The 106,795-nt window shown below is 40.4% G+C and overlaps 3 protein-coding genes across 3 annotated transcripts in view; 1 reads left to right on the forward strand and 2 right to left on the reverse strand.

Moving 5' to 3' along the window:
- Positions 1 to 11,638, reverse strand: part of lrrc9 (leucine rich repeat containing 9) — a 33,317-nt gene extending 21,679 nt beyond the window's left edge. Inside the window, 13 exon segments of the mRNA XM_036575325.1 lie at positions 489 to 624; positions 1,806 to 1,923; positions 2,860 to 3,039; positions 4,294 to 4,425; positions 4,873 to 5,051; positions 5,551 to 5,706; positions 6,541 to 6,597; positions 6,599 to 6,721; positions 8,163 to 8,236; positions 8,931 to 8,994; positions 9,075 to 9,215; positions 10,167 to 10,385; positions 11,308 to 11,638. Coding sequence (XP_036431218.1) covers positions 489 to 624; positions 1,806 to 1,923; positions 2,860 to 3,039; positions 4,294 to 4,425; positions 4,873 to 5,051; positions 5,551 to 5,706; positions 6,541 to 6,597; positions 6,599 to 6,721; positions 8,163 to 8,236; positions 8,931 to 8,994; positions 9,075 to 9,215; positions 10,167 to 10,385; positions 11,308 to 11,364 — 1,636 coding nt within the window. The 5' untranslated portion in view covers positions 11,365 to 11,638.
- Positions 11,639 to 14,205: 2,567 nt separating this feature from the next.
- Positions 14,206 to 67,950, forward strand: rtn1a (reticulon 1a). Its single transcript, XM_036575228.1, is given in 10 exon segments — positions 14,206 to 14,615; positions 28,319 to 29,098; positions 30,008 to 30,666; positions 30,668 to 30,857; positions 59,086 to 59,293; positions 61,252 to 61,390; positions 62,638 to 62,707; positions 63,572 to 63,618; positions 63,980 to 64,038; positions 67,032 to 67,950. Coding segments are annotated over 10 exon segments (2,370 nt in total). The 5' UTR covers positions 14,206 to 14,440; the 3' UTR covers positions 67,075 to 67,950.
- Positions 67,951 to 68,973: 1,023 nt separating this feature from the next.
- tdrd9 (tudor domain containing 9) lies at positions 68,974 to 104,119 on the reverse strand. Its single transcript, XM_036575326.1, has 36 exons — positions 103,992 to 104,119; positions 101,529 to 101,602; positions 99,399 to 99,478; positions 97,558 to 97,779; positions 96,623 to 96,745; positions 96,446 to 96,526; positions 95,199 to 95,363; positions 95,059 to 95,064; positions 94,505 to 94,608; positions 93,181 to 93,300; positions 92,335 to 92,419; positions 91,921 to 91,978; positions 91,280 to 91,384; positions 90,546 to 90,643; positions 90,323 to 90,454; positions 88,135 to 88,294; positions 87,687 to 87,750; positions 87,530 to 87,593; positions 85,829 to 85,873; positions 85,572 to 85,625; positions 82,893 to 83,009; positions 82,702 to 82,809; positions 81,979 to 82,079; positions 79,613 to 79,786; positions 78,374 to 78,485; positions 77,308 to 77,532; positions 76,738 to 76,827; positions 75,708 to 75,965; positions 75,193 to 75,360; positions 72,766 to 72,836; positions 72,577 to 72,686; positions 71,515 to 71,611; positions 70,725 to 70,863; positions 69,953 to 70,071; positions 69,288 to 69,360; positions 68,974 to 69,179 (listed from the first exon to the last, which is right to left on the reverse strand). The coding sequence occupies exons 1-36, from the start codon at positions 104,117 to 104,119 to the stop codon at positions 69,081 to 69,083; spliced, it is 4,029 nt and encodes a 1,342-aa protein (XP_036431219.1). The 3' UTR covers positions 68,974 to 69,080.
- Positions 104,120 to 106,795: the final 2,676 nt, after the last annotated feature.

A 106,795-nucleotide genomic window follows, 5' to 3' on the forward strand; every position in this document is an offset into this window, starting at 1 on the left:
GCTCTAGATAATCCAGCGACGGTTGAGAAACACTGCTCTAGATATTCAAGCGACGGTTGAGAAACACTGCTCTAGATCATCAAGTGACTGTTGAGAAATACTGCTCTAGATAATCAAGTGATGGTTGAGAAGCACTTCTCTAGATAGTTAAGTGATGGTTGAGAAACGCTGCTCTAGATAATCAAGCAAAAGTTGAGAAGCACTGCTCTAGATAGTCAAGTGATGGTTGAGAAACACTGCTCTAGATAATCAAGTGATGGTTGAGACACACTGCTCTAGATAATCAAGTGAAGTTTGAGAAACACTGCTCTAGATAATCAAGTGACGGTTGAGAACCACTGTTCCATATAATCGGGTTCAGGTTGGAAACCACTGCTCTGGATAACCAGGTGCAACCAATATTCTAGATATCTAGATTTTTTGGTGCAGGTAACTAATGATCTAGATACTCAGGTTGAGAACCGCTGCTCTATTGTTCAGATCCTGACCGTGGATGAGGGCCGGAGGGTCCGCTGGGTTTTTGGCTCCGTGTTTAGCGGCCGATCTCTGAGTGGATCTCATATGCAGCTGCTCACACGCACTCAGACTGTTGGAGAGAGGAACCGCTCTGTCTCCACACGGAACCTGAGGAGAGACCATACACACACGTAACCCTGTGCAAATAGTAAACTGGAAAAAGCTGCATGAGTTCACACTGAGAATGTTTATAATGTACTGAAATTAAAGCTTCTGAGCTTCATGCAGTTCACTATTTTTAAAACAGCAGTTAGCTCCGCCCACACAATCTGATTGGCTGAACATCCTTCTACCTGTGCTGTTGTTATCAGGGGTGGAAAATATTTGAGTGATTGTACTTAATACAACAGTCAGTTCCGGCCACGCGAGCTGATTGGTTGAGAAGCATTCTAACTGTGCTGTTATTTCACCATAACATCACAGGTTTTTCACAAACACTATCACTCCGCTGAAACGCTGTTGCTAAGCAACGACTTACTTTGCCACAAACAGAAAATGGACACTTTTAAGATCACATTCCTATGTACTGTTTTTTATTATAACATACAACCAAGAATGTATGATATATTGATAAGTATTTCCCAAATGATTACTGATATTCATACAAGTTTTCTTTTCTTTGAAGTTTTCCAAGAAGTTACATTTAGATATGCAAATGAGATATTATCTAATTGAATATACATATTATTTAAAATGTTTATTTGAAGGCGAAAACACACTCTAGAACAGATTGTTGGAAAGTAACAGTAAACACTATTCTTATAAAATGTTTTTAGACCATTTTATGGTTCAATCTAGCATAATCTATCATAAATCCAGCTATTAATAACATATTAAAAGTCCTTCCATAATGTCCTTTAGAACAGAGCTAGAAATGAACATGCAAAATGTCATGAATGCATGATTTTTGGTTCTGAATGTAGAGAAAAGCTGAGTTTGAGGAAAATGACTAAGAATGTGCCTCAGAACTGCAGTGAGATCTCAGAAAATGTGCATTTGTGTGAATACTGTCATTATTTCAATTCATATTTTTTATGCTCATTATCTATTTTTTTTAGTGACGTTGTTGTGCAGAATGTGGGCAGAGTCAAGCCTTCATAAAGTTGCTAACCTTTGGAAAATACACATATTTCTGTTCAGTTTTGATTTTTTATCATTACACAATACAGAGATCTGAAATTTTCAATCATTTGAGCAGAAAAAGAACAGAAAAGCAAAGGAACATGGTGGTGTTGTGTTGCAGTCATGGCTTGGATGATCATCAGAGCTGTGATGTTATTCATACTTACCTTATAGCTGTCAGCTGATTTGAATCCATTCTCCAGAATATGGAGGACCTCATTAGTCTCTGTGGTTCTTTCAGGATCAGGAACATAGAACAGATACTCCATGCAGCGCTTGTAGTTCCTTTAAACAAACACACACAGATATTTAAAGCAGTTAGTCCAGCCTCACAGAGAGACTCGGCCCAGTTTTACTGTTTCTCTCTAAATTTTGGTGCCTGGATATTCGGTCTGCGTCTGTGAACAGTGAGTAGCCACAAGTGACATCATGTGAGAACGAGTAAGTGACTCAGCCAGTCTGTATATTATATACTACTATGGCACATAAAGCACACAGATTTACATTTATGTCGTTTATCAGACGCTCCGACTGACTGTTTACATGTTACGTAGTATTAGGAGTCTTGCCCAGGGACTCCTATTGGTATAGCAATCAAACCCCAGTCTGCTGCATGGAGGACAATGTAATGATATGTTATCGTTATTGTGATAAATTATGTCATGAAATGCTTTTCTGGGTATATGATGGATATGGTCAGTACTTAAAGAATGCTGAACTACTGCATGCATCATAAAAGGCCAATTACAGAAGAGCTTGTAAACAATAACAAACAATGTACAGTAGTACTATGCATAAACTGCCTAGTAACAAATTACTGATTACACCAATATCATATTTTATCAGTTTATCATTGCTGACATTTATTTAATTTTTCCTCTTTTTCTTCATAAATAGTTTACTTTGGCAAATGTTGAACAAAAATCATTGCACTAATAGGTAAATAGTTAATAGTTAAATGTAGCTCTGCTGTTGTGCTGGTGCTCACCAAAGAAAACTGATATTTACAGAATTTGCCACTATTTTAGTGTAATCAACATTACATGTGAAACTCAGAACACATGCAGGGCCACTCCTTGGTTAAATAACAATAATAACGGTCATAGTTTATCTAGGCACATCGCACAACTTTGTTTACTTTCTAATGAGCAAATGATGAAGAAATTTTGAAAAATCGGTGGAAGTGTTCAGGCCCAGTTTCTACAGGCCAGTCTGACTCACTGTGAGAAGAATGGCGGTTCATCGCTGGTCAGCAGGAAGTGAAGTTTATCCTCGAATCTCAGCCGGAGCGCGCGGTTATGGACCCGCATGATCTGGTTGATCTTAATGCCGGTGATGTTGTAGGGTTTGTAATCCCAGACACAGAAACGAGAGAGCAAGAGGTCATAACAGGAGCTGAACCTGAAAGACACAGAGAGAGAGAGAGAGAGAGAGAGAGAGAGAGAGAGAGAGAGAGAGAGAGGAAGAGAGAGAGGAAGAGAGTGAGAGACAGAGAGAGAGAGAGAGAGAGAGAGAGAAAGAGAGAGAGAGAGACAGAGAGAGTACAAATCAAAACTATAGTTTATAGTTCAGCTGAAATTCAAACATGGTAATGGTGATAATGGTGATGTGATGGTGATGGAGATGGAGATGGTGATAGCAGTGATGGTGATGGTGATGATGATTGTCATGATGGTGATGTTGGTAACAGTGATGGTAATGATGATGGCAATGGTGAAGGTGATGATAGTTATGGTGATGATGAACGTGACGGTGATGTTGGTGAAGGTGGTAACAGTGATGATGATGATGTGGAGGTAATGGTGGTGATGATGATGGTAATGGTGATGGTGATAGAGATGGTAATGGTGGTGATGATGGTTATGATAATGGTGACAGTTGATGCTGGTGGTATGGTGGTAATGATGACAGTGGAGACAGTGATGGTGATGGTAATAGTGACGTGACAGTGATGGTAACAGTGATGTGATGGTGATGGTAACAGTGATGTGATGGTGATGGCACCAGTGATGGTGATGGTGGTAACAGTGATGTGTTGGTTATGGTAACAGTGATCGTGACGGTGGTAACTGATGTGATGGTGATGGTAACAGTAATAGTGATGGCGACACAGATGGTGATGGAGGCAGTGATGACAGCAAAGTTGATGGTGAAAGTGATGATGCTGATGGTGGTAACAATAATGTGATTGTGATGGTAACAGTGAAGGTGATGGTGATAACAGTGATGTGATGGTGATGGTAATAGTGATGGTGATGATGGTAACAGTGATGTGATGGTGGTAGTAACAGTGATTGTGATGCTGGTAACAGTGATGGTGAAGGTGATGATGGTGATGGTGAAAGTGATGATGGTAGTAACAGTGACGGTGATGGTGAAGGTGATGATGGTGATGGTGAAAGTGACGATGGTAGTAACAGTGACGGTGATGGTGAAGGTGATGATGGTGATGGTGAAAGTGATGATGGTGATGGTGAAAGTGATGATGGTAGTAACAGTGACGGTGATGGTGAAGGTGATGATGGTGATGGTGAAAGTGATGATGGTAGTAACAGTGACGGTGATGGTGAAGGTAATGATGGCGATGGTGAAAGTGATGATGGTAGTAACAGTGACGGTGATGGTGAAGGTGATGATGGTGATGGTGATAGGTACCAGGCATCGCTGGTATTTCCCTCCTCAAAACGAATGTTTCCCACCGTCTCCAACTCCATCACCAGGAAGTGTGTCATCAGCTCCTTCCTGTCTGATGCCTGAGTGACGTCTCGCTGGAAACACGCCTCCACTCTGAGAAACACACACACACACACACATTACTCAGTACATCAAGCAGGAGCTCACCTGATTCCACTTGTTTATTCGACAGAATCTCAAATAGCTGATTACATTCTGTATCTACAGTTACGAGTCTGCATTTCTGCTTCTTTCTCCACCAAGTAAGCTCAGAGGAATCACATGCCAGCCTTCACTCTCCCTGTAGCACTGTGTGATAGAGGAGACCTGGCTACCAGGTGAAACTGGACATGATTAAAATTGAGGTGAAAACTGGGAAAACTGCCCTCCCCCCCTTAAAAAAAACAAGACGGTACATAACAGTAACTTTTCATCAAATTAAAATCATAATAAAATCTCCTTTTCTTTTTACAAACACTAATGTAGTGTTGATTGAAAGTTTGGAATCTGCACTTTCCACACAGTTTCCCCACTTGTAATACCACACACACACACACTCACTCCTCCATTCTCTGTTCCCAGGTTTTAATCCTCTCTCTGATGGCGGTCAGTTTGTGTTGAACTCTCTGCTTGTGTCCAGGCTCTACAGGCTCCGTGTTTTGGTCCCAGTGAAGCCCCGCCCCCTCAGGACACACCCCCTTCTTGCCTGTAGCCAACATCTCTGACATTTCCAGCTCCAACTGCACAGGAGAGACTTCCATTACACTCTCATTACAGTGTAGTGTTCCTGTTTTGTGTGTGTGTGTGTGTGTGTGTGTGTGTGTGTGTGTATGTGTGTGTGTGTGTGTGTGCGCTCATTTTAATGATGTCATTGAACACAGTATAAAACAGTGTATGTATGATGACTATTAAAAGTCTGATGATGATGTTTTCTTTGTCGGTCACCATTTTAATGTCTAATGAAGTTTATTTAGTGGAAAACAACATCACACATCAATAACACGTCAATATGCCAGCTTGGGAATAAAGCCAAAGGCCACGCCCACTTTATCAGCACTCAAACCTTTCAGGAGTTTAAAACACCTTTTATTATTTACACAAAACCTCTTCATACCAAGAAAGACAGGATGAAGTAACAGTGAAAATCAAACATTACAGAGGTTTAGAGAGGAGTCCACTAACACTGAGTGTGTGACTGTGTATATGTGTTGTGTGTGTTTGTGTGTTGTGTGTCCTCACGTGTTTAAGTGTGTAGCTGAGTGTTTTGATCCTCTCCTCTGGACGCTGCATTCGCTGCTTCTTCTGCTGCGTCAGTTTAGCTTCAGCCTCATCAAACCGTCTCTGAACGTATCGCACACGCATGTTATAGTACATCATCTTCTTCATCACTGTGGACTGAGACACACATCTTCATTAGGAGAGAGTAAACACTGTAAACGGTGGAGCAGAGTAGAGCTGGTTTAAAGGTCTGTGAGATCTGGATTGATCAACTCTGGCTTTTGTTCTTTTCTTGTTTGATTTTGTTTTGCTTTACTGCTTTAGGCTGAATGGGTGGGGCTAAACTGCTGTAGGCTGAATGGGCGGAGCTAAACTGCTGTAGGCTAAATGGGCAGAGTTAAACTGCTGTAGGCTGAATGGGTGGGACTAGACTGCTATAGGCTGAATGGGTGGGGCTAAACTGCTGTAGACTGAATGGGTGGGGCTAAACTGCTATAGGCTGAATGGGTGGGGCTAAACTGCTGTAGGCTGAATGGGTGGAGCTAAACTGCTTTAGGCTGAATGGGTGGAGCTAAACTGCTTTAGGCTGAATGGGCGGAGCTAAACTGCTGTAGGCTGAATGGGTGGAGCTAAACTGCTGTAGGCTGAAAGGGTGGGACTAAACTGCTATAGGCTGAAAGGGTGGGGCTAAACTGCTGTAGGCTGAATGGGTGGGGCTAGACTGCTATAGGCTGAATGGGTGGGGCTAAACTGCTGTAGGCTGAATGGGTGGGGCTAAACTGCTGTAGGCTGAATGGGTGGAGCTAAACTGCTGTAGGCTGAATGGGTGGGGCTAAACTGCTGTAGGCTGAATGGGTGGGGCTAGACTGCTATAGGCTGAATGGGTGGGGCTAAACTGCTGTAGAAAATTGAATAACTTGTACTCAGTTTGCCGTTTTGACTGGAAATGAAATAAATCAGGGGGTGCTCTGACTTTTCGACAGTACAGTAAACACAGACACACTCTTGTACCTCAGCAGCGTCTTTGATGGTTTTGCTGGAGACGTCGTGTGAGTCCAGTCTGTGCAGGGTCGGGGATGTGGTAGAGGATGTGTGTGGAATAGTTACACAGCACGCACACCGGGTTTGGGCTGGACTGCGGATCCTTCAGGCTCAGTTCTCTCAGTTTACTCAGACGGGTCAGCCAGGTCAGCTCCTAACCACACACGCATGCAAGTTTGCTTCGTTAGTTTTACATCAGACCTATGAGGCTAATGTATATAGAAGCTTATATTCCACCAATTAGCCTGGTGCTAACTGAAGTTTAGAGAACCTTACGGTTAAATGCAAAATTAATGGGCCCATAATGTCCATTTTTCTTGTATGTTATTTTTTCCTGCAGTTTTATGTACCAAAAATAGTCATAAATCTGTTTTCACAACCATTTCCACCTCTGTTTATCCCTTAGAATCAAACAGGCTGTTGTAACTGTGCTTTTAGGACTGATACATGCAAATGAGCTCTGTTCTGATTGGCTGCCTTATTCAAAGAGCAGGCCAGGCTGAAACTCTCCTCATTATGTCAACGTGAATGGGTGGGGCTAAACTGCTCTAGGCTGAATAGGTGTTTAAATGCGAATCAGGTTTTTAAGACATCACTTTTTTTGCTGCTTACTTTCCACATATGGAAATGACCAATGATGAATGACGAATGAAGTGACCAGTTTTGAAACTTTAAACATTAACACACTATATCAGGCTGAAAAATTCCACGATATGCACCCTTTAATAAGAACGTTTTCTGGGGAAAGCCAAGTCATATCACAAATAAACCTAACCTACCACACTGACATCAAACAAAGTCAAACAAGGCCAAAAACAAGAAGCTTAAATCTTTCTTTCTCGCTAAAAGCATAACATCAAGGCTCAGCTCCAGCCAGTCCTGCCCGGCCTGGTTTGTGAGAGACGCAGACAGAAGCAGCACACAAAGCCAGGAGCTGTCAGTCACTCCTCAGACACGCAGGACAACAAAGGCTCTGATTCAGCACCGCCGTCCTAATTCAACACGCCCGACTCCGCCCGCGCGGGAAAACTCATTACTGTCCGATTTCAAAAGAGCCTCTGTGCTTTCAGACAGAGAGAGTGACGGAAAACAGAGCACGCTGGGAGAAATACTGCATTGTTCAGATGACACAGACTGAAAAGCTAAAGTGTTCATTGAAAGAAGCTTCCTTTCGAATCAGCGCATCATTTCACAGTGATGCTGGTACACGGCCAGCCAAAGAACCGCTCTGCTGTGACATTTAAAGGGACAGTCCGCTGTTTTCTACTGCCTACTGCATCTGTAGCTTCACATTCAGTTACCACGAAAACCTGTTGATTCAGAGTGTGTTTATAATACAGGCCTACAGGAAGATGCTGAAGCAGGCTGTTCCATTATCAGTGCAGGGAGATTAATGTCTGTGGTAACCGACTGTATGCTCACTCTTAAAAAGAGATGGCTCTTCTGGGGTTCTTTAGTAGAGAAAATGGCTCCATATAGAACCATGAACACTAAAAATACCTTTTGCATGATTAAACGGTTCTTTGCATCGTGTTTTTCCTGCTGTGTTAGTTTGTTAATTACTGCAAGTCTGATTAAAGTGAATCTGGAACGTACCTTAAACGAGCTGATCTGTTTCCTGAGAGATTGAGAATTTGGAGATTGGTATTTTGGTCAAGACTGTGTCCTGAAAAACAGAAACACAAAAATACATCTACGAATATATCCATATAATAAATATTGGGTCATTTTTTCTTCTGTAATTTGTAATGATGTAGCTCTTTCTTTTATTGTACTTCTTAATTTAGACTGTAGTGTTTAGCTTTCCAAACTTCATTGTGTAAAAAAATGCTATATTGTTATTGTAATTAAAATTATAATTCAAAATCCTTAACATTATTATTATGAAAAAGATGAAAATAATATGTATTATTATTATTATTACTATTAACAATATAATTGAAAAAAAAGAATGTTGATATTAACTATTACTAATAAATTAAAGAGCCCACTTAACTGAAAAACAAATTTCTCTCACTTTTTTTAATAAAAGAATTAAACATGGTCAAAACATATATCCAGTCCATATATGGAAATTAAGCTGCATTTTGAATTTATTTTTCTGTGATGTCATAAGAACCAACTCATTTACATATATTTCTACCAATTCAGCCTCCTGCAGTTTAGCCACGCCCACTCAGACTGCTTTTTGAATGAGACACAGCAAATCAGAACAGAGAAAAAATGATAAGCCAAGAAAAATGTAGAATATGGGCCCTTTAATTCTTATTGTTTATTCTGGTATGATTGGTATTTGTGGATATTTCTGGATATTAATCACAGATTTGCTGATGAATGGAAGAGTTCTTCTGCACACTTACCAATATTCTGGATTAAATTATCAGCGAGATTCAGTTCCTTCAGGTTCTCCAGCGTGCTCAGACCCTTTCACACAAACACACAAGGACCAGATCACTAAACTGCAGGAACTAAACTCAGACAGAGGAAATGAAAATCAGCAGTACCTCAATCTCAGAGACGAAGTTGCTGTTGAGCCAGAGAACCTGCAGGTTTATCAGAAGCTCTAGGCTGCTGATCTTGCTGATCTTGTTGTCATAGAGAAAAAGCTTCTGCAGCTGCAAGCAGTTCTCCAAACCTGAGATCTCCTACATATGAACAAGGTTATACTTCATAAACCACCGAAGCATTAATCATCTGTAAATTAACTGCACTATTAAACAATAACAGTTAAAATATATGGAATATTCCACTCTATGGCCACTTTATTAGAAACACTCACCTTGCGCTTCCACTCACTGGCCACTTTATTAGAAACACCTACCTTGTACTTCCCTTACCTGGCCACTTTATTAGAAACACCCACCTTGTACTTCCACTCACTGGCCACTTTATTAGAAACACCCGCCTTGTACTTCCCACTCACTGGCCACTTTATTAGAAACACTCTCCTGGTGCTTCCACTAACTGGCCACTTTATTAGAAACAGTCTCCTTGTACTTCCACTCACTGGCCTCTTTATTAGAAACGCTCTCCTTGTGCTTCCACTCACTGGCCATTTTATTAGAAACACCCGCCTTTTACTTCCACTCACTGGCCACTTTATTAGAAACACCCTCCTTGTACTTCCACTCACTGGCCACTTTATTAGAAACACCTACCTTGTACTTCCACTATCTGGCCACTTTATTAGAAACACCTACCTTGTATTTCCTTTACTGGCCACTTTATTAGAAAAACCTTCCTTGTGCTTCCCTTAACTGGCCACTTTATTAGAATCACCCACCTTGTGCTTCCACTCACTGGCCATTTTATTAGAAACACCTTCCTTGTACTTCCACTCACTGGCCACTTTATTAGAAACACCTACTTTGTATTTTCTTTAACTGGCCACTTTATTAGAAACACCTTCATTGTGCTTCCATTAACTGGGCACTTTATTAGAAACACCTACTTTGTATTTCCTTTAACTGGCCACTTTATTAGAAACACCCACCTTGTGCTTTCACTCACTGGCCATTTTATTAGAGACATCTATCTGTCTTATTCTCTGCTGATCCACTCATTCTAAGCCTGCAGTAGATGCTGCGGTCACTCACCTTAAGCTGGCACTCTACCACCCAAAGCTCTTTGAGTGAAGGGCAGCTGTCCAGGCTCTGGATCTGTGTGATGCTCTGACCCACGATGGTGAGCCTGGACAATCTGGGGAAAAGAGAGAATCCCACCATCCGCGGAAAGCCGGAGAAAAACATCTCCAGAGCAGTTATCCCACTCCCTTCCTGAGAAACCTTCTCAAAGCACACTCCATTACAGACACACTGAGGAGAGAAGGACATCAGATAGTAAACAGAACACTCAACTCAATTACATAACATAATAATAATAATAATAATAAGAAGAAGAAGAAGAAGAAGAAGAAGAAGAGTGAATATTTCTGTTATTTAAACTTTATTTAAATATCACCCTTCATAACATAAATAAAAACCATCATGAGAGATGAGCAGAAAATATAGAAAACAAAAGCACTGAATAAGGAAGGGAAAATAAATAAATTATTCTAAAATAAAATTCCGAATGAAAATAAGAGTAAATACTAAATACAATACAGTAAAACAGAATAGGTAAAACAACAAACTGAAGCCCAGAACAAAAGAAAATCTAAATAAAATACCAAATAAGTACAATAACTAACATTTTTAAAAAGATGGTTCTTCAAAGGTTCTTTAGTAAAGGGAATGGTTCTGTTTAAATGGTTCTTTGGCTAAATGGTTCATTTTATTTCTATGGAATGATTCTTCAGATTGACGGAGAATGTCTTCTGTATGGTTCTGTACAGCACCAAAAAGGGTTCTTCTATTATTACGATGTCAAGCTTGTAACCATAACAGAACCATATCCAACACAATCCACATCAATATGAAGAACAGGTTCCCCCAGCAAAGAACCATTTAAGCATGCAAATGGTTTTAAACTGACCGGCTGCCTTTACTGCAGAACCCCGTCTTTTTAAGAGAAAAGCTAAAGTAAAAATATGTTTTAAGCTGCTTTTTAAATGTTCAGAAATGTTAAAACTCCATAATAATATGTCTGATTTGTATTAAAGGCCACTTTTAAACCGTCACAGATGTAAGTTTAGGGCCAATAAACCGTTTTTGCCACTTTACTGATGTTCCAAGCTGCACCTGAAAGCGCGAACTAACTTCAGAAGGTAAACAAACCGACTGAAGTGTCCCGTCTTACCAGCTCCCTGATGATTTCTTCGTCTCCATTGTGCCCCAGCTTCTCACTTTGAGTCATGATTTCTTTAAAATGATGTTTTCCTGTTTTTCTTTGAAGCTCAGCTTCACCGCTCACTTCATCATCGACTCGGGCTACCCGAGCTAACCCAGCTCACCGGCTCAGAGCGAATTCCTCCACACAAATAACCTTTAGCCCTCCTAACCTTTCATCATTCTCTATTAAAATCCGGCTCCGAACAGAAACATCGGCCTTTTATCTCTTCATCTGTCGAGTTTCGCCTCCAGAATGTCTGTAAAGGCAGATTTAAGGCGTTAAAATCAGACAGTTTATCTCTGCAGTGTTTACATCAGTGCGTTGCTAAGCACATCTGCGTCCTTGTTGCTAAGGCGCCATGTTGGGGTGGTAGAGCGTTCTCCCTCCCGTGTTCCAAGTCCCGCCTTCCTACGCTCTGATTGGCTAGTATGATTCACCTTCTGTGTTATGATTGGTTAGTAGTGAGGACGTTCTCGGCATCTCAAGCGGCTCCCCACTCCCTACATAGTGCGCTGTGTAAGCTACCTCACCACCAAAATAGCGCACTTTATACCCAGTAGAGAATGTGTGCATATTTGGCTGAACCCTAAATGACTCTAGATATTTTATGCACTGTTTGGGGGTAGGAGATTTCATTTTACGAGTAGAGAACCAAACGGTTCTTCAGATTGATGTTGTTTATGGTTCTACACTCTTGGACAAAAAAATGTCTAAAAAATAATGTTTTTTTGACTGATGGTTATGGCTGGTCAGAGTCCAAACAAAAACCATATAGAGAATATTTAGTCCCGATTTAAACCGAGTAGGCAATATTTAGTCCAGATTTAAACCCTACAGAGAACATTTAGTCCAGATTTAAACCCTATAGAGAATATTTAGTCCAGATTTAAACCCTATAGAGAATATTTAGTCCTGATTCAAACTCTGTAGGGAATATTTAGTCCAGATTTAAACCCTATAGAGAATATTTAGTCCAGATTTAAACCCTACAGAGAACATTTAGTCCAGATTTAAACCCTATAGAGAATATTTAGTCCCGATTTAAACCCTATAGAGAATATTTAGTCCCAATTCAAACCCTGTTGGGAACATTCAGCCCAGATTTAAACCATATAAAGAATATTTAGTCCAGGTTTAAACCCTATAGAGAATATTTGGTCCTGATTTAAACCATATAAAGAATATTTAGTCCCGATTTAAACCTTATAGGGAATATTTAGTCCTGATTTAAACCCTATAGAGATCATTTTGTCCAGATTTAAACCATATAGAGAATATTTGGTCTCATATTAAAGGCAAACCAGCTTGGAAATGTTTTTCAGCTGTCTGAAGCCGTCAATGCTGAGTGGATCAATACTGACTCTTCTTTCTGTAAAAGACTGTCTGCAAGTTTACACACAAAACTACAACATTTAAAGAACTCAAATGGAAAAACTGTCCCATATTAAGTTACTTTATCTGTTTGTTTAAGGATTTCTTGTTGAGACCCTTAAAAGCTGAACGTATTGCCATTTTGGGCTTAGCCCAATTCTATTCTATTGTTATAAGCATGACATTGCAACATTGGCAGAACCCTTTTTGGTGCTACATAGAATCATATACAACACATTCTCCATCAATCTGAAGAACCATTTAAGCATGCAAAGAACAATTAAAGCATGCAAATGGTTCTACGTAGAACTCATGGTTCTAAATACCACTACCTTTACTAAAGAAGAGGAGGGTGCCACTCAGTTCCACAGCCCTGGTCCAGCTGCTGTAATCATGAAGGACGGCAGATGGCGCGCTAACACTGTGTAATTACAATATATTGCCGCTAGAGGGCTCAGTGTAGACACAATATGGCTGGGCCATTCATACACACACACACACACACACACACACACACACACACACTCATGCTGCAACCATAACAATAATAGAGCATCCGAGCCTTTTACACGTGATATTTTACATGCAATGCACCACTTTCTGTCTGTCTGTGTTCCTTTATTTCTTTCTTTCTTTCTTTTAGACAAAAACTGCCTAGTTTATTACTTAGGTTTCTGTCAAAGAGGCTTTTTTCATGCGATGACTGGAAAAAATCCGTGTTATCCCAGAGAAAAAGGACCATTAGGATTAAAACCTGCTGGTTTTGCTTCCAAATTAGAATTGGCTTAATGGTTTCCAATAGAGACCACTCTTTTTTCCTGTAGAACACCTTTGGGTCCGATTAGGGAACCATCAAATGCTTTTAGAATCAGTCATTGGTCACCTGTTAAACCATTAGGATCCTTTACACTGTGATGCTGTTCCATTAAAAAAAGCCAAATACATTGCAAAACCATCAGGAACCAACAGAAACACTTAATCACTTAATTAACACTTAATGAACACTTAGCTGCTACATTCTTCTATATTCACCCTTTTTTATTTTTTTATTATTCATAATTTTATTTTTTAATTTACAGTTCTATAATTTTAAATCATATAGTCTTTCTTTTCAATATTTTCCATTTTATATTAGCTGATATTGTTGTTTTATTCCTAGTTTGATGTTTGTTTGTTTGTTTTTGTTAGTGCACCGTTAGGGTTGCTGCCCAGCTTCGTTGAACAGCAGGGATAACAAAGCACATTCATTCGAATTGGCAATAAAAATGGACAGAAACTGTGATTTTGTATTTGCTTTAATGCAGTTAATCTACACTGCTTTATTGTTCTGTGTACACAGTTGTTTTCCTCACAACAAACAGTTAAACGGAGTGACTTTCTGTCCTAAATCCGTGCCAGCCTCTCTCTCTCTCTCTCTCTCGCTCTCTCTCTCTCTCTCTCTCGCTCTCTCTCTCGCTCTCTGTCTCACACACACACGCACACGCACGCACACGCACAAGGCGACGTCAGCGAGCTCTGAAACCAAACCATCCGGCTCACACTCTGTCTGCACCGAGCACACAAACGCGCGAGCATCGGCTCCGTTTCGTAAACAACAACAACAACAACAACCAAACAGCAACAACAGCATCAAAATCCCGACTCGTCTCTCGCGCTTCTGCTTTTTCACTCTCGCCGTCGCTGATTTTTCACGCGGAGCTGTGTGTGAGCGTGCGCGCGCCGTGCGAGGATGGCCGGGCAGCGGGCTGTGGCGGATTCGTGGCTGGGGGAGGAGGAGGAGCTGGACGGGCTGGGCAGCTCCGGGCCTCCTCTGGGCTCCAGAAACTGGGAGGATGTAGCGAACAGCTACTCCGCCGAGGACGGGCGGAGAGGCACCGGCGTTGCCATGGAAACTGCATCCACAGGTAAGCGCATCATTTCCCCGGAGAGCGAGCGTAAGTCCGCTGGCTGCTGGTCCACCCTCGGACCACCCAGATTACTGCCCTGCACGCAGGGCCTGAATTTCTAATCTCCTCGGACAGATTTTAAACCCACACGGACTTTTATTTTGGAAAATAGGATAAATATCACAAACAGCTGGGAGAAAAAATGAATGAGTGGGTCTAATTTAAAATGACTGGGTTGAAAGTGGTGTTGCTGAAACTGTGCCAGGTTAAAATGATTTGCTAAACTAATTTAGAAAGGATAACGAAAGAAAGAATGAGGAGAAACGAGTAAACTGGACTGTGAGTGGACAATGAGCGATGAAAAGTGGCTCTCTGTCTAAAACTCTGGTGGGCCGCCCAGACAACGCTGAGCAATAAGCCAGTGGGCCGAAAGCTTTGCCGTCAGCGGGCCCACAGTGGCCCTCTATCCTCGTACTATCTGGGTCCTTGAGTCCTTGTCCAGCAGGGATGCTGTGTGGTGATGGAGGGAGCTGGTGGTGGTCCGGACTGAACTGACCCTTCTTTGAAATTTCTCTAAAAATGGCAAGAATTTTAAACCAAACTGGCGCGTAATAAAAACAATGATTCCTAACACGTTCTGAAATCTCTGTTGGGGCCCAGGCTTAGAGCGCCCCCTGTGTCTGGATGCCTCTTCAACCAGGGTGTGGCAGTGCCTAGATGTGTGTGGCACTTTTGAGTGCCTGGGTGTGGCAGTGACTAGATGCCCCTGGCCCCGGCTGTGGCAGCTTCCAAATGCCTTGCTATCAGAGTTATCGTCTCCATAGCCTTAACCTACAGGTGGCAATGTCAGTATACGCCTAGACCCATCCCAGATGCCTCTCTCCTGAATGCGGTATGTCTAGATGCCCCTACTGCTGGATAGGCAGTGCCCAGATGACCCTACACTGGGTGTGGTACCTTTCAGATGCCACTCTGCCTGGGTGTGGTAGTGCCCAGATGCCATTCTCGCTGAGTGCGCCAGTGCACAGATACTACTACACCCTGTGTGGCAGCATCCATGCCATCCTATCTGGATGTGCCAGTGCCTTATGCCACTTTACAACCATTTGGATGCCCTTAGACTGGGTGAGGCAGTGCCCAGTGCTACTCTACTTGAGTGTCCCAGTGGTTCCCCGATGCCCATACGCACCAGTTGTGGCAGTGTTCAGATGCCCCACACCTGGGTGTGACACCATTTTGCCTAGAATGATGGGCCTGGATGTCAGCCTAGCAGATGGTGGCAGTGCCCAGATGCCAGTCTACCAGGCTGTGGTAGTGCCAGAATGCCAGCCTACCAGGCTATGGCAGTGCCCAGACACCAGTGTACCAGGCTGTGGCAGTGCCAGGATGCCAGTCCACTAGGCAGTGGCAGTGCCAGGATGCCAGTCTACCAGGCTGTGGCAGTGACCAGACGCCAGTCTACCAGGCAGTGGCAGTACCCAGACGTCAGTCTACTAGGCAGTTGCAGTGTACAGACACCAGTCCAGGTAGTGGCACTGCCCAGATGCCAGTCTACCAGGCATTAGTGCCAAGATGCCAGCATACCAGGCTGTGGTGGTGCCCAGATGCCAATCTACTAGGCTGTGGCAGTGCCAGGATGCCAGTCTACCCGGCTGTGGCAGTGCCAGGATGCCAGTCTACCAGGCTGTGGCAGTGCCCAGATGCCAGTATACCAGGCTGTGGCAGTGCCAGGATGCCAGCCAGACACCAGTCTACCAGGCTGTGGCAGTGCCAGGACGGTATCCTTAAGTACATTTACAGTGTGTTTACACCCTGATGATAGTAGATGTACTTTGAGTATGATATTTGGACATATTATAAACCTCATAAACTGACTATGACTAAGATTTTGTTTAGATACATTATCAGAGGAACTGGATGGAGGCTACAGTGGAAAACCTGCAAGAGGGCACAATAAAAGTGTTAATATTTCTGTCGCTTTTCTAAGCTAACAGCATGTAAAGGTTCATTATCTTGCTTTTGTTTCAGATGAGTGTGTGTGTGTGAGTCGGCGACGTTTACACGCTCTGCCCGCTGCTCCTGTCCCCGTCCCGTCTCAGCGCTGCCTCTCCTCGAGTGCATTATTTAAACCCCCTCAATAATTCAGATATCTTCGGGTTTAGCATCAGCCTGGTGCTGCACAGCTATGCTCCCCAAACTGTTGAGCTTATTGCACAATTTCCTCTGTTATCTAGACAGCTAATGCATCACTTACACTGCCATGCGTTCATCTTTTGCTGTGAAAGTGCAAACAGCAAACAAGCAAACGCACATTTGAGTTTGATCTTCCGATCTTTACGCAGCATTAACTGTGTTATATGCGCATTACTAATGCTGCTCAAATAAAAAATCTCATGTATGCAGTTCACCCCCTTTTTCTGACTGGAGCTCATCAGCCAAGACATGTTTGGTGTCTGAAGTTTGCTTCTTTACTTTTAGCCCTGGAGCTACAAAGCTAATGTAGCTCACAATTAATGGAGGCCTATACTAATACCAATCAGAACAGCGCTAACTGCATGCCTACCTCAAAGCATGTGGAGGTGTTCAGTATCTCTGATAGACTTGATGATGTGGTTTCTGACACTGTGACTCACTGTTACATATAAACATGGACTGAAGTGCATTAGCACAGCTAAAAACAGGAGCATCAGAAAAGTAGCACACTGGTAGAAATAACGGTTCTGTTCAGGTACGCTTTTCGTTCATCAAGGTACAAACAGTGTAAATGTTCCCTCAAAGCTCCAACAGTGGATTTTAAGGTCTGATTGTGAACCTTAAATAAGTGTTTCCAGGTGAAAAGTTCGTATTTGTACCTTTTCATAACCGAATGTTTTAAACAGAACAGTAAAATAAAAGCCTGGAGACGAGACGGGGTGTGTGGAGTCAGTACAGCTTAGAACATATCATTTCAGTGGATTATGGCTCAGTTATGTTCCCTGACTGAAAGGTACTGAGATGGACCCTTGAGGGAACCACCCCAGTGACAAGAGGGGAACTGACCCAGAGACAGTTCAGTACCTTTTCTGTTGTAAAACTAAATTATTATTTTTTTTTACCAAACGTTTGCTTTAATAATAACAATCAATGTTTTATTCTTCTTATAAAACAGTTGTATTGTGTTGTCAGCAGTATAGTATCACAATTTGCTTAACACTTCAAATGGCCAGGGCCCACCGAGCAGGCCCAAAGTTTTATTACACACTTCTATAACCTAAGAATAGCTCAGCCAGTTTGCATTGAAGTCTCTGTAGTTACTGAATAATAAGCCTTAGTATGTAATAAACCTGAGATTTTAAGGGGTTAATGAACTGGATTTGATAACCTTAATCAAAAAACTGGCTGGACTGATGCTCTATACATTGTGTGGATGTATTAACCATTAGGATTGAAACCTGATGGTTTTGCTTTTTTATTGGGAATTATTTGAATACCACTGGTTTTCTGTAGGACACCTTTATATTCCCTTAGGAAACCATCAGATGCCTCTGGAATTAGTCCCAGAACACCTGTTAAGCCATTAGAGTCCTTTACGTTGTGATACCAACCCTTCAAGAAAACACAGAATTAGACACCATTAGACACTATTGGACACCATCAGGAACCAGCAGAAACTTTTAATGGTTTCTATTATTTTTTTAGCAGGGACCACCTTGTTGGTGTACAGTTATAGTGACTATAACTCGTCTCCTGATGCAAATTTTATATCTATCCTCTAGCAAGAAGCATCCTCATGTGTCAAACACAAGGCCTGTGGGTCAAGTCAGGCCCGTGACACAGTGCTATTCGGCCTGCAAAATTATTTTAATTTTCTATTATTATTATGCCGTTTCACCCTGAGATGCACTACAGTCCCCAGCATGCAGTGCAACATAGTGCGCATTCTGCCCCCCTTCCTCCAACAACAATCTATGGGCCACACAAAAATAAAAGATGCCTGGTGTCGATTTCAAGTAAATAGGACGTTTTTAAAAATCTAAAACAGTTTTTTATTTAGAATTACTTCTGAATAAGTATTCAGTGCCTATTTTGCTGTTGCAGTTTTGGCATATTTTGAATAAACAATGGTCCGTTCAGGTCGTGGCAAAACGTTAAGTAAAAATAAATAAAAAACACAGCTGACCCTTTTAGTGATTGTGTTTGACACCCTGCTGTAGCCCTTCATCAGTGGTCAGACAGCAGGACTACAGCTGGCTGGAAATACTCAAGTTATGTGGCTAAAATCAGGAAATATGTAACGTTACTGTCCTCTCTCACGTTTATAATTCAGAATATATAAAAATGACAAAAGTTCAAGTTTATGCGGTGAAGTTGGCTGCTGGCTGTGAATTCCCAAGCTAATGGCAATACTATTGACGCACTGTGTTCACTTAACCCAGCAAAGTAACTGGTTACTCTCTTAAAAAAGATGGTTCTTCAAGGGTTCTTTAGTAGAGACAGTGGTTCTATAAAGAACCATGAACACTCAAAGAACCATTTGGGTTCTTTGCATGGTGAAATGGTTCTTCAGATTGATGGAGAAAAGGGTTCTGCTACTGTTATGATGTCAGCTTAGAAGATCCTTTTTGGTGCTGAACAGAACAATATACAAAAGATTCTCCCTCAATCTGAAGAACCGTTTTTCAAAACGTAGAGGAAACTAAATAATAACTAAATTAAATGTTTTGAGGTTTTCTTCTCTTCTCTGGAGTGTAAATCGAGTAGCCGCTCCCATCACGGTGATTTATATCCCCACACGTGAATCAGTGATACACATTACAGACGTCCTGAGGTAAACTGGCATCACCGCCTCCCAAAGGAACACTAATCCCATCCGAATATGTCACCCAGTTTTACTGTTTACCTGTTGCAGAGGTAGAAAAGCGTAACATTATTTAAGTTAGTGCTGAGAGGATGAATCATCTTTTCATCAAACGACTGAGCTTCTTTTTCTGCTCCATAGTTTTGAATATTTCAAACACATTTCTTTGCCTCTTCAGCTTCACTGTAATTTGCAATTTTGTCCCATTTGAACAAATTCCAAACACTAAATACCTTTTTGTTTACCTTCCCCCCACGTTTATTTCAGACCTCTGGGAAACACTGAAAATGGATGTAGTATAACCATGGAAACGAGTGTAGGGTGACCATGGATATGGGTGTAGTGTAACTATGGAAATGGGTGTAGTGTAACCATTGAAATGGGTGTAGTGTAACTATGGAAAGGGTATAGTGTAACCATGGAAATGGGTGTAGTTTAGTCATGGAAATAAGTGTAGTGTAACTGTGGACATGGCTGTAGGGTAACCATTGAAACAGGTGTAGGGTAACCATGGAAATGGGTTTTTGTAACCCTGGAAATGGGTGTCGCGTAGCCATGAAAATGAGTTAGTGTAACCATGGAAATGGGTTTATTGTTGCCATGGTATTAGGTGTAGTGTAACATTGGAAACAGATGTAGTGTAGTCATACAAACGGGCATAGCGTAACCATGGAAATGAGTGTAGTGTCATCATGGAAATGGGTGAGGCGTAACCATGGAAACGGGCGCTGTTCTCCATCAGATGCGTAGTTGTTAATTAGTGTTAGAACCATGTTAGAACTATTTCTGCCAGCCAGATTACAACAGCAGTGTGAGCAACCGGCTCTCTCCGCGTATGGTCAGGAGGAGAAGGCCGTATCTATAGGAAGTGACCATCACCACTCAAACAGCTATTTATAGCTTTGGAGAACAGACAGGCATCACATATGCAGCCTCTCCTCCTCTCTCTCCTCTCCCTTTCTCTCCCTCTCTCTCTCTCTCCTCTCTCTTTGTCTCTCTATCTCTCTCTCTCTCTCCTCTCCCTTTCTCTCCCTCTCTCTCTCCTCTCTCTTTGTCTCTCTCTCTCTATCTCTCTCTCTCTCTCTCTTTCCCTCCTCTCTCTTTGTCTCTCTCTCTCTATCTCTCTCTCTCTCTCCTCTCTCTTTGTGTCTCTCTTTCTCTCTCCTCTCCCTTTCTCTCTCTGTCTCTCTCTCTCTCCTCTCTCTCTCTCTCTCTCTCTCTCCCTTTCTCTCTCTCTCTCTCTCTCTCCCTCTCCTCTCTCTTTCTCTCTCTCTCTCTCTCTCTCTCTCTCTCTCTCTCTCTCTCTCTCTCTCTCTCTCTCTTTGTCTCTCTCTCTCTCTCTCTCTCTCTCTCTCTCTCTCTCTCTTTCTTTCTCTCAAACTTAAATATTCATGACCCGGAGCCTCAACTCCCTGTCCTCCCCTTTAATTCCTTTCACTCTCTCATGCATACACACATACACACACACACACACACACATACACACATACACACACACACACACACACATACACACACACACACACACACACACACATTCTTTGCTTTTAAACTGGCACACAAATGCACATATTCAAACAGTCTCCCTTTCTGCCCGTCCCCCCCTTCCCCCCCTCTCTCTCCCTTGGCCGTTTATTTCGAGTAGTATCTGCCCCCCCTCTCTATTCCTCCTCTCTGTTCTCACAAACAGAAGGGGGTCTATTTATATCCTCCTTGAAAACCCCTCACTGTCTCTCAGAGTGTGAGTGAAAACACAGCACATTACACACAGCATTAGCAACACTGGTGGACTTTACACTGGCCAAAAGCAGGCAACCACCTAGCACCCCTTAAAATACTGATTAGATATGTGTAATGATGTTATTATGTCCAATAAATTATGATTTCTATGAACTTGTTTCACAGTTTTAAATTAGGTGTCAATTGTAGTAATCGCACAACGCAAAGCAGGAGTTTACACCCAAATGTAGTCGACTGTTTGCTTATTTAGTGTTACACTGGAGGTGTAGCTTAGCTCACAGCTTAGAAACAGGCAAACAGACACTGACATGGACAAAACCAAGGCTAAACCAGTTTTAGCCACCTTGAAGCCTGACTTCTGTCCCTGTTTACAGATATCAGTGAGTCATATAGTGTCATGATTTAGGCATGCAGTTAGCATAAGGTGACCAGATTTCTGGAGACATCCAGTTTGGCAGTCAAAATAAATAGTCTTTGAAATATTTAATGTTTTTTTCTATAAAATAAAAAGGGGGACAGTTCCAGCTTCATGTATGTTGACGACAGTAACTGCTGTACCGTAATACAACCCCACTTCCAAAAAAGTTGGGACGCTGTGAAAAAAACAAAATGCAATGATGTGCAAATCATTTAAACCCTATATTTCATTGACATTGCTTTAAAGACATCATATCAAACGTTGAAACTGAGAAATTTTATTGTTTTTTGAAAAATATTTGCCCATTTTGAATTTGATGTCAACAACACGTTCCAAAAAAGTTGGGACAGGTGCAACAAAAGGCTGGTAAAGTTGTGTAATGCTTAAAAAACCACCTGGTGGTTGATTGACAACAGGTCAGTAACATGATTGGGTATAAAGAGCATCTCGGAGAGGCGGAGTCTTTCAGAAGTAAAGATGAGGAGGGGTTCTCCATTCTGTGAAAGACTGCACCATCAAATAGTGCAACAATTCAAGAATAACGTTTCCCAACATAAAATAGCAAAGAACTTTTGCTTTTCATCATTTACGGTACATAATATCATTAAAAGATTCAGAGAACCTGGAGAAATCTCTGTATGTAAGGGACAAGACCAAAAACCAGTATTTGCTGGTCATGATCTTTGGACCGTTAGGCATTAAAAACAGACATGATTCTGTGGTGGAAATCACTGCATGGGCTCAGAAACACTTCTGAAAACCACTGTCTGTGAAAACAGTTCATCACTGCATCCACAAATGCAAGTTAAAACTCTAAAACACAAAGAAGAAACCAAATATAAACAGGATCCAGAAATACTGCCACCTTCTCTGGGCCTGAGCTCATTTAAAATGGACTGAGGGGAAGCGGAAGTGGAAGTGTGGTCCAATGAATCAACATTTGAATTTCTTTTTGGAAATCATGGATACTGTGACCTCCGGACTAAAGACCACTCAGCTTGTTATCAGTGCACAGTTCAAAAGCCAGTATTCATGATGGTATAGGGGGGCATTAGTGCACATGGTATGGGTGACGTGCTCATCTGTGAAGGCACCATTAATGCTGAATGACATATACATGCTTTGGCAACATATGCTGCCATCCAGACGACGTCTTTTTCAGGGAAGGCCTTGATTATTTCAGCAAGACAATATCAAACCACATTCTGCATGTATTACAGCAGCATTGTTCCGTATTAAAAGAGACCGGGTGCTAAACTGACCTGTCTGCAGTCCAGATCTGTCACTACTGATAACATTTGGCACATTATGAAATATAAAATATGACAAATGAGCCCCTGAACTGTTGAGCAGCTGAAATCATGTATCAAACAAGAACAGGAAAACATTTCACTTTCAGAACTGCAGCAGTGTCTCCTCAGTTCCCAAACGTTTAGAGAGTTGTTAAAAGAAGAGGTGATGAAACACAGTGGTCAACAGGCCCCCGTCCCAACTTTTTTAGAAAGTGTTGTTGGCATCAAAGTCAAAATGGGCACATATTTAAAAAAAACAATAAAATGTATCAGTTTCAACATTTGATTTGTTGTCTTTCTAGCATTTTATTTTAAAAAATATGGTTTACATGATTTGCATATCATTGCATTCTGTTTTTATTGACATTCTGCACAGCGTCCCAACTTTTTTGGAAATGGGGTTGTAAACTCTGGTGAAGGCCGACTGATCAAACTGGGTGCTCAGTAACTTTGTAAACTGTGTCAGAAAATCATGCAGTAGCTACCATGGAGAGTGAAGCTGCTAAACTGTGCAACACTAAATAAAGAAAATGGTCAAAGTACATGGTAGCTACATTCAAGTAGACTGTGCCTAAACCAGGGGGTGGAACCCAAACGTTTGTTCTTTCAACAAAAATCAAACCAGCTTGGGAGCCACAACATTTTATGGCCATTTTATTGAAGTAAGTTAACATTTTACCATCTTGGCTGAAAATATGTCTTAATACGTGCTAGTTAATGTCCTAGTATAGACTAAAATATAATATAACCATACGCAGACTTACTTTGCTCTGCTTTAAGCTTTAGCTCAGCTATAGCTGCTTTTTTCGCATCTCTGGCAGGAAACTTTTCTGCAAAGGTTGAACAGTTTCTTGTAAAATGTCTCTCAATGTTTGATTTTTTACGAGGCCGAAGTCGCTTCTTATTCTCTAGCTTTTTCTGTTCCACCTTAAATGGTGCCTGAGGTGCCAGAATGTAACCGCTGCACCATTTAAGGTGGAACGGGAAAATTTGAACGAGAAACTGACTTCAGCTTTGTGACTTTTTAGTTTTTCAGTTTCTCATTGCAGATTAAACGTATCAGGAAACCAGCTGGAGTGATTATAAACACAAATAAGTCAATTCGTCTCTAAATTATCGATGTTCATCTTAAATCTCTCTCTTTGCCGTTTCGTTAGCTACCAGCTAGGCGAGACTGTTGTCTGCATTGCTATGGTGACCAGCAGTCTGCGCTGATCTTCAGGGTTAAAGGGTGAATTAGCAGTTCTACATTAACTCCAGAGTTTAAGACCATTTATTGTTAAACTGTGTTGAACGATCAGCAGAGCTTTATTTTACTGTAAAGGAGGATTATTTTATTTTTACCTACTAATCTGATTCAGCTGTGGAGCCACAACAGGGCAGTAAAAGAGCCGCATGTTTTTTATTCACAGTTAAAAACAGGGACACTTCCGGGGACAGCTCCAGCCAGGGATAGGCCACCAAAAAACAGGAACTGTCCCCAGAGAAAGGGGAAGTCTGGTCACCCGAAGTTAGCACCATGCTAATCTAGAAACTATCAGCTTCTTTCACTTGTTAGCTAAATTAGCCTCGCAGCTCCTGTGTAAAACTACAGAAGCTAAAGTCAGACAGTTTGGCTGATCAACTACAGTTGGATTAACCCCTTAAAATCCCAGGCTTATTAGATACTAACACTTAGTATTCAGTAACTACAGGGACTTTAATGCAAACTGCTTGAGCTACACTCTTAAAAAAGATGGTTCTTCAAAGGAACCTTTAGTACAGAAAATGGTTCTATACAGAACTATGAACACTCAAAGAACCCTTTGAGTGTTTAAATGGGTCTCTGCATGGTGAAATGGTTCTTTAGATTGATGGAGAATGTGTTGTTCATGGTTCTATAAGGCACCAAAAGGGTTGTTCTTTTGTTACAAGCTTAATATTGTAACGATAGTAGAACTCATTGTGGTGCTATATAGAACCCTTTTCAAAAACCATCTACAGCACATTCTCCATCAATCTGAAGAACCATTTCATGCAGAGACCCATTTAATCACGCAAAGGGTTCTCTGAGTGTTCACTGTTTTCTTTGTTAAAGAACTCAAAGAACTAAGCCTTTTAAATATGCATTCTTAGGTTATAGAAGTGTGTAATAAAACTTGGGCCCTGGACATTTAAAGGGTTAAAGGGTGAAAACTGCAGAAATTTTGTACCATTTTTAGCTGGACCTTCGCTTTAAAGAGAGCCCTAAACGCATTTATCAAAGGTGAACATGCAGGACGGACGGTGTGAAAGCTGGACGCTGAGCTGGACGACGCTGATGTAAAGATCAATATCTCGTCTCTGCTACACAGCAATAAGTCAAACCTAATCCTCTTACTGCTGACCTACTGTCCACATCCAGCAGAGACACTCTCCACTCACACTGACAAACCCGCTACACACTTACAAAGATGCTTTTTTAAGGGTTCTATAGTAAAGGAACGAGTCTATTTAGAGCCATAAATTCTATATAGAGCCATGTCATGCTTAAATGGTTCTCTGCAGGGTGAAACGGTTCTTCAGATTCATGGAGAATGTGTTGTGTATGGCTCTGTACAGCATCAAAAAGGGTTCTTCTATTGATACAAGCTTGACATTGCAACAAAAGCAGAACCCTTTTTGGCGCTATATAGAACCATTTTCAAAAAGGTTCCATATAGAACCATATACAACACTTTCTCTATCAATTTTGAAGAACTATTTCACCATGCAAAGAATTATTTAAGCATGCAAATGGTTTTATATAGAACTCATGGCTCTAAATAGAACTATTTACTTTACTACAGAACCCTTGAAGAACCATCTTTTTTAAGTGTGTACAAGTCAAAGGAATAGTTCTGCTGTGAAGTATAGCAGTTTGAACGCAGCTGTACGTTTTATTGTATTCTATTTTATTTTATGCTCTGATTTACAAGCTAAAATTGAATTCTAATTAATTCTAAATTTGTTTTCTAATAGAAGAATAAATAAACCGTTCTGTTTTGTACTAAAGCCATGAGGCTAATGTGGCTAAACAAGTAGAAAAACATCACAGAATGTTTGTTTTTATTTCAGTTTATGGAAATTCTGTTCCAGATGCACCGACGTCTCACACTTATGACCACTGTGTTTAGACATTAAGGCTGAATATTTAGTCCGGAATATAAATGTTGTTGATTGTTGTTTTTAGGAAAGTCAACGAATGTTTGCTTATTTGTTAAGTTATTGTTTTATGTCCCTTTCAAGGAGAACTCCACCATTTTTTAAAATGTCTCCGTAACTCAGTGTGTGAGATGTAAACAGTGATTCAGAGTGGTTTGGTGTGAAATGGTTCAGATGTCTTTACAGTGGTTGTGATAGGAACCAGGGGTCGCCATGACTACAACACAAATATAGACATTTTATTCACTATTTAAAACCACCAGTGAACCTGAAATACATCTTCTTTTCTTTGGGGACTAATTTTGCCTCATAGCGCCATGCATGTATCCCTCCACCATGAATGAATTTAAGGACAAAATCTCTTAAAACTACCATAAATCAATGTGTCGGTCTGACCAAACCTAAATATCTTTTTGAGTGGGAGGTTCTCCTCTCTAACATTGTCTGGTCACACAAAGCATTGCGGGACATTGAAATAGTCAGATAGGGCTAATTTGACTCGGATAGGCAGACTATTTAACATTTGAAGACCTTTATACTGACTTTAAAAATCAGAGACGTTAATTAAACTGTAATAATTTAAATATTTTTCAGTCTAATCATGACTGATGTTCAGGTTATTTATAGTCTGCAGTCCTCTAACCGTAGGTCAGTGAGAGAGTGTGTCTGTGTGTAATGAGGGGCTCTCTGCTCTGTCACTGCGCTGAGTATAAAGTAAGTTTGACTTTTCACTCTAATGTAATTTGAAATGCAATGTATTTTTTATTGGAGTATAAATCTACGACTGATAAAAGCCTTCACTTCTCATCCTTCTCGCCTTCTGCTGAGGGGATTATAGGCTTTTACACTGCCCACCCCCCCAACTCTCACACACAGACAGATGTTTCCAGCTGTATCATACTCTGATGTACGTCACACATTGAAGAGAACCGAATATCCTGTAGATTCTCTCTATAGCACTACTTTCACCTCTTGAGTAACAGATCTGTGATCTGAAGCACCTTTAAAAAACAACCAAAGTGGCCTGAGAAAGATTAAAGTCATTATTTTTGTCTTTAAAAGAGAACCTCACCAATATTTTAAAATTTCTGCATAATTAAATGGTTAAGATGTAAACAGAGTCGCTCAGAATGGTTTGGTGTGAAACGCTCCGTTCTAGACAGTGGTGGTGATAGGAACCAGACGTCCACCTCTAAAAGCTCCCTCACAGAAAGTTCCTACATGAAATGGTTATGAATTCACCGCTTGATATCTGAGACACTGTTTTATGGTAGTTTTCAGAGAACTTGTCATGAAATTCATTCATGGTGGAGGGATACATGCAGGGCGTTGTGAGGCAAAAATAGTCCCCGAAGAAAACATTATTTCATTATTTCAGATTTATTTCAGGTTCACTGGTGGTTCTGGATAGTAAATAAAATGTCTATATTTGTGTTGTAGTCATGGCGACCCCTGGTTCCTATCACCACCACTAAAGACATCTGAGTCTCTACAATGAACCATTTCACACAAAGAAGGAATACAAATGTGTTTTTATTTGGTGCAAGACATACTGCAATCGCAATAGGGTCAATAACAAATAAAGTTTTCAAAATGACAAATCTTATTAAAAAGGACATGTATTTTTACATCTGCATATGTATTGGCTGTGTGCTGTGTGCATTGTATATCTTAAACTCAGTGAGTGTTATCAAAGCTTTTGATCATTTGAATTACTGGTTGAGCCACCTGACTTTTCAGACTAATTTCAAGTTAAACAGGCACGTACTTAGACACCCATAGAAATCTGTGTCCTTGAACTTGAGTTTGTACTTACATTTTGATCAAATAAATAAACATTATTATAATAATTCCACATTTTCTTGGTTCTCCTGAGGTCAGACCATCTGATATGGTAAGCTGAACCATTCTAACCACGACTCAAACGTGATTTTTTACACAATCTGTGAAAGGGCTACTGACCTTGACATTGCAGCATGAAGGTCACTTTGGGTCTTTTTTATGATGCAATACCTGGACCCTCTTTCTTTTTTCCTAAAATGAATTTGGATTTGGATTCCATGAAAACAGTTTCACATACAAGAGGTATTGTTGAATAATTTGATATCAGTCATGTGTTTATTAAATTATTTTTTGGGAAAATAATGGACTTGGACACAAAAAAGACACATCATATCAATGACCCAATATACTAGTATTTTGCCCATATCGTACAGCCTTTGTACAAAATTGTCCTATGTCTCTCTCTCTCTCTCTCTCTCTCTCTCTGCAGGTGATTCCATGTCTGACCTCTTCCAGAAGTCTTCCCCCAGGCAGGACGATCTCTACACCTCCCTCCTCTCCACTCACTCCTCCTCCTCTTCCAACCCGTTTGGTGGAGGTGCTCCTCTTTTCTCCTCTGAGGGAAACCGTTCTCCTCCCGCTCCAGCCGGCACCGACTCTGGCATCGGCATGACCCCCGGTGACCCCTGTGACCTTCAGACGCACAGGACCGACCCATACAACTACATGGACATGAGCGACGACCTCTGTGACCTTGGCAACCTGGGCAACCTCGGAGCCAGCAAGTCAAAGCAGCAGCCGACGAGGGGCTACGATGACGACGACGAGGACGATTTGGACGGCCTTCAGGATTTCAAGCCGAAGAAGCAAGAGAAGGAGCCTGAGCCTGACCCCTTCGACCTCGGACGCTATCTGGAGAAAAATGCCCCCCTGTCTGGGGGTCTGGAGGGTAAAGAAGACTTGGGGTCAGCCGGAGGTCAGCATGCCTTTCCGTACGTGGAGGATCCATCGGACGAAGAAACGGCAGAGTACCGCTCTTACCGCATGATGGGAACCCCGCAGACCGCCAGCCCCGTGAAGATCACTGTGACGACCGACTCCCGTAACCCGGCAACCCAGCCGCAGAGGGTGTCTCCACAAGGGGGCGCCACAGAGAGGGACAGCGTGCTCAGTTTCGGCCAGCAAGGCCTTCCCACGGTAACGCTGTCGGAGCCGGAAGACGACAGTGCTGCTTCCTCTGCCAATCATTCCCCTAACCACTCCCCTACGGGTAAGCCACACCCCCTAACTCACCTTTCTCTGTTCAGTCTAAGAGAGATTTAAAGTGGTTTTCTTGGTGAAAAAGTAAGTTTACACAATTTTCCTCAAATGTAGTCAATCAGACGAGATGTTTGACGTCAGAAGTTTCTTTAGTTTTAGCGCTAGAGCTAAGAGGCTAATGGGGTGTAAGAATTCACTCATTATTCTATTCAATGCAATACAGTGGTGTCTCAGTTAAATACAATATTTGGTACAGCAGATAAGCAGGGGCTTAAAATGTGCCTTACATTAAAGCTGCACTATGTAAGATTGTTTTTGTAAAACTGAAAGAAGTGTCATTACTGAGTGAGCAGAATAAAATATGATGACAATGATGACAATAGTAGATCATTCACTCACATCCTCGGAAGACACTCCATCACCAAGTTTTGACTTTGAATTCTCTTTGAATCATCAGATTCATCCCCTAAGTGAAGGGGGCCGAAGCACAGACTACACTGCATATTGCGTGCAGTTACACATTTCCACCAGAGAGGTCTCCAAATGCCCAAATCTTGCATAGTGTAGCTCTGATATCTTAATGTTTCCATTGTCAGTTTATTAGAGTATTCAATGATATAAAAGTACATTTAAAACAAAATAATGCCTAATAGGCATTAATTATGACTGTACAAACTGGCTGCCTAAATCATTGACTGTGCTGTGTTTTTAAGTATCTCTAATAGACTTGATTATGTGGTTCCTGACACTGTATGACACACTAATATCTATAAACATGGACTAAAGCATTGACAAAATTCAAGCTTTAAGGTGGCTGCAAATGTTGTTTTTATCTATGTCATACACTTTTGTATTTTTTTAGAGCCTAAGTGCACTTAACTGATTTTAATTTAAATCTCTGTGCTGTTGTCTCTTGCAGGACGAGAGTCTCCCTCGGACATTTTATTCCAACCTGCAGGAATAAAGCCTGCAAGCTCAGTTCGGAACACTAGCGCCCCCTACCAGGACTCAAAAGGTCCTGCCAAGCCCTCCAGCCCGTGGGACATGCCTGTATATGGTGGACACGATCGTGATGGCAGCGGGGCAGAATCCGGAGACTCCGAAATCGAGCAAGTGGCCGAAGAGCCCGATTCACCAAGGCTCGACAAGATCCAGAGCGCAAAGGGGGGATTTGGCCAATCTGGCAACCCATTCGGGCAGCCCAGCGATGCGAATAAAGCTAACAATCCTTTTGAGATGCCTCAAGCCAACAAGGTGAATGCTAGCAACCCATTCGGGCTGTCCAGCACTGCCAAGGGTGCTTTCGGTCAATCTGGCAACCCTCCCCTCTACAGTCTCCTGCGCGAAGAGAGGGAGGCAGAGCTTGACAGTGACCTGCTAATCGAATCGGCTTCTGAAGAGAGCCCCAAAAGGGAGCAGGGTTACTGCCCCCCAAAACCGAGCTCACCTCCAGCGCCGAACATCTCCTCCAACCCAATCTCAGCCCCCCGCCCTGCTGAGTCAGCGCCAAGCAACCTGAAACTGAAGGAGAAAGAAAGCGAGAAGGAGAAGGACAGTGTGGAGAAGCCGGTCGAGAAGGCCCACGCCTCAGCCGCAGCAACATGAAGATAAACCCCGTCCTGCAGCTACGGGTACATCTGCAGCTTCTCCAGAGCAGCGCCCCCTGGAGGATGGGGGGAGTAAGAGCGCGAGCAGTGGAGAGACGAAAGCAGTCGGCGCTAAACAGGCAGAGCTACCGCCTGTCCTGAAAAACTTCAACAAGCAGAAAGGTAAGACTTTTTACACACTCTGATTAGAACTAATATAACTAAACTGAAGAATTACAATAAAAAATTAAACAAACAGTTTTTTACAGGAAACAGGAACAAAATCACCTTCAACAAAATATACACGAAATCATCATTTATAGGGTACTTCGTATTGGGAGGAGTCTGTCCCAAAACATAACCCCTAAATTTACACTTATAAAAATAATAGTCACAAGTTTTTGTTTTGTTTGTTTTGTTTATTTTTTTTTAAATTTTGCTTTTAAAAGATCATTTTGATTTTTGTAAAGTGAAGTTGAAAAATGTCATTTTTGTGAAAATAATGCTGCCCCACATTTTCAGGTCAGAAATTCAGTGTGTAACATTAAGAATTATCACTACAGAAACAGTTAAATAAACTTTTTTGTGGTTTAATGAAAATATGATGATTTATGTGTGAATGGCTGTTCAAAGCTGTGTTTGCGAGTCATGTACTGGCAGAGTTTTTGAGTTCTGCTCAAAATGAGCTAAAATTGTCACTACCGAAACAGTCACCACTGAAACGTTTGGCAAAATTTTGGTAGTGTTGTGATTGTATTGGTAGACGCCACACAATCCTATCTGGTAAAGTATTTTAATTTTCTGTTAATATTAGTTCATTTCACAATGTGCTGCACAACAGTCCCCAGCATGCACTGCAATGTTATGTGCGCTGACTCTCCTACCCCAAAATCAGTCTATGGGACAGCGGTTACACCTCAACTCTACACAGTTCTACCCAGTTCCACACCAGTCACATCACCAAACACACTAACTGCATATCAGCTGCAGTTCAACCAACACACTGAACATCAGCTTAGCAGCTCAGAAACTGAGACCCAGTCCCATTTCTTCTTTTACCCCTACCCCTTTGTTTTCGAGTGTCACCCTAACCCATTTGAACTGAGTTCCAGGGTAGTGGTTGAAATCTTCCTCTGAAATGGGACCCTCAAATAAAAAGAGCATCACTTCATTAACAGCTACCAGCGCTGCTCTGTAGGCGACCCTGCCAGTCTGCAGTGACAGCAGAGGAGGGTAAAGTTCAGCTCCTCACTGCTGGGCTTTAGTTACATTTAGGGCATCATATGCCTTCAAAGAGGGGGGCAGTTATTTATTATTACCCACCCTTAATTCTTCAGTGATATGAAGCTGAAGTCAGATATTCACCAGATTCTTGTTTGAATTTTCCTGTTCCACCTTAAATGGAGTAGCAGTTACATTCTGGCGCTTCAGGCGTCAGAACTGCTGGACTATTTAAGGTGGAACGGGAAAATTAGCTAGTTAGTTACCGAGACATTAGCATTATTTAGCGATTTTTTATGCTTGTTATGAAGAAAACGACCAAAATACACTGAAACATTAAACTAAGATAAAACAGTGGTTATCGTAAATCACTCTGTTTGGAGTCTCTGAAAAACCTCTGTTTGGAGGGTCATGTAGCTCTAACACTTCACCCTACCCCTCTATCTCAACAAGAACTGGGACACCCTACCCCTAGACAAGAACACGCAAAACAGAGGGCTAAGGGCTCAGTGGTAGGGGAGAGGGGTGAAATGGGACGGGGCCTAAGTCTTAATGAACTTACAGCAATGAAAGGATGTCAGGGGTCTAGTTCCAGCAAATAGATCTTCTGGGGACATTTAAATTTGGAATATTTCAAGTATTCATGTAATATTTCAATATACTACAAGTGGCTACATTTCCTGTTGAGGTTTTTGCATGTTTTGAATAAACAATGGTCAGTTCGGTTTAAAGCAAAATGTTAATAAAAATGAAATAAAACATAGTCGTTCTCTGGCCCTCAGATTTGTTGGGATTTTTTAATATGGCCCCTGGTTTAGACAGTTTGAATGGCACAAATTCTGGCCACGTTTCAGACACTGGGAGTGACTTTGGGCTTTTCAGAGTGTCTGAAATGTCTAATTTAATTCCTTGGTTGGTGAGTTTTGATGTGAAGGTTGGTGTTGTGTGGTGTTGGTGTTGTACTGTCTCAGTGTTAGAGTGGGGACATTAAACTGGGCAGGACCCAGACTGGGAAGCTCTTATCAGCCCTGTGGTTGTTTTAGAGGGTGTGGAACCTGATTTAGGCCTAACTCCATGGGCAGTTTTGGTGTGAAGGTTGGAGTTGTTCACTTCCTTTTAACCCGTAATGCCAAAGCAAGAGTTTTAATTCATTGTTCTGATCATATGTAATGATCTAACAAAGCATACAAATCAGCAAAACACCATGATCAAAGCAAGCAGATGGCACCCAATCCTGCTCATGTGGAAAAAATCATATGTATTTATATATGTTTGAAATACATTCCAAACACTTAAATGTATTTCAGAATATTTTGCCATATTAACCAAATATATTTTAAAATGCATTCATTTTAAAATGTATGGGGAAACATTACACATCATGTTTATCAAATCCATCTGAAAATATCCAGAATCCTGTCTGATGCTCTTCACTGTCTGATACCTTTAGAGATTAATTTGTGTTCCAGTATCTTCATTATAAATATGATCTAATGATCCTTTAACAGGACAGAAGCGAGTGTTGTGGGTATTGATTCTCTGTGAAAATGCAGTTATGATCTGATATCTTGTTTATGTGAAATACATTGTGTGTGAGAGTCTGAGTCGGCTCATGTTAAGAATTCTGGGTCTAAGCTTTTTTCTCTATGGGGAAAATGAATGGCGTGTTTTTTAAATCGCTGATATCGCGTCCTGTGGTGAAGTGAAATGTTCCAAAGCCTGTCCATTTTTCCATACACACATTTTTCATTGGATCCTCTGCATTACGAGGCTGTTACGGAGTTGAAATGTGACTAATGCTACATGTGAGCTGTAAATCTGATATATACTGTATGTCTGAGTAGCTGGTGTTGGTATATAACAGTGGTGAAGTTTAACAGTGGAGTCACTTTCATACAGCATCCTTTCAGTGCACAGCTGCATTAGCATACTTTTAACATATATATATATATATATATATATATATATATATATATATATATATATATATATATATATAGCATTATTTCTTTTTTTTAAACTTATATTTATTAAAGTATGTACATTCAAGTAAAATCTCATCTGAACATCTCACCCCTTCCCCAAACTTCCCACCATCTCATAACATAAAATGTCACTTCAGAAAATGTACAATCGTCCCACATTTTACAGATGCAAAATCATGAAACATAGAGTGATTCACTTTTAAATTAAAGGTAATAAATGAAAAAATACAATAGAATAATATTATCAATGATGATGCTGTTGATAATAGGGTAAATAAATAAATACATTTATGTATTCAACATATTTACAGATTTATTTCTTAAAATGTGCATTATGCACATTTTATTTGCTTCATATTATTATGGCAACTACAGAATGCAGCACGATTTCAGAGGTTTTTCAGTAGAAGCTTCTACTCGGTCACCTACAGAGTGCTCTTCAGTGATTATCCAGCAGTGATGGACCACCAGTGGCTAGTTAGCATGAAACAACTGATAAACAACCATGAAGTTGTTATGACTTCGCTGGTGTTTTTCAATTCTGGCCTTTTTATTTCTTCCGCATCATTGCACAGTTTTCAGTTTCCCTCATTAAGTGTGAACAGTTACCCTAAAAACACAAGTAACTGGGCTACTTTAATATTCTGAGTTCACTGAAATTAAAAAAATAAGTGAACATATTCTGTTAACTCGCTATTAGACGTTTCAGAAAATGATAAGGCTAACTTACTTTCATAATTCACTTTTTTCTATTTTTTTTATATTTATAATCAATCAAGTTTGTGTCAACCTTCCTCATCAGTCCTCATACATAAGCTTCTCTGTGTTTTTCATCACTCAGGTGTTCAGTGCTTGAGGTAAAGAACTTTGTACCCTTTTGACCCTCTTTTACTTAAAATGCTAAAATGTGCAGTTAAGGACTAAATACCCTGCTGAAAAAAGCTTTTCATGCTGGTCTGTGCTTTTTTATGCTGGTCTGATGCTGGTTTAGCTGGTCACCCCAGCATGGTCAGGCTGGTTGACCGGCATACCAGCATCCAGAACACAACATATGCTGGTTTTGCTGGTCTACACTGTTTTTTTAGCAGTGCGCCGCCTCATATCAGCGTGATGTTTGCCTTTTAGGGTGTGGATTCTGATTTAACTCTTTGTTTGGCTAGTTTTGGTGTGGGATGTTGGTTTCATAGACTCCTTTGGTTCTTTTTAAATGTGTGTTTCTAACATTCTGCACTCCTAACATGTACAGTTACGTTTTCTCCACCTCTCTGCTGTTTCAGAAGCAGTGAAGAACTGAAAAATAGAGCAGAAACAAACCAATACGTTCATAGACCACATAAAAGAGGGAATAGATTGGATCAGCGCTGCCCAAAGTGTGGCATGTGGGCTAAAGTCGGTGCGTGAGGATGTTTGATGAATTACGCTTTCCCCAGCCGCTCTCCCGATCACATTTATGCTATATTTCAATTGTTAAATCCTCATTCTTCTTATGAAATTTCATTTTTTTAGTATTTTGGTAACAAAGCATAGTGTAAGATTATAGAACACATTTTTACAGACTACCTATCTTCTTTATTTGTAAACTGTTCTGTATTTTTGGCCCTTGACTCACCTCAAACATTGCACTTTGGCCTCCCCAGCATTAACAGTTTGAGTACCCCTGGATTAGAGGTGTAGTGTATGAAACAGTATCAACCTGGAAGACGAGGGTAGAGCTGTACATTTGGATTTGATTTCATTTTGCTGTAGTTTAAAGATGAAACTCCACTTAAGACAGCGAAAGTTTATCTGATGGTTTTGTAAGCAGTTCTACTGAATGAAGATCTGAGTTTCTGCATCAATGTAGAGGACAAACATGAATAATCTGCATGATGCACATTTACAAACCCAGTTACAGCAGAGAAGCTATAATCACAACAAAGACGACAAAGCTCCAGCATTATGTGTCCGTTTGAATCTGGATATTGGAAAATATACATTATACACCAATCAGGCATAACATTATGACCACCTCCTTGTTTCTACACTCATTGTCCATTTTATCAGCTCCACTTACTATATAGGTGCACTTTGTAGTTCTACAGTTACAGACTGTAGTCCATCTGTTTCTCTGATACTCAGCCCCCTTTTACCCTGTTCTTCAGTGGTCAGGACCCCCATGGACCCTCACAGAGCAGGTACTATTTGGGTGGTGGATCATTCTCAGCACTGCAGTAACACTGACGTGGTGGTGGTGTGTTAGTGTGTGTTGTGCTGGTCTGAGTGGATCAGACACAGCAGTGCTGCTGGAGTTTTCAAACACCTCAGTGTCACTGCTGGACTGAGAATAGTCCACCAACCAAAAAAATCCAGCCAACAGCGTCCTGTGGGCAGCGTCCTGTGACCACTGATGAAGGACTAGAGGATGACCAACACAAACTGTGCAGCAGCAGATGAGCTATCGTCTCTGACTTTACATCTACAAAGTGGACTGACAAGGTAGGAGTGTCTAATAGAGTGGACAGTGAGTGGACACAGTGTTTAAAAACTCCAGCAGCACAGCTGTGTCTGATCCACTCATACCAGCGCAACACACACTAACACACCACCACCACGTCAGTGTTACTGCAGTGCTGAGAATGATCCACCACCCAAATAGTACCTGCTCTGTGAGGGTCCATGGGGGTCCTGACCACTGAAGAACAGGGTAAAAGGGGGCTGAGTATCAGAGAAACAGATGGACTACAGTCTGTAACTGTAGAACTACAAAGTGCACCTATATAGTAAGTGGAGCTGATAAAATGGACAATAAGCGTAGAAACGAGGAGGTGGTCATAATGTTATGCCTGATCGGTGTATATACATATATCAAATTACATGTTTAGTTGATTTTGAAAAGAAGTCTACAGAGCAGGTTTATTTATACATGCAAAAGACATCTGCAAAAATGATATATAAGGCTATCTTTCCAGGTATTAAATATCTATTTGTTAAAAAAAACACTACACTACAAATACATGGAATTTGACTGGGGGTGCACAAACTTCTGCATTCGACTGTATATTTTCACAGATTTACATATTTTAGCATCCTGATCAAGGCAGTGTGAAGAAAGAATGATGGGATGTGTAGATACACTGTAAATCCTGTAGAACTGATGAACTGGATGACCTCAGATACGCTTTTACACCCTCCCCCCGTGGCATGTTTACAGCCAGCACTGTTACTGAGAGCCATCTGGAGCTGAAATCACTCAGGAGGCAGAGAGACTCAGAGGTGTGAGGCTCTGCAGGTCACACGCCAATGTGCACAAACAGCTTGTATACTGTCCATTCAAAAGCACTGACCGACAGAGCGGGATGCCGCGCTCGGGCCTGTGCAGAGCGGTCAGGTGACTCAGTCAGCGGACTCTGAGAAGCTGTAAATAAAAATTAATGAGATCTTAGATGTGACCAGAATGATGAATGCAGCTGTAGAAGATTCTAGCGTGACTGAGAAAGCTGTAGAACATCAAAAATGTTATAAAAGTTATAATAAAATTAATATCCATATTTCATCATATTTCAAAAGTGGAGATCAAATCTCGAAGAAATACTGACTAAAACATCTAAAACTATATATTTTTTGGTCACATTGCAAATGTTGTTATTGTTATTGTATTTTACAAAAATATTTAAAAATGATTCATTATAGCAAGTAATTCCAAATGTGTAATTCCAGAAGTGTATATTTAACATATTCAATCAAGTCAGTAAATATCACTCAGTCCACAATATTAACCAATATTGACGATCTGTTTGGGTTGCAGCAGCACTCGCAAGTATATATATAGTATCTGTATGTAATAATAATAATAATGTCTGATATGTATTATGTATTTCGCTGATGTCGAAAACCAAACCTTGTATCTCCAAAATGGTAACTTTGCAGGAGAAGTAAAAAAAACCTACTTTTTTACTGTAAGTCAATGGAACCAGACGTCTTTCCACGTAATTTTGGGCCGTTTCTTTGGTCCATTCATTGTGAACTTCACACAATGTAAAGGACAACAGGCACTTTCAAATTATGTCAAAAACTGAAAAATGACAGCAGCGATATACAATCTTGTAAAACACCGTACATCAATAGAATAGATGCAAATAAACCTAAATACAGTAAAAAGTAAGAAATATTGATTAGATAAACCAGATTAATACTGGGCTTCTTGATAAGAGGGTTAAACAAACACACTTATGTATATAAAATCAACACATAAAAAATGTTTTGTATTTATTTTTTATTATAAAAAATGTATTTATTGTTCTGAGCAAATAAACACAACAGCTTAAATCTAATTTATGTGACTAAAACCATATGTAATAATAATATGCCCCATATGTGTTATATATATATATATATATATATATATATATATATATATATGTAAGTATTTATATTTAATAGATACTTACATATTTATTTAAGAGTTTTCTAATCCAAATACTGATCGTAATCTGAGGAACCTGCTCAATTTTAAAAAAGGAAACAAAAACATTTTGTAAAGTCAGCAGCATTTTGCTAGTTCTGTAGGTTAGATCTGTTTATCTTTGGATTTACTGCAAGGGCAGAAAACAAACACACACACACACACACACACACACACACACACACACACACACACACACACAGAAGGTTCTGGAATGCAGAAAGCAGGTCAGTGCTTCTTTAACTGCTCTCATTTCTGCCTGTAGGGGGCGACAGAGGATTTGTTTTCAGTGTGTACTGCTGAACTCATTTTTATTGTGGAACACACACACACACACACACACACACACACACACACACACACACACACACACACACACTTACAGGTCATTAGTTCGGGCTGCTTTGAGTGTGAGGTTGTTTTTTTAGTGTTTTTGTACTTTGTCCAAAATTCCGTCTGTAATTATGTGAGACTGATGGGAAAATTCTCTCACGCTCACCAGACAGCAGCTTGCGCAGGTCCTGCTGTTACTATAGCAACACGGGCGGGGAGGGGGCTCAGGCTGACATTGTGTGATGTGATTGGCTGTTGCCATGGCGAGAGATCTGAGGGAGGGAAAAGAGAGGAGGATGCTGAAAGATATAAAAAGACAAAGGGGATTATAATTCATCATTTTTCTTTATTCACAATCACAGCCATTCAACGCTAAAGCCGCTCGCGCTGGTCAGCAGATCCATTATGAATGACGTGATTGGGTATAAAAAGTGTCTCAAGTTCATAATTTAGGCACAGTATTACATAAAACCATTAGAGTGATGTAGAGGTGGGAAATGTGACGATATTTTATCATTACTGTGATAAATAATGTCTTTCTGAGCTTATTGTGGATCTTGTCAGTCTCTAAACAGAGACTAAATACATGTTTCAGTACAAGGTGAGCAGAATTAGGCCTGTTTAATTGGATTTAGCAGTTTGAAAAACATTAAATAAAAACATTGTTGTGGGTTTATTATTATTATTATTATTATTGTATTTTTTGTTTGTGGAATATGTGGAATGTCGCCCTACAATAATGCTTAGTAGTCACTCCTTTTATCTGACCCCCCCCTCCCCAATAAATGTAGCCAGTCAGCAGTCTGAAGTTTGAAGTTTGATGTGTTAGGTGTTAAAAGGGAATTGCACTAATTTTCCAAAATTCCTGCATAATTAAATGGTTAAGATGTAATCAGAGCGGTTCAGAGTGGTTTGGTGTGAAACGCTCTGTTCTAGAGAAACTTACAGAGTCAGAACTGTTTACAGTGGTGGTGATAGGAACCAGACGTCCACCTCTAAAAGCTCCCCCACAGAAACTTAAAATGTATTTTAATGCCTTTATTTTAGCCCATTCATGGTGGAGGGATACATGCAGGGCGCTGTGAGGCAAAATAGTCCCCAAAGAAAACTTATTATTTCAGATTTTCCACTATTTTCCATCATCAACATTCCATATAAACTCAGAAGACTCGTGTAGGTTCGCTGGTGGTTCTGGATAGTAAATAAAATGTCTATATCTGTGTTGTAGTCATGGCGACCCCTGGTTCCTATCACCACCACTGTAAAGACATCTGAACCATTTCACACCAAACCACTCTGAATCTCTCTGTTTACACCTCACACACTGGATTATGAAGAAATAAAGAAATATCTGTGTAATTCTCCTTCAAGTAGTCTCCTATAGACTTGATTATGTGGTTTCTGATACTGCATTACACACTGTTATCTACAAACTTGGCCTAAAGTACAGGCAAAATTCATATTCAGTGTCTTTTAGACTGAAGTAAGCCTGGTATCCTCAGACAGGTGTCATCCATCTCCTGCTACCTTGTCTTATATGTTTTGGTTCTGGCCTCTTTTTGGAGATCTTTATTTGTTTTACTGCAGTTATGGGCATCTCTGAATGGCTCCTGTGCCTCACAGTAATTCCTCGCGCTCGTCCTCTCACTCTGATGCTCTGGCTGTATGCATATTAATGTCTAAAAGACTTGTTCTTCTTTCAGCTCCTCCCTCACAGACACACTGGCTTAGTTATTTCCTACATTTAGAATAAAAGCAGGCGCGCTCTCAAAGGCCAAACACAACAGTTTAAAAGCCCACATCCTGTGTTTTTTCGTACTTTTCATTGTTGCCCTCGAGATCCACTTTATTTATGTCAATTTACAGTGAAAACACTGCAGTATTGTACCGTATCCCTCAAATAGAGCAGACTGCTGTTAAAATTGTGCAAAAATAGGCCAAGTTTATTGCCAAAGAAGTTCAAATGTGAGCTGTGTCATGTTGGGAAAGTGGGCGGTACTTTGTGCAGACTTTTTAGTTTGCTAATTTGTAAGTTTTTGTTAATTAGCTTTTATTTTATCTGCAGTTTCACTCATTTCACATGCATTTTAACACGTTTTCACACTTTATTCCTCCCACAAAGACAGATTTAAATGTATTTTACATGTTTTGGTATTCTAGCCATGATGGTATTTGTGTTTTAGTTAGTTAGTTTATCCTGTAACGTTATAATTAACAGATATTTGGCTACTAACATCTCTGCAGTCTTAATGAACGGCTGCTGTAAGTGCTGTAATGTGATGTTCAGTTCATGGTGTGACTGATAAACAGTGCAGTGCTCTGTTCTTTGAACACTCAGCATAAACATTCAAGCATTTGTTATTAAGATTTCATACAAGCTGTACATTAGAAAGACAGGTGATCAGAAAAAATCATCTGTAAACAGTAAAGTATTGTAATTAAATTACTGTAATTTTACACTGATATTTTTTTTACAGTGTATATATAACATTTGTGTGGTTCTGTGTACCAAAAAAAACATAATTCATTTTTACATGATCATTTTCCAACCTCTCTTTGTCCCTTGTAAATAGACAGACCTTAAGACTAATATATGCAATTGAGCTCGGTTCTGATTGGCTGCCCTGTATTGTGCCTCATTCAAAAAGGAGTCCAGGCTGAAACACTCCTTATAACTTCAATAAGTGGCGGGTTATTGAATAGGTGGATATATGTAAACGTGTTGGGTTTTGTGACATCACAAAAAGTAATTTAAAATAGGATGTTTTTTGCAGCTTATGGACTGAAGAGTGATTGGTATGTTTTGAAATCTTAATAGTCTTAACGTACTACAGACTACAGACTTAAGACTACATTACCCACAATTCCATCCAGAGTTCTCAAACTAGCTGTGATGCATACAAAAATAATAAAAAAGGAAGTATATAATAAGTACGCAGTCATGGACAAGAGCCTACTAGGGACAATAGTGATGTCACTCTGCCACTGAGGTCACATGACCAGAATGTGAGCCAGGGGGAAGGTGGTGGGGGGGCGACAGCAGGGAGCCGCCTTTATTTCTGTCTATCTTTTTTATTTCATATCTCCATCAAATGCAGCTGATAATGGGCTATATATGACTTTTATACTATAATTGTTTACACATGTTTGTGTTTCTATGTATGTTAAGTGTTGACAATGAGTACAAATAGTAGCTATCAGTGTTACATGTGACAGGAGGACAATACAGGAGTAAATACAGCAATAAATAATATATATATATATATATATATATATATATATATATATATATATAAACAAACAGAAAAAACTAAATTATATGATAATATGGTTAAATATGAGAAAAATGATGCAATAGCCACACAACAAAGAGGAGGGAGAGAAGGAAGGAGGGTGCAGAAGAGAGAGGGAACGAGAGAGAGAGAGCGGAAAGAGAGAGGGAGAGAAGGAGAGAGATGATCTGCTGCTGCTATTGTTTTTTATTTTTGTAACCCCTTCACTGCTGCCTGTTTGGGGGCTTTTATTGTGAAGTTTTTCACCCTTTAAAACAATCTCCCTCCCCACCAGCTCAATTCAATACGCATCAGTGGCTGCAGTGCAGACTGCAGTGTTTACCATGTGATCTCTCTCTCTCTCTCGCTCTCTTTCTCTCTCTCTCTCTTACTCTTGCTCTCGCTCTCTCTCTCTCTCTCTCTCTCTCTCTCTCTCTCTATTTGTTGTAGCACCAGTTTGTCATTCTCCACTCGCCAGCATCTTGTTAGGTTATCCTCCCACCCTCTCTCCCTCTCTCTCCCTCTCTGTCTCTCTCTCGCTCTCTCTCCCTCTCTCTCTCCCCTCGGCCATTCATGTTGTTGTGAGGCGAAGAGACTGCTAGTGAAAGAAAAGACAAAGGAAAGGAGAACGAGTGCAGAAGGGAAGAGGAGGAGGAGGAGAAGGAAGCGATAGAAGAACAGGGGGGTGCAGACATGGAGTGTGGGAAGAAGGAGTGTTCGTGGAGCAGCTGGAAAGGCCAGGGTACTGCCGCCCTTCTTAAGACTGTGATATTGTAGTGCTGTTCTAATGCTGTAGTGCTGAAGGCGTGTGAGTGTGCATGCATTAGCTGTATGCGTGTGCGCATGTGCATAATGTGTGTGTGTGCTGTGTATATGAGTGCATGTTAAGGCTGTAATATCACAGTGTTGTTATACAACTGTATGTGTGTATGTGTTGCGTATATGCAGTACACTGTATTTGTGATTTACAGTTGGTGCTAATATTGTGGACTGTGTTAGGCCTTGATTTAGATTGGAAATGGCTATGGATGGATTGATAGATGGAGAGATAGATAGACAGGTAGACAGTAGGGGAGGCAATATGACACAAATATAATATCACAATACTTAAATAAATATTTACAAAACACAAAATATATGATATTTTTATGAGATTTGGTAAGTTGAACCAGACAGTAAAGCACCACTTACGTCAAATTTAAAAATACAATCAAAATATTATAATAATAACCTAAATATAATGATTTTTATTCAGCATTTCACACACTGCACTGCACTAAATCCAGTTACACAGGTCTAATTATGCTTCACCCACAATCTCAGTAAAGTGCATGTGGCTAAATTTATTATAGAATAAAATATAGTCATATTGCCCACTTCTAATAGATATAAAGATACAGATTGATAGATAGATGCTTCACTGCCTCTTTAACAAACAGTCCAATAACTTCATCACTTTGCATTGTTTTCCAAGTAATTACTGAATAATAAGCTTAATGGTGTAATTAGCCTGGGACTTAAGGAGTTAATCCTGAAGGAAATTGCAGCTGAACTGTGCAAATCTCACATTTACATGCTCACATGGACCAAATCAGCTCTGTGGGTTTACAATATATGTGAATATTTGCATGTGATGCATATTAATGGTCACGTTTGATTGTGTTTAATATAAAGGTGAAGAGCTCTGTTATGTGTATTTTGGAGGAGACAAAGGACGGGGCCGAGGATGCTGTGTTTTTTCAGGGTGGGGGTTGGAGGGGTCCCTGCTGTTTTCCTCCTCGTTGCCATAGCGCCGGCATTTTCGGGCTGTTTTTGTGCAAGAGCAGCCTCACCGAACCAGCCGGTCGCCGTGGCAACCAGGTCACACCCATCTCCATTACATCATGTCCCTTCACAGGCAGCCATGATACCTGGGTGGGGGGGGGGTGCACCTGCAGAGCCTGAATATTTTTCAGCATATGCAAATCTCATATAGAAGCACTGGCAGAATAAATAACACTGCTGTGAATCATCAACTCTGTAGCAGCGATGACAACAACAGTGTGATGCTGCTATGAAATCATGCCCTCCGCAAGATGACGACATTCAGAGCAGCAGGATGACAACCGTTTTCCTGCCTGGGGGTAGATTTCAGTCATCTCTGTTCTAATTACCACACATCTACGCTGTCAGATCAAAACCTCCTATCTCTATTTTTTTCTTCATTTTTTAACACTGTTTGAAAACGTCAGCTGCTCTTTACATTCTGTGACAAGTTCATGATGAATGTACCAGTAGAAATGCTCTAAAATGACTCCAAATAAAGTCTTACATTCATGTACAAGTTACAGTAGGCCTTCAGTGCAAAACTGTCAAAGTGTCAAAACAAAAAAAGACACCTCTTCAATAAGGCTAATTTCAGCTAGCATCCCTATGGGATTTATCATAGTATGTTAGCAATAAGCTAATGCTGGTGCACATGAACATTTTTTGGCCATTGCAGACATTTGACAAATGATTATTTGGAGCTTGACAATAACAGACATTAACATATACATTACCTTTAAAAAGAGTCCTGGCATAGAGCTGTCACTGCTGTTTTCCATTCCATTCCATTCAACAGCTAACCCAAACTGTGTATGAATATATATGTTATTGCTGTCCAAAGAAAAAAAAGTATCTCCATTTTGGATTTTTCTACATCATATGTATATATATATACACACACACACATCACTGTTGTTGGAAGAAAACCTTTAACTTTACATGAGAAGGAAAAAATGTTAATGCAAGTCAATGGAACACACTTTTTTCCAAGTCATTTTGAGTCATTTCTTTTGGTCCATTCATCATACAATTTACAATGTAATTGTACAATGTAAAGGGTAACAAGTATTTTCAAATTATGTCAAAAACTGAAAAACATCAAAAATGGAGATACAAGGTTTTCTTCCGATATATATATATATATATATATATATATATATATATATATATATATATATATATATATATTACATTGTGTGTACAATTTCATGATGAATGACCTAAAAGAAAACAGCCCAAAATGACTTGGCAAAAACTCTGGTTCCATTGACTTACATTAAAAGTAAAGTAGGTTTTTTCCTTCTCCTGTAAAGTTACCATTTTGGAGATACAAGGTTTTCTTCTGACAACAGCGATATATATATATATATATATATATATATATATATATATATATATATATGCACATAAACACACACACACATGTAACTACATCAACAAGATGGAGATATAAGAGAGGGTTTGGCCAGCTAGCGTATATAGACGTTGCTAATTACTAATGGCTGTTTCACACATTCTTGTAATTGTACTGCAGTGGATGAAGCTCTAAGAACTGTGATTGAACTTATCAAACAACACTGGGTGTTCTAAGGGAACTTTTAATGAGGCTGAATTTAGCACTATATTTTAATTTAGCACTATATTTTATATTATGAAATCTGTGCCTACAGTAATTTAAGTGCAGTTTTGAACAGAGGTTCAATGCAGTTTTCAGCCTGTGTCTCACAAAAACGAGTCATCAGTACTGTTAGGGCACTAACATTGACTTAAATGGCAACATGTGGAAAGTTATATTGAACATAATTCAGCAGTGAATCTACACTCTAGAAATCTACACAATGAAAGACGTAACTGGTTTTTACGAGTGAACCTTCACTGTAGTTTTCACGTCTGTTTCCTGCGCTGCAGTAATCTGGGTTTGGAGGGGCTGTGACTTCCGGTTCCATTTCCTATTTTGCATTGGAATCACGATATTCCCAGGAGTCTCAGTGTCAACAGCATCTACAGCGAGGCTATCAGGCTGAACGCTGGTCATATCGTAGTCTGACAGTTCACACGGTTTGACTTGAACCCTGGAGATGTGGGGTTGTGTTTGAAATGCTGGGTGTGTGAGATTCACAAAGCGTCCAGGATCACTAACATTGGACGGCCTGTTCCCCACATTACCCCAAATCAGCCAAGACATGTTTGGTATATACAGTTAATTAGCTTCTTTAGTTTTAGCACTGGAGCTACAAGGCTAATCTAGCTAACAAGTAATGCCAGCTAATACTACACTAGTTAGCATGGTGCTAACTGCATGTCTGCATCATTACACACTTGCCTCAAACCTCTAACAGACTGTTATGTGTAAATAGATGTAAATACAGATAAGATTCCCTTGTCAAGGTGGCTGCTGCTACTGTTTGTAGCTATGCTAATGTACTATTGTTTATTTGGCGTAGCATAAACTACAGTCATGTCTTGGCTGACTGACCATGGTAAAACAGGGAAAACTGTAGATTTTTTACCAAACTGTTCCTTGAAAAAGGCATTCTGGCCTAAGACTATAGTATATTATATACACTATATTGCCAAAAGTATTCGCTCACCCATCCAAATCATTGAATTCAGATGTTCCAATCACTTCCATGGCCACAGGTGTATAAAACCAAGCACCTAGGCCTGCAGACTGCTTCTACAAACATTAGTGAAAGAATGGGTCGCTCTCAGGAGCTCAGTGAACTCCAGTGTGGTACCATGATTTAAACTGAAAAATCTCACTCTAAAGTCTAGCAGCACCACTGTAAGAGGAGAATTAGCATGTTTACACCATGTAGCGATGGTAATGTTTTTCGCTGGAAGGCTGAAGTGCCTCTTTAACGCGGTTTTAATTCGGTGAAGACCCAACTGTGTGATGTTTGCTGTTTCCATGGCAAAGACCTTTCACTCAGGAAGAGAAGGAGGCTGGGAAATGTGTTGGCACGGCTGCTATGCTGGGATGTGACTATATTTACACTACCAACACTGGCACACACACACACACACACACACACACGCACACACACGCACACACACACACACGCACACACACGCACACACACACGCACACACACAATCACTGCCCCCCCACCACATGCTACCATGCTATTTTAAATGTGGCCCAAAGCCCTGTTCACATGAGTCAGTATGTGTGTGTGTGTAGATGAAGGGCGTTTCAGTCTCAGAGCGGCGACTCTTTTGTGTCACGTGTGCTTTTTTCTTCCTCTCAAGAAGTGTGTGTAGGGGTGTGTGTGTGTGTGTGTGTGTGTGTGCACACGCATGCGCAAGTGCAAAAGAGAGGAACTGGAGCACTGTATCCATGGCAACTATCACCACCCTATCCTCCATCTCTCTCTCAAACACACACACGTATACAGGCATTTGCCAATATGATATTTTTTCTCATAACCTTTTATCACGGTTTATGGGTTTATGTTACTATCATGATATTGTATATATATATATATACACACACATATATATATATATATATATATATATATATATATGTACATATTTGGTCATAAATATATGTTCTAGAAGTCATTTTAAATAGCAGTATAGGTGTGCAACATTTATAATAGTTTTATTAAACATTAAAATCATTAAACATAAAAAAAAATCAAAATTGTTCATGTAATAATCACAAACATGTCGCAGATACCATTACATAACAGTGCTTAATGTGGCAACTTTTACTTTAGTAGTGGCTTTTGTTGTCCAAAAACACGCATATTGAGAAAGTTAATTTCTGCTAGCGCATAAATGAGATTTTCCTTTATATGTTAGCATCAAGCTAACAGTTGTGGATCCTTTTCCACACTGGGTTCAATACTACATAGCTGGAGTCTACGCACGGACTTATTAACTATTTGTTAACAAATTTTTTTTCTACATTGCAGCTTTACATTGAATCCTTAGAGCCTAATAATAACAATGACAAGTGTAGCAAGTCATTAACACCCCTTATTGACTACATTATTTTTGGTTATTTTTCATAATAACCACATTATGGAATGTGATGCTTTCTTAAAGAGATTGTTGGTGCTCAGAATTACTGAGGAAAACCACAGGCAGTCAGTACTATGCCAGAGGGGGCACCCAAGAGCCCCAAAGCTTGTAGAACCCAAGCTGAGCAATGGGTTCTATTCCTAAAATGTCTTTATGTGCTGTAGCATTAACATCACCCTTCAGTGAAACTTCAGTAAAACCCTGAAAAACAGCCCCAGCCCATCATCCCTCCTCCACCAAACTTTACTGTTGGCACTATCCATTCCTGTAGGTAACGTTCTCCTGACATCCACCAAACCCAGACTCATCCATCAGACTGACAGATAGAGAAGCTGATTCATCACTCCAGAGAACACGGTTCCACTGCTCCAGAGTCCAGTGGCGGCGCTTTACACCACTCCAGCCAACACTTGGCATTGCGCATAGTAATCGTAGGCTTGTGTGCAGCTGCTCAACCATGGAGACCCATTTCATGAAGATCCAGATGCTCAGTTATTGTGCTGATGTTGCCTCCAGAGGAAGTTTGGAACTCTATAGTGAGTTATGTAACAGATTACAGCCGATTTTTCCGTACTCAGCGGCCCTGCATTGTGAGTTTGAGTGGTCTACTGCTTCATGGTTGAGCTCTTGCTGCTCCTCACTTCTATTTCACAATAATAGCACTTACAGTTGTCTAGGGCAGATCTAGCAATGGAGAAATTGCACAAACTGACTTGTGGCAAAATCCTGTGACGGAGCCACGTTTAAAGTCACTGATCTCTTCAGTACGACACATTCTGCTGCCACTGTTTGTCTATGGAGATTGCATGGCTATGTGCTTGATTTTATACACCTGTCAGCTATGGGTGTTCTTGAAGCACCTGAACTCAATAATTAGGAGTGGTGTCCACAGACTTTTGTCCATATAATGTCTAATCGCAGTGCTGTGTTCTGGTCCATATTGTGTGGGTCTAGCTTTCAGTCTGGGTTCTTTTGTCAGCGCGTGTGCTGCTACAAAGCCGGCGGTATTAACAGCTTGTGTGTGTGTGTGTGTGTATGTGATTAGCTGGCCAATGCTAGTGGGAGATGTCAGTGTGATAGCATTCACTCCCCCTCCCTCTCTCTCTCTCTCTCCCTCCCTCTTTCCTTTTGTGTGCTCGCTTGTCCGTTCTCTCTCTCTCTCTTTCTCTTCTCTCTCTCTGCAGTCATGGCAGGCGCAGGTCAGTGTTCCTCTCTCTTGTGTTAGCTTAGCGTTACTATTATGGCTTTAAAGTGTCTCAGTGTGTCTCTTTAAGTTTGTGTGTGATGGTCCTGTATGTTATTCTCTGCTGTTTCGCCCTTGCGGATCAGCACTTTCTGTGGTTGAACCAAGATTTGGACTTGTGGCCTGTAAAAGAAGGCACCTAGAGTACTAGCAATGTTTTCTGTTTGACATTTGACCTCCGTTTGTGCTGCCCGAGGATGATCTGAGTTTCTGAAGGTGTTACTGTATGTTACTGCTGCAGTCTAAGTGTCTTTACGGTCGATGGTAATGTACACAACAACAGCTGCTGTCTGGTTAAGCCACATTAAGGCTATTTAGAGGCACTGGACACTGAAGGTGTTAAAGGTTCCCTGTCAAGGAATGTCAAAAGTCTAGGGCTGAATCTCCTGAAACTATGGCATCTACACCCAAACAGAGCACTAAATGATGGATATGGAACACTGACTGAATGTTAATGTCTTTCTATTATACATGTGGAGCACTGGTTGAGTGTAGAAGCTGTTGTTTCATGACCTACATAGTGCACTACATAGGAAGTAGGGAGCCATTTGAGATCAGTCCATAGAAAATGTGTAATTGGAATTAGCTAGCCACTAAAACTAGCATACGCTAATCTGAGATGGGAGTTAAGAGGGGTGGTTAATGCCAGTCTGTGTTATTCTGCAGCAGCTGAATTTAAACCCCACAGCCTGTTCCAGGTGACCAGGCTGCGATCGGTTAACACTAACTGGTGTTCTACACAGCCGCGGCTTTGCTTAGAGCAAAAAATATGAAATGGCCGATATTTCTGCCCTCCTCTCTGCTCAGCTGGGTTAAATTTAGCACTGCGGGACTAAAGGGAGAATCACTCAGGAGACCAGAGCGGCACATACGTTCTTCTCCCTTTTTCAGTTCTTGTGCTGCAGGTGTAAAAACCCTGTCTGAAGCCATCATCCCTTGCGGAAAGATCTCTGTTTCCGTAGCGACTAACCAGAATGATTCAGTCGAGATTTGCTGGTTCTCATGGCAACACGCTATCCATCCTTTCGTTTCTGAGTCGTGTGGAAAGTGAACAAAGAGGGAAAGTGTTGCTTTTCCACCCACACCAAGAGCCGTCCACTGCTCAGAGCCTTCTGGGCATCTGCAGCATGCAAATTCAAACATATTTGAAGCGAAGGTTTGGTGATTCATCACATTTGCACGGGTTCCTCCTCCATGAACCGAGATTTAGTCCATCAGCCAATGATATCCACCTGCAAACTGCTAATTCTGTTACATCTGCTGAAAGACACCCATGTTGGCTGAGGGATGAGGGGAGAGGGAGGACCACCCTATCCACCAAGACAGAGAGGACTGTTATGATGCCTCGCACTCCAGACCACTTTTTGTCCAATTTATAGATAACAGTGAGTCAGAAACCACATAATCAAGTCTATTAGAGATACTGATCACCTCCACACGGTTGAAGACAAGCCTGCGATGATTTAGCCTAGATGCTAACTGGTGGGGTATCATTTAAGTTACCCTTTATTAATCCCACAATGGGGAAATTCACCTCCGCATTTAACCAATCTGTGCAGTGAAACACCACATACACACTAGTGAACTCACTTCACTAGCAGTGGGCAGCCCTATCCACGGCACCTGGGGAGCAGTTGGAGGTTAGGTGTCTTACTCAAGGGCACTTCAGTCATGTCCTATCAGCTCAGGGGATCAAAGCGGCGACCTTCCTGTCACACGGCTGGTTCCCTAACCTCCAGCCCACAACTGCCCCTAAGAAACCCTTTTTGACAAAGGTGGGATTCATGCCCACGCTTTCAGAGTACAATGGGTTAGCAGTGCATCGCCTTACCCTCTCGGCCACCTCACTGACAATTACTTGTTCTATTGTTATTATAATATAATTCTTTTATTTGTTCCATTACCAGCGCTAAAACTAAAGAAGCAAACAAGCTAAAGAATCAAAACAAGCCCTCACTGATCAACTACATTTGTTTTGAGAAGATTATTGTAATTTTTTAATTGTTTTTAATACCCGTCTCATTCACTCATTTAGTGTCATTATGTTATGGCTCTGCAGAAAAGCTTTAAAAAGCCTCTCCAGTGCTATTTGGTGTAGGCCTACAAATGGCAGGTTTAGCCCCGCCCACTCATTTTGAAGTTTTAAGGAGTGTTTCAGGTGGGCTGATTTTGCATGAGGGCAGCCAGTCAGAGCAGAGCTCATTTACATATAATCTTAAGTCTTGAAAAGCACATAAAAGCCTGTGTAATTTCAATAAATAAAGAGAGGTTAGAAAATGGTCATGTAAAAATGAATTATGACCATTTTTGATACATTCAAGAAAAAAATTTAATAGCTAAATTCTTGTTTTCCTTTAAAATTCCATCAAAATGTACAAAATTTTGATGCCATCACCATCCACCAGCAAAAGGGGCAAAATAGTATTAACCAGTAATGTTTTTATCACATGTTCCCCCACCAATCATGGAGAGAAAACACCCAGCCAGCTCGGAGAGTCTCCCTGATACAGAGTCTCACCCACAAATACGTCACAGTACAGAAAGAGAAAACATCATGATTTCCCATTCACGCTAACTTTAAGCTCCTATTGATAGAGCACTTTCATCAGACACTCGATAGGCCCTTTGGTAGCACTGTGTAACGTGTCAGAGTCTGTAGAGCTGTGGCTAAATAAATCTGGCTGAACTTTTGAGCTGCTACATCAGGCGGTAAGTGCTAAGCCTGGTTTTAGTCTCAGTCTAGTACACATTGTCAAAGAGCTCCAAAGCTGAACTGAAGCTGTGACAGAGAGAGAGCTCAGGCCTGTTTAATCACTCCACTGAACACTGGGATGAAGCTCTTTTGGTTGAAGTATATGAACACTATAGCTTACAGCACTCGACCTCAGACAACCTGAATAGACCAGGCAGTTTGTAGACGCCAGCGTTTCTTCTGAAATGAAGGTGTTAATAGTGCGTCTGTGCTGCAGTAACAGCCTCTACTCCTCTGGGAAAGCTTTACACTAGATGTTGGAACATTGCTGTGAGGATTTGATGGAGCATTAGTGAGGTACTCATGTTAGATGGTCAGTTCTGGATCACTCCAACTCATCCCAAAGGTTTGAGTTGGGCAGCACTGGGCTGCTTTATACCCCTCTAGCCCATGTTTGGCATTGGGCATGGAGACCTTAGGACCATGTTTGGTGTTCCATTCTATTGGTCAGTGCTTTTCTATGGATATTATACAAGCTGTCAACAATGGGTGACCTTAAAGTAGTAACTCATTAGAAGGGGTGTCTGGATACGTTTGGACATGCAGCCAAGACACGTTTGGTGTCTGAAGTTTGCTTCTGTAGTTTTAGCACTGGAGCTACAAGGCTAACGCTAGCCTAGCTAATGCTAGACATTGATGGAGCATCGTTATCTTAAACCACATCAATTAGTGAGGTGCTAACTGCATGTCTTAATCCTGGCCCAAACCATGGTGTGTGGTTAGGTAATCTCAGACTTGATTGTGTGGTTTCTGACACTGTAAGACATTGTTATGTATAAAAATAGACAAAAGTATGCACAAAATTCAGGCCTCAAGACTGCAGCAGCTGCTGTTTTTGGCTGTGCAACGTATTTGTACATCTCTGTAGTTAACAGAATACAGTGTTATACAGTGTACAGGATATGATAGTGTCAGAAATCATTTGAGGTGCTGTGCAAGTTTGATGTTGTTTAAAGCCACTAGCTACAATTTCTTAACACAGTAATCTTCACAAAGATGATTCATCATTTCGGCTCCAAAAGCCCTGATCCTTGGTAAACATGCTCTTTAAGCCGGTCACTTTGAGCCCTTATCTCAAAACCCCTGATAAAGTGGCTATTTCTGCTAGCGTCCTAGCCACCAGCACTCGTTATTAACCCCCCTGCTTGTGTGTGTACAGGTGCCTCTAACGTGAGCTGCAGGTACAAGTGTGGGACACAGCCAGGTGTTCACACACGAGGAGGTGACCAGTGGCAAAAATGTCTAAACCTCAACATAATTTGCACACACAGTATTTTACGTTCAAGGTGAAAATGCAACATTAAAACATCAAAGCTCACTTATGACCACAGCTCATCTAAACCTACAGTGACGCCTTAATCTGCTCACTCAGCTGTGGACGGTTTATTAAGTGAACATTCCTGGGCTAAAATAAGAGTCATAATAAGAGCCAGACCAACTGGAACGACCAAGAAAGAAAGAGGTACAGGCATAGACCTACACTCTTAACAAGATGGCTCTTCAAAGGTTCGTTAGTTAAGTATAGAACAAAATGTATAGATTTCACCATGCAAAGAACCAGTTAAGCATGCAGATGGTTCTTTCAGTGCTCATGGTTCTACATAGAGTCATTGGGGCCTCATTCTCCAATATCTTCCTGAGTTTGATCTTAAATGTGTTCTTGAGAAAGGTCCCTCTACGTCAGATTCATGACATGTTCTTAAAGCGCAGAACTGTTCTCACCTTTGTGCTCTTGAGTGTGTGTAGATTCTGTTCTTATATAAGAACAAATCCCAAATAAGAAAACATTGGTGAATGTCAGAACTTCATGTGCAACGGTTGATGAACGAGGCCCAATGTCTTTATTAAAGAACGCTTGAAGAACCGTCCTTTTTAAGAGTGATAGAGACAGAAGAAAGCTACATTGCAAGTATTTTAGCCGTAATCCTCCAAACATTCTCTTTCCCTCAATGATAAAATGCACTGAATATGATCTTTTTATCTTTATATGTGGCCATGAGCAACTGAACATGGCCAGAGAAATTATAAAGGAGGAGGAGACGGTCACGGTTTGAAATATGAATGGGAAAGCTCATAATTCTCAACATGGCGTCTGTTTACAGGGAACGTCCTGACCTTCACTAAAAAGAGCCAGTTAGCTTGCTGGTAAAGCCATGAGTGGGAAAAGCCCCCTCATTTGTGGAGAACTGTGCAAGTGGTGTAAGCAGAACGACCCAAAAAAAAAAGTTTTTGTTCGTTATCTAGGCCAAACGCTACAAACCCATATTAAAGAAAAAAAACCTTCCAAATGTTTTTATCAAATATATTTCTGCAATATATGAAAGTGGCCAAAAAGTATTTGTTAAATATATTTTTAAAATGCATTTATTTGCATTCATTATGAACGGTACTGACTTCTGTGATCTGCACTGTACTTTACATTAATCATGTACGTCTGCAGTCAGACTTTCACACACAATGTATTTCACATAAACAAGATATCAGATCACAACTGCATTTTCACAGAGTATCAATACCCACAACACTCGCTTCTGTCCTGTTAAAGGATCAGTGAAGAGCATCAGACAGGATTTGGACTATTTACATACATTTATTTCTGTATGGTACATTTCTATGTCTAATATTTCCCCATACATTTTAAAATAAATGTATTTTCAAATATATTTGGTTAATATGGCAAAATATTCTGAAATACATTTTAGTGTTTGGAATGTACTTCAGCATGAACTGAATTGTATTTGACACGTATTTCAAATATATAAAAATATATGTCCAGATTTTTTTTCTCATATGGGAAACTATTAGTTTTTGAAACTAATTTGGCCGTCAGTGTTGAGTTTTTAGGTCTTAAAGGAGAGGACTTTGCTTTTGTATGACTGGAAATAACTAAGTGGGCAGACTTTCTCATAAGGACTTTGAAATGGCTAAACAAACTAGCCTGCTAACTGACCAGAGGCTGTAGAAATGTCAGGAATCTGAATGCTGAGACTTCACCAGTCAAGATGAGGACATTCAGGGTGTTAAATGACCAATTAATCTGTCCTAGTATCAATTTGTCCATGTAGGAATCATCGTGTGCCAAGTTAAACACTGCACACTGCTCAGAAACATGCACTGTGGTTAGCCCAGCGACTTCAGCCACAAAACGACTGAAATGAAATGCACCTTTTTTCTCTACTGCACTTTTATCTCTCCATAGGAGTCACTGGTGTTACTGATCCTCATTGGTGTTACACATAATAAAGGAAACACCAGACACGTTTTTAAAGAACAATGCATTTTACAAAGCGGCTGCTACAGAACATCAAACCACATGTTGTCAATCATGGAATATCCACTAAAATATGGAATTTAATCCATTTGTATTCTATTTCTTCACAGTTACCTCAGAATAAAGTCGGTCACACCAGTGACTTCAGCTAAAAGCTTCATATGAAATCATGAGCTAAATGAGAAAATCTCTGATAACTGAAAGACACAGTGGACTCACCATGTGCTTTTCTTCATAGATCCTCAGAAAACAGGTAAAAGGAAGTCGAGTGATGTCATCAGTGTGACTTTTATTTCAAAATAAGAGATTTTTTGTTACGCGGTAACACCAGTGACACGACTCCTGGGGACAACTTTCATTATATATTTTATAATATTTATTTGGCATTTGTTTTCTTTATGTCATTTAAACCATATATTTCATAGTCATGTATAGATTATTGTAGTTAAAATAGCAGAAATTTTTTTTTTACCTCAAAATATGGCCTCAGCCTTCACACACGACTGTGAGGGAGGAGCTCTTCCGTGGTGCTGGGAATTCTATATGATTGATTTAAAAACCAATATTGCCAAATTGAGGCTGATTAATTGTTAAAATAATTTATTGTTTTATTTTGAAATATAAATAAATTGTAACTCGAACATGTTTTTGAAGTGTAATATATCTGTAAACACTAGGGACACAAAAATGGGCGTTTCTGTAGTAATGACCCACATTTGCTTCATGAAATACTTGGTTCTTCTGTGGTGCCTTCATGTATTTGTCAGGGGAGCTTTCATGCTGGCATTTCACATTGGAGCTGTCAGGTTTTCTTCATGCTAGCCTGTCTTGTTGAAGCTCTCGTGGTAGCGTTTCTGTTTGGAGTCATCATGCTAGGTTTTCATGCGTTGGTCACTCCTCGGTATCTTTCGCACAGCTGTGTTGACCCAAAATAATGATTTTCACAATGTCGTTCTCCTCCACATCTGCGCTTCTCACTTTAAATTTGCTCCCCCACTTTTTATCCTCTCGGGTTCCACAGTTGGACGTTATCTGTTGTCAAGTATTTTTTGAAATAACAGAGGAGTAACAGAGGAGTAACAGAGGAGGAGACTGGCTTTCTTCACTGTTCCTTCCTCCGGGTTTCTTGCATGTGTGAAACTGATTAGAGACGTTTAAAGCTTAGCTGAAACCGTGTTGTTCTGTGTGGATCACGCACTGAACTCATGATGTTCCACTGAATGTTCTGCCCTTAACAACAGTTCATAAATGAAACTGCTGTAAGAATCTTACAGCAAATGCAAACTGTCGCTACAGTGTAGTACAGTCTACTATAAAAGCATCATAGAACACTATTAGACAGCATTATACTCGTTAAAAAGATGGTTCTTCAAGGGTGCTTTAGCAAAGCATGATCCTATTTAGAACCATGAACACTCAAAGAACACTTTGCAAGAGTAAAGGGTTCTTTGCATGGTGAAAAGGTTCTTCAGATTGATGAAGAATGTGCTGTACATTCTTTAAGAAGATGGTGCTTCAGCGGTTCTTTAGTAAAGAAGATGGTTCTATATAGAACCATGAACAGTCAAAGAACTATTTGCATGATTAAAGGGCAAAAAGATGGTTCTATGTAGAACCTTTTTGAACAAGGTTCTTCTATTGTTATAAGCTTGACATTGTGACAGTGGAACCCTTTTGAGTGCTATGTAGAAACATTTTTAAAAAGGTTCTATATAGAATCATCTACAGCACATTTTCCGTCAGTCTGAAGAACTCCTTCATGATGCAAAGAACCCTTTAATCACACAAAAGGTTCTTTGATTGTTCATGGTTCTATATAGAACCATTTTCTATACTAAAGAACCATTGAAGCACTTTTTTAAGAGTGTATATGGTTCTATATAGAACCTTTTGAAAAAGGGTACTACATAGCACCCAAAAGGATTTGTCTATTATTATAACCATCATAACAATAGAAGAACCATTTTGGGTGCTATATAGAACCCTTTTCAAAAAGGTTCTATATAGAACCATGTACAACACATTCTCCATCAATCTGAAGAACCATTTCACCATGTAAAAAGTTCTGCATGTTCATGGTTCTATATAGAACTATTTCCTTTGCTAAAGAACCTGTGAAGAACCATTTTTTAGGAATATTGTACAGAGGCAAAAATATTCCAGGCTATTTTAGAGCACTACAGACGTCTCATAGTTCTTATAGGACGATATAATCTGATCGGATGTAAACCTGTGAATCTGTGCATTAGAATCATACTTTGTCTTAGGCTATGTTCACCACTACGTTACCAGGCTGAAGTGGCACAAATCCGATTTTTTGCCCTAATGTGACTCAGATCTGATGTTTTCAGGGCTGTGTGGACACAAATCTGATCTTTTCAAATCCACCCTGAGCCACTTTCATATGTGGTCTTAGATCGGATACGTATCCGATTCGTGGCCATGTGACCTTAATGTGATGCTCAGATCAGAATTCATGTGCCTTTTTTCCACTGCGCTGCGCCATCATTCAGCGTTACCATGGCAACAGCGCCGAACAGAAGTTAAAGCCTGTAAACGGTGGAAAAGCAGCTCATCTCTCCTTTTTCTCCTTCGTCTCGCTCTAATAATGAAGCTGAGAGCTGATCAGAGTTAATGATCTTCTCAGCGAAGCTCGTTCTGCTCGTTAGTTTGTGCTGATGATGAACGTGATTCATTCACGTGACGTTACTGAGTAGGATGAGCTCATACGGGTCAGTTCAGGACGCCGGTTCGTCACATTAATGACAGATTTGAGTTACTTACCTAAACGAGTGTGAACCGTCGTGTCAGAGAGATCGGATCTGAGCCAAAAAATCAGATTTGAGCAACGTGGCTTGTAATGTGAACGTAGCTTTAGATTCCATATGAGATTCCAAAAAGACAAAATTTCCAAAGAATTCCAAGAAAACTTACCCTTTTCTGGCCTCTTTGGAATCTCAGACGCCCCTGAATTCTGGTTCCACGGTCATTCTCAGCGTTACTGAGAGCTCTACAGCTGAACTGAGTGAGTTTTTGCAGCAGCACAAAAAAGGATGTTGGTATCTTTGTATTGTTTTTACTGTTTGCATTTTTTATTGCGCATTTATATACAGCTGTGTGCAAAAGTTTGGACACCCCTCCTCAAATAACCTTTTTTGATGCTCTAAGTGAAAATAACACATCCTCCACAGAGACACAATTTCTGCACACTTAAATGCACAATTACAGTTTATTTGCTGAATTTAGCGTATTGGGGGTAACTCTGCAAATAAACAGCAATTGTACTGAAAAAAATGAAAAAAGGCCATGTTTATGTTTGGTTCCAGGAGAGCAGGGGTCTTAAATTAAAATAAAGTAAGGTCCAGTTAGAGAAACCATTTCCTTTGCAAAGGTCCAGAACATCATCATGTCTAATTGCATTATGATTCAGTGCCATATACTGTAAACTGAAGTAGCCTAGTAGGTATATCAGCATCTTATACAGTCAACAACTGAATGTCAAATCAAATAAAGTATAATTCAGTAATATTTCAACATTTACTGTCAGTTTTCTCTTTTTAAATCACATCATGTGAAATAACTTCCCTCTGACTCACTTTCTCCTCCGACTGCTGTTTCTCGCCTCGTCCCTCCCCTGTGTGTGCGTCACTCACTCCAGTCTCAGTGCTCATCGTAATGCACAGATCTGATTGGCTGAATAGCGTCACATGTGATATTTACAACGCATACGATTGGTCTGTGAGTCTCCCGGGCCGTAAAGGCTAGAATAGTTACGCTGATTAAAACAGGACCACCCTGTCAAAATTAAATAATTCTCCATAGTTTATCGGTTATAGGTCCAGGTCCGCATAGGACGGTGTCTGGGTCCGGACTCCGACCGCAGTCCGCCTGTAAGTGACCTCTGCTGTAGAGGATGTTATTTTCGCTTATAAAATCAGCAAAATGTTAACTGACCAAGGGTGTTCAAACTTTTGCCTGCCAAAAAAATGCCTTGTACACTCAAATAAACACTACTTGGCCCAGAATGTGATTGTAATGGTGTTTCTGATTTGCAGTGGTGGACCTGCTGCACTGGCGGGACGTGAGGCAGTCCGGCTTGGTCTTCAGCAGCGTGCTGCTGCTGCTGTTCTCGCTAACTCAGTTCAGCGTGGTCAGCGTGGTGGCATACCTCGCTCTGGCCACACTCTCGGCCACCATCAGCTTCAGAGTGTATAAATCAGTGCTGCAGGCTGTGCAGAAGACCGACGAGGGACACCCCTTCAAGTGAGCATCACTGTGTGTTTGTGTGTCAGACGTATATTACACTCTTAAAAAAGATGGTTCTTCAAGGGTTCTTTAGCTAAGAAAATGGTTCTATGTAGAACCATGAACTCTCAAAAAAACCCTTTGCACGATGAAAGCGTTCTTTGCATCGCACAAGGTTCTTCAGATTGTTGGAGAAAAGCTTTTGAAAAGGGTTTTTCTATTGTTATGATGTCAAGCTTGTTACAAAAGCAGAACCCTTTTTGGTGCTATATAGAACCATCTACAGCACATTCTCCATCAATCTGAAGAACGCTTTCACAATGCAAACAACCATTTATGCGTGCAAAGGGTTCTTCAAGTGTTCATGGTTCTGTATAGAACAATTTTCTTTAGTAAAGAACCTTTAAAGAACCATCTTTTTAAGTGTGTAGGATAATCTGGTGCTTTGTGTGTGATGAGTACTGGTATGCACCACAAAATTTCAGCAAACAAAATCCATTTTACCCAAATTTCACCCCCTTTACCCTAAACGTGGTCAGTCAGCGAGGACGAGTTTGGTGTCTTAAGTTCACTTCTTTCATTTTAGCACTGGGGCTACGAGGCTAATGTAGCTAACAAGTAATGGAAGCTTATGTTTTAGCAATTAGCATGGCGCTAACAGCATCCCCAAATCATCACACACAGAAATCTGATATATGGCCATATAAGCACACGTGCCATAAAGGGTCAAAATATAGGTACACATATTTAGTGTATCAAAATATTAAATAATTGATATATATGTATAATATATGGACCATACATATATGTATGATACACTTATTTAAGCAAAAAATCAAATTAAAATTCACCAGAAGCCTACACTTTTATTATATAACATGAAAGTAGCATATATGAGTAATATATGCCATCCATTTATGAATGTTTTCTATTGTACATTTTTAAATACATATACATGTGTGTACTGTATTCGCTGATAAATGGCCCCTATATTTAAAAATGGCCAATTTCAAATAAGTTGGCACAAATATTACATATATGGCAATATGTGACGAACGTAAGTTGGAAATAAAGGAAATCCATATATGTCTATATATGTCATATCTGAAATCCACATATTGATCAGTTTTCTGTATGGCAACACACACTCGCCTCAAACCGTGCGGAGTTCAGTAATCTCTAATCGACTTTATTGTAGTAATATATGTAAATAGGCTCTGTTCTGACTGGCTGTTTAGTTTCGCCATGCTCATTGCTAAACCATAGGCTTCTATTACTTGTTAGCTACATTAGCCTTGTAGCTTCAGTGCTAAAACTAACTTCAGAGACCAGACTGATTGTATTGATTATATTTAGCCTGAAGGGAGGAAGTAAATTTTAATTTTTTACCATTTTAAGAGTTGTTTATAATTAATACATTAAAGAGCCCATATGCTATTTTTCTCATATTTGAGGTCCAATTATGATGTTTATGCTGTCATAATTCATTTTTACATGACCATTTTCCAACAGGACTCTTTATCCTTTATAATTAAACAGGCTGTTTTTGTTTCTGTGCTCTTATAAGTAGTTATGTAAATGAGCTCTGTTCTGATTGGCTGTGCTATATTGTGACTCTCCTCACACTCCTCATAACTTTAGCCTGAATGGGCAGGGCTAAACTAAGACAGGCTGAATAGGTAGATATACAACCAACAACAATGAACTCAAAATAGACGCAGTTAAGTTTCCACATATAGACTGTGTAGACTGTGAAATGAACATTTGAAACATTTAGCAGTGTTTATATACGACGTCAGTCTATTCTGTTAAAAACATTTAGTTTTATGTGATATCGGCCCTTTAAAGTCTCAGTCTTGCAGTTTTTTGCTAAGAAAACACCAGTTCAGCTGAAAATGTACTGAAAGTGATCAGTGCTAATAAAGCCTGCTGGATGACGCTGACTGACGCTGTCTCTCTCTGTGTCTCTCTCTCAGGGCGTATCTGGAGGTGGAGATTGCTCTGTCTCCGGAGCAGATCAGTAAGTATGTGGATAAAGTGCAGCTGTATGTGAACCACACGCTGAAGGAGCTGCGCAGACTCTTTCTGGTTCAGGACCTGGTCGACTCCATAAAGGTGAGAAAAGTCAGAGTCAGCATCTTATAGTAACCCTAGTGCAGCGGTCGGCAACATGCGGCTCTTTTACTGTCCTGTTGTGGCTCCACAGCTGAATCAGATCTGTAGGTAAAAATAAAATAATCCTCCTTTACAGTAAAATAAAGCTCTGCTGATCGTTCAACACAGTTTAACAATAAATGGTCTTAAACTCTGGAGTTAATGTAGAACTGCTAATTCACCCTTTAACCCTGAAGATCAGCGCAGACTGCTGGTCACCATAGCAACACAGACAACAGTCTCGCCTAGCTAGTAGCTAACGAAACGGCAAAGAGAGAGATTTAAGACGAACGTCAATGATTTGGAGATGAATGGACTTATTTGTGTTTAAAATCACTCCAGCTGGTTTCCTGATACGTTTAATCTGCAGAGAGAAACTGAAACACTAAAAAGTCTTTAGGTTGAAATTGTTTGAATTCTCCCGTTCCACCTTAAATGGTGCAACAGTTACCTTCTGGCACCTCAGGCACCATTTAAGGTGGAACGGGAGAATTCGAACAAGATGATGATTTCAAGAAAATTCGAGCAAGAGGCTGGCGAATGAGAAGCGACTTCAGCCTCGTACAAAGTCAAACGTTGAGAGACATTTTACAAGAAACTGTTCTACTTTTGTGGAAAAGTTTCTTGCTGGAGATGCGAGAAAAAAGCAGCTATAGCTGAGCTAAAGATTAAAGCAGAGCAAAGTAACTCTGAGTTTTTATTTATATTAGATTTTTATCCTATACTAGAACATCAGCACATACTGAGACATATTTACAGCCAAGATAGTAAAATGGATATAAAATGTTGTGGCTCCCAAGCTGGTTTGATTTTTGTAGAAAGGACAAAATGACTCTTCTTAACATTTATGTTGCGACCCCTGCACTAGAGAGAAGTCTCGAGGTACTACTGGGGTACCATGTTCTACACTCTTTAAAAATAGTGACACAAATGAATGATTAAATACTGTATTAAGTGCATTTCCATTCTATATAGAGATACACATTTTTAATGTTTCTCCATGTGTTTTAATAAAAAAAAACATGCCATGGAATGAAAGTGTAGAATCTGCACTTTCCACACAGTTTCACAGTGGTTTGAAACTAGTCAAACATATTTCATATAAAATTACAGTGTGCTTTTGTGTTTGCCAGGCGTGACTGTGAGAATGGATTAGGGAGTGTGATTGGTGGATGAAATGCCTTAAAAGAGTTTTTGTGTGTGTGCAGTTTGCAGTGCTGATGTGGTTGCTGACGTATGTAGGCGCTCTCTTTAACGGGCTGACTCTGCTGATCCTGGGTGAGAAAACGCACAACATTACATTGACTAGACTACTACAGTGCATTATGGGCCATTAAACATCACAGGCTACTACAGTGCTCTGCTGTGTAATGTAGTGATGCTCCAGCTGCAGTTGATACCTTAGCGGTCAGAGGTTTGAACCCACCTGACTGAATGTGTCTTTTACAACCTTAAAGACAAACCACCTTTTCAAAAACTTAAGAGGCTCAGATGTCTTTACAGTGGTGGTGATAGGAACCAGGGGTCGCCATGACTACAACACAAATATAGACGTTTTATTTACTATCCAGAACCACCAGTGAACCTACACGAGTCTTCTGAGTTTATATGGAATGTTGATGATGAAAATAGTGGAAAATCTGAAATAATAAGTTTTCTTTGGGGACTATTTTGCCTCACAGCGCCCTGCATGTATCCCTCCACCATGAATGGAGTTTAAGTTCTCTAAACTATCATAAAACAGTGTCTCAGTCATCAGGCAGTGAATTCATAACCATTTCATGTGGGAACTTTCTGTGAGGGAGCTTTTAGAGGTGGACGTCTGGTTCCTATCACCACCACTGTGAACAGTTCTGACCGAGTTTCTTTAGAACGGAACCACTTTAAATGACTCTGTTTATATCTTAGCTTTTTAATTATGCAGAAATTCTACTAAAGACCCTCAATGAGTAGGTGTCCAAACATTTGACTGTGACTGAGCTAACATATCAGCCAGGCAGACCGCATTTCACTACAGCAGTCGATGATTAACCAGCACGGCCACAATGTTCTCCAGCAGGCCGTCACGACCTCGTACACGTTCTGATGAAATGAAAAATGCTTTTGACTCTCATAATCACTTTATCTCACTGTTTTCTGCAGCTGTGGTGTCCATGTTCTCCATGCCTGTGGTGTATGAGAAATATCAGGTATGAGCTCAATACACTCGTGCATCTTTCTAACTCCAGCCTTTGTATGCGGGAACATGTACTGCATTTCTATGTTCTTGCTGGTTTAACTAATATACATGTTTATCTTACACACTTCTATAGACTCTGTTTTGCGCCCATTTTGAAATGAAAGTTTAAGTGAAGACCAGCTGTTTTGTCTAGAAAGGCTGTGCATCATTAGTTTAAAGGGTTTTCATTAATAAGAGACTTTGATGTAAACATTGTTCAAGTTTCAAAACGTACCATTCAGTCAGCATCTGGAAACTAATCTGCAAAAAAACAGCCTGTTTTGAATTCATCATGGTGATGTGTGTGTCTCTCTCTCCCGGTCTCTCCTCAGACGCAGATAGACCAGTATGTGGGGCTGGTGAGAACCCAAGTGAACACCATAATGGCAAAGTAAGTCCTGCTTAAAAACAAGAAATCTGATTTTTTAATGGGATAAAATCCAAAAAGCACTTTCAGTACAGAATGTGGGTCAGGAGACCGAACAGAGAGGAGGAGGAGGAGGAGACGGTCACTGGTTGAAATACGAATAGGAAAGCTCGATATGGCGTCTGTTTATGGGAAAGACCCGCCCTTCAGTAAGACGAGCCAGTCAACTTGCTGCTTAAGCTGTAAGTGGGAAATCAGGTTTTTGTGCGTTACTTGAACCAAATGCTACAAAATATTTCTATTGTTTTTGTCAGATTTTATTAGCGATTAAGCTTTTGAATCGTTCATGTGGCTTGTAGCTCCGGTTTTATACACGTCACACCACACAGAGATGGGAGTCTGGAGCCAGATTCACGAAAGTGTGTTAAGAAAGAAAATCCTTAAGAAAAGACTTTGATGTAAACATTGTTCAAGTTTCAAAAGGTTCGTATTTCAACCAGTGACCTTAAATGTGTTTTCACATTTCAGAAGATTTACACATTTACATCTCTTCATTCTCGAGAAAAAAAAAGTTATGAAAAAATGCTGTTCTTCAAATAACTTAAGAATTATCTTTCTTTTCTTAACTATTTCTTAAGAATAATTCTAAGAACAAGTGTTACTCTTGACAATTTTATGGTCTTAAGCTCTGACAGCCTCACTGGTCTCAGGCTGTAAGGTTAGATGAGGTCAACATCGAAACTTCATCCTCACCTCCTGCCTTCTGGTAAAACCCCACCATTACCAAATCTCTACGGAGGATTTATTTTACTTGTTGGGTTCTTCCTCCATCACCTCTAGTCCTCGTTTGCTGAGGTTTTTCAGTGGTTTGATGCATTTCCTCCATTTTGCTCCTCTGGGTGAATTAAATAATGGAAATAATTAATACTAATTCAAAATTCATCTCATGGCGTTTATGCTAAGCTGTTAAATGCACCACAGCCACATTCTTTTTTTAAAGAAAACCTTAAGGAACTAATTAAGATCATCTTAAGAGAATACTTGAAAAGAGTTTTTTTCGACAACTGCATTTAATAACATTCTCAAGAACCTTAACAAGTTTTTCCTTAAGAAAGGTTTTGTGCATCCTGGTCTTGTGTAACTAGAAATAACTGCTTGGCGACGTTGCCAAACTGGCTGTTGAGTGGGCAGGTTTTCCTGTAAGGACTTTGGACCGACACAAACCAAGAATACGCAAAAAATTCCTTTAATATTATCAGACATAATACACTGTAAAACAAATAAACAGATTCCAATCATTTTAAACTTTACTGACTCACTGTTTACCAGCCTGTTACAGCAGAACTGAGGAAAATCTGGTTCATAATCATTAAATTAAAAAATTCCACAGAAGTATTTTTTATATATCTCTCACATCAAAGGTGTGTTTTATTGGGAGGATTTTTGATGAAACCTGATAAATCTGCAGGACCTCCACAGGGAGAAAAAGTGCACACCTGCACCACCTGCTGGTTGGAGTCAAAACACTTTGAATCATCATTCATATCACCAAAGGAGGATTCAGAGTGTTTTGAAAGTCATTTCGTGACTGTACGAGCGCAGCAGCTACAAATACAAGGACAATTTTCGCAGAGCGACACCAGACTTCGTAGTCCAAACCATATTTATACTGTTAATAAATCACTTGGATCATTGTTACACTGTACAGCCTGTAATGTGCAGCACTTCCACTTCAACGCAGCAGGGGGCGATACAATCACTTTGCTTCCCTACAGTGGCCAGCAAATGGGTCATTCCTGGTATTTGGCGCCTCCAAAGTTTTTAAAAAAGTGTTTTTCCATTTTTTTCACATTTTAATCATGAAAGGGCCAATTTCACCCTTTTCAAAAGCCATGTTGAGGCACACATTCATCAACATTTATCAACACATTCTAATGACGTGAGGGACCCAGGATGGTTGAATTTAACAGTCTCTTTAGTAATTTAAAATATTTTTTGCTTTTTTGTTTTGGTATTTATATTAAATATCAGATATTTCATGTATTGTGTAAGTAAGACTCAATCCTATTCCTTGTTTTTACCCCTACCCCTTGTTTTCCCCTTGGAACTGAGTTACAGGGTAGTGGTTGAAATCTTCCCTCTGAAATGGGACCCTCAAATAAAAAGAGCATCACTTCATTAACAGCTACCAGCGCTGCTCTGTAGGCGACGCTGCCAGTCTGCAGTGACAGCAGAGGAGGGTAAAGTTCAGCTCCTCACTGCTGGGCTTTAGTTACATTTAGGGCATCATATGATCTTCAAAGAGGGGGGGCAATTATTTATTATCACCCACCCCTAATTCTTCAGTGATATGAAGCTGAAGTCAGATATTCACCAGATTCTTGTTCGAATTTTTCCGTTCCACCTTAAATGATGCAGCAGTTCTGGTGCCTGAGATGCCAGAATGTAACTGCTAGAGCATTTAAGGTGGAACAGGAAATTTAGCTAGCAAAATAAGTCAGCTACTAGTAGTGATTTCTTATGCTTGTTATGAAGAAAGAGACCACAATGCATTAGAACTACATTAAACTAAGATAATATAATGGTTATTGTAATTTTTTTAACAGAGAAAATGCATTTGTGGGTTCCTTTGGTCACTCACACTCCGTTTGGAGGGTCATGTAGCCCTAACACTTCGCCCTACCCCTCTATCTGAACCAGAATCGGGACACCCTACACCTAGACGTGAATGCACAAAACGGAGAGCTAGGGCTAAGTGGTAGGGGCGAGGGGTGAAATGGAATTAGGCCCAAATGTGCATGAGAGTAGTATTTAGTTTATTAGTTTTGAACGCAAACAGCAGGGGGCGATCTGACCACTCGCTTTCCCTATATCGGCCGATATAATCGGCCAGCTGATATATCGGTCAGGCCCTAGTGGGAACGCATCATCTTATTCATGCAGTTCTACAAATTCCATGTTTTCTGTCCGTGTACTGAGTGTGTTCGTGTAAAACAGAGCTCATTTTCTATCTGCAGGATAAGGGAGAAGGTTCCTGGGGCCAAAAGGAAGGACGAGTAAGCTCCTCCCACCCACCGCCAGTGAAAATACGACACTACAAGCCAGTAAAACTACAACTAATCCCAGCACTGAAGGACCCCAAGGGCCAAAATACCGCCTACGTAAAAAATAAACCAGAAAAGCTCACAAAATAGTGGCACACGTGGAAAACCTCACTGTTGTAAAATCACTGTAACCCCCAGCACTAGTAGCTACAGCGGCTAACACGCTAACTCACTAGAGCCAATCGCGACTATCGGGGGGGGGTTTAAAGCTATAGATAGAACTGAAGCTCATGAACTGCTTTTCTCTTTCATCGCTTCTGATTAAAATGCATGAAGTCCAGTCTTGAGTAAGTAAATATTCGCTCTCTCTCCACCACTCTTTTCTTTCCGCTCTTCGTTTTGCAGCGCTTCTTTCCGTCTGTAAGTAAAAATAAACGTGGCGCACACACAAAACAAAGCATCATGCCTGTCTAGTCATCTGAACTAACTGCTTAAAGTCACCACCTCACTGTTGGAGTGCTCCACTCTTGGTGTGTATATACATACATGCATATACATATTAATATATCAAGTCAAATTGTGGATTGATTTTCTTTTCTCTCTCTCTTTCTCTGTTTTATCCTCTGTGTTTTTAAAGCACAAGAATAATTTGAAGGCGTGTTCACTAAATGTCGTAAGTGTAATTTTTGCTTTTGTAAACTCTAGGGAAGTCTACACAGGCCGAAGCGTTTTAGGTTTAGCTCCGAGGCTCGGAACGATCCAGCAGACTAAAACTTGTCCAACTTTGTATTACGTTCAGTGTAGTTCTTTCAAAGTCGATGGGACTCTTTAACTATTTGCACTTATGTATTTAATTGACGAATGAGAAAAATAAATGTCCTGTAATGTAAAATGTGTTGTGGCGTCTTTCTTACAAACACTGTTAATGCTCTCTCACAGCTCTTGCTCAAAGAGAAACTTCACCAACTTTTCAACATTTCTGTATAATTAAACGGTTAAGATGTAATCAGAGTTGTTCAGAGTGGTTTGGTGTGAAACTCTCTGTTCTAGATAAATTTACCGAGTCAGATCTGTTCACAGTGGTGGTGATAGGAACCAGACGTCCACCTCTAAAAGCTCCCTCACAGAAAGTTACTACATGAAATGATTATGAATTCACTGCCTGATGACTGAGACACTGTTTTATGATAGTTTTGAAAAGAAACTTTTACTTTTAAATCCATTCATGGTGGAGGGATACATGCAGGGCGTTATAAGGCAAAACAGTCCCCCCAAAAAACTTTTTTCGTATTTTCCCCGTCATCAACATTCCATATAAACTCAGAAGACTCGTGTAGGTTCACTGGTGGTTCTGGATAGTAAATAAAACGTCTATATTTGTGTTGTAGTCATGGCGACCCCTGGTTCCTATCACCCACCACTGTAAAGACATCTGAACCATTTCACACCAAACCACTCTGAATCACTCTGATTACATCTCACACACTGAGTTATGAAGGAATTTAAAAAAAATCGGTGGATTTCCTCTTAAAGTCCTCATCACCCGCTATACGGGTTACAAGGCTCTGTGAATAACAATACTGGATTTAAACAACTAGTTTCCTGGGGGGAATGAATGAATGAATAAATAAATAAATAAATTAATTAATAAATAATCAGAGATTCTGTGAAGTTTGGATTTTTATTGTATCTCAGCTTCTCGTTTGTCATTTTACAGTTGTTTATTCAACATAAAGGGTAGTAATATAAGCTGAAGATGCTGCCATCACTGCTGCTAGTTAATAACTGCAGAGTTTGAATGAAAGAACAAAATGGGTTATAAGGTCACTTATTTATTAAATAACAAATGCTGGGGGCAGTAACTACAGAGGAACATAAAAAAGTGACATCATAAAAATAAACCTAATCAGTTCTGCAAACCTCCAATCAGAACACTGGGCTGTGGAGTACAACGCCCTAAACTACACAATTACACCGTAACAAAGAAATAAACAGTGCGAGTAACCATAGCAACCGAAGCTCTCACATATTCAGAAGAGTTACAGGATGCAGCCGAAACAGAACCCCTTTAGTTCTGTCGTTATCCTTCTGGACCACCTCCATCTGCTGGGACGGGTCAACCTAACACACACACACACACACACACACACACACACACACACACAATCAGAATACATTAACTGTGTTTAATATAAGGGGAATATAAACACTGATGAGAAAGTGTGGTACCTGATTCCACCTCTTTGGTTTGTCGTAATAAACAGGAGTGCGATCTTCTCTCGAGGGAGTTTTACAGAACAGCCTGAAGAACAAAACACAATCAGCAACACCATCTCCTGCAGACAGATGTTCTAAATCAGGCATAATATTTATTTGCCAATTTTCTTCTTGTCATTTAATTCATATATTTAATAGTCATGAATAGATTATTATAGTTAAAATTGCAGAAAAACATGTTTTTCTTCTTCAAAATATGGCCTCAGCCTTTACATATGACTGTGGGGACGAGCTCTTCTGTGGTGCCTGGAATTCTAGATGACTGATTTAAAAACCATTATTGCTAAATTGAGGCTCAAGAAGGTGTAACTGTTAAAATAACTTGTTTTATTTTAAAATATAAATAAATTGTAACCCTAAAATGTTTTTTGAAGTGTAACATATCTAAACGCTGGGGACACAAAAAAGGACGTTTCTGTAAATGACCCTTTTACAGACTTTACCTTCAGCAAATCCAATCCTCAGCGACACTGACTACAGACAATTTTATAGTGTTTATTTGGGATCTCAGTGAATCAGGGCCTGAATATTGTTCTACCAGATCAGAACTGAACTGAATTAGTGTTTCCAGCCTCATATTTCAGTCTGTTAGTTATTCTGCAGTCAGCGGTCGGTACCTGATGAGTCGATCCCGAGCGTCATCCTGCAGAGTACTGATCCGCTCTGGACCCAGGTATCTGATGCCGTTCAGACCATCGCACGCCAACCTGTTCATCGCTTCTCTCAGAGCATTTATCTATACAACAAACACACACATACATTCTGACCACATCATACACTGTAAAATCAAGCTTGCTTCTGTGGTTATGTGGCTAATGTAGCAAACAAGTGATGTACACCCATCAGCATGGTGCTAACGGCCTGACCAACTCATCACACACTGTCCTCAAACCCACGTGATGTTCAGTATCTCTAATAGACTCTAACAGAATAGTCACTAAGTGTGCACTTATATAGCGGAGGTATAAGGTGTTTCTAATAAAGTGGCCAGCGAGTGGAAGCACACGGTGGGTGTTTCTAATAAAGTGGCCAGCTAGTGGAAGCACAAGGTGGGTGTTGCTAATAAAGTGGCCAGTTAGTAGATGTTCTCTATAAACATGAAATAAAATACAAAATTCAGGATTCAAGATGGCTGCTAACGTTTAAGCTATGTGGCAAAAAATAAGGTGCTTCTATGGTTCTTTAAAGGTAAAGGCAATGGTAATAAAAGAACCATGACAACTCAATTAACCATTTAATGGTTAAACAGTTCTTCTCCATGACAGAGAACCTGTTATAAACAGTTCACTAAAGAAACAAATGGCACCAAAAAGGGTTCTGCTGTTCTTACAGAGCGTACTTTCAGAAAATGACTCCTGATAACGGAATAAAGAAGTGTGGAAAAAATACCTCTGTGATGTCCTCAACATCAAACTTCACGTCGAAGGAGAGCTCAATGTCATGCTCTGGCAGCACGGCCTCTTGGGAGTTGGAGTTTGTTCCTAGACCGCACAAAGCACCAGTAAAGCAGGTTCTCTCTTCATCAGTACTGCAGAACCGAACACACAGACACACGTGTGAGTGGTGCGGATACTACGCCCAAGTGATGCTAACAGCAATAAATCCCATTAAGAATCAACAATAGATTCAAACATTTTCCCAACACTGATAATGCAAGAAAGTATTTTCTATAACATTATTGCTGTTTTGCTTCTCAAGCTGCTGCCAGCAGCAAAGCCTTTAACTCTGAGTGGCTGATATTTCAATACACTAGGTGGCGCTGTGTTCCTAACATTCAAGACAGGGACGGAGAAGAAGTCTAGCCATTCACTCACAACAGCCAGTGGGACAGCAGAGTTAGCTAGCATTAATATTAAAAGTTTCGTGAGTTTAAGTTATGATCATAACAAAAAAGCACAAAAACACATCAGTTGAGTTTAGTTTTCGTTAATCAGAGCCACAGAATATTAATTTTGTTTCATTCAGAGTTCAAAACACTAACTAAACACATTAGGAATTATAAAAAGAGACAATCTGTACATATAGATATTTTTTAAAATAAAGTTACTAATACAAAGTGTGGCCATTAATTCACTGGACGAGTGTAGCTACAGACTGCATAAGAGAACTGCAATTTCAATATGTATCAATATAACCGCAGTACTGATACTGTGTTAGTGAAAGTGCTGGACTACGTTACCGCAACTCCATGATGGGGGTGAAGAGCATGGTGATGAGGGCGGGCAGGCCGTGGATATGAGGCATCAGGGTTGTTTCTTTAAGTAGAATACATGAACCTGTATACACACACACACACACACTTTTCACCACTTTTATCCATGTCCAGAAATCAAACTCAATATTAAATACAGTTTCCTCAAGTGCAGTTAACAGCCAAGAAGTGTTTGGTGTTTGAAGTTTCACAGAAAGCTCCTGTGTGAAGTGTTTATGAATACGCTGCCTGATGTCTGAGATGCTGTTTTACAACAGTTTTGAGAGGATTTTGGTCTAAAACGTTTTAATTCATGGGGGAGGGATACACGCTGGGTGTTGTGAGGTCCCAAAGAAAACTTATTATTTCAGATTTTCCACTATTTTCCATCATCAACATTCCATATAAACTCAGAAGACTCGTGTAGGTTCACTGGTGGTTCTGGATAGTAAATAAAATGTCTATATTTGTGTTGTAGTCATGGCGACCCCTGGTTCCTTTCACCACCACTGTAAAGACATATTTAGACTTCTGAAGAATTCCTCTTTGATTAAAAAAATAATAAAAAACGAGAGAGAAAATAAAGCTGCAGATGCTCTGCTCTGTGATAATAAAATATACCAGCCCTGCTTAAAATGTGAAAACATCTTTCCAAACTGTAAAAATATCATTTTTCTTGTGGTCAGTTCCGCCTCTGCAGCGCCCACTCTGGTTCAACTCCGCTATAGGCGCGGAGGCAAATCAATCAAACAACGTTAATGCCCCCTAATGAAAGCAGCTGGAGGTGGCTGGAGTCGGTGGCTCATACCGTTAAGGCTCAAGACACGTCACCTCATCAAAGAATGGGACGGTAGTAGAGAAAATGCTAGGTCTAAAAACACAGCAGCCCATTTTTGAGCATTTTTCAAAGTGGAGCCAGGGGTGGAGTTACTCTTTATGGGACATCTTTTATGCATCCAGAGAGAGAGAGAGAGAGAGAGAGAGAGAGAGAGAGAGAGAGAGAGAGAGAGAGAGAGAGAGAGAGAGAGAGAGAGAGAGAGAGAGAGAGACCTGATGCGTTGAGTGAAACAGATCCTGCCACCAGCATCCTCTCATGTTTGTCCTGCGGATGGTCGTTCACCAACACTGAGTTTATACTGTCCCTCTCTATGGCAACTGACCTGTTAACAAACAAACAATCAGGATGAGCCAACCTTCGTGAGCAGTGTACGGGGTGAACAGAGTTTGTTTACGTCTCACCTGCACTGTGTGACTCCACTCATGTTGTAGAAAGTGACCTTGTGGGGGCTGGAGGGGCCGTGCACCGGAACCTGCAGGAGGAGGAAAAACGACCCAGTACTACCACTACTGCAACTACTGCACACATCCCAGACCTCCGAGAACAGCTCTTCATCTGATTCCAGACGAGCCTGTCGTGTGATGATGTCGCTGACTTGCTTGTAGCATTTATGTAGCAATATTAGCATTTTGACCACCTAATAACCTTGTAAGTCATAGGCTGGATGTTAGGCCGACAGTACGTGACTGAAGTGCCCTTGAGCAAGACACCTAACCCGCATCTGCTCCCCAGGTGCCATGGATAGGGCCACGCTGCAGGTAAGTGTGCTCACTGCCCCCTAGTGTGTGTTCACTAGTGTGTATGTGGTGTTTCACTGCACGGAGGGGTCAAAATGCGGAGGTGAAATTTCCCCATTGTGGGACTAATAAGGGTCACTCAACTAACTTAACTCACTCCTTAGGTGACAAATAAGCATTACATCACAACAGCAAAGAACCTTTCTCTGGGTGGATAACCCAGACAGTGATGCACTGGTAAGTTCACACCTTTCATTGGTAAGTTTCACCTTTGCGTTCACACAGCAGGTAAAAGTGGCCCAAATCTGATTTTCTCACCAAAAAGGCTGTAAAAAGGGCGCGGCCACTTCTTTGGTTCGCGTCCTCGAATTCTTTAAACTCTGCTTTCAGACTTTTAACTGTTTTTTGACGCTGCAGCCTCGTTCTCCGACACGCTCGGACATTTCTTTCGAAATCATTTCCAACATGGAGCTGTTTGGATGAGTCTCTTCTAATTTTTTAAGTACAGAAACATCAGCCTAAATGAGTCTCAGCAGCGCGAAATTATGACGAGTGTGGAGTCACTGCCGCAGATCGGATATGTATCGGATTTCAGTATCACATATGAAAGCGTCTCAAATCGTCTCAAATCTAGCAAAAAAAAAACACAAGAAATCTGATTTTTGCAAATCGGATCCAATACACATTTGGAGGGGGTCTGAATTTCGATTCCAATCAGATTTTTACAGATGCGTCTCAGTCTGGACACTCTGGACGCTCAAAGTGTCTTTTGCGTCACTTGCAACACGCTAAACAGCGACAATGTCAAATCCAGAGTGATGAAGTGCTGGGATTCAAGAGGAGCTCCAAAGATTCATGATGATGAAGAGAGTTCTGAAGAGTCTGGAGGGGAGATGATGCTCCTCCATCTCTCCTGCATCCACGCTTCAAATCCGCATCACCAGCATAGCTACATAGTTACTGATGCCTACGTCGTTACCACGGCAACCCATGCAGACAGACTGGTGATGTCTGGACACAAAATCTGATCTTATCACTTGTAAATAACAGCGGACAGTCGGCTCAAAAGATCTGATCTGAGAAACAAATCTGATTTGTCTGCAGTCTGAACACGATTCAATGATCTTTTTGGTCATTTTGTGCAACTCTAAAGCATCTAATTTGGCTAACTAGCAACCTGAGACAACGTTCTGCGTACACACCTGGGCACATTTGCTGTTAAAGCCTCAAACAAGATTTTACTGTTTTTACTGTTTTATTTGAATTTGCTGTAAATTGTGCCGTAACGCTGAGCTGCTTCCTCGCTGATGGATGCAAGTTATCAACCCAGAAGAACAAACATTATGTTGACAAACATTCTGATTTGGTCTGGTTGGCCATTAAAGGCGCTTTTCCACTGCAAGGTACCAGCTCAGCTCAGCTCAGCTCAGCTCGGCTCGGCGTGTTTGGTTTTCCATTAGGCAAAAGTTGGTACCTGGTACCCGGTACTTTTTTGGTACCATCTCTATTGAGGTTCCAGGCGAGCTGAGCCAATAACAAAAATAATGTAAAAACACTACAGACTACTGACTGGTCAGAGAGAATGGTGACACTTTATTTTGGGTGGTCCTTTTAGATGAAACAAACACTCAACAGACTCTTAGGAACATGTCAAAAACAAATGAGGGTTAGGATTAGGTTTTGGGTTGAGGCTAAGGTCAGGGTTAAGGTCAGGGTTAAGGTGAGAGTTAGGTGTTGGGTAAAGTTGGTAAGGTTAGGTTTTGCATAATGGAAGTAACATATTAACATCTACTCAATGTAAGTAATGTATCAACAGAACATCTACAAGATATTTACTTCAGTGTATTCAGATGCTTCACTGCCGCTACTTCACTGATATATTATTGATGTGTTACTGATAATCTATTAAGAGTTTATTAATCATCTACAAAGGACCGAGAGCATCACTAAACACATATGCTAATGTTAGCATAGCCTCTTGCATGGCCTTTTTTGAGCAGCCAGAATCTCTGTAGTGGAAAAATAACTTAAGATGACACACGGCCTACTGAAGTGATAAGAATGGTGGCAAATGTTTTTTTGTTGCATTACCTTGCTCTTGGGGGCGCTGTATGTGGTTTTGGAGAAGGACAGCAGCAGAGAGTTGATGAGCTGCTTCTCCTCCTCTTTGCGGCTCTTCCAGGAGCTGCTGGTGGAGCTCGGGGTGAAGGTGCCCTTCTTCAGGTCCTGATACAGACCCACCAACACGTCATGGGACTGCTACAGGACACCGAGAGGTTTGGTCATTGATTAATTGTTATTATTATTATTATTATTACTACACAATAAAATCAACATTACAACTATTTTCCCTTTATTTTTCAGTTCTTATACTTGCAACGTCAATCTTAAGTCTTCAATTTAGCAATTTTTCCTTTATTTAATATTCTTCAACACTTTATTTCATATTTGAAAACAGCCCAATAATTTAAACTGCACCAAGAAGTTACCATATGGATTATTGATCGTTGTTATTATTATAATCAAATAGAATCTATTTTAACATTTCTAAATCGACGCAGATGAATCCCCTTCAGACTGTTCCGTATCTTCTCCCTTCTTGGTACCTGGCTCTCGAAGCTCTCGGGCGCGTAGCGGGCGTGGCCCTCCTGCACCAGGAGGTCGGCCACACTGATGTCGCCCGTTTCCATGGAGACGTGGAGGTCAACACGCATGACCCCGTGCAGGATGGAGTAGAGGGAGACGATGAGTGACCGGCCGCTGACCAGAGTGATGAAGCGGTTCCTGGCTCTGCTGCTCCACTGATCTCCCAAAATCATGGACTGGGCCGATGGAGCCAAACCTGCTACAGCAAACTCCTGGGCCTGAACACACACACACACACACACACACACACACACACACACACACACACACACCTGTTTTATACATCATCAAAACATGGTTATACATGTGCCCCATACAGGACTGACCAAAGTCAGAGACCAGCCTTTCAATGATTTCATTTCCAGTGAAAACGATCATTACATTCATTTTTCATTGTCGTCGCTGTTCAAAGAAAAAACTGTATCTACCTGGTGGTAACTTTTCAAGAAAAGACAAAAAACGTACTTTACTTTTAATTTAAGATCATGTAAAAAGGATTAATTCTAATCCATTCTGGAGCGCATCTACAGGCCCTTCTCACATTTCCGCTTTCTTTCTTCTGGAAGTTCACGCTGCAGGTGACGCTGCTTCCGCTGAAGCGACTACAGCAGCAACAATGACGAGTTGAGTGTACAGCTCAGTCAAATATTAGAGCTTGAGGTAAAACCAGCCTCATCAGTTACAGTGATTTGAGCTGAGTGTTTACAAATACAAACAATAAACCGTCTACAGTGGAGTTACGGACCCTGACGACCCCACACACCCCCTGTTGGGATGTGCGCTTTCTGTGGTGGCTGAAGTGATACGAGCGGCTGTTTTTTGAGGTTAGTAACTGTAAGGAAATAGCGGAACTTGTTTTACCCAGCGGTTACACACTTCTGTATCTTGTGAAAAGGGCCTCCTGGTCCACTTATCATGAAGAAACATGCTTCTTGTTCTCAAATAGAAATATATTGTAATCAAAAACACAGAAAACCTCAGAGATGATACCTGAAAGGGTGGAGTCAGCAGGTCAGCAGGAAGCTCTCTCAGACGGTCACACGGCACCTGAGAGGTGTTCCCAAAGTCCACGAAAAACACCTGAACACACACATACACAGAGAAAGAAGCCGAATAAGTGTGTTTGTGTGTGTAGATACTGTAAATGTAAGTACCAACATGTAACAAGAACAGTAATCAATTGTTTTAACTCTCCTGAGACCCAGAAGGATAAGCGGATGAGAAACTCTAACCCTAAACCTTAAAATTAGTCTCGTTCTTTAAGTTTTAAATAAAAAAAGAAGTGTTTCTGTAAAAAGCACTGTACGTGGTCAGCAGTGTTTTGTGAGGATGTGTATCTACACCTCTTATCCTTGATTAGAATAAACGAACCTCGGTCTCGTCAGGAAGTATTAATGCGAATCGGCATTAGCTCAGTGCTAACAAACTACTAATATCCTATAGGGACGCTAGCAGAAGTTAGCATTATGGTTGAGGTGTTTTTTTCATGTTTCGACCTTTATGGTCTACATATAAAATGATATGACAGTGTGTGTGTGTGTGTGTGCGCGTGTGTGTCACCTCCACGTTGCTGCCCAGTATGTGCAGTATCTTGGCTCTGTAGTAGCTGGCGGGTTCAGTCTGTGTGTGAGTGTCGTAAAACGGAGCGAGACACAGCAAGTTCGGGTACAGAGACACAGGCACCGGCTGCAGCTCCCGCAGGTTAATCGCTGTGGTCAACTGCCTCTGTTTCTCCATACTGACCTCATCCGCCTGGAAACCCCAGAAATGACCCACCTCCACCACCTACTCACACACACACACACACACAAGCTTAAAAAACCTGCCAAACACGGCTGTGTAACAGGGTCCAAAATCATTTCTCAATACTGATTATTATTTTCCCCCATTTATTAGTATCATTATTATGACCCACAACGAGCTCAGAGTCTCTGTGAGTTCCACACTTTCTGCAGCTGCTTGAGCCACATTAGCCTGAAGCCAGAGGGAACAAAGACACTGCCGTTTTGTGGAGGGAGAGATGCTGACGGAGGTTAAAGGATGTTTATGGATGCTGTTAAAGATTATACACATGAAAATTTAAAGATTAAAGTAGCAGCAAACAACTATTTTCTTTGTAAAGACATAGTGAAGTAACGGCATCCTGAGCAGAGAATGAAGCCACACCCCTTCTGTGTGTGTAATCTGAGGTTCTCAGCGTTTTGTTTTCATAGCCGGTCCGGCCGTGTGTGCACGTTAGTCCCGCTCTGTAAAACGTTGGCCCTCCCCAGACAGTGACCACCCACACAGCACTGTGCGTGAACCACTTAAGGTGGAACAGGAACATTCGAAAAAGAGGCTGAGGAGCTTAGATGTAGTCCAGCTGCTGCACCTTTTATATATGTGGAATTTGTCTGTACAACGTCGTCAAAGGGTTTTATGGCCACAAAAATCTTAAAAAAAATAAATAAAAAGAAAAAAAAGCGATCTTTCGCCTCGACAGTGCGCGTCCACGAATTTGGGAGGCAGAGCTTCTGAAGAAGCACTGAAGGGAGGGGTCTGTTTGTTTTGCTGTATCAACAATCGTTCTCCAGAATTGTATAGAGCGCCATTTAAGAATTTATACGCTCCAGCAGCTGGTTCTGACCTCAGTGATGTTCACAATGAAGACCTGACTCGAGGGCAGCTTCTCTGGGTCAATGCTGCTGCTCAGAACTCCAACAGGATACACAGACTGACTCTGAAAATCCACATTCACCCTGAGAGAGAGGGAGAGACAGTGTGTACAAAAATAAAAAAAGTGGCAAACCTCCCTTTACCCCTTAGAATTAAACACTGTGCCTTTTAGACCAACACACACCGATCAGGCGTAACATTATGACCACCTCTCGTTTCTCTGATACTTTGTTAGCCCCCTTTTACCCTGTTCTTCAGTGGTCAGGACCCCCATGGACCCTCACAGAGCAGGTACTATTTGGGTGGTGGATCATTCTCAGCACTGACTGGTGATGGTGATGGAAAGGTGGTGGTGTGTTAGTGTGTGTTGTGCTGGTCTGAGTGGATCAGACACAGCACTGCTGCTGGAGTTTTTAAACACTGTGTCCACTCACTGTCCACTCTATTAGACACTCCTACCTTGTCAGTCCACCTTGTAGGTGTAAAGTCAGAGACGATAGCTCATCTGCTGCTGCACAGTTTGTATTGGTCATCCTCTAGTCCTTCATCAGTGGTCACAGGATGCTGCCCACAGGACGCTGCTGGCTGGATATTTTTGGTTGGTGGACTATTCTCAGTCCAGCAGTGACACTGAGGTGTTTAAAAACTCCAGCAGCACTGCTGTGTCTGATCCACTCAGACCAACGCAACACACACTAACACACCACCACCACGTCAGTGTTACTGCAGTGCTGAGAATGATCCACCACCCAAATAGTACCTGCTCTGTGAGGGTCCATGGGGGTCCTGACCACTGAAGAACAGGGTAACAGAGTATGCAGAGAAACAGATGGACTACAGTCTGTAACTGCAGAACTACAAAGTGCACCTATATAGTAAGTGGAGCTGATAAAATGGACATTGAGCATAGAAACAAGGAGGTGGTCAGAATGTTATGCCTGATCGGTGTATTTAGGAGGTATTATGGTAATGTTCTTTATTAATATCATCCAGCTTTTATCAAAATCTGACTCGACTCTGGTCCCCTGACCCTAACTGTCATTGTGCACTCTTGCAAAGGTTGCTTTAGTTGTACTTGCCTCTTTTTTTTTTGTTTGTTGGGCGTTTTCTATATTTTTATGTGACACTTGTTAAAATAACCCCTGTAAGTGAAAACTCACTTGGCTAACAGATCGATTATAAACCTGACAGACTGACGGAGTGAGTGTACCGCGCGTATTTGAGGTGTGAGATGGTCTTCCCCCCGGCCCGAGCCTCCACCTCCTCCGCTGGATGGACCTGCAGGTAGAGGGGAAGCCTCTGCTGGGCCAGGAGCAGAGACAGAGAAACTTCTGGAAGAACACCAGAACCCCTCAGCGACGAGCGGTAGAACTCCACATACGCCCTGAAACACACAATAACCGGCACACTCACACACACACTTCAGTAAACTGGATAAATTAAAGAGCCCATATCAAGGAAAAACAAACTTCTGGTAAAATGGACTGGTAAGTTGCAACTTCTCAAAACTTATCAATCCATTTCCCAGCCAACAGCGTCCAAACGCTGAAACTAAACTGCAAAAACAGCCGGTTCTGAATTCGCTGTTTTTGTGATGTCACGAAAACCAACAAAGTTCCGAATTACAACCCCATTTCCAAAAAAGTTGGGATGCCGTGCATAATGTGAATGAAAACAAAACGCAATGATGTGCAAATCATTTATAGCCTACAGTTATTTGAAAGTAGTACAAAGAAAATAGAGGTGCAAAAACTGAAAAATTTTATTGTTTTTTGAAAAATATATAACCATTTTGAATTTGATGGCAGCCACACATTCCAAAAAAGTTGGGACGGGGGCCTGTTTACCACTGTGTTTCATCACCTCTTCTTTTAACAACACTCTGTAAGCGTTTGGGAACTGAGGAGACACTGCTGTAGTTTAGGAAAATTAAATGTTTTCCATTCTTTCTTGATATAGGATTTCAGCTGCTCAATAGTTCTGGGTCCCTTTATTATATTTCTTGTTTCATAACTGTGCCAAATATTATCAGTGGTGACAGGTCTTGGCTGCAGGCAGGGCAGTTTAGCACCCAGACTCTTTTAATATGGAGCTATGCTGTTGTGATACATGCAGAATGTGGTTTAACATTGTCGTGCTGAAATAATCAAGGCCTTCCCTGAAAAAGACGTCGTCTGGATGGCAGCATATGTTGCCAAAACCTGTATATATTACTCAGCATTAATGGTGCCTTCACAGATGAGCACGTCACCCATGCCATGTGCACTAATGCCTCCCTATACTGACATGAATACTGGCTTTTGAACTGTGCACTGATAACAAGCTGAGTGGTCTTTAGCCTGGAGGACAGTGTCCATGATTTCCAAAAAGAATTTCAGATGGTGATTTGTCGGACCACAGGACACTTTTCCACTTCCTCTCAGTCCATTTTAAATGAGCTCAGGCCCAGAAAAAGTGGCGGCGTTTCTGGATCCTGTTTACATTTGGTTTCTTCTTTGCTTTTTTAGAGATTTAACTTGCATTTGTGGATGCAGTGATGAACTGTTTTCACAGACAGTGTTTTTCAGAAGTGTTTCTGAGCCCATGCAGTGATTTCCACTACAGAATCATGTCTGTTTTTAATGCAGTGCTGTCTGAGGGCCCAAAGATCACGGCCAGCAAATACTGGTTTTTGGCCTTGACCCTCACATACAGAGATTTCTCCAGATTCTCTGAATCTTTTAATGATATTATGTACCGTAGATGATGAAAAGCAGAAGTTCTTTGCTATTTTATGTTGAGGAACGTTCTTCTTGAATTGTTGCACTATTTGATGGTGCAGTCTTTCACAGAGTGGAGAACCCCTCCTCACCTTTACTTCTGAGAGACTCCGCCTCTCTGAGATGCTCTTTATACTCAATCATGTTACTGACCTGTTGCCAATTAACCCTCAGTTGTCTTTTAGCATTACACAACTTTATCAGTCTTCTGTTGTCTCCGTCCCAACTTTTTTGGAACGTGTTGTTGCCATTAATATTGATATATTGTGTTTGTACTATTTTCAAATAAATATTGAGTTTAAATGATTTGAACATCATTGCATTTTGCTTTCATTTACATTTTGCACAGCGTCCCAACTTTTTTGGAAATGGGGTTGTACCTTTTCAGCCTAGAGCAGTTTAGCTCTGTCCATTCAGGCTGTAGTTATAAGGAATGCTTTAGCACCAGACTGCTTTTTGAATAAGGACAGGGGCGAATCAGAACAGAGCACATTTACATATACTCGTCTTAAAGGCACAGTAACCAAAGCAGCCTGTTTGATTTAATTAAGGGATGAAGAGCGGCTGGAAAATTGTCATGTAAAAATTATTTTTGGCATATAAAAACAACAGAGTATACGGGTCCTTTACCCTTCATATCCCATTTCTCATTTTTACCCCTACCCCTTGTTTTCGACTGTTGCCCCTTGGGACACACAAAATGGAGGGGTAGGGCTAAGTGGTAGGGGCGAGGGGTGAAAGGCTTCACTTTAAGCTTTACTGAGAAATCCTGCTTTATAAATGAGCCCAAGAGCTGCTCCTGTCCACCTGAGTTTACCTGGAGCCATCGAAGGAGATGGACTTAACCTGCCCACACTGCCGGAAGAGGGACTGCAGCTGCTTATAGTAGAGGAACGCAAATGGAGGCAGGTTCCGCACCTGAGAGAGAGAGAGAGAGAGAGAGAGAGAGAGAGAGAGAGAGAGAGAGAGAGAAAGAAAGAAAGAAAGAAAGAAAGAAAGAAAGAAAGAAAGACAGTCAGACAGAGAGAGGAGAGATACAGAAAGAAACAGATAAAGAAAAACAGAACAGGTCAGAGAAAGATAAATAAATTAAAATAGAAAAAAAAAGAGAGGGAAGAGAAAGATAGAAAGAAAAAGACAGAGGAAGATAAATAGATAGAAAGAAAAAGAAGTGAAAAAAGAAAGAAACGAAGAATAAAAAGAAAAGAACAAAAAAAAGAGGAACACAGAAAGAAAGAACACATACAGAAAGAGGAAAAAAGGGCAGAGATGGACAGAAACAGAAAGAAAGAAAGAGAGAAAGAAAGAAAGAAAGAAAAAGAACAGTAGATCAGTGAACAGACACAGTAAAACAGACAGAGATAGAACAGTTGGAAAATGATGGAAAATGCCTGTAATGTTTATTATCAGTGGTAAAAACCTGGTGATGTCAGTATCGTTATTGTTTCATCACTCCGGCCAAAACAAAGCTATTAAAAGAGCTAATTTGTCTCTGAAATGGGTTTTGAACATATTCAGTGCACATATGAACGTGTTGTACCAGTACGGTGGTCCTGGGGTCGTTTCCGGCGAGATCTTTAGAGGCGAGCTCCTCATCTATCGCCCCCTGGATGAAGTAGTTTGGGTAGAAAGCTCCTGCGATCACCACCTGCGCAGAGGAACGTTAATTAGGGCTCTTCAGACACCAAACGTGACTACATTTGGACTAAGGGGGGTGGAAGAGCTGTGTACCTGCAGTATGAACTTCTGTTTGTGCAGGCTGGTGTAGTCTAATGGAGATGAACTCTCTGTGATGTCCATGTTGAACTGAGACACTCTCTTCTTCAAATCCTCAAACAGCTCAGCCACCTGTCTCACACACACACACACACACACACACACACACACACACACCTCTGAAATTTGTTTTAACCCTCTACTGCATGAATTACACAAACATGAGAACAATATCTTTTTTTAATTGCTGAAATAATGGAAATATTTGAAAAAAAATGATCTAAGTGAGGTATTTGGTAAATTGTTGCCATATGGCAACAATGTGCGATCATACCATAGCACTATAAAATCTAAAAAAAGCACCATAAAATCTAATTTCTTTAAAAACATCCTTTATAAAAACAAGAACAAACAAATCCAACTTATAGCTAATGAAATGTACAACCCAATGTTTACAAATATTGGAAATAAATACAATTTCAAGTGGTATTTGGAATGTATGGTAATAACATCACCATAATAAGAATCCATGGTCATGTGATGTCATGAAGTATTTGTCTTTTTAAAGTATTTGTCTTTTTAAAGTAAAAGACCTTTTTTTTTCCACAATTTAATAGGAAAAACACAGATTTTATGTCACTGCTTTTTAGTAAAACTGAGATGTAGTAATTGTTGTCATATGGAGACACTGTGCAATAGGGGGTTAAAAAAGTATATAATAAAAATTATATCATCACTGTCCAAAGAAAAACAAGCATATCCAAAATGGTAACTTTGCGAGAGGACAAAAACGCTCTTTACTTTCAACGTAAGTTCATGTAGAGATTTTATTTCAAGCAATTTTAGAGCATTTCTATTGGTCCATTCATCACGGAATTTTCACAAAATGCAAATAGGAGCCTCAGCGCTCAAATGATGTAGAAGGAAAAAAATGAACTGAAAATGACACAGAAGCCTCAACAACTAAATCTAATATCAGCTGTTTTAGAGTGTTCAGTGCGTCACTCTTCACCTTTATTACAGCTTCCAAGCGCATTTATTACAAAATAGTAACAGAGTAAACAGTAAAAGTAAACATAAATACAAGTTGTGCTACGTTCACATTACCAGGCTGAAGTGGCACAAAAAATCCGATCTTGTGCTCTAATGTGACTCAGATCTGATGTTTACATGCAAATCTGATCTTTTCACATCTGACCTGAGCCACTTTCATATGTGGTCCTAGATCGGATACGTATCTGATTTGTGGCCATGTGACCTTAATGTGATGCTCAGATCAGAATTCATGTGCTTTTTTTCCACTGCGCTGCGCCATCATTCAGCGATACCATGGCAGCAGCGCCGAACAGAAGTTAAAGCCTGTAAACGGTGGAAAAGCAGCTCATCTCAGCTTTTTCTCCTTCGTCTCGCTCTAATAATGAAGCTGAGAGCTGATCAGAGTTAATGATCTTCTCAGCGAAGCTCGTTCTGCTCGTTAGTTTGTGCTGATGATGATCGTGATTCATTCACGTGACGTTACTGAGTAGGATGAGCTCATGAGGGTCATTTCAGGACGCCGGTTCGTCACATTAATGACAGATCTGAATCACTTACCTAAACGAGTGTGAACCAACCTGTCAGAGAGATCGGATTTGAGCAGCAAGGCTTGTAATGTGAACATCACCTTAAAGTACCATGAATGTCTTAATTTCAATAAAGAAGCTGATATATTGTGATAGCTAGAACAAAGCTTGTGTCCAGATTTCTCCTGGATGCCTCCAAACATCACACGGACTGATTAAATTCCATCAGCAGCTTTAATTTAATGAAGTATTGATTAGAAAAAGCACATATCGAATGATAACTACAATGAATACTGGGCTTCTTCAAAGGTGATTTATCCACAGTTCTCCTGTGAGGAGAAAGGATGTTACTGGTATCACTGATGTTGGCATTAGTGCTGTGTTTTGTTTACTTTACATTTAACACACTTTTGTAATAAACAAATTCTCTGGGAAGCAGCTGGAAAAATCCTCAGAGCCGTCAGTGGAACTAACAATACTGAAAAGCTGTATTTGAAGAGGAGAACTACAGCTGTCACAGCGACAGTGCGCTAGCAGGGCTAAAGACTGGAAGACAGATCAAAGAGTCAAAATAGGAAAAGGTTAAAAAAAAAGGGCAAAAAGTGCAGCTTATAATTTATCACATTAACATATTATTAGGTTAGTAGCAAGTTGTGACTAATGAACCATTTTAGTGTATTCAGGACACTGAAATGATTATTTCACAAAAGCAGTGCAAAAAAATATATAATTTCTGAATATAAACCACTCTGCACATAAATAAATGTAATTTTCATTAAAATTTTAGTTCATTCTAGCAATCAAAAGTAGCCAAATTATCAAAAATCAAATCAATGAAATCAGATCATAAGTCAAATTCTACCACACTACAGTCCTATTGGGAAAAAAAGCAGAGAAAAAAAACAGACCAAGAATGATGTGCTTTTACTGTGGTGTTAATTGGTTAACTGTATTGGTTTTAAATGAGAAAACAAATATCAGATCATACTGTATTGGTAAATAAAAATAAATTGGTAAATTATATATATATATATATATATATATATATATATACATAATATATATATATAATATATATATATATATATATATATATATAGTCAACATAAACAGGACGATGGACGCTCTTTACCTCTCTGATCCGCTTAATCTGAATGCAGTTCTCTTTTCCCCACTCCAGCTCATCCTGGAACACACAAACACAAGAATGAACTGTGGAGCGTTCACACCTGTCAGAGTGAACCGGACTAAAGAGAAACGGTTCGACTGATTCACATCAAACAAGACAGGTGTGAAAGTCCCACTACACTGAGCTGAACAATCTGATCTAACATCAAAGACATGCCTGACTGAGAAAGACAGGTCAGAGTAGTGGTTTCACACTCTCACCTTTGGGTGCCTGAACTCTCCTTTCGCTCTGGAGGTGTACCAGGCCTGCACACACACACGCACACACACGCACACACACACAAAAGCATGTTATAAGAAGTCAGATGCACCAGAATGAATATTCTTCGGCAAAAAAACAAAGAAAAACAACAAAAAAGTCCACAATGTTGAAAAAATTAAAAAATCATATATATATATATATATATATATATATATATATATATATATATATATATATATATATATATACACACATACACAAAAATATGTATATATAATAATTAACAAAGTTACTATAATAAATGTAAACAAATAAATAAACCCCCAGTCGGGCGATCACGCCACACTACGCCAGTAAGAGTCACTGCTGTTCGAGACTCCTAACGCTGAATCCACCGACTTCTGTAACGTGTTTACGGTTTGGCAGCTCACAGTTCGGCTCCTGGTGCTCGTTATGTGACTCGAAACTTGTCTCTCCAAGTGAGCTGCCTACCGACAGCACTGTCAGTGCCTCCAGCAAACTCTCCACGACCTCTGACCTCACTCAACCGGTAAGAAAAAGCAAAAGATCAATTCAGTGCCATGCGCCTGTCACCCGGGCCCCGATGACTGACACAAGAGCCGGTAGGAAGGCGGGGCCAAACCCCAAGCAAGGACAACATGCCGTGAGGACGGTGAGGAGAGAAGGAGAACCACGAGGTACTTGTGGACGGTGCACGAGTCCTGAGCCTTGCCTCCTGGGCACCATCTCCAGTCCAACAGCGAGACCACTTTCCTTTGCTTCACATTCAACTCCGGTGGCTGGGCAGTGGAGCACAGGCGGTGGCAGGAAGGTCGGGCAACAAGCTCACTCCCTCTCTCAGGTCTGACGCTCATGCTGTCTTAATGAGAGCCAGCTGAGGCACCTTTAAAAAGAGCAGAAGAGAGAGGAGACAGACGAGCAGCAGCAGACTGAAGAGCTGGAAAGCTCAACTTTGAGAAAAGGACTGAAAAGTCCAGTAGCCACGGAAAAAAGGTCAACTGGTTTTGTTTGCATTTTTTGTTTGGCATGAAAATAGTTTGAAATGGCTGCTGCAGATGTTTCTCCTGCCTCCAGCGTCCCTCCTGTGCCTGGCGCAGCACACAGCGTCCTACAAATTCATTTTATTACAATAGTTCCTTTTCACAGTTTCAATTTCACAGCCTTTCAGGTTTATTTACATGCTCCCATTTCAAAGCGAGTGATTCTCAACACTGTTAAACGTGCTGGAGTGTGAATTTGTAAGCGCACCACATTTCAGCGCACATGGGCTGTGAAAGAGGTATGAAGAAACCAAGGCAGAACTTCGTTGAGTGAGGCACAGTTCACTGCCATTACGACAGACAGCCAGACGTCTCAAGTAGCTCTTCTCAGTAAAAGGCAACCGTCACTAGATTTATTTCACCAGACGTTTACATTTTCCTTTCTGTTTTGCAAACATTTTGCAAAAGAGAAACTTTTAAAATCAGTGCATTCTCTTCAGGAAAGACCTCTGGTTTGCACATCTTTCACAAAACGTGCCATTTTTAAAAAAAAAAATCTGAGGCTCAAATTTGAGTTACATTCTTGATACAAACCGAACCGTAACCCAGAAACAGACCTGAACCGAACTGTGGAAAGGGGGACGGTTATACCTCTAATACACGTACATAAAGAAATCATGAAAAGAGGAGCATTCAGACCTTGAAGGCGTTGACGAAGGCGATGCAGTCACTGGGAACGCCCTGAGCAAACGCCAGCTTACTCCTGCAAGAGCATCACACCGAGATACGTTACTACAACCTACACCTGTCTGGACGACTTACTCAGAGGAAATGTTCTGGGGGAAACTAAACTCACCTGTAACCGGCAAGCTGCTGCAGAGACGGCATCGCAAAGAAACTCTTCAGAGACAGAGATGCAGCTGAAAGAGAGAAATGGACCAAAATTATTTGGGAAAAAAGTGTGGTTCCATTGACTTACATTAAAAGTAAAGTATGTTTTTCCTTCTCCTGTAAAGTTCTTATTTTGGAGATACGAGGTTTTGATGCAACATCAACACAGTTTTGTCTTTACAGAGAAAACCACCTTTGTCATTTTAATATGCTACTTTATTTATTTGTACTTTTTTTCTCAGCAGTGTGCCACCCTAAAGAAACCTCTGGGTCTGACTGGCCACCCAAATCACAGCTACACGCCTTCTTCCGTTCCTTGTTAGCTATATTAGGTTCACAGCTCCGTGTCAAACGTCTTAGTTAAAGACGGTAAACTGGGTGACGTATTCGCTCTAATGCAGTCAGTGCGCTACCGATGATGAGGCACTCCTCCAGACAGCCGAACACGTTTCCGAGGACGATCATCTTCCCCAGGTGCAGATCCACCGGCAGGTGAGCAAGAACCTGACCCAGAAACGTCAACACGCCGTCAAAGCGCTTCTGAGAGCTGCTGCTCGCTGAGAGAGCACCCATCTGTACCCACACACACACACACACACACACACACACACACACACACCACTGCTTATATAATACACATGCAAAAGTTTAAAACACAAACACATCCTTTACAGAGACAAAATATTGCACATTTTAATACATGCTGTTCATTTACTGAGTTTAACTTAAATACATAAATCAAATCAAATTTATTTGTATAGCGCTTTTTACAACTGATGTTGTCACAAAGCAGCTTCACAGAAATCCGTTTAGAACAAAGTTTCAACATGAAATGTAAATCCTCCAGGTGAGCAAGCCAGGGGCGACAGTGGCAAGGAAAAACTCCCTCAGTTGAGGAAGAAACCTTGGGAGGAACCAAGGCTCACATGGGGGGACCCATCCTCCTCTGGTCAAACTACGTACAAAATTATTATTCTACTAATATTAATACTAATAGCAGTAATAGTTAGGAGACTTCAGTGTAGAGTGGGCAGCCAGTCCAAGGCAGGTGGCGGTGACTGGGTTGTGGGTAACTGGTCTGAAGCGGGTAGCCGGAGAGCTCTACAAACAATCATCCAGCAGTGTCCGGCCGGACAGGTGAGCAGCACATATGTGCTGAACTTTTGCACAGGCCACAGTTTAGGTTTTATTTGTTCCCCCGATACGTTAAATCCAGAAAATAAACAGTAACTGTGCATTAAAGGGCCCATATCCTCATTTTTTATTGCATTTTATTTTTTTTAGATTCATGCATGACATTTGTGCCGTTCTATGTACCAAAAACATAATTTATTTCTTAATTCATTTCTGCATCACAGCCCAGCCTCTCTTTATCCGAGTCATTCTATGGAAACGTCCATTTTTGTGTCCCTAGCGTTTACAGATACATTACACTTAAACATGTTAAGGGTTACAATTTATTCAAATTTTAAAATAATACAATAGGTTATTTTAACAATTACACCTTCCTGAGCCGTCAATTTAGCAATACTGGTTTATAAATTAACTATCTAGAATTCCCAGCACCACAGAAGAGCTCGTCTTCACAGTCATGTGTAAAGGCTCAGGCCGTATTTTAAAGAAGAAAAAAAAACACAAAAAAACACGTTTTTCTGCAATTTTAACTACAATAATCTATACATGACTATGGAATATATAAATTAAATAACAAAGAAAACAAATATTATAAAATATCCAATGAAAGTTGTCCCCAGGAGTCGTGTCACTGGTGTTACTGCGTAACAAAAAATCTCTTATTTTGAAATAAAAGTCACACTGATGACGTCACTCGACTTCCTTTTACCTGTTTTCTGAGGATCTATGAAGAAAAGCACATGGTGAGTCCACTGTGTCTTTCAGTTATCAGAGATTTTCTCATTTAGCTCATGATTTCATATGAAGCTTTTAGCTGAAGTCACTGGTGTGACCGACTTTATTCTGAGGTCATTGTGAAAAAACAGAATACAAATAGATTAAATTCCATATTTTAGTGGATATTCCATGATTGACATCATGTGGTTTGATGCTCTGTAGCAGGTATTTTGTAAAATGTATTTTTCTTTAAAATGTCTCTGGTGTTCCTTTATTATGTGTAACACCAATGAGGATCAGTAACACCAGTGACTCCTAAATGAGCTCTGTTCTGATTGGCTACACTGTATTGCACCTCACTGATAAAGCAGCCCAGGCTGAAACACTCCTTATAACTTCAGCATGAATGGGTGGGGCTAAACTGCTGTAGTCTGGATGGGCGGGGCTCATCCATCTGAACAATGTCTTGATTTTAAATAATTATATTAATTTAAAACCGGCTGTTTTTGCAGGTTATTTTTGCGGTATGTGGACTGTAGAGACTGGAGAGTGAACAGTATGTATTAAACTGCCACAATAAACTCTTAAATTATTTAATTTAAAAAAGCAAATCAGGTTAATTTAAGATAATCCTGACGGCATAAACACAGAAAATAACACACAGGAGCAGATAAGACGACCACGTACATTAAAGCATAAGAAAATTTTTAAAAATGAAATAAAAGTATTCTCAGGAAGTTGACCCCTGACCTCTTTGAGCTGCAGGATGGTCCTCTCGATGTCGCTGAGGTTCGGGGGGGTGAGGGCGGTGGACAGCAGTGAGCGAGGGTCACCCATGTCCAGCAGCTTCACCTTCAGAACGATACTGGCCAACGGAGAACACTGAGAGAGAAAGAAATCAACCAGGATCGATTCTGATTCCGATTTAGTTTGATTATTTTAGTCTGATTCAGAGTAAATCCAGATCTCTCACCAGCATCTCCGGCACGGAGTAATCCGGAATCTCTTTATTCCAGAAATCTCTGGTTACCAAACGATAACAGAACCCCTTAGAAACTCTACCAGCACGACCTGAGAGAGAGAGGGAGAGGGAGAGAGAGAGAAGGATAGAGAGAGAAAGAAAGATAGATAGATAGAAACAGACAAACAGCCAGAAAGAGAGAGAGAGAGAAAGATGGCGAGAGAGAGGAGAAAGAAAGAGATAAAACGAAGATAGAAAAAGATAAATAGACAGAAAAGGACAGAGAGAGAACGACAAATAGATCCAGATAGATAAAAAGAAAGAAAATGAGAAGAGAAAGATAGATAGAAAGAAAGAACAAGAGAGAGGGTGAACAAAAAATTAAAGAGACAAAGAGAAAGGAAAAAAGAAAAAGATCACAGAATGACAAAGAAATGAATAAAAAGAAGGGAGAAAGAAAAACAGCAAAAGAGGAACAGACAGAAAGACAGAAACAAAGAAGACAGAAATGGACAAAAAGAAAGAAAAAAAAGAAAGGAAAAAGAAGAGAGACAGAAAAAAGTGAAAGAAAGAGTGAAAGAGAAAAGAAAAGAAAGAGTGAAAGAAAGAACAGTGGATCAGTGAGCTTACTTATACATGAACAGTCAGACTAACAGACTTAAATCAGCTTTAATAGAATTAAATTATGAAGTAGTTCTAAAATGACTTCATTAATGTAATGAAATGATGAATTATTCGTTCTGCACCTCGGCGCTGGTTGCAGTTGGTTTTGGATGCCCAGGTGAGACGGAGAGACTGGTAGTTCGTCTCTTTATCACAGACCAGGTGACGCGCCAAACAGAAATCAATCACTGTTACACACACACACACGCACACACACGCACACACACGCACACGCACACACGCACACACACGCACACGCACACAGTTTAAACTGTGGTTTCCATAATTACACTAAAAATCTTTATTTTCATTCTTTTAAAATATCTACACCGACCGGCCACTTCACTAAAACCACCTCCTTTTAAAACACTGTGTCCACTCACTGTCCACTCTATTAGACACTCCTACCTTGTCAGTCCACCTTGTAGATGTAAAGTCAGAGACGATAGCTCATCTGCTGCTGCACACACACTAACACACAACCACCACGTCAGTGTCACTGCAGTGCTGAGAATGATCCACCACCCAAATAGTACCTGCTCTGTGAGGGTCCATGGGGGTCCTGACCACTGAAGAACAGGGTAACAAAGTATGCAGGAGTCTGTAGAACTACAGAGTGAAACTATATGGTCAGTGGAGCTGATTGGATGGACAGTGAGTGTAGAAACAAGGAGGTGGACTTAATGCAGTGGCCAGTCAGTGTTTAACTCTGCTTATAACACACCGTATTTAACGTCCGGCACTGTGACTGAGCTCTCTGCAATATTAGTGGACAGGATGACCTGTAAACAAACACACAGTCTGTCAGAAGTCTGGACTTTTCACTTCTTTTAGTTTTACTATGTTACTAAGGGAATTTCCAAAAAAGTTTTGTTTTTTGTTTAGTACTGTAGATATTTAAACATGGATTAAGTGAAACCGATGCAAAGAACTGCTCTTATGAAGCATCAAAAGCTATTCGAGTGCTAACAGCGCCCCCTTGTGGAGAATCATCAGCTTACTAAACAAGAATGAGTTAGTTACAAACAATTTTAATGAAGTGCTTTGCAAAAAAATTTTGCACTAGATCAATTTCCATGCAGAAAAGAAAGACAGAAAACCAAAGGAACAAGAGGAACAGAGACAGAGTGTCAGTTACCTTCCTGTATCCAGGCACGGGAACCAAGAAGACTCCGTTTTGCTCCTCCAGAGTCACTGTGGAGTGCAGCGGGTAAACCTGCAGCCTACAGACAGAAAAACACAGGCCCTGCCCCAACTGGGAAAAGCACAGACCTCATCCCAACTGGAAAAAACACAGGCCTCATCCCAACTGGGAAAAACACAGGCCTCATCCCAATTGGGAAAAGCACAGACCTCATCCCAACTGGGAAAAGCACAGACCTCATCCCAATTCAGAAAAGCACAGGCCTCATCCCAACTGGGAAAAACACAGGCCTCATCCCAATTCGGAAAAAACACAGGCCTCGTCCCAATTCAGAGGTGAAATTTCCCCCGTTGTGGGACTAATAAGGGTCACTTAACAGACCTTGTCCCGATTCGGAAAAAAACAGACCTCGTCTAGATTCGGAAAAACATGGGCCTCGTCCCAATTAAAAAAAAAACAAAAAAAACACAGGCCTCGTCCCGATTCGGAAGAACGCAGCGGGCTCAGCTTCAGCTGAAATTTCAAACTGCATGGAGCTGTTAAACAACGTGAAACAGAGCTGCTGATGTGGTTTCTGACATTAAAACGGACTAAAGCCTGTTAGCTTAACTAAAACAGAAGCAGCCCTGAAGCCTGAATTCTGTCTGTACATCAGTCTGTATTTACAGTGAGTCATACAGTCAGAAACCACATCATCAAGTCTATTAGAGACACTGAACAGCTCCACACAGTTTGATGTGTGTGATGATTTAAATATGCTGTTAGCACCATGCTAACTGATGTACATAAGCTTGTTAGCTACCTTAGCCTTGTGGCTCCAGTACATTTGCGTGTGCTCACCTTTTGCGGACGAGTTTGGAGAGAGCCTCCTGCATGTAGTGAATCTCCGCCAGTCCGGGCAGAAACACCAGCACGCTGCCCCTCTCCGGCAGGGACGGCCCCCCACCCTGCTCCGCACGACTGGAACACAAACAATTCTCAATCTGTAATCTGTAATAATCAAATACTCATGCAAACATGTATTCATGTTGTAAGCTGTGCAGATTCAGTAGTTCTTTTACAGTATCCTGTGGTGGACAGTAACGAAGTAAATGTAATTCATTACTGTACTTAAGTAGTTTTTTCGTGTATCTGTACTTTACTGAAGTTTTTCCATTTTGGGTGACTTTTTACTTTCACTCACCTACATTTCAAAGTCAAATATCTCACTTTTTACTCCACCACATTATGAGAAATCTGTCGTTCCTTTTGGTTTATGTGTGTATAAAAACATAACATGTCAAAACGAAAGAAGCGCAAAGCAAAAAAACACCAATCAGGGCACAGCGGTCACTTAGTTTTGAGCTTTGTTTTGATCATACCAACTCAGTGGGACTTTGTGTAAACAGACCACAATATAGAAATATGTACACATATGCAGTTGTGACTGACGTGTCTTTTTTCTGAATTTATACAAACATTAAACTAGCCTAAAATTAGTTTAGGCTAGTTTATGTTTATGAACAGAGACCTACAGATGCAGTTTAGTAAAGGAAACTCATTTGTGAATCTGAGTTTAAAGTTTTTATTAAACTTAAACTTGTAACTAAGTTGAAATAAATCTTAAACTGAAACTTTGCTTGTTTGTAAAAAGTGATTTCAGAGCCACTCAGTTCTACCTGATGGAAACTGTTTGCCTTCAGTGTTTTGTGCTTATGATAATTTTAATAGACATCAGCGTCACTAATTAATAACATTCTATTAAAAGACTGGTTTACCAAGAGAGACACTGGAGTATTTTCACCTAAAATGAGTTAATGAAGTGAGTCTTGTTACAAAAATGATAACAGGACATTAAAGTCATAATTAATCTTTTAGTACTTTCACTTTTGATACTTACATTACATTTGAAGGCAACTACTTTTGTACTTTTACTCAAGTGGAGGTCTAAAAGGAGGATCTACTTTCAGTGGAGTAATATTTTACCTTGGGTATCTCTGCTTTAACTCAAGTACATGGTTTGTGCACTTCGTCCACCACTGATCATAAATGAGGTGCTACAATTAAAAACAGCTTCTCTTAAAGCGCAGTAGACTGTGATTTAGAACACATTAGATTACAATATCAGTATCAGGAGAGAGAAAGTGGCACTGCGTCGCCTCCAGGTGTGACCGTAAACTCTGACCTCTGATCTTTGGCCTCCATCTCATCAAAGCTCTGGATGAGGCTGACGGCAACGTTATACATCTCTACAGTAATGTAGGGGTCGTCAGGGTGAGGGGGGTCCACCTGAAATACATACACACACAGTGCATCAGCCTCATTGAGGTCAATAAGTTACATCACAATATCTACATTTAGAGTCAGTTATTCATTCAACCTAATGAGAAACTGTAGAACAGACTCAGTTTATATCACAATATCTACATTTAGAGTCGGTTATTCATTCAGCCTAATGAGAAACTGTAGAACAGACTCAGTTTATATCACAATACCTACATTTAGAGTCGGTTATTCATTCAGCCTAATGAGAAACTGTAGAACAGACTCAGTTTATATCACAATACCTACATTCAGAGTCGGTTATTCATTCAGCCTAATGAGAAACTGTAGAACAGACTCAGTTTATATCACAATACCTACATTTAGAGTCGGTTATTCATTCAACCTAATGAGAAACTGTAGAACAGATTCAGTTTATATCTGTAGAACAGACTCAGTTTATATCACAATACCTACATTTACCTACATTTTTTACTGGCGCTCTTTAAAGCTTCAACTTCTCAAAAGTAGCTATGAAAGAACACATTTGGGGGCAGAACTTGCTTCCCCTAGCCTCTCTCTCTCTATGGCGGTGGTCTTAAGACATGCCCACTCACTCTGAAGGGCAGGATGTTCCTGAGGTTGTCCAGATAAAACTCCTCCACAGCGTACGGCGCTCCCTCCACCTCAAACACGTACGCTGGGTTCATTTGAGAACGCACAGGCGTTCCGAAATATTCCGCAAACTCCGCACAGTTTATTGTAGCGGACATCAGGATTACCTAGAGAGAGAGAGAGAGAGAGAGAGAGAGAGAGAGAGAGAGAGAGAGAGAGAGAGAGAGAGAGAGAGAGAGAGAGAGAATGTTTTCTTTAGCTGTTTTATAAAAAATTGACATTTTTTGTTTTGCCTCTTCAATTTATTTAAAACGTACTTTTGTGCTTACTAATCGTATCTTCCTTTTTTATTACAACTCACTCATTTCTTAGTTTGCTGTTTTTCTAAGTGTGTTATAGAAATAAAATTCCTATAATTGTTTTAACTAGAGAGTGATCAATTCTCTGCTTCAACCTAGCAGTGAATTAATTTTAATATACAAAAGAAAGGTGAGGTAATGTCATAGCCCCAAACTAACACACTAACCGTGAGGTGTGTGTGTGTGTGTGTGTGTGTATGTATATGGTGTGTGTTTTCCACTATAAGTGCGCTGGACTGTTTGGGTGCCACTACATCCCAGCTATTATGAAGCCGGGGCTGGCTGCTTGATTGACGCTGCACTGCAGCTGTAGGGCTGCCTGGACCTGCAGTGTTCGGCTGCATGAGCAGCGCTACACCGCAGCTACGAGGCCTCTTGGGTCGGCCGCCTGGGTGACGCTGCATTGCGGCTATGAGGCTGCTGGACTGGTGGTGTTTGGCTGCAGGAAAATGCTGCCCCTTCGTGGCGAAGGACATCTTCAGCCTTCGAGGCTTCCCGGGCCTTCCTGTGTGATGTACTGTAGTTGTGGTGTGAGACCTCCCCCGCCGCTAAGGGTCTTTCCAGGCTAGCTAAGTGACTCTATACTGTGCTCAGTGAAATTCCCTCCGCTAGCTGTGGGAACCGTGGAGTGTGTGTGTGTGTGTGTGTGTGTGTGTTCTGTGTTCTGTATTGTTGATTATGTATTGACTGTAAAGCGTCCTTGAGCATGGAAAGGCGCTATATAAATAAAAGTGATGATGATGATGAAGCTGTGTGACAAATCACAAGCAACTTAAATTGCTTCAGTCTGTTGAATGTATCGTTTGATACCCGTCTGGACTGAATCAACAGCCTCGTCCAGAACGAAAAACATGCTGTACTGTTATATAAATATAATATGCTGGATGTACCTTGATGTAGCGTGAGTTGGACTGCAGTAGCTTTCTCACCACCAACAGCAGAAAGTCCAGTTCCTCAGTCCTCTCATGTACCTGAAACAGGAATTATTTCTGTAATCAATCAGCCTTTTATATCATATCGCCCCCTACACTTCCTGTAGTGTATTACAGTCTGTCAGAATGCATTACCTCATCTATAAAGATGTGTGTGAACTCATTCAGGCTTTTTGCTCGCACCAGTTTCTGCAGCAGAACTCCGGTGGTCATGTAGATCAGCCGAGTGTGTTCTGTCGCCATCTTCTCCAAACCGACCTACAAGTAATCAAGCTTGTTTAAAGAAAATGAGGCAGACTGTGATTATATATATATGTGACATAAAAAACACCTTGTGTATGACATCTTTTTATACATTACTATACACTGTTATTAAACATTTCCAATTCAATTTTTTTAATACTTCCCAGTTTTAAATGTTTATAGCGATAAAGATAAAAGATGTGAAAGGCAAGGACAGAGGAGGGCAGTATGGCAAAAAATGTAATATCTTGACACTTCAATAAGTTTTCACAATACACCATGTCACTATATTTTTTTCTGATATGTATTAAGTCAAAAATTAAATTAAAATGTGTGCCATATTAAAAATATATTATCAAAAACTATGAATCAAATTATTTGTTTTGTACATTTAACATAATGCTTGGTTCTAAATCCAGTTAAACATGACTGACATAAATAAGCATATTGTGATAAACTGTGAGGCTGTAATTTATCATGATAATGATAAATATTGTCATATTGTCCAGCTCTAGGAGAGAATATGGGGTACATGACATTCCAAATTTACAACATTGCATTAACTTGTATTATGTCACTGACTGCTTTTAATTGCCAAATATTTACAAAAAAGAAACCCAAATTTAAAAAATATGAACCAAATCTGAATATACCTTTATCTTTAACTAACATAAGATTTACCCTTTATTTGTAACTCAGACAAAACATCGTTGCATCTGAAACCAATTTTTTTGGACCAAAAACTTTGCCATTTTCACTCTTTTGCCAAAAAAGCTGAAAGTCATTTTCGACACCTTTCAAAGTCCGAAATTCGGGTGTATTATCACCTGATACCCCACCAGGCTGCCCAGTGTGCACTTGCGCTCACGTGCGACCCAGCGGGCGATGCTGGACGCTCCGATCTTTCTCGGCTGAGTGACCACCAGGTTACAGTGGGCGTTCTTCTCACTGTAATAATCCAGAATGAACTGAGGGAGCTGTGTTGTTTTCCCGCTGCCTGTCGCTCCGCGGATTATCACCACTGAGTTATTCTCGATCAGAGAGATCAGCTGGACACAAACACAGTCAGTTAAGCAAGTAAACAGTCAGTGGAACACCAGGATAATTAAGGCTGAGACAGACACACTGTGAACAGAGAAGCATTTGACTTTTCTACTGGCAACAACACCACAAGTTTGTATTCCTACATAATTAATATGCATAATAAAATGGAACAAGGACTCGGGTCAAGTCTGTTCGCGCACCGGTGCTCCGAAATCAAATATTCTGGTGGCATTTTAACACATTTTTGCTCACACCCTACACTACTGTAGAACAACTGCACTGATACGCTCAGTTCTCCAGCATTGAGAGTGTATGTTTAATATCAAAAGAGCACAATGTGAAGTTTTCAGTGCTTTAAAAATCATATCCACTGTTTTCAAATGTAAAAATCACCCAAGAGTGAGACGTCCTCACAATGACTAAACATTCAACTAAAAGTAAGAATGAAAACACAGTTTCTGAAGGTGTTCGGTGAGTTTACACCAGTCGTCAGCAACATGTGGCTCTTTTACTGCCCTGTTGAGTCTCCACAGCTGAATCAGATTAGTAGGTAAAAATAAAATAATCCTCCTTTACAGTAAAATAAAGCTCTGCTGATCGTTCAACACAGTTTAACAATAAATGGCCTTAAACTCTGGAGTTAATGTAGAACTGCTGATTCACCCTTTAACCCTGAAGATCAGCGCAGACTGCTGGTCAGACAACAGTCTCGCCGAGCTAGTAGCTAAAGAAACGACAAAGAGACAGATTTAAGATGGACATCGATAATTTGGAGATGAATGGGCTTATTTGCATTTATAATCACTCCAGCTGGTTTCCTGTTATGTTTAATCTGCAACGAGAAACTGAAACCCTAAAAAGTCGTGATGCTTAAGTCAGTTTCTCATTCGCCAACTTCTTGCTCAATTTTTCCCGTTCCACCTTAAATGGTGCAGCAGTTAAATTCTGGCGCATCAGGTACCATTTAAGGTGGAACGTGAAAATTCAAACAAGAAGCTGGCGAATGAGAAGCGACTTCAGCCTTGTAAAAAGTCAAACGTTGAGAGTTTTACAAGAAACTGTTCTACTTTTGCGGAAAAGTTTCCTGCTGGAGATGCGAGAAAAGCAGCTACAGCTAAGCTAAAGCTTAAAAGTGCATTGCAAGTCTGCATTTCTGTTTATATCATATTGTTTGCCTATATTAGAACATCAGGACATACTGAGACATATTTACAGCCAAGATGGTAAAACGTTACTTCAATAAAATGGACATGAAATATTGTGGCTCCCAGGGTGGTTTGATTTTTGTTGAAAGAACAAAACGGCATTTGGGTTGCGACCCCTCGTATCCCCTGTATAGCTCACAGGGAGTGTAAAACCAGGACTGGAGTTCAGGACCATGGACTGGAGCGCGTAAGGTTTAACACTTAAGCTAGATGTCCTTTATACATTACATGTGCTGCATTTGTGTGTTTATCTGTACTGTCTCTGATAAATAAACAAAATAACAGATTATAAAAAGAGAATAAATTCTGCTTATTGATTTCATGTTATTGATAAATCAGTAAGTGATCCCAGACTCAGTATAACAAAACCCTCAGTGAAAGAGTATGCCGTGTGTGTGTGTGTGTGTGCATGTATTCACCTCCTGTCTGTTTTTGGTGATGGGGAGGGCTGGATATTTGTAGCTGGCCAGAGGAGGAGGAGGAGGAGAGGTCCCTGGACCTAGAGATCAAAGGTCAAATCAAGCACAGTCCCAGTGAGCATATGATGAATGTTTGATGAGGGGCAGTATGGTGGCTCCGCCCACATTTTAACTGCGGTGACCTTCACAAGGAAGAAACTGTTAAAGCTATTTACAAAATGGAAATTTACAAAACCGGCATAATTAAACACAAGCTTATTATACTTTAACCCTCTGGGGTCCGTCGACCCGCCTGCGCATCAAATTCTCTGTGTCTGTATCTTTGTGATGATCCAGCTCAGAAATCCAGTTCAAACACTTCCTGAATCTGTAGAGTCGCCCTTTCCATTCCATCTTATCACGAGATCATACGAGACTCACATCCGGAGTTATGAGCCTATGAAGAGGGGCTGAGATACACGTCATCTGCCTCTCACCGTGTGGAGCTGGTGGATTGGTGTGTCCGTCTACATTCTGTGTGAAACTGACCAATGGACACTCAGGAAATCACTAAGGACTGACCATCACGCTGGAAGCCCTTCGTTCTTCATTCAGTCCACATCGGAGACTCATGTGAAACGGCGTGCAGAGAGTTTACAGCTGCTGAAGCTGCTGCAGCGGTTTCTCATCATACAGAGAGCTGAGACTGTTCTATATAATTCGATATGAAACATAAGAGTATCGAGTCGAATCATAGAGGAAATGCCCTTGGACCCCAGAGGGTTAATTAAACTATTAATAAAATGAAAGCTAGCAGTGAAAATGTGCTTGATAATGATAATAAAAACAAAAGACATTTTCAAAAACAGGAAAATTAAATCAAAACTATAATGTTCACTGCAAAACGAACTAAAACAAAACAGAATTACTGAGTGTGAAGGAAAGTTCACTAAACTAAAACTACTACTTTTCAGAAAATACAAACAAAACTATTATAAACTACTATGCTAATGTACTATTAAGTCTAACTAAAACTAAAATTAAAATCCAAAATGAAAAACTAACAAAAAAATTATTAAGGAAAATATCAAATCAACAATAACTGTGGGCAAACCAAGTCAGCTTTGTGTTTGGTGAGAGAACTGCTTATGTAAGTGTGACCCAAGATTAGGACCACCTATATTACAAAGAAGAAGGAGAATTTTGGTGAAGTACATGGGACGTTTATTAGACGCTGGAATGTTATTCACAGGTCGTACTAGGGCCCATCCCATTTCTTATTTTTACCCCTACCCCTTGTTTTCAAGTGTTGCCCCTTGGAACTGAGTTACAGGGTAGTGGTTGAAATCTTCCCTCTGAAATGGGACCCTCAAATAAAAAGAGCATCACTTCATTAACAGCTACCAGCGCTGCTCTGTAGGCGACGCTGCCAGTCTGCAGTGACAGCAGAGGAGGGTAAAGTTCAGCTCCTCACTGCTGGGCTTTAGTTACATTTAGGGCATCATATGATCTTCAAAGAGGGGGGCAATTATTTATTATCACCCACCTCTAATTCTTCAGTGATATGAAGCTGAAGTCAGATATTTGCAGATTCTTGTTTGAATTTTCCCGTTCCACCTTAAATGTGCAGCAGTTACATTCTGGCGCTTCAGGCGTCAGAACTGCAGGACTATTTACATTAGCAAACTATTATTTTTTTGTTATGCTTGTTGTGAAGAAAACAACCAAAATACACTGAAACGACATTAAACTAAGATAATAAGATGCTTATTGTAATTTTTTAACAGAGAAAATTCTCACATTTGTGGGTTTCTTTGGTCTCTTGTTCTCCATCTTGCCAGTTTTCCTTTTTTCCCCTCATATCTCTCTGTTTGGAGTCTCTGAAAAACCTCTGTTTGGAGGGTCATGTAGCCCCAACACTTCACACTACCCCTCTATCTCAACAAGAATTGGGACACCCTACCCCTAGACGAGAACATGCAAAACAGAGAGCTAAGGGCTAAGTGGTAGGGGTGGAGGGTGAAATGGGACAGGGGCCTTTGTGTGTTCAGAGCAACATTAAACTACTTACACAAAAGTCACAGGTTTAGGTTCCCTAAGCTGCTGTGCTGTGGTGTAATAAACAGAGCTGTGGATGTAAAAGTGTCTCACCGGTGAGGAGTTCACTCCTCCTGCTCTTCTCTCCTCCCTCTGCTCCGTCCTTCACCACACTGCTCACATCAGGACTGGAAAAACATCAGAAGATGTTCAGAAATGGTCAAAGATCATTAGGTTCTAATGGAAGATTACAGGAAAACAAGAATGTAATCTTTTAAATGGCAATTAAACGATAAAAGCTCCTTCACAGAAAGTTTTTACATTAAATGGTTATGAATTCACTGCCTGATGACTGAGACATTGTTTAAAAAGATTTAATAAATAAATATATCACAATATGTTTTTCTGAGCACAGCGTGGATACCGTCAGTACTTCTGTAACACTGACTCACTGCACATTTCATTCCAAACTGATCAGAATTGGCCCTATTTAACTGGATTTGGTGCGACGGTATATAAAACGCTGAACAATAAAAATAATTTGTACTTTATTTTTAATAGCACTTTTTAAATGTGGTACTACTGGCTCTTTTTCCTCCTGTTCCAAATGTTGTAACTTATCATGCATAATGACCATTTCTTGAAGCATCATGATCATTTTTTTGCCATATCGCCCACCTCTACTAAAATGTATTATTTTTAAATCCATTCATGGTGGAGGGATACACGCAGGGCGCTGTGAGGCAAAATAGTCCCCAAAGAAAACTTATTATTTCAGATTTTCCACTATTTTCCATCATCAACATTCCATATAAACTCAGAAGACTCGTGTAGGTTCACTGGTGGTTCTGGATAGTAAATGAAATGTCTATATTTGTGTTGTAGTCATGGCGACCCCTGGTTCCTATCACCACCACTGTAAAGACATCTTTTTTGTTTTAAACCACAGCCCGTTAGAGGTTCTGTAGTTATTTGTGTGAATCAATAATATGTAACACCCAGAAAATGTACAAGCAAATTCTACATTACCTAACCCTCCTATTATCTTCAACTTCACTAACATCTTTATCCTCTGGGTTAATTTGACCCTAAGAATTATTTACAGGAACTTCCAGAAAATAACTGTAATTAAACTGTTCCCCAAGTTTGTGTGTGAGGAACTTTGTTTCTTTGCAATAAAAAACTCACCCCAAATAAGACAGGAGGGCTAATTCAACCAACTATTCAGACTTTCTGGGTAATAAAAAATTCTAACGGCGGCATTGCAATTTACATATTCATGCATATTCATGAAGCCTGGCATTCCTAATGAGCGTAAAGGTGCAGGGATGTTCCCATGGCATTTGTAATGGTTTCTCAAGTGTAAAAAAGAAAACATAAAAAATATTTAACAGCCAATTATTCTGCACAGATTATATGCACTGATTTAAACATCCTTAAGCGAACTTTGGGTGTTTCGAGTTCGCTCTCTTGCTAATTGAGACGCCATGGTTCCCATCGTTCTCCAGCGGTGTTCAACCAGCTGGCAAGCTAACAGTGCTAACGTTATTTCTAAAGTAGCTTGCTTGCTAGCTCCCACTGCACTAACGCTACGAATTTCAATCTGCTTTAACTCGTTATCTCATTTTTTAATCTTAAATGTGAATTAAAGTTGTGAGTTGGAGCAAAAATGCGCTAAATTTTGCGGGAAATAGCTGAAACTGATAGCTTAGCTAAGTTAGCCTTAGCAGACAGTCGACGTTACAGATCAATAAAATGAATAATAGGTATTACATCTCATTTTTGCACAGTTGATTTATTTATATTATTAACACATGACGTGTATACAGAAACAAACCATTGACTGATTAAATATATATATAAAAAAATCGAATTCGAATGTCCCGTTCCACCTTAAATGATGCAGCAGCTGCGCTCCGTTCTGGCGCCTGACAGCACTGCTGAGTGTTCCATTTAAGGTGGAACGGAAAATTCGAGTAAGAAGACGTCGAATAAAAACCCAACTTTAGTTTCATCTCTGCGTGTGTCTTAAAATAGTTTTCCATCAATATTTACAGCAATATTTACTTTTCAAGCAGAAAATTTACCAGATTACAACGCACTAAAGTTTGTTTGGCAAACTGGGAGCAACACGATATGCGCACAATTCTTTGCTGACATTAAACATTATATGTATTTATGCAAACGAGCGATTAACTAATAAAATATATATATTTTTAATCTCATCTTCTTATAGGAGTTTCTCGTTCCACCTTAAATGGTGCATCAGCTGTAGGCGGCAGAACGTATCTGCTGCGTCATTTAAGGTGGAACGGAAAACTTAAAAAAACTCAAGGTGGCGAAAAAAGACCAACTTCAGCTCGTTTCATTTGGTCGTGTAGGTGCTTTAAGTGGTTTTTCACTGATCTGCAGTAATACTGAACCTTCCTTTAGATCATTTCAGCACAAACAGGTTAAGTTTGCTAGTCAAACTGAGCGCAAACCACGTGTTAGCACTAGTTACCCGGGCTGAACCGCATCCAGAACTAATTATATAATAAAACATAAATAAAAAAGAGTTTTATACTGAGGTCTCACCCTGATCCCTGACCGAGAGGATCAGCTCTGCTCTCCTTTTTAGGCTCATCAGTGATTCTCACGTTGGCGAACTGGGCTCCAATGGTGAACCACTGGGTGATCTGCTCTGCTGTGATGGCCTGTTTCATCACCGCTCACAACAAACTCCAGGAGTTAAAAGAAATAAAGGAATAAAACCAAAAAAACATCAACCAGCTAATGAGCCAAACGCTATCCAGCAGGCCTCCTGCTCTCTTTCACGTCGTCGCCAATAACCTGTGTCTGACCTCTAAGACACTGATTTGTGGGGAAACAACGTAGTGCAAAAACTGCATTGGTTTAACTTTCTGAAGGGAGGGAAATCAATCAATCAATAAATAAATAAATATAGACTCCAAAAGTCAGTATGTACTTTTACATAGTTGACCTAAGATTAAATAACACTTTTCCCTTATGATTCCTCTGATTTTCCTTTTTTTATCCTGTTTTATAGTCGCTCCGCATCTGTAAAACAGCTCCTCACAGAACCATTTTTTATATAAAACAATATTTTTTAAGAGGTTTAACTGAGGAATTTGAATAAAACAGATTCATGTTTACTTTTTATATAATTAACGTTATACTACATTTAAAAAATGTGTATTATATTTAAAAATTCATTCGTCACAGAGATTTTGGTCAGTTTTATCAGGACTCTTATTTTACATTTTAACACAGTATTTTCAGCTCTATTAAACTCTCTTTGGGTCGAGGCTCATCAGAGAGGAAGAGTCTCAAGGCCTGAGAAGGCGAGTCACACTTCTCACTATATTTCATCAATTTATTAATAATTTTGTTTATCAGGCAGCACAAAACTCCTATGTGTCACATATGTTTTGTGCTTTAATGGCTGGATAATTAAAATTTTGTCTAAATAATGCCAAATATCATTTTTATTACTGATTTTAAACAGTTGCACAAGGTCACCTGACCAACAATGAGTCAGCCAATTTACAAAATCCTCAGTTTTACCCAGAATGTCACTGGAGTTACACCACATTCATACAACACCAGTGACTGTAGAATATGTTTGGAATTCAGCTCTCCAGTCTGAATATATAATAGGAGATGTTGATGGACATATTAAGATTTTGTTTTGAGATTAAAGAAATTGATTTTTAAAAAATGTATCCACCTGAGTTCCCACTCCAAATGGACAATGACCCATATACATATATACACACACACACACACACACACATACACATATATATATATATATATATTTGGTCATTCTCATTTTAGATGCTGAAAAAGTAATGAAATGTAACTGATTCTCACTGATTCCTCAAAATATATAGACATTTTATTTACTATCCCAAACCACCAGTGAACCTACACTCATGTAAAATCTAGCTTTCTGTGAAGGAGCTTTTAGAGGTGGACGTCCGGTTCCTATCACCACCACTGTGAACAATTCTGACCCTAAGTTTCTCTAGAACTGAGTATTAACCATCAAACCATTTGAATAACTTTACATATTAACCATTTAATTATAAATTAAATAATTACATCCCCCTTTAATTTCAGTAGTCTCCATCTTGGTTAACACAAGCACACACTCCTGGATTAGCAAATGCCTTTATTCTTAAAACAGTGAGAAAAATATTTCATTGGCTACATGTCCTTTTCACAAGTATTCAGACAAGAAAACACAAAAAAGTAGACAGAAAGTTCACTGAAGGCACAAAAAACAGGACAGTAAATCACAGGAAAAACAAGCAGAAAAGAAATACACGGAAAAAAACTTTAAGATGGACAAAATATTCAAAATACAGCCTAAAAATCAGCCCCCTGCAAATTACCTGTGTAATCCTCATACTGTGCAGTAGAAAAAGTGAATTTACCATTTCATCCGATTTACATCAATCGTGTTCAGAAGCAAATTTTAAAACTGAGGTTTGTCAAGAACACATTTTGTAAAGTGTATTTGGGTGGAAAAAAGCACCAATATGAAGTGATAAGTTCACTTTTTACTTTTTTGTCAGAAAGCCAATCATATCACAGATGGCGAGTTAGTCACTTTCAGTTAAATACACCGATCAGGCATAACATTATGACCACCTCCTTGTTTCTACGCTCATTGTCCATTTTATCAGCTCCACTTACTAAATAGGTGCACTTTGTAGTTCTACAGATACAGACTGTAGTCCATCTGTTTCTCTGATACTTTGTTAGCCTCCTTTTACCCTGTTCTTCAGTGGTCAGGACCCCCATGGACCCTCACAGAGCAGGTACTATTTGGGTGGTGGATCATTCTCAGCACTGCAGTAACACTGACGTGGTGGTGTTAGTGTGTGTTGCGCTGGTCTGAGTGGATCAGACACAGCAGTGCTGCTGGGGTTTTTAAACACCTCAGTGTCACTGCTGGACTGAGAATAGTCCACCAACCAAAAACATCAAGTCAGCAGCGTCCTGTGACCACTGATGAAGGACTAGAGGATGACCAACACAAACTGTGCAGCAGCAGATGAGCTATCGTCTCTGACTTTACATCTACAAGGTGGACCAACAAGGAAGGAGTGTCTAATAGAATGGACAGTGAGTGGACACAGTGTTTAAAAACTCCAGCAGCACTGCTGTGTCTGATCCACTTGTGCCAGCACAACACACACTAACACACCACCACCACGTCAGTGTTACTGCAGTGCTGAGAATGACCCACCACCCTAATAGTACCTGCTCTGTGAGGGTCCATGGGGGTCATGACCACTGAAGAACAGGGTAAAAGGGGGCTAACAAAGTATCAGAGAAACAGATGGACTACAGTCTGTAACTGTAGAACT

Source organism: Colossoma macropomum, unplaced genomic scaffold, assembly GCF_904425465.1.
Source record: "Colossoma macropomum unplaced genomic scaffold, Colossoma_macropomum, whole genome shotgun sequence".
Lineage (NCBI taxonomy): Eukaryota > Metazoa > Chordata > Actinopteri > Characiformes > Serrasalmidae > Colossoma > Colossoma macropomum.

Excerpts from the sequence above, each read along its gene's own strand:
- tdrd9 (XM_036575326.1), bottom strand. The coding sequence starts at position 104,119 with ATGAAACAGGCCATCACAGCAGAGCAGATCACCCAGTGGTTCACCATT. Across the intron at positions 90,455-90,545 it reads ACTCCGTGCCGGAGATGCTG|TGTTCTCCGTTGGCCAGTAT; the intron begins GTGAGAGATCTG and ends TTTCTCTCTCAG. Across the intron at positions 71,612-72,576 it reads TGTTTCACTCAACGCATCAG|GTTCATGTATTCTACTTAAA; the intron begins GTCTCTCTCTCT and ends GTGTGTATACAG.